General features: G+C 40.0%; 1 protein-coding gene, 1 non-coding gene and 2 pseudogenes across 2 annotated transcripts; 3 read left to right on the forward strand and 1 right to left on the reverse strand.

Moving 5' to 3' along the window:
• The first annotated feature begins 4,694 nt into the window (after positions 1-4,694).
• Positions 4,695-5,828, forward strand: LOC117085348 (annotated as a pseudogene).
• A 16,425-nt stretch (positions 5,829-22,253) lies between these two features.
• On the reverse strand, positions 22,254-34,340 carry LOC117085354 (ras suppressor protein 1-like). Its single transcript, XM_033214166.1, has 5 exons — positions 34,216-34,340; positions 24,816-24,934; positions 22,878-22,960; positions 22,496-22,610; positions 22,254-22,294 (listed from the first exon to the last, which is right to left on the reverse strand). The coding sequence occupies exons 1-5, from the start codon at positions 34,338-34,340 to the stop codon at positions 22,254-22,256; spliced, it is 483 nt and encodes a 160-aa protein (XP_033070057.1).
• A 9,307-nt stretch (positions 34,341-43,647) lies between these two features.
• Positions 43,648-73,128, forward strand: LOC117085342 (annotated as a pseudogene).
• Positions 73,129-120,500: 47,372 nt separating this feature from the next.
• LOC117085359 lies at positions 120,501-120,628 on the forward strand. The gene has a single exon (XR_004437925.1). It is a non-coding gene; the product is annotated as a small nucleolar RNA SNORA40 (small nucleolar RNA).
• Positions 120,629-134,538: the final 13,910 nt, after the last annotated feature.

Here is a 134,538-nt window from a genome sequence, read left to right on the forward strand (position 1 = left end):
CTGCTCAGTCCGCCAAGCTCTTATCTATTGACTCACAAGCGCAGCCTGGAGGAGGAGGCCGCGCCTGACACGCCGGCGGAGCCTTTGCCCGGCGCAGCCTGGAGGTGTGGTGCGGCCGCGCTGGGAGCTGTGTGTGGAGGCTGGACCTGGGCACCCGAGGTTGGGCTGAGCGCAGGAGGTGGGCTCAGGGTTCTCCAGAGCATTCCCCTGAGCTAACCCGCAGGACTGTCTGGCCAGTAGGCACGGGGCCGCGCGGTGACCTGCGGCCCCGAGGCGGGAGAAGCCACTACAAAGGCCGCGCTGGCCCCAAACAGTGGGTCCTTTAAATGTTTTAATTAAGAATAATTAACAGGGCCGGGCGTGGAGGCTTAAGCCTGAATCCCCAGCGCCTGGCGAGGCCGAGGAGGGAGTATCTCTTGAGCCAAGAGGTTCAAGACTAGCCTGGGCAACACAGTCAGACTCCATCCCTACAAAACAAACAAACGAAAATAAAACAAACAGAAAACGAAATTAGCCGGGCGTGGTGGCGTGGGCCTGTGGAGGCTGAGGCAGGAAGATGGCTTGCAACGGCACCACTGCACACCAGCCTGGGCGACAGATCAAGACCCTGTCTCGAAAAATGTCTATGTCCGGGTAAATGTATAGATTTTAAAACTATTTTGAAGGTGGCCTTTTTAATTTTAAACTGACCACTCTGGAGGAGACGCCTGACCCAGAGCGCTTTCCCTAAAGTTCGGTACCCAAAGTGCACTTTCACCTGGTTGGGGTCTCTGCCTTCTGCCAAGCCCTACCTCCTGCAGAGGTGGGCTCCATGGTGTCTGCCGTTCCGCCCCAACTAGAGAACAGTGTAAAGAATTGTCTGCTGGGCGCGGTGGCTCACGCCTGTAATCCCAGCACTTTGGGTGGCTGAGGCAGGTGGATCTGTTGAGGTCAGGAGGTCGACACCAACCTGGCCAACATGGGGAAACCCCATCTCTACTAAAACTACAAAAATTAGCTGAGCGTAGTGGTGGGCGCCTGTAATCCCAGCTACTCAGGAGGCTGAGGCAGGAGAATTGCTTGAACCCGGGAGGCGGAGGTTGTAGTGAGCCGAGATCGTGCCACCACAATCCAGCCTGGGCACCGAGAATGAGACTCCATCTAAAAAAAAAAAAAAAAAGAAGAAAGAAAAGAAAAAGAAAAAAGAATTGTCAACCAGAAGGAGCGGCAATTCAGAAGCACGCTTAAGCCAAGTCCTCAAGACTAGAAAGCATGGAGCAGGGGAGGCGTTTTGAAAGGTAAGGACAAAAGACCGTGGGCATGGATGGCTGAATCCGGGAATCAGCATCGTAATTTGTTGAGAAGGAGGCCGTGCTGTGTTGCCAGTTATTAGTGGGTTTAATTGGTTGATCCACAGCCCTACTAGTGGCCTAACCAGTAGCCCAGGGCCCGGGAGGATTTGCAGGTCGTGTCAGAATTTGATTGCAGTTCCTTCCACTTGGCATAAGGAGACACCATCAGCCTGATTGGGAGGGCCATGGTGAAATGGAGCCCGCCGAGGTGGCGGCGCTGAGCTGACCACGCCACCAACCATAGAGTGGGAGCCTTTCCTGCCCCCTTAACCGCAGCTAACATCAAAAGCACTGGTATGAGCTGTCTATCTGCACTGGAACCTGAGTTGGTCTTTGTCTGTGATTACGATTCTGCTGCGTTTATTTTGCCAGTTCATTATCCAGCCCTCTGAAATCAGGCCTCCCAAATTTAGCAGGTGCTAGGGAGGACCCAGGGAGTGGCTTGTGGGGGCTAGCTGGTGAAACTGCCCTTTCCTTTCTGTTCTGTGGGTGTGATGGTGTTTGAGAAATATGGGGCTATGGTTTAGGTGCACTTCACATGTGCAAAGATGGAGAAAGCACTCACCTACACATTTAGGCTCAGAATATTGATTGAAACATTTTGAATGATCAAAAATAAAATTTTATTTTTAAAGTTTCTCTTTGAGATTTTGCTTAAGTTTTGGTAGATATTCTTAAATTTTAGTGACCTCAGTTTGGGAATTAAGCCAAATATTGTGTCCTTATTATTAGTTATATAGAACTGTGCCTTAGACTTTGTTTGAAACTTCTGCTTCACCTTGACTAATTCATTTTCCATTTCTGGTTGTACAAAATTAACTGACACTTTAATGCTGTGGCCTTTAAATAAAGTACAGTGTGACAAAAAAATACAAATGTTTTCAGAGATAAATGCATTCTTTGACATCTGAGGTTACAGCAAATCTATTCTTCTCCTGCTTGCTTGTTCAGAGTTGTAATATTTGCTTTGGTGTAGAGCTGAAGACATAAATTGGTAACCAGTGGAATTATATAGCTTCGGACTTTATTTATTTTCACCATTTGTTTCACTCATATGCAAATTTATTCCGTAACAGGAGATGTCAATTTAATTATATTCCACAGTACACGGTGAATCATGTATATTTAATCAAGTTGTAAATACACTAGAACCAGATAAGCTCACAAAAATATATCAGCACATGATGGGTAAGTGACTTTTCCCTGAGAAAGCGTATCTGTTTAACCTGCATGATCTCACCGCTTAGTGTTTACTTCTTTAGTCTACATTTGTTTCTCAGTTTTGAGTACAATCGTGATATGAAGAGACAAGTGAAATCACCACAATTTTGTTTTCCAAAATGTGAGACTATGCAAATACTGAAATGAGATTGAATATCCAAAATATCAAACCACAATTATGGCTTTGCTTTACTTTTTGCCCATTTAAGTGACATGTGGCCCAGAATAGTTGGTAGGTATTCCTACCACAACCTTGCTTAGAATAGTGGTTGGCTAAATATAAATTTTAGAGATGAAGTTTGTTCTATACCCGGATGTCAATGTGATTACTATGTCCACTTTACTTTCTTTAAAATACATATTTTTTTTTTACTTTTCACTTTCTTTTTCTTCTTGGTTGATTTATTTTGGCTCAGGGATTTTTTTTCCTTATAATTTCAAGAAATTTTTCTCATGTAAAAAGACATAATCGTGCCAGGTGTGGTGGCTCACGCTTGTAACCCCAGCACTTTGGGATGCTGAGGCGGGTGGATCACCTGAGGTCAGCAGTTTGAGACCAGTCCGGCCAAAATGGTGAAACATCGTATCTACTAAAAATACAAAAAATAGCTGGGTGTGGTGACAGGCGCCTGTAATCCCAGCTACTCGGGAGGCTGAGGCGGGAGAATCACTTGGACCCAGGAGGCAGAGCTTACAGTGAGCTGAGATCGTGACATTGGACTCTAGCTGGGTGAGAAGAGTGAAACCGTCTCCAAAAAAAAAAAAAAAAAGTAACTTTTCCTCTCTCTCTCTCTATATATATAAAAGATCTGGAATACAGAGAGAAGCATAATGCTTTGCAGGTCATAGATGTAATCTTTCTTCTAGGAAAAATTTCTTTCAGATGTGACCAGAATTGGAAACATATTCCCTGCTGTCAGATAGCACTGGCTCAGGAGATGAATGAGGAGGAGCCTACAGGCTACCTCAAGGATAAGCAGCAGCAAAAGGCAAGCACAGGGGTGGCATGCACTCAGACTAGGGCTGCTCCTTCCTGGGCAAGTTTCAGAAACTCACTGACAGTTAGAGCTTGAAGCTTCCATAGAGCTGAATGCCCACGTTTCCCAGATGGGAGAACTGATGCTTAGAAAGGCTGATTTTGGGGCCAGACAGGGGTCTTATTTCAGTATTTCTTGCATGAAACCATTCTACTTTCCATGTTTCTAATTTATGACTTTTTAAAGGTCATTGTAAAAAGGAAATAACATAAACATCAAGTCTGGAGGCTAGTGGTGGGATTATTCACATTTATTTTTCCACTTGACTTGATATTTCAGGAAAATAGTGATGCTTAAGTAATACCAAAATTATCCTGGGAATATAAAAAATAATATATCTGTTTGCATTTTGGTGTGGGATGAGTAGAATCTTGTTTTCAAATTCCTTGTTTGAAAGGCTATTAAGAAGAATAAACTCTCACTTAACAGTTTTCTAATTCCTTGGTGGTATCCTCTGTCCTTTGGTAATGTGAAAGTAGAGCACACTTTTCTATTTTTGTTCCTGCTGCACCCCTCATAAGGTGAAGCATGCATAGAGCACTCCCAGGGTCAGCGTGAGCCCAGCACCGGCTCAGGCTGCCGATGCTCCAGAGTCGGATTCTGCCTTCCACTTAAGTGGCAGCCACAGGTAGACGTGCCCATCACAACCACCTCTGTGCGTTCATAATCTCTGTTTATTCTGCAAGTGGTTTCCACATGAAAAATGGCACAATGTTTCTCAGAATACAACTGCATAAAAATCAACATACTTCAAATTCACAGCAAATAATCAGATAATTGATGAAACTACTTACCCAAACAATAATTGTAAATTATGCCTTCTGAATATATTTGTCATAAACTTGGAGTAAGGAATCCTCACAGGCACAGAACAATTCAAAAAATGCAAAGCTGTTTGTTAAAATACTGGTGCTTTTGGGTAGAAACTCTCATCCATGTCCTGGTAAGGGTTGAAGTTGCACAGGTGTTTTCATTTGTCAAAACCCAGAAAACCATAAGCTTTAGAGTTGTGAATTATGTTGTATTACATGCAACCTTTCTTTTTAAAAATGAGCTGTAAGCGGTCTCCCAGACAGCAGCTCAGCCTCCAGGACTTTCTTCCAGCATGACCAAAGACACCTTTTCACACAAGATGGTAGCAACAAATCATAGGTGCAATCACACCAAATTCACAGAAGATCAATTGAAAATCCTCATCAATACCTTCAATCAGAAACCTTACCCAGGTTATGCTACCAAACAAAAACTTGCTTTAGAAATCAATACAGGAGTCCAGAATGCATGTTTAATGCTTCTAGGACTTTTCAGTGGGTTAGTCTAAAAGGTAAATGTCTTTAAAAATTTTTAATAAAAATTTATAATTTGTAAGTAAACCTTTCTGTTAACAGTCTTGATTAGAGGATTTTAATTATGCTCAGAGATCATACATCTGTATCTTCTTCTATTTCATTTGAAAAGTACCAGTTTTCAATGTCACACCCATAATGAGGCAGAGTCTAGCTCTGTCTCCCAGGCTGGAGTGCAGTGGCACGATCTCGGCTCACTGCAACCTCCAACTCCCAGGTTCAAGCAATTCCCTACCTCAGCCTCTGGAGTAGCTGGGATTACAGGTGCACACCACCACACCTGGTTATTTTTTGTATTTTTAGTAGAGATGGGATTTCACCATCTTGGCCAGGCTGGTCTTGAACTCCTGACCTCGTAATCCACCTGCCTCAGTCTCCCAAAGCGCTGGGATTACAGGCATGAGCCACCGCGCCCAGCCTTTTCTTTCTTTTTTTTTTTTTTTTTTGAGATGGAGTCTCGCTCTGTCGCCCAGAATTGAAGAGCTAGGCATAGATTCCAGAAAAGACCAGAACCTGACTTTAGATTCAAGCCAGAGCCATAAGCAAGATCAACCTGGTGTGGAGTTTCAATGTAGAGCAGCCAGACGGTGTCATATCATCTATAGCACCTCTCAATTACACACTCTTATCAAGGCATTTATGAAAACCCATACCCTGGGATTGATTCCAGAAAACAACTTGCTGAAGAAATTGGTGCTTCAGAGTCAAGAGTCCAAATTTGGTTCCAAAATTGAAGATCTAGATTTCATCTCCACAGAAAAAGAGAACCTGTTGTGTCCTTAGAACAAGAAGCCCAGGGGCAAGATTTCTGAGGGACTTCAAGGTACAGAAGATACACAAAATGACACCAACCTCACTAGCACTCTCATTTCTCTAGAGTCAGAGCATGGTGAACACGGTCAAGTTCAGTGTATTTGATATTATCAACTTAGGCCCCAACTCTCTCTCATAGTCTTTCTGGGAATCCATCCTGCTGAAAGTGCAAGCTAAACCTTCTGAAGATGGTAAAGAACTTGGCTGGGTGTCGTGGCTCACGCTTGTAATCTCAGCATTTTGGGAGGCTGAGGCGGGAAGATTGCTTGAGCCCAGGAGTTTGAAAACAGTCTGGGCAGCATAGTAAGACCCTGTCTCTATTATAAAAAACAAAATAAATAAAAAGGACTGTAGGAGGCCGAGACAGGTACAGGAGGCACCACACTACCCTATTGACACAGCCTGGATCCAGAGTTCAGCAGAACTTGAGACAATGAAAATAAATTTAGTAATAATCATTTTTCAATCATCGCAGTACTTATTGATTTGGACAAAAATCAGTTAATGTCAAACACTTAAAGTGATGCTGCTCTGCCTATGGAGTAGCCATTCTTTTATTCCTGTAGTTTCTTAATACATTTTCTTTCACTTAAAAAAAAAACCTTATAGTTTGATGAAGAATGACATATATACTTCATCTCAAAGAATCTTCTCACACACACTTATTCATTACAAGAGGAAAATCAGTAATTTTGCAACGGAGAAATATGGCCAACTCCACCTTAACCAAGTGGCTTAAAGTCACTGCACCAGTAATGGCACAAACCAATGTGAGATGCTTCCTGACAGGATACACTAAAAAGGGCACAGTCTCTTCTGCATGTTGCTGACAAAAAGTGGGTAAGCTGAAACTGAAACTAATAATTAGGCAATGTCAAGCAAACACAAACTCAGGTTGACAGTCTGCAAAGTAGCATCCACGTACTCTTCAGCAATGGATTGATCCTAGCTACTCAGGAATCTGAGGCGGGAGGATTGTTTGAGGCCAGGAATTCCAGATCAGCTTGGGCAACATGATGAGACCCCATCTCTACAAACACCTTTTTAAAAATGAGTCGGGCTGGGTGCGGTGGCTCACGCCTGCAATCCCAGCACTTTGGGAGGCTGAGGCGGGCGGATTACGAGGTCAGGAGGTTGAGACCATCCTGGTTAACACGTGAAACCCCGTCTCTACTAAAAATACAAGAAATTTACCGGGCATGGTGGCGGGCGCCTGTAGTCCCAGCTACTCGGGAGGCTGAGGCAGGAGAATGGCGTGAACCCGGGAGGCGGAGCTTGTAGTGAGCGGAGATCGCGCCACTGCACTCCAGCCTGGGCGACAGAGCCAGACTCCGTCTCAAAAAAAAAAAAAAAAGAGTCAGGTGTGGTAGTGTGCATCTGTAGTCTCAGTTACTCAGGAGCCTGAGGGAGGAGGATAGTGTGAAAACAGGAGATGGAGGCTGCAGTGAGCTATGATCGTGCTGTTGCACTCCAGCGTACGTGACACAGCGCTTTCCTGTTTCCAAACAACAACAACAAGAAAACAAAAAAATGGATAGAATAATGACAAAAAAAATGGAGAAAAAGTAGGCTGACTCAGGAAATGCTTAGAAAGTGTAGCCCTACCTCAAAGATATTGTGGATTTGGTTCCAGACCACCACAATAAAGTAAATATTGCTATAAAGTGAGTCACACAAATTGTTTTGTTTCTTTGTGAATATAAAGTTATATTGACTGGGTGTTATGGTTCATGCCTGTAATCCTAGTACTTTAGGAGACAGAGGCGGGAGGATCACTTGAGGCGGAGGTTGCAGTGAGCCAAGATGGGGCGACTACCCTCCAGCCTGGGTGACAGAGTGAGACTCTGTCTCAGAAAAAAAAAAAAAAAAAAGGCCCGGCGCAGTGGCTCATGCCTGTAATCCCAGCACTTTGGGAGACCAAGGCGGGTGGATCACGAGGTCAGGAGTTCAAGACCAGCCTGGCCAAGATGGTGAAACCCCATCTCTACTAAAAATACAAAAAATAGCCAGGTGTGGTAGCGTGTGCCTGTAATCCCAGCTACTCTGGAGGCTGACGTAGGGAATTGCTTGAACCTGGGAGCTGGAGGTTGCAGTGAGCCGAGATTGTGCTAGCTCTGGGAGACAGAGCTAGACTCTGCCGCATTATGGGTGTGACATTGAAAACTGGTACTTTTCAAATGAAATAGAAGGTACAGATGTATGATCTCTGAGAGTAATTAAAATCCTCTAATCAAGACTGTTAACAGAAAGGTTTACTTACAAATGATACATTTGCATTAAAAAATGCACTTATTTTTAGACTAATCTGCTGAAAAGTCCTAGAAGCATTAAACAAAACAGAAGCAGAAAGCACCTTGGTGCTATAACTTTGGATTCTCCATATCATCATTCACTACAAGGAACCAAGCTCTTGAGAAATGGCTGCTTTCTGACTGCAGGCAGGAAATGTGCAAATCAATCTAGATCGTCTTGTCATACCGGAAAGCAGGGCACTTTTTTTTTTTTTTCTTTACTATACTTTAAGTGCTAGGGTACATGTGCATAACATGCAGGTTTTTGCATATGTATACTTGTGCCATGTTGGTGTGCTGCACCCATCAACTCGTCAGCACCCATCAACTTGTCATTTACATCAGATATAACTCCCAATGCAATCCCTCCCCTCTCCGCCTCCCCGTGATAGGATCCAGTGTGTGATGTTCCCCTTCCCGAGTCCAAGTGATCTCATTGTTCAGTTCCCACCTATGAGTGAGAACATGCGGTGTTTGGTTTTCTGTTCTTGCGATAGTTTGCTGAGATTATGGTTTCCAGCTGCATCCATGTCCCTACAAAGGACACAAACTCATCCTTTTTTATGGCTGCATAGTATTCCATGGTGTATATGTGCCACTTTTCTTAATCCGGTCTGTCACAGATGGACATTTGGGTTGATTCCAAGTCTTTGCTATTGTGAATAGTGCCGCAATAAACATACGTGTGCATGTGTCTTTGTAGCAGCATGATTTATAATCCTTTGGGTATATACCCAATAATGGGATGGCTTGGTCATATGGTACTTCTAGTTCTAGGTCCTTGAGGAATCACCATACTGTTTTCCATAATGGTTGAACTAGTTTACAATTCCACCAACAGTGTAAAAGTGTTCCTATTTCTCCACATCCTCTGCAGCACCTGTTGTTTCCTGACTTTTTAATGACTGTCATTCTAACTGGTGTGAGATGGTATCTCTTTGTGGTTTTGATTTGCATTTCTCTGATGGCCAGTGATGATGAGCATTTTCTCATGTGTCTGTTGGCTGTATGAATGTCTTCTTTTGAGAAGTGTCTGTTCATATCCTTTGCCCAGTTTTTGATGGGGTTGTTTTTTTCTTGTAAATTTGTTTGAGTTCTTTGTCGGTTCTGGATATTAGCCCTTTGTCTGATGAGTAGATTGCAAAAATACTCTCCCATTCTGTAGGTTGTCTGTTCACTCTGATGGTAATTTCTTTTGCTGTGCAGAAGCTCTTTAGTTTAATTAGATCCCATTTGTCATTTTGGCTTTTGTTGCTGTTGCTTTTGGTGTTTTAGACATGAAGTCCTTGCTCAAGCCTATGTCCTGAAGGGTATTGCCTAGGTTTTCTTCTAGGGTTTTATGGTATTAGGTCTAACATTTAGTCTCTAATCCATCTTGAATTAATTTTCATATAAGGAGTAAGGAAAGGATCCAGTTTCAGCTTTCTACTTATGGCTAGCCACTTTTCCCAGCACCATTTATTAAATAGGGAATCCTTTCCCCATTTCTTGTTTTTGTCAGGTTGTCGAAGATCAGATGGCTGTAGATGTGTGGTATTATTTCTGAGGACTCTGTTCTGTTCCATTGGTCTATATCTCTGTTTTGGTACCAGTACCATGCTGTTTTGGTTACTGTAGCCTTGTAGTATAGTTTGAAGTCAGGTAGCGTGACGCCTCCAGCTTTGTTCTTTTGACGTAGGATTGTCTTGGAAATGTGGGCTCTTTTTTGGTTCCATATGAACTTTAAAGCAGTTTTTTCCAATTCTGTGAAGAAACTTATTGGTAGCTTGATGGGGATGGCATTGAATCTATAAATACCTTGGCAGTATGGCCATTTTCACGATATTGATTCTTCCTATCCATGAGCATGGTATGTTCTTCCATTTGTTTGTGTCCTCTTTTATTTCACTGACAGTGTTTTGTAGTTCTCCTTGAAGAGGTCCTTTACATCCCTTGTAAGTTGGATTCCTAGGTATTTTATTCTCTTTGAAGCAATTGTGAATGGAAGTTCATTCATGATTTGGCTCTCTGTTTGTCTGTTACTGGTGTATAGAATGCTTGTGATTTTTGCACATTAATTTTGTATCCTGAGACTTTGCTGAAGTTGCTTATCAGCTTAAGGAGATTTTGGCTGAGCCAATGAGGTTTTCTAAATATACAATCATGTCATCTGCAAACAGGGACAATTTGACTTCTTCTTTTCCTAACTGAATACCCTTGATTTCTTTCTCTTGCCTGATTGCCCTAGCCAGAACTTCCAACACTATGTTGAATAGGAGTGGTGAGAGAGGGCATCCCTGTCTTGTGCCAGTTTTCAAAGGGAATTTTTCCAGTTTTTGCCCATTCAGTATGATATTAGCTGTGGGTTTGTCATAAATAGCTCTTATTATTTTGAGATACGTTCATCAATACTGAATTTATTGAGCGTTTTTAGCATAAAGTGCTGTTGAATTTTGTCAAAAGCCTTTTCTGCATCTATTGAGATAATCATGTGGTTTTTGTCTTTGGGTCTGTTTATATGCTGGATTAAGTTTATTGATTTGTGAATGTTGAACCAGCCTTGCATCCCAGGGATGAAGCCCACTTGATCATGGTGGATAAACTTTTTGATGTACTGCTGGATCCGGTTTGCCAGTATTTTATAGAGGATTTTTGCATCGATGTTCATCAGGGATATGGTCTAAAGTCTCTCTTTTTTGTTGTGTCTCTGCCAGGCTTTGGTATCAGGATGATGTTGGCTTCATAAAAAGTTCGGGAGGATTCCCTCTTTTTCTATTGATTGGAATAGTTTCAGAAGGAATGGTACCAGCTCCTCCTTGTACCTCTGGTAGAATTCAGCTGTGAATCCATCTGATCCTGGACTTTTTTTGGTGGGTAGGCTATTAATTATTGCCTCAATTTCAGAGCCTGCTATTGGTCTATTCAGGGATTCAACTTCTTCCTGGTTTAGTCTTGGGAGAATATAAGTGTCCAGGAAATTATCCATTTCTTCTAGATTTTCTAGTTGATTTGCATAGAGGTCTTTATAGTATTCTCTGATGGTAGTTTGTATTTCTGTGGGGTCGGTGGTGATATCCCCTTTTTCATTTTTTATTGCATCTATTTGATTCTTCTCTCTTTTCTTCTTTATTAGTCTTGCTAGCGGTCTATCAATTTTGTTGATCTCTTCAAAAAACCAACTCCTGGATTCACTGATTTTTTGGAGGGTTTTTGTGTCTCTATCTCCTTCAGTTCTGCTCTGATCTTAGTTATTTCTTGCCTTCTGCTAGCTTTTGAATGTGTTTGCTCTTGCTTCTCCAGTTCTTTTAATTGTGATGTTAGAGTGTCCATTTTAGATCTTTCCAGCTTTCTCTTGTGGGCATTTAGTGCTATAAATTTCCCTCTACACTCTGCTTTAAATGTGTCCCAGAGATTCTGGTATGTTGTATCTTTGTTCTCATTGGTTTCAAAGAACATCTTTATTTCTGCCTTCATTTCGTTATGTACTCAGTAGTCATTCAGGAGCAGGTTATTCAGTTTCCATGTAGTTGAGCAGTTTTGGTTGGGTTTCTTAGTCCTGAGTTCTAGTTTGATTGCACTGTGGTCTGAGAGACAGTTCGTTATAGTTTCTGTTCTTGTACATTTGCTGAGGAGTGCTTTACTTCCAATTATGTGGTCAGTTTTGGAATAGTTGTGATGTGGTGCTGAGAAGAATGTATATTCTGTTGATTTGGGGTGGAGAGTTCTGTAGATGTCTATTAGGTCTGCTTGCTGCAGAGATGAGTTCAATTCCTGGATATCCTTGTTAGCTTTCTGTCTCATTGATCTGTCTAATGTTGACAGTGGAGTGTTGAAGTCTCCCATTATTATTGTATGGGAGTCTAAGTCTCTTTGTAAGTCTCTAAGGACTTGGTTTATGAATCTGGGTCCTCCTGTATTGGGTGCATATATATTTAGGAGAGTTAGCTCTTCCTGTTGAATTGATCCCTTTACCATTATGTAATGGCCTTCTTTGTCTCTTTTGATCTTTGACGGTTTAAAGTCTGTTTTATCAGAGACTAGGATTGCAACCCCTGCTTTTTTTTGTTCTCCACTTGCTTGGAAGATCTTCCTCCATCCCTTTATTTTGAGCCTATGTATGTCTCTGCATGTGAGATGGGTCTCCTGAATACAGCAGACTGATGGGTCTTGACTCTTGATCCAGTTTGCCAGTCTGTGTCTTTTAATTGGAGCATTTAGTCCATTTACATTTAAGGTTAATATTGTTATGTGTGAACTTGATCCTGCCATTATGATATTAACTGGTTATTTTCCTCGTTAGTTGATGCAGTTTCTTCCTAGCCTTGATGTTCTTTACATTTTGGCATGTTTTTGCAATGGCTGGTACCGGTTTTTCCTTTCCATGTTTAGTGCTTCCTTCAGGGTCTCTTGTAAGGCAGGCCTGGTGGTGACAAAATCTCTAAGCATTTGCTTCTCTGTAAAGGATTTTATTTCTCCTTCACTTATGAAACTTAGTTTGGCTGGATAGGAAACTCTGGGTTCAAAATTCTTTTCTTTAAGAATGTTGAATATTAGCCCCCCTCTCTTCTGGCTTGTAGAGTTTCTACTGAGAGATCTGCTGTTAGTCTGATATGCTTCCCTTTGTGGGTAACCCGACCTTTCTCTCTGGCTGCCCTTAAGATTTTTTCCTTCATTTCAACTTTGGTGAATCTGGCAATTATGTGTCTTGGAGTTGCTCTTCTCGAGGAGTATCTTTGTGGTGTTCTCTGTATTTCCTGAATTTGAATGTTGGCCTGCCCTACTAGGTTGGGGAAGTTCTCCTGGATGATATCCTAAAGAGTGTTTTCCAACTTGGTTCCATTTTCTCCCTCATTTTCAGGCACCCCAATCAGACGTAGATTTGGTCTTTTTACATAATCCCACACTTTTTGCAGGCTTTGTTCATTTCTTTTTCTTCTTTTTTCTTTAGACTTCTCTTCTCGCTTCATTTCATTCATTTGATCCTCAATCGCTGATACTCTTTCTTCCAGTTGATCGAGTTGGCTACTGAAGCTTGTGCATTTGTCACGTATTTCTCGTGTCATGGTTTTCATCTCTGTCAGTTCGTTTATGGCCTTCTCTGCATTAATTATTCTGGTTATCAATTCTTCCACTCTTTTTTCAAGATTTTTAGTTTCTTTGCGCTGGGTACGTAATTCCTCCTTTAGCTCTGAGAAGTTTGATGGACTGAAGCCTTCTCTCATCTCGTCAAAATCATTCTCCATCCAGCTTTGATCCGTTGCTGGCGATGGGCTGCGCTCCTTTGCAGGGGGAGATGCACTCTTTTTTTTTGAATTTCCAGCTTTTCTGCCCTGCTTTTTCCCCATCTTTGTAGTTTTATCTGCCTGTGGTCTTTGATGATGGTGACGTACTGATGGGGTTATGGTGTGGGTGTCCTTCCTGTTTGTTAGTTTTCCTTCTAACAGACAGGACCCTCAGCTGTAGGTCTGTTGGAGATTGCTTGAGGTCCACTCCAGACCCTGTTTGCCTGAATGTCAGCAGCAGAGGCTGCAGAAGACAGAAAACTGCTGAACAGCGAATGTACCTGTCTGATTCTTGCTTTGGAAGCTTCCTCTCAGGGGTGTACTCCACCGTGTGAGGTGTGGGGTATTGGTCTGCCCCTAGTGGAGGATGTCTCCCAGTTAAGCTACTCAGGGGTCAGGGAGCCACTTGAGCAGGCAGTCTGTCCGTTCGCAGATCTCACCTTCCGTGTTGGGAGATCCACTGCTCTCTTCAAAGCTGTCAGACAGAGTCGTTTGCCTCTGTAGAGGTTTCTGCTGCTTTTTTTTTGTTGTTGTTTATCTGTGCCCCGTCCCCTGAGGTGGAGTCTACAGAGACTGGCAGGCCTCCTTGAGCTGCTGTGAGCTCCACCCAGTTCGATCTTCCCAGGGCTTTGTTTCCCTACTTAAGCCTCAGCAATGGCGGGCACCCCTCCCCCAGCCTCGCTGCTGCCTTGCAGTTAGATCGCAGACTGCTGTGCTAGCGATGAGGAAGGCTCCATGGGCATGGGACCCTCTGGGCCAGGTGTGGGATATAATCTCCTGGTGTGCCCATTTGCTTAAAGCGCAGTATTGGGGTGGGAGTTACCCGATTTTCCAGGTGTTGTGTGTCTCAGTTCCCCCAGCTAGGAAAAGGGATTCCCTTCCCCCTTGCGCTTCCCAGGTGAGGCAATGCCTCGCCCTGGTTCAGCTCTCGCTGGTCGGGCTGCAACAGCTGACCAGCACCGATTGTCCGGCACTGCCTAGTGAGATAAACCCAGTACCTCAGTTGAAAATGCAGAAATCACCTGTCTTCTGTGTCACTCATGCTGGGAGCTGGAGACTGGAGCTGTTCCTATTCGGCCATCTTGCTCCACCCCAGCAAGGGCACTTTTGTACCCCCCAGGGTCATGTCCATGGGCTCCAAGAGGCAAATTGAAGGAGGTCCCACTATCCAAACATGAATGAATATAAGCATCAATAATAATGATGACCACAAGCCAGGCATGGTGGTTCACACCTGTAAGCCCAACACTTTGGGAAACTAAGGCAGATGGATTCCTATAGCCCAGGTGTTCAAGATAAGCCTGTGCAACATGGTAAAACCCTCTGTCTGCCAAAAATAGAAAACAAAAAAATTAGGCGGGCATTGTAGCATGTGCCCATAGTCCCAGCTACTTGAGAGGCTGAGGTGGTAGGGTCACCTCAGCCCAGGAGTCTGAGGCTGCAGTGAGCTGTAATTATGCCACTGCACTCCAGCCTGGGCCATAAATCAAGATTCATCTCAAAAAAACCCAAACAAACAAAAATAATGATGATCATGACGATGTTGATGATGATGATGATGATGACTGCAATGAACAGGTGCACACCTGATACGTTTAAATCGTCAGGCTTATAATTATATTAACGCATGCAGTCAATAGAATAAATACATCATCCAGATGTTCGAATTAGCATAAAAAGACTACAGTATTCCCCCTTTATCTGTGTGGTATACTTTGGAAGACCTCCAGTGGATCTCTTAAACCATGGATAATACCGAACCCTACATTAGCACTTACCACACACTGTGGCTGTAACTTTTGCAGTTTGAGGTACAAAAGCAAAACTAGCAAGAATGTATTTTTCCTTTTCCACAATTTTACAAATAAAATATTAATTCTTACCCTAGATGTTAGCAACCTCAGCATATTTTTTTCCTCATTAAGTGGAAAACTTTCTGCTTTTCAGTTACTGAAATCATTTTCAGGTTTCTCTTTTGCATATCTGAATTGCCAGCATCACTACTCTTGCATTTTGGGATGATTACTAAGTAAAATAAGGGTTACTTGAACACGGGCACTGCAATACTAAGCTAGGTCCATCTGATAACTTAGATGGCTGCAAATGTCTAATGAGCAGGAAGCTGGAAGTGTGGATCTGCCAAGCAAAGGGATATGTCACATCCTGAACCAGATACAGCAGAATGGTGGGAGGTTGCATCACATTCCTCAGAACAGCGCATGGCTTAAAACTTATAAACTGTTTACTTCTGGAGTTTTATATTTAATATTTTTGACTGTGGGTGACTGAAAGTGAGGAAAGTAAAGCCACAAATAAGGGATACTATTATATTATAAATATAAATGTGCTCAAGGACTGAAATAATAATATTGAGTAAACACATGTGAAATCTCAGCAGAGATAAAAACTTAAAAAATAAAAATTCTAGTACTTAAAAATACAATATCTTACAGAAAAATTTCATTAGACTGAGAAGAGGCAGGAGAATAATTCCCAAAATTAGTTTTTAAAAAATCCACCCATTTTTGGCCAGGCACAGTGGCTCACAGCTATAATCCCAGCACTTTGGGAGGCCAAGGCAGGCAGATCATGAGGCCAGGAGATCGAGACCATCCTGCCTAACACGATGAAACCCCATCTCTACTAAAAATACAAAAAAATTAGCCAAGCATGGTGGTGGGCCCCTGTAGTCCCAGCTACTCAGGAGGCTGAGGCAGGATAATGACGTGAACCCTGGAGGTGGAGCTTGCAGTGAGCCGAGATCACGCCACTGCACTCCAGCTTGGGCGACAGAGCGAGACTCTCTCTCAAAAACAGAAGAAAAAATCAACCCATTTTTAATTTCTTCAAGTGCTTTCTAGGATTTTAGGAAACTAGATTACTACTTAGCAAACTGGTAAATAAAAGAGTAACTGATAAATTAAGAATCCTGTATTTATTCTACCTTTTCTCTACAAGCAGTACCTCATGGTAACTAAAGAGATAATGAAGAAAAACTATCTACAAAAGTTTTGTGTTTTATATATGAAAGAATAATAATAGAATTAAAATGGCTCCATTTCTTGGCCTCTAATTTAATCAGTTTTGTAAGTTATCATCCCTGCTGCTCTTGGTTTGGTTCAGCCAGGAAAACAGCCAATTAAGTATTATAGAAATAAACAGTTTAATATAATAATTAGTGCCTACATTCTTGTGCATCTAAGTAAAAAAATATGAAAGTTTGGCAGGTTGCCCCCAGAAAGTCAGAAACATAATCACAAATGGCATCAGCTGAAAACACTGTATGGGAGGGAAAGCAGCAGCTTGTGAAAGAGTCCAGGAAACTTCTGTATTCACCAGGATTATGAAGTACACACTCATGCGAGGTCTATGATGGGGCTATATCTGGATGCTAAAATTGCTGAGAACCTTGTTAAAAGCTCTGAAAGTCTCCATGCCTGGCTGCCAAAAATTGCTGACAGTGACTTCAGCTTTACTTTTATCTTTGGAATTGTGTGTGAATTTTCTCTATTTGCAAATTTTATGAGGATTCATTTAGGAAAGAGAGTTCTAGAATATAGAGTTCTTAGTTTTAGAAAAGTGTAGTGGTTGCTGCCAAGTTGACAAAAGAATTCAAAACAGCTGCTAATATCACAAAAAGAAAGACAACTAGAAATAATGTTTGGGTAGAAAAAACATAACATTGTCTATGAAATATTCTTGAAAAAAATCTAAACAGTTCCTTAAACTTTCTTTTTTTTTTTGTAAAAACACTTAGTGATAAGTGTCATGGAAGACATCCTAAAACTCTTCTGTTGCGGGAAGTCAGGGACCCCGAATGGAGGGACTGGCTGGAGCCATGGCAGAGGAACATAAATTGTGAAGATTTCATTTTAATATGGACATTTATCAGTTCCCAAATAATACTTTTATAATTTCTTATGCCTGGCTTTACTTTAATCTCTAAATTCCATTATCTTCGCAAGCTGAGGATGTACATCACCTCAGGACCACTGTGATAATTGTGTTAACTGTAAAAATTGATTGCAAAACATGTGTGTTTGAACAATATGAAATCAGTGCACCTTGAAAAGAACAAAATAACAGTGATTTTTAGGGAACAAGGGAGGACAACCATAAGGTCTGAGTGCCTGTGGGGTCGGGCAAAAAGAGCCATATTTTTCTTCTTTCAGAGAGCCTACAAACGGCCATGCAATTAGGGAAGATATCACTATATTCTCTTCCTAGCAAGGAATATTAATATTAATACCCTGGGAAAGGAATGCATTCCTGGTGGGAGGCCTATAAATGGTTGCTCTGGGAATGTCTGTCTCATGCGGTTGAGATAAGGATTGAGCTATGCCCTGGTCTCCTGCAGTACCCTCAGGCTTACTAGGGTGGGGAAAAATTCCACCCTGGTAAATTTGAGGTCAGACTGGTTCTCTGCTCTCGAACCCTGTTTTCTGTTGTTTAGGATGTTTATCAAGACAATACATCACCACTGAACATAGACCCTTATCAGTGGTTCTGCTTTTGCATTTTGTCCTGTTCCCTCAAAAGCATGTGATCTCTGTTAGACCCTTAGTAGTAGTTCTTTTTTTTTGCCCTTTGAAGCATGTGATCTTTGTACCTACTCCCTGTTCTTGCACTCCCTCCCCTTTTGAAACCCTTAATAAAAACTTGCTGGTCTGAGACTCAGGTGGGCATCATGGTTCTACCAATATGTGATATCAGCCCTGGTGGCCCAGCTGTAAAATTCCTCTTTATACTGTCTCTCTTTATTTCTCAGCTGGCCAACACTTATGAAAATAGAAAGAACCTACGTTGAAATATGGGGGGCAGGTTCCACCAATACAGATTCTCATATTCTGGTGATTAGGATGGGAGCTCTATGGGAGCGTCCATTTCACACAGAGTAAAAGCCCGAGTTCTGACAATGTCCTACTATTTCTCATGTGAACTAGACTCCACTTCCTGTATAAGCTCATTGGTTACAACTCTCTCCCCTTCACTCACTCAGTTCCAGCTACACTGGCCTTGCTCTTCCTCAACACCAGCCCACCCAGGACGTTTGCACTTACCATTCTCTCTGTCAGCAGACCTCCCTCCTTCCTTTAAGTCTCTGCATAAAGGCCACCACCCTATGAGTGAGGGTTTCTATGATTACCCCTTCCCCAGCTGGACACTCCCTTCTATGCTCAATTTTTTCCCAGCACTCTTAATATCGTGTGTCTGTCATTCATATTCTCTCTTTCTCTCTTTCTTTCTTCTGTCCTCTCCCACTAGAACATCATCAATAATGGGTGTTCTGTCTCTTGTCATAATCCTTAGCAAATACCAGGGGCTCAACAAATTGTTGTTGAATAAGTGAATCTTACTTTACTGGAAGAGCAATTTCCTTGGACTTAAAGATCTGCCCTAAAATAGGAACTTAATAAATAATAAATGAATGAATGAATGAATAAATAAATGAATGAATGAGTACATGAGAGACTCAACTTACATCTCATTTTTGATAAGTATATAGACTAATATGAAAGCAAGTGCTTTCTACTTAGAAATCAGACATAATGGTTTAAGTAGCTTATTCAAGGACATACAATAAAGGGAAAGTAATACAATCACATATTAAAACTCCAGCCAAGTCCCTGACTTTATTTTGCTGTGTCCCTGCATGTTCTCAGCCTGACAAATCAGAACTCATCTAGATTTTCTTCCTTGGCTGAAATACCAGTACCAAAAATGTTACACGTTAATAAACTTTAGATTTATTATGAAAGTAAATTTCACAGAAATCTCAAAAGCATTTATCTTGTATATTCAGATATGTAAAAAATATACAGGGAGAGATCATCATCCATGCTTGAAAACACCCCCAGAAGCAAACCTGCAGCATAAGCTTCATGTTCATCATCAGTGCCCAACACTGCCCATCAGCCAGCCCAGAGCAGCACCCAGATGGTCATCTTAGGTGTTGGGGACACAAAGAAACAAAAGATGTTCCTGTTGGGTGTCATGTTTGTTGAGGGGAAAGAGACATGGGGACAATGCAACTGACTTGGAATGGGACAGCAATTTGTCTTCCAGAGGCCACCTCAGCTGCATTTTGCAAAGTGTTATGCTAGCCTTGCTCACACACCAGCAAAACCCATGCCAACTCACCATCCAGCAACATCTCTCTGCCTGCTGTTTCAGGAGGGTATGCTGGCGTTGTGTTTTGTTCAAACTTGAAAACTGCATTTCTAGGAATCCTTTTACCAACATATGGTTGGGAAAGAGGACCTCACCATAATCAGGAAGCTGGACCCAGAGGAGGGATTGCCAGGTTCAAATCTCACCTCTGTGACTCACTAACTGTGTCCCCAACAGACATGTCACCAACCAACCCTCTCTACACCTCAATGTCCTCACCTCTAAAAAGTCTGCTTATAATTCTTATGATAATTGTAGGTGATATTGCAGGAAAAACACTTACAGTGCCTTGCAATTCCAGGCCTTAATACATACTACCTATTATTATAATAGCTGTTAATATATTAGTATTATATATATTAATGTTGACTTTTTAAAAAAATCACCATTCAAAAATAAATAGTACATTTGTCTTCATCTTGAGTTTAGCTTGTGGCAGTGACTTCTAAAGGTTATCATTTACTTACAACTAAGTGTTTGCCGATAATCGGGAAAAACTGCTATCAGGCAAATGTTAAGATTAAGCTTTTCTACATTTGGCTGGCAAAAATCAAGTCATTTAAAGCCTTCTCCCTCAAGTCTACACCTGAATAAAAATATACCTGATTTGTTAATGGGAAGTTTAACAGAAATGTTGAACAAAGATGACCTCATATAGTATTTAAATAAGATAAGCAAAATGAGTACGATTTTAAAATATGTACATAGGCATGTGTAGGTTCAACTAGAGATTTTTGTGGCAAATTACTGTCTGATAAAATAATTGTTTAATCTAATATCCTACATTGTCTCACTGCTTAAAAAATGAAATAAGATCAAATGACATCAAAATATGCATTTATTTTTCTGTTTCTATTAGCCACGCTAACCAAGGACACATGTCAGAGGCATTAAATGAGCATTACATCAGGTTACACAAGAATTCACCTCACTCATGGAGATCCTAATTTAGTAGGCTGGGGAAGAAGCAAGTAACATCTGTGGTTATTAACCACTGTGCAAGATCTCTCTCTTTTTCTTTTCCCTTTCAACAGGGTCCTGTTCTGTCACCCAGGCACAATCACAGCTCACTGCAGCTTTGACCTCCCAGGCTTAGGTGATCCTCTCACCTCAGCCTCCTGAGTAGCTGGGACTACAGTCATGCACCACAATGCCCAGCTAATTTTTTGTACTTTTGTAGAGACAAGGTTTCACCACATTGCCCAGGCTGGTCTCAAACTCCTGGACTCAAGCGATCCACCTGCTTCGGCCTCCCAAAGCGCTGAGATTACAAGTGTGAGCCACCGCATCCAGTCCAAGATCTCTCCTTTGAAAAGAAGTTTTTTTTGCCTTGAAATTATGTGCAAAAAGCATTTCTTGATTCTGTAACCCTGCTCCCAAAACAAAACTTGACTGTTTGCAACTCAATAAAGAGAAATGTTGAGTTGCTCCTCAGCCCTTAAAAATCATGAAATAACCCTCTAGTCTTTTAACATTAACAAGAGAGTTAAGGGAAATGGGAAGGGAGGAGGCAGGACTTTCCATCTGTTCCAGGAAATCATGTGACTGCCTTCCCTTTATACTGATAAGGCTGCCAACAGAACTCTCAGTGCTGATGGGTGTGCTCTGTGTCTCAGTCTTCCTATGTGTAACCATTAGTGCCATCAGCCTGCTCATAACCTTCCTAACCTCCTGCCATCCAAGGTCCTTGCTTCTTTCATTCATTCAGTCAATGTTTGCTGAGCACATACTGCACTCCAGGGAACAAATGTGAAAATGTTCCTGCCCTCCTGGTACTTGCATTCTAATTTCTAACAAATGGCCTCTTGAAACCGCCAGACTTGTTTAAAGAACTGCTTCCTCAATGTGTTTCTTTTTTTTTGAGGCGGAGTCTCGCTCTGTCGCCCGGACTGGAGTGCAGTGGCCAGATCTCAGCTCACTGCAAGCTCCGCCTCCCGGGTTTACGCCATTCTCCTGCCTCAGCCTCCCGAGTAGCTGGGACTACAGGCGCCCGCCACCTTGCCCGGCTAGTTTTTGTATTTTTAGTAGAGGCGGGGTTTCACCATGTTAGCCAGGATGGTCTCGATCTCCTGACCTCGTGATCCGCCCGTCTCGGCCTCCCAAAGTGCTGGGATTACAGGCTTGAGCTACCGCGCCCGGCCCTTCAATGTGTTTCTTAAAAATGATGGTATTTTGGGGCAGAAAAGCAAATAATTGCAGTTTGAGAAAACAATGTGGTTCAAAGGATTAAAGAAATTAGAGACTATCGAGGGTCTGCACGAGGAAAGATAAGGGAACTCGTGAACCTTTTGCAGTGGAATGAAGCAGTAACAGAATGACTGGCTTGGAGGTTATTTCTGGCAGGGGACATAAACCCACTCTGGAAATAGGAACGACCTGGCAGAGGAATAGGATTAGGATTCAGCGGCCAGGAGTAGAACCCATTCCCAGCAAGAACATATTTAACAATTCCTACTAGAGATAGGATCAGGAGAGAGGAAAATTCACGACCCGCAGAGGTATTACATCTTCAAGTAGCTGTAACAACTACTTTAACTGTTTGGTAAAAGTTTTTCCAGGTCAATAAAAATTTAAGGGGTTAAAAAGTAAGAGTGATACTTAGATAAAGTTATTAATAACCAACCAAGACCCAGAAAGCTTACGCAGCTAGTCAATGAGGAGCCACGGATAAGGCTCCTCACCTTAGTTAGTAAGGTTAACTTACCTTAATTAGTAAGGCTTAGCTAGTAAGGCTACTAACCCCATGCTTTTTCCACTGCATCATGCAGGGAGCTGAGCAGGGTCATCCTTCATCAGCAGTTTCGAAGACACAGGACACTACTGCTGCAGAACACAGCATCGGGGAAGGTCAAACCTGTAACAGCTGAACTCTGATCAATGACAAATGGTTCTCAAATGATCAGAACTGGGTGTCTAGGTGGGGAGTAGTTGCCAAGAAGAGGAGAGAGGTTGTTAAGAATTGCTACATTAGGATAATTGTTATTCATGAAAACAAGAACTAAGTTCATTCATCAGCAACCTTACCTAGTTCTGGGGGCAGACTGGTGAGGTGGTTCCCCTGAATGTGCAGCTCTTTAAGCTGGGTAAGCTCCCTGATTTCCTTAGGCAGTGAGATCAGGTCGTTATCCGTATTGTTGAGCTACATAGAAGAAAACAAGGAGTTGTCAACACATTTTCACATTAAAAGATGCTCCACAGAAACTCTCATCCTCCTCCATGTCCTCTCTCTTACTAAAAGCTCAGTCCTTCCCATTTGTTTACAAGTGCCCGTGGATAATCAAGAAACACTACCAGGAGTAGTGGTTTATTCCTGCAAAACAAACCTTACTCCTGCTCAAATTGACTTGATTCTACCCCTACAAGGCTGCAGCAGTGAATTGATTTTCTAAGAATTTAGATAACTTACTATCTGCAACTTTGTGAGCTTCCCAATATCTGGTGGCAGGATTTCAAAATCGTTGTCACTTAGATAGAGTGCACACAGGGTGGCTGCAAATTAAACAGCAATGTATAAACATGTTGTCATGGAACCCAACCATTTGAGGTCTGATCAATACGAGGGAGTCAGCTTTGATTAATAACGCTGGCTTGGTGAAAAGCCTTTGACATACCTAGGGCTCCCAATGATAGCAAGCAGGTCAAACCAAGATTTACTGGCTTATCGTGCATCCGGTGTGTCCAGGAAAACATCTATATCCAAGAGGACTGATGCAATTAACAATGTGGGCACTAGCATTTTGGGGCACAGAGTTTTAACACATTTTGAAAACAGATTGCTATTTTTCTCATAGATTACTTTTGATTCACATTTATATCTCCATTTGCATCCAAAGTAAAACAAAGAAAACTACTGTGCCACTTTTATGGTTACCTAGGGCAAAAAGGTTCTTTCAAGTGAATACAACTATGTGAAAATAGACCTTTTCCTATGTAAATAGCACTGTGTCAAAAATTAATGAAAGGCTTTCTGGTGATGGAGGCTATAACCATAGCTCATCAGTTCCATAATCTGACTAATTATTACTGCTTGTTTCTACAGCCTTAAGGACAAAAGTAAATGAAGACAAAGGGGTTAAAATAATGGCATGAAGTTAACAGAGTAAATCCTAACTTAAGCAGAATATCACTAGTCAGAAATTTGTTCACAATTATTACACAATGATAATACGATTCCAAACTACTGAAGGCTAAAATTCTAAAGCATCTGTTTATCCTCAACCAAAAAAGCTGAGTATAATTAGGTGTATGTTTTGTTTATCAGTATTTATTTCTTAGAGATAAGAGTCTTGCTTGTCACCCAGACTGGAGTGCAGTGGGTCACTGCAGCCTCAAATTCTTGGCCTCAAGCCATCTTCCTACCTTGGCCTCCCAATTAGCTAAGATTACAGGCACGTGCTACTAATTTAATTTACATGGTTAATTTTTAAATTTTTATTTCTAGAGACAGGGTCTCTCTATGTTGCCTAGGCTGGTCTTACACTCCCAGCCTCAAGTGATCTTTGGAGCTCAGACTCCAGAACTGTACGTTAATATAACATCATAAAAACAGGTGCTCCACCACCCAAGAAAATATTTTACAGTTGGTTTCATGTGCTTGAGAAAGTCATAGAGAGATAATGTACATAAGGTAAAAAGTGAAATTTTAGAGACCAGCTCAGAAAATTCAGATTTTCTGAATGCCATATAAGTTACTAATTGAAGAAATAGAACATTCATTTAAAAGAAGCAAACCTTGTCTGAAATAGTGCATGAGTTCCCAGAAGAAATCATTTTTTTAATTTTCAAAAGCATCTTCAGCAAGAAATTTGTTGGCATATAAAAGAATAAAGTGTGGCCAGTAATTTCTTAATGCCTGTGTACTGGATAAATAGGTCAATAAGAGTACTTTTTAAAAGGCTGAAGATAAGAATCCTGGCTGGAAATTTTTAAAAATTCTGTTGGTTATTTATTAATAAATATTTTTATAAATAATTGACTGGGATATCCTGGGCAAATATCACACAAAGAATTCATACCAACATGGGAGGATACCTTTTTTTGGCATGCTATTTAAAAAGAAAGTCCAAGTCTCTTAGCTAAATGTGAGGCTTGATCTCATTTCGGTACATAATCTCTCTCAGAATGTTAATATGACATTACTAAGTCCACTTCAGCCCAATGTTGTCACATAACGATATATCAAATGCACATACTGCTGAGCTACAAAGGAATATTCAAAAGGAGTCTCTAAAGTAAAAAATATCTCTGTCCAATAATTTCTCTTGGAGTTTATTTAGGTCCTGGCAAATACATTAGAATGCAAAGTATAGTGTTCAGGAAATTTATAGAACTGAAAGTTTCTTACTCAGGTAGAAGAAGTTTCCAGGAAGACAATTTTCGTTCAAGTTGTTGTAAGTCAAGTCCAGAACCTCAAGAGCTGGCAGGGAGCTGAAGCCTCGTGGCAAAGTGTTCAGCCTGTTCATGCTGTTGCAGGGGCACAAAAATCTGTTAGGACACCAAAGACACATTTATACAGATTATCAAGGGCACCTCTGTTTCACAGGCTGAAAGTGTAAGAGAGTGCCATGATCCTAGAGTCACTTTATACTTTATTTTTATTTTTATTTTTTTTTGAGATAGGGCCTTGCTCTGTTGCCCAGGCTGGAGTGCAGTGGAACGATCTCAGCTCACTGCAGCCTTCACCTCCCCGGGCTCAAGTGATCCTTCCACTTCAACTTCCCAAGTAGCTGGGACCATAGGCACACACCATCACACCCCACTAATGTTGATATTTTTTGCAGAGATGGGTTTTTGCCAGGTTGCCCAGGCTGGTCTCAAACTCCTGAGCTCGAGCCATTCTCCCACCTCGGCCTCCCAGAATGCTGGGATTATAGGCATAAGCCACCAAGTCCATCCTATTTTTTTTTAATTAAAAAAGCACTTATTTAAAATTTACATTGACAAGTGAAGATTGTACATACCTATGGTGTACAACATGATGCTTCTGATATATGTACAATCCATTGTGGAATGGCTTAAATCACAGTATTTAATATACACATTGCCTTGTATCATATGCTTGTCATTTTTTTTGTCTTTTGTGGTGAGAATAGTTAAAATTCACTCTCTTAGCAATTTTCAAGTATACCACATATTGTTATCGACTGCAGTCACCATGACGTACAATCCATCTCTTGAATGTACTTCTCCTGTCTAACTAAAATTTCGTGTCCTTTGGTTAATATCTCTGCAATTCTTCTCTCCCTCCAGCCTCTGGTAACCATTTTATTCCCTGTTTCAATAAGGTTTACTCTTTTACATTCTACATATAAATGAGAGGATGTGGTATGTTGTCCTATTTAGACTAATAATTTTAGTCAGAGAGCTTATATATTCCTGAAACATTCGAAAATTTCTTAGTTGTCATTTTTCTCCAACCGCGAAATTTAATCACTGTTTTACAGAAAAACTCAAACCATCACAAAATATCTGTCCTTGTAAAGAAAAATTTCCTTATGAGTGTAGTGATAATATCTCAAACTATACACATTGAAGCTTTGTAGTTTTCAGACTTTTGCTTTATTTCATTTCATTTATTCCTTTTAGAAGGGAAAATCGTGTGTTTTTTTGTTTTTTGTTTTTTGTTTTTTCCTACAACTGCTAACATTCAAAGTTATCTTCAATTAGAATGGTGATGGCCAGGGGCTGGAGGGAGGGGCAATGGAGAGATGTTTTTTAATGGGTGTAGGATTCAGGTTTGCAAGATGAGAACGTTCTGGAGGTTGGCTGAACAACGATGTGAATACGCTTAACACCATTGAACTGTATACTACAAAGACAGTACTTTTTTTGTTTGTTTGCTTTTTGTTTTTTGAGATGGATTCTCACTCTATTGCCCAGGCTGGAGTGCAGTGGTGAGATCTCCACTCACTGCAACCTCCGCCTCCCCAGTTCAAGCGATTCTCCCACCTCAGCCTCCTGAGTAGCTGGGACTACAGGCGCGTGCCACCAAGCCCAGCTAATTTTTGCATTTTTAGTAGAGAAAGGTTTCACCATGTTGGCCAGGATGGCCTTGATCTCTTGACCTCGTGATCTACCTGCCTTGGCCTCCCAAAGTACTGGGATTATAGGCGTGAGCCACTGCATCCGGCCAGACAGTATATTTTGCGTGTATTTTATCATAACTTAAACATTTTTTAAATCATACAATTGACCCTTGAGCAGCATGGGTTTGAACTGCGTGGGTCCAATGACACATGGATATTTTTCTTCTGCCTGTGCTACTCCTGAGACAGCAAGATCAACCCTCCTTTTCCTTCTCAGCCCACTCAACATGAAGAATAGGATGAAGACCTTTAAGATGATCCACTTCCACTTAAAGAACAGTAAATGCACTTTGTTTTCCTTATGACTTTCCTAATAACATTTTCTTTTCTCTAGCTTACTTTATTGTAAGAATGCAGAATAGAAGCAGCCGGGCGTGGTGGCTCACACCTGTAATCCCAGCACTTTGGGAGACCAAGGTGGATGGATCCCGAGGTCAGGAAATCGAGACCATCCTGGCTAACATGTTGAAACCCCATCTTTACTAAAAATACAAAAAATTAGCTGGGTGTGGTGGCGGGTGCCTGTAGTCCCGGCTACTCGGGAGGCTGAGGCAAGAGAATGGCGTAAACCCGGGAGGTGGAGCTTGCAGTGAGCCGAGATCGCACCACTGCAGTCCAGCCTCGGCGACAGAGCGAGACTCTGCCTCAAAAAAAAAAAAAAAAAAAATGCAGAATAGAATAATAGAATACATATAACACACAAAATATGTGTTAATCGACATTTATGTTTTGGTAAGGCTTCCGGTCAACTGTAGGTTATTAGTAATTAAGTTTATTCAGGGTCAAAAGTTATGTGTGGATTTTTGACTGCATGAGGGGTCAGTGTGTTGCTTCCTCAAGCCATGTGTTGCTCAAGGGTCAATTGTGTGTGGGGGTGTGTGTAGTGTGTGTGGGTGTATGTGGTGTTGTGTGTAGTGTTGTGTGTGTGTACCAGAGTGATATGTGTGGTGTGTGGGAGGTGTGCTATGTGTGTGGTGTGTGGAGGGGATGTGGTGTGTGTGGTGTGTGTGTGGTGTGTGTGGGTGTGTGTGTGTGTGTGGTGTGTGGAGGGGATGTGGTGTGTGTGTGGTGTGTGTGGGTGGGTGTGGGGTGTGTGTGTGTGTGGTGTGTGGAGGGGATGTGGTGTGTGTGTGGTGTGTGTGGTGTGTGTGTGGTGTGGTGTGTGTGTGGAGGGTGTGCTGGTGTGTGTGGTGTGTGTGTGGTGTGTGTGTATGAGGTAAGGATGTGGTATGGTGTGGTATGTGTTTGGGGTGTGTGTAGGGGTGTAGTGGTATGTGTGTTTATGCAGTATGTGTGTGTGGTGTGTGTGAGGGTGCGTGTGTGTGTTTGAGTCTGCATGTTTCCAGTGAAGTCTAAGGAATTTTTTTTCTTTTTTTAAATCATACTTTAAGTCCTAGGGTACATGTGCACAACATGCAGGTTTGTTACATAGGTATACATGTGCCATGTTGGTTTGCTGCACCCATCAACTCATCATTTACATCAGATATTTCTCCTAATGCTATCCCTCCCCCAGCCCTCCACCCCCCGACAGGCCCCAGTGTGTGATGTTAAGGGATTTTTTTTCTACACTATCTTTTATCCTTTTCTTTAAGCCCCTTATTTTTCTCAATGCAGTCCCCTTTGAGCATACTTAAAAGCCAATTAAAAAAAATTTAATAAAAGTTGACAGATATTGAAAGGTGGAAGGGACTGTGACAATAAAAATCATTCCAGTCATCAATGCTTCTCATAACAGATCAAGCTCAATCCAGTCCTACCAAGCGGGTCTCACCAGAAACAGCAGACAGCAGAGGGGAAACCAAAATGGAAATGTGGGTTCCCCATCTCAGGCAGAAAATGTGGGTTCCCCATCCCAGACTCAACAAAACTACCTTCACGACTATCTACTGCCATGACAGCAACAATGAACATTCTCCATGAAGTCACAATTTGTAAAGCACATTATGGCAAGTACTTTGCTTGTTCACTAAAACTACCTTGTAATACAGGCAAGATGGAGCTTGTAATTAATGCCATCTTGAGATGAAAAAACAGCCTAAGAGAGAGTAAGGAGCAAAGACTTCAGAAGTGGGTGACGTGTGTCTGGAAGCACCCTGTACCTCATGGAGGCCAAAGCCACTCCAGACCCGTGGGCTCCTATGCAAGGATTCTGAGAAGAAGTGCAAGTCAGAGACAGAAAGGAAGGTAGAGAAGCCTACACTGGGTGCTTCTGTCTTTAAACACTGCTTTAAGTTATCCGTTTTTGAAAACTGCTGATTCCTTAACATTTTTCTCTGCAAATAAAAAAATACACTTTTGCAATATTAGGTACAGGAAATCCACAGTTAAACAGGCTTAGAGGGAAGAGGCATCTCACTTGAGAGAGAGCTCCCATTCAATCTCCAGCCCACAGGAAGCCTGGGGCCCCTCCACCTCTTGGTGGCCAGAATCTACTTAACTGAAGGTTCCTTTTTCCTTTGAGTGACAAAACAATACCTACAATGTGTAAGGAACACAGCAGAGTCCCATGTGCAGCTGACAGCAGTATGTAACAGTAGTAGGCACACCACCCTGGGGGGCAGAAAGGAAGCCCTTAAACAAATGCTGAAACTTCAGAAGAACTGCTAGCAACAGTCCCGGCTACAAATGGGGCAAGGAACTGCAAAGACTTCTGGCCGCCTCTCCGGAGCCCAGACCATGTGCATGGTGATCTGGTGGCATCTCTCTCTGCAGAATGAAAGATGGAACATGCTGGCTGTCCCCCCTCCCTCCAGCAGGTGCTAACATCCATCTCCATCCATCCACATTTCCACATGTAGGAATTCCAAGCTCAGGACCTGCTCTGACACTGCTAGCAATCAAGGTCTCCATGAGAAGCTACAGTGGGGGTAGGAAAAGTACGGAGCTTTAAGGCAGAAGACAACGAGGTGAGGAGTCTGGCTCCAGCACTTGCTAGCTGCATGACCTTGACAAGTTACTCAGCTTCTCTGAGACCCAATTTCCTCAACTATAAAATGAGGCTGACAACACCTTGAAGGCAGGATCACTGGGAGCATGAGAGAGAAAATATCTGAAGGACCCAACACCCGATCCATGGCTCACACGTGGCTTCTCAGGGAATGAGAGCTGTTGCTAGAATTATTTTTCAAAAAGATTTGAGAGAAAATTTTGAATCAGCCCTAAGTGAGCAAGCTCACCTCATGACAAGCCACTTCGGATGGTCCGAATATCAAGTGTGGTTTTACTATTTGTGCCACACTTGCTTAATCTCAGGTGACTTCAGGTGTTGAAACATAAAGCTTCGTAGGGCTCAGCTATGCCAATTGGTATCAATTCTTTGTTTGCATGGGAAGATTTTTCAAATGCATGTTGGAAGTGGGCAAATGTCTGCATATGATGGAGAAATTTATAAAACCAGGATGTCTAAGGCTATTCAGCATCTGTTTTCCTTTTCTTCTAAAGCCCCAGAAAGGTCTGTACAGACTCCTTTTCAGAGCAGTTTCTTCTCTGCAGGTTGTCTTGAGCACCTCCAGCTTCAATAAAACCTTCTTGGCTAAAGGCACTAATTTTTCTCAACTCCACAGTAACCTACTCACAGTTATCAAAAATAAATATTAAAAAAATCTAGGCTGAGCCCGGTGGCTCACGTCTGTAATTCCAGCACTTTGGGAGGCCAACACAGGCAGATTGCTTGAGCTCAGGAGCTCGAGACCAGCCTGGGCAACATGGCAAAACTCCGTCTCTACAAAAAAGACTACAAAAATTAGCCCGGTGTGGTGGCACCTACCTGTGGTCCCAGCTACTCAGGAGGCTGAGGTGGGAGGATCACTTGAGCCCAGGAGGCATAGGTAGCGGTGAGCGGAGATCACGCCACTGCACTCCAGCCTGGGAGACAGAGCGAGACCCTGTCTCAATAAATAAATAAATAAATAAATAAACAAATAAATAAATAAATAATCCAAATCCATAAGTACCCCACATGGTACTTAATAAAAACGTCTATGTGTTCATGAGACAAGCTCCAGCAACAAACGAGGTCAAACATTATTTCTGAATAGTTGGGCACAGTGGTCCTGCTGTGAAGTTATCCTAGAAATAATCATCAGCATGGGAACATGTGTGGTTTCACATTTTTTGGAAAATAACTCTAGGAAATAAACTGTATTTAAGGAATTAAGAACAGAAATAAACTTTCTTTTATTTATTCGGGTGGCCTAAAATTATCTCATGTCTTACAACCAACAGAATAAGCTGCAAATACTGTAAAAACTTTGAAAGCAAATTCTTATTGAGGGTGCCTTTTGGATCACGCATGCAAGTGGCTTCCCTGCTCCGTTTTGTGATCTCCTGTGTGTATGCTTTCTTTCACCCTGGCTCCTTAGAATAAGGAGTCCTCCCTATAACTTGCCTTACTGTGTGAACATAATTCTTTATGCCATTTGAGGACAGAGGCATCCTTTAGTGAAACCCATCTTAGCTCCTTTCCCTAAGAACTGGGAGGTTTTCTTCAAACTTTGACAACTCCATCTATGCAGCTACGTAATTAAATACAAAAAGCTTTACACAATCAATAAAGCAACGACAGCCAAAAGTGCAAACAACTCCAAAGAGAACAAGAAGGCAACTAAGACGCATTCATTGAAAAAGAAAAATTTAGGGCTGGGCACAGTGGCTCACGCCTATAATCCCAGCACTTTGGGAGGCCAAGGCAAGCGGATCACCTAAGATTAGGAGTTTGAGACCAGCCTGACCAACATGGTAAAATGGCATCTCTACTAAAAATACAAAAGTAGCTGGGTGTGGTGGTGCGTGCCTGTAATCCCAGTTACTCGGGAGGCTGAGGCAGGAGAATCGCTTGAACCCAGGAGGTAGAGGTTGCAGTGAGCTGAGATCGTACCATTGCACTGGAGCCTGGGCAAGAAGAGCAAAACTCTGTCCCAAAATTAAAACACACACACACACACACGTAACAAAACAAAACAAAACAAAAAAAATGGAAAAGAAAAAGCACAGTTTACATATGTCCTATGGTGCCTCAAACCAAACAGAACAAAACCTGAGCTTATTATTTTCTTCACAAACCTGTCTCCATCTGTTCTATTTTTCAGTTAACACAGAAACATAGGTATCATTCCACCCCATCAGTTACTGTCTGTCAATGTTACCACTTGTATAGTTTTCATATAAAATCCCTCCCTGCCTCCACTGTCACTGTCCTAGTTCACATGGGACATGAAGCTCATGTTCTTACTGGTCTGGTAACCTCTAGTTTCCCTCCCTCCACCCTCTTCTCCACACTGATCTTTTGTAGGAAAATCTGACCATATCTCATATCCACTACTCGGCTATGCAAATTTCTCAATGGTCAGCATGATAAAATTGGAGCTCGTTTATTTATTTATGTATTTATTTTTGAGATGTAGTATCACTCTGTCACATAAGCTGGAGTGCAGTGGTACGATCTCAGCTCACTGAAACCTCTGCCTCCTGGGTTCAAACGATCCTCCTGCCTCAACCTCCTGGATAGAATAGCTGGGATCATAGGTGCACGCCACCACACTTAGTTATTTTTGTATTTTTAGTACTGATGAGGTTTCACCATCTTGATGAGGCTGTTCTTGAATTCCTGGCCTCCACTGACCTGCCAGCCTCAGCCTCCCAAAGCGCTGGGACTACAGGCGTGAGCCACCACGCCCTGGAGGAACTTGTTTATTTAGCACAGAGGCCTTTCATTACCACTTTTGACTCCCTGTCATTATTATAAACATTTATTTGTTTATAGTTGGTTTCCTCAACTGTAATGGAAGCTCCATCAGGGCTGGATGGCCAGTAGCTAGAACCATGCCTGGTATGCGATTGGGAACTTAGTACATCCTCGTTCCCTGAAGAGCAGATATCCAGGATTCCCTGTCTAGCCTGACCTCTGACCTTACAGCCGCCTGCCTCACACATTATACTGAACAGTGCCAAAAAACCGACAATTCCTAGGCCCCAGGCAGGCAGTGCTGTGAGCGTTTAAATATGTCATTTGTGACTGGGCGTGGTAGCTCACGTCTGTAATCCCAGCACTTTGGGATGTCATGTGGGTGGATCACGAGGTCAAGAGATCCATCGAGACCATCCTGGCCAACATGATAAAACCCCGCCTACACTAAAAATACAAAAATTAGCTGGGCATGGTGGCATGCGCCTGTAGTCCCAGCTACGCGAGAGGCTGAGGCAGGACAATCGCTTGAACCTGGGAGGCAGAGGTTGCAGTGAGCCAAGATCACATTACTGCACTCCAGCCTGGCGACAAAGCAAGACTCCATCTCATAAAATACATAAATAAATTTTTAAAAAGGCAAATATCTGACCAGCATCTATTGCCACTCCACATCAATCACTAACTTAACCAGAGCATTTAGTGGCTAAAATTTAATGAATATACGACTTTGCACAGAGACTGAAGCATGAATGGGCAGTTTCATCTAACAGCTGTGCCAATGAAGATGGCATTCTGATGCCGCAGTTCCGATTTGGGTGTATGGACGTATTGGTCTGTTCTCCCATTGCTATAAAGGAATGCCTGAGGCTGGGTAACTTACAAGAAAAGAGGTTTAACTGACTCATGGTTCTACCAGCTGTATAAGAAGCATGGCAGCCGCTGCTTGTGGGGAAGCCTCAGGGAGCTTTTACTCGTGGTGGAAGGCAATGCAGGAGCCTGTGTATTACATGGCAGGAGAAGGATAGCACGAGGGGTCTTGCAATAATTCACTCACTATCATAAGGACACTACCAAGAGGGGATGGTGCTAAACTATTCATGAGAGCTCCGCCCCCATGATCTAATCACCTCCCACCAGGCCCCACCTCCAACACTGGGGATTACAATTCCACATGAGATTTGGTGGGGACACAGATCCAAACCCTGTCAATGGAGTCTGATGGAGCCTTTAGACCCATAACCTATGGGGTTCTCTTCCCAGTTTGGCCACTAACCTCAGGGGTGACCAGAACCCAGTCCCTTAGCCCCTTTGAAAAGGCTTGGCTTCCTCTGTATAAAATGAAAGCACTAAAACCTGCCCTCCCTACCTCACAAATGTTGAGAGGATCAAGTGCTGCAAAGCAATACATGAAGACAGGTTATCATTATTATTATTTACTGCTACCTGGTTCTGCAACCTCAGTTGACTCAAAACTTCACCTTTGCATAAAGAAAGACAGAGAATTGTCACCTCTCAACTACAGAGAAGAATTGCAAAAATGAATGAAGCAACATTAGGGAATATATTCTTCCCTCCGTGACATGAAGGTGCTTTGTAAACCATTCCTATTTAACACAGAGAGAAAAAAATCAACCATATTACAACTTGTCTGCCAGTTCATGCTATGCAAATAAGTCCCTTCTTGGTCAACAGAACTGAGATAAAATTTTACTGGACACAAAATACAGTAAAAATGTAACTTCCTTATTATGCCAACTATTAGCTTCTCAATTAGCTCTCAAATATTCACTAATGTAGGCCACCGAAAGGATATATTAAAACAATAAAACTTTTTTTAAAGCCCAAAACACAAAAAGAAATTAGAAATCCACTTCTGTGCAATGATATAAATGGAATTCCTCCCTTGGCCCTACCCAGCACGCCCCTTCCACTCTCTTCCTCCCCATCCTTTCCCCTCCACTGACACTCACCCAAGGTTCAGGTGTTTGAGGTTTTGAAGGCTGCTGATCTGTGTGGGCAGCTCCTTGATCTGGTTATTTAAAAAGCTGAGCACTTCCAAATTCTTCAGTTCTGCTATGTTTGGTGGTACTGCCATGGAAACATAAATGCTGAGTGTGAATCTGGGAACGGAACTCCTAGCAAGGGATGGCAGCAGCACATTTTGTTTTTCTTCAAAGCAAAGAAAGATATAACTCCAAAAGGACCATTGAATTCACCTATCAGTCTTACTTATTTTTTACGGGATTTTCATAAGCAGTCGCTCACTTCTGAGTGGCCGCTGAAATGCTTCTTCGTATGTCATTAGCTAAGTGCTTGGCATAGTTTGTTTCAGATGGACAATGAAGAGGGAAACAGACCAAAAATGCACAAAAGAGGATTTGTGTACCATAGCAGCTTATAAAATTGAATATTATGAAGCATACATACTTATAGTTGTCATATAGGATCTTTTAAGTGCAATTGTTTTTTTTCTTTTGGTTTTCTTGCATTGCCACCAGAAGAAAGACAGCAACCTCCAAATCCCTTCCTGGGTGATGTACATTGAAGCCGTTTAAATAACCCAGTATCTGAAGAGCTGTCCCCTTAACAATGCATTATATTAGCTCAATTTTAAATAATGAAATATTCGACCTCCCTAGTTTCTGATTTTGGCCTCTAGAGTAATGTATCTTGATCAACACCACACATACATATAGACACACACACATACATACACATACACACACACAAAGATTACATCAGATTAGCAACAGATCGATATACTGTTATTATATAGAAATAAAAAAGTCAACTCAGTAGCATGCTATGAATACTAGTATGCAGATCAAAGGTGAAAATCAACCACTGGGGACCTGAAAGGTTCCTCCTTCCCTAGTGTGTGTATGTATGTGTGTGTGTATGTATGTGTGTGTGTGTGTATATACACACACACACACATATATATATACACTTGAAAATGCAAATGTAAAAGCCAAAGACATCTTTATCTCAAAAGCACAAGCTATAAATTGGCAGCAGAAGGACTTTCCATAGGCTGTAATTCATCTATCTCGTTTGCTATTCAATCATTCTACAACATTTGTATGGGCGATAAGCTTGGCCATGGTTAATGTAAACTCTGATACCAAGACTATCCAGGTAACTAAAAACATGAGCAGGGGCCTGGAGCCCAGCCCGAAAAAGTGTGATATCTCATATCAGTCAGGTTTACTTCCCATCCCATCTGCTTCCTCCAGGGGTGCCCCAGGAAGCTGGAAAACCAACCTGCTTGCCTGCAGTCAGACCAAAGTGCCTGCAGGGCTCATTAACTTCTCTTTGGCTGGAAGCACCTCCACTTTGCTGGACAGGCTGGAGAAACCAGAATCCATCTGGTTTCTGGACTGACACAGCCCCTTCCAGAGCAACAGCTTTACTCCTAAAAGGACATGTATCTACGGCCATTGGTTACATCTGCAACAAGCCTGAGCCACCCGGCACTGCAGTTGATGCACATTCACAAAATCAACAATCAATCAGCTCAAGAACAGGCTTCCCTCAACTGGCCAGCAGCCTGCAAACTATCTCCCCTCCACATGAAGAATCAAAATCAACTACTTAAGTTATAACAATTGCATTTCAATTCTGTTGAATTGAGTAAGGAAGATTCTGTTCTATGATCTAAAATTAATAATTCCACAACCAACAGCTTAAGCATTTTAGGAGTTACACAATAATAATTAGCAGGGTGTATTCTGGGGCTGGGCTATCTGATGGACAGCCACTAGCTATATGCAGCTATTTGAATTTAAACCCAGATTAATCAAAATTAAATAAAATGATGAATGCTATTGTTTGGTCACAGCAGCCACATTTCAAGAGCTCAACAGCCACATGTGGTGTCTAGTGGTTCCACTACTGCATGGCAGGGATACTGACCATTTCCATCACCACAGAACGTTCTATTAGACAGCCCTGCTCTACGGCAGTGGGTCTCAAACCACAGAGACATCAGAATCACCAGAGGGCTTGCTAAAACACAGATGGAGGGATATCCTGGAGTTTCTGATTTAGTAAGTTTGGGGTAAAGCCTGAGAATCTGAATTTCCAGCAACTTCTCAGGGGGTGCTGATGTTGCTGCTTTGGGAACCATATTTTGGTTCAGAAAACTTAATTCATTGGCAGCATCAGGATTATCAATCCAACACATATGTCCCTTACCCTATGCAATAATGCGATGAGTATAATAATCAGTCTTATCCAAATGAAGACACCTATTGAGCCGGGGGATTGACAAAAATGAAACACATGATACTCTAGATAGCTAACACGTTCAATGTGGGTGCCACAAGCAAACCCTTTCTAGTCAACTTCTGCTTCCCCACATAGGATTTTATGCTAAGATCAGTATTGCTTAAGATGGACAACTCCAGATTTCATGCCTGTGCTATGGATGGAAAGCACCATGTGTTCAGAGCAGCTTCTGGCTTCCTGGCAGCCGGGGGTGTGCGTTAGCATGGTGCAGGGTCTAGTGCTGCCCTTCTGGAGCTGAAGAGAACCCGGCTGTCGCTGGTAACCATATGACTCTAAAGACCAAAGTGTGACCCGCTGACCCTCCCGTGGGCTGCACCCAAGCAGAGGTCCCATCCTTATGTTTTTGTGTCGTGCCTGCTGCTCCCAGAGTCTGTCACTCCTTACAGCTTTGTGTCTTTGCCTCAAGGGCCACAAGATGCTTTTGCTCAGAAAGCACCCCAATCAGCTGCACCCAAGCCGGTCTGTCTGTGCCATCACTACCACCCAGCATCCTGCCATTAGGGCTCAGTGTTTTGAAGCTGAGCGGTATAGCAGGTGACATCTCTTTGCATGACCACCCTTGGTCATTATGAATTTGCCACTGAGTGACTTAATTCAGTGTGCTAGGGAATTCAAGTCTTTTCTCCTCTGGAAAGCACTTTATATCCAAAAAAAAAAAAAAAAAGGTCATTTGTAGTTATAGTGATTAATTACCTTTGTTTTCTGGCCAAAACACAAGGTGGATAATGAACTTATTACATATTACCATAAGAGTTTGAAGTTCAAAAGCATACTAATGATAACTGGCTTCACAGATTTTATGGGATTTCACCCAAAGCAGCTATTAAAGGAGTGAATTACAGTAGTTCTAGGTTATTTAAACATAAAGTTTATGAAACAGTGAAATTCTCATTTAGAAGGTTCTACATGTTCCTCAAGGTAAACATAAAATATCAAAATATCTAAGCATCTACTCCAAAAAGGCCAACAAATATTAGTTTTATAAATAACACAGTTCTCCAAATATTATTAGCCTTATAAATAACAAAGGTAATGCTACTTTCAGTTAATAAACAACAAGTATTTACTGAGAACCTGTGCCCCGAAAGCACATGCTCACTCTATCCTAGTATGAGCCACCTCAGGATTCTATAGCCTAAGTCACTTTAGTAAACAAAAAAATCCCTGGCTTAACTCACTGCAACACAATGGTCCTACTCTTTCAGCAGCAATGTGAAAAATCAATTACATGAAAATTAGAGGAAAAAGTATAAGCAAGTAATAAGGTAGATTTTAGAGTATAAAGCCAAACATGCAAAAATATATGTTCCTGAGCTATAAAAGGTGTGTATGCATAACCAAACAAATCTCCTAAAAAACTGACAAGCATAGATTTCTTCTCCTCCGAGGATATAAAAATTAATTTCTGAATCTTGTGTTAACTTCCAAAGCATCTTCAGGAGGACATATGAACTCTGAATTCTTGCAGGGACACCGCTTCTAAATTGACTCCAGTTCTGATGCGCTACCCCTCCAGCAAAGTCATACATGAAAAAAGAGCTTTAACTGGGGAGCTAGGAGGGAGAAGCAGCACCGAGAGGAAAGGAAATGGCATTCAATGGCATTCAGTGGCCTGGGGAAGAAGTGACACCCAGCGAAGGGCAAGAAAAGGAAGGGTAGGAAAAATGCCCAGGAAATTCCAAAACACTGGGAAGACAGAGAAAGAGAATGTGAAAAAAAACTTCAACCCATCAATGGAGAAAAACAAGCTCAGTGTTATAAAAGGAGTGATCTAGGCTTTTTTATGTAAGTACATGTCTTTATTATGTATAATATATATGAATGTATATCTACATGTAAGCCTCGATATTAGTATTATGAGGTGGACAGTAAGCAAGTCACATTCTATCTTGCACTCTTACACACACACATAAAAAGCATGTTTTGCCATTAGTTTCTATCTTCTTTTACAATTAAGAATTAATCTAGCTGGGTGCAGTGGCTCACACTTGTAATCCCAGCACTTTGGGAAGAAGCTGAGGTGGGTGGGTTGCTTGAGCCCAGGAGTTTCAGAACAGCCTGGCAAACGGGGCAAAACCCCACCTCTACAAAAAATTAGCTTGGCATGGTGGTGTATGTCTGTAGTCCCAGCTACTCAGGAGTCTAGGGTGGAAAGATCACTTGAACCTGGAGGTTAAGGCTGCCGAGTGAGCCGAGACGGCACCACTGCACCAGCCTGGGCAACAAAGAAAGACCCTGTCTCAAAAAAAAAAAAAAAAAACGGGGAATTAATCCAGCAAGATGCCAAAACTGGACTGCTTCTCTTCCTACTGGACCTTATCTTTAGGGTCACTGCATAAGGAGGGCAGGAAGGGGAGGGAAAGGAAGAGGCCCAGGGCTAGGAAAATCCACCAAATCCACATGGGAGCTTTGATCTTTCCCTCTGAACTAACACAAATATGGCTTTTAACCTTAGGAACTGTCCCTGTTTTTCTATTGGAACGAGTAAGGATCCAGAGCCACAGGAACAGTTCGTCCATGGTGCTCCTAGATTGACCTGATGGGATATCTCAAGTGCACACACACATCACTTGCAGAGACAGCAGGGGACATGGTGGAGCAGCCACTTGGAAGCCGTGCAGAAAGCTCTGTCTTTCCCCCTTCTGGTCATTTAACCACTTTACACCTGTTTCCTCCACGTGATACAGAGTGCGGGTTCAACAAATTTGCCCTTTCCCTTTCATCTCCTGCTGAAGTTATTACATAGGTGTTGTTCTTGATGGTCCCGCAGGCTGTAGGATGCCTTGTATTCTTTCCACACAGTGCTGGTTCAGTTGGATGGAAAGGAGGGCTTCACAGAGAAAGATGAGCATTCATCTCAACTTTCTGAAGGATGAACAAAATTCAGAGAGAGGGGTAGGAACTTCAGATTTTAGAAAAAATCAGGTGACTAGAACAAAGAATATTTAGGCAGGGGAAAAAAAAGCTAAAGAAATAGCAAAAAATTAGACAAAAGAGGGTTCAGGCCGAAAACAGCAAAATGCAAGGTCAATAAGTTGGTTAACTGGTTATCAATTGTATTCAAGTGGTTTTGGCCTACGAAGCTAAAGAACAAAACAAAAAATGGAAATGGGAAAGGTATTCCCTTTAAAAAAATCTGCATGTGCCCACACCATGTTCCTTCCATTCAAGCCTGGGAGCTACAGGTTTACAAATTCTTATTTAACCAAATGTAAATTTAAGCAGATTAATAAGGAGGCACTTAGCAACATTTTAAAAGAAGCCATCAAGAATGAGTTCTGTGATGCATTAAAAATCATCTAAAGTTTCATACAAATTTCCAAGAAGCATCTCCTTTAAGAAATAGCATCACTAGACCAAGGCAGACAGATCGCTTGAGTCCAGGAGTTCAAGACCAGCCTGGCCAACATGGTGAAAGCCATCTCTACTAAAAACAAAAACTAGCTGGGCATGGTGATGCATGCCTGTAGTCCCAGCTACTAGGGAGGCTGAGGCAGAAGAATCGCTTGAACCTGGGAGATGGAGATTGCAGTGAGCCGGAATTGTGCCACTGCATTCCAACCTGGGTGACAGAGTAAGACCCTGTCTCAAAAAAAAAAAAAAAAAAAATTGCATCACTATGTCCACACTGCCTGCAAACATATTAGTGTTATCTTCACCCAACTCTGGAATTTCTAAATCTGAGCTACATGGACCTCTAAAGAATTCATGGATGAACACAATGGGATCCGTAAGCCTGCTGAAATTAGAACCATCACATGCACTTCTCTACGGATCAGGGTTGTAGTTTTCACTCTATTATTTTAATAAGTCAGTGACTTAAGAAAAGTTAAGAAGGCCAAGCACAGTGGCTCACAGTGGCCTGTAACTCCAATACTTTGGGAGGCCAAGGAATGAGGATCACTTGAGCCCAGGAGATGGAGTCCAGCCTGGGGAAATTAGCCAGGCATGGTGGTGCACATCCATCTGGGAAGCTTGCTTGAGCCCAGGAGTTTCAGGTTACAGTGGGCTAGGATCATGCCACTGTACTCCAGCCTGGGTGATAAAGACACTATCTCTAAAAAATAAAAAAACATAAAATAAGAGAAGAGATGCTCTAGAAGAATGTATGTACCTAAGTATCACACTTCTTAGTGTATCTTCTCTAACATCCTGCACACATACTCACATGTACACACATACCAAGTTATTTAGGAGAGAGTGCATCAACTGAAAATCTATGTATAATATTTTGCTATTACATCAATTCTGTTTAATAGACATTCTATCATCAATAGCAAAAGAAACCTTTTTCAGGATCAGCCGCAAACATGGGCTAATTAGGAGTTGGAAAGTGACAGACTTACATTCCCCCGTCTTATTTTCTCCACAGCCTACCACCATTCTGAAGTTCTCACGCTTGCAGTGGTTCCATTTAAAAATATACTGTGGAAGAATTAGCGTGTTAGCTAGCTTCCACTTAGCACAGAACAGGACCTCAAGAAAAAGGATTCTGGAACAGGTACATTTTGGTTGGTGGGGCTGAGAACAAAGAGAATGGGGGCAGGGGGGTGGCCACGGTCTACAAGCTGAGGATAGATAAGATGCCATCGGGCGGACACTTCTTCGACTTCACCCACTGGTCTTGGGTTGCACTGGTTCTGGGTCCCTGGGTCAACAGATCCTCCCATGGGAGGATGTCAGGAGGTCACTCACTAAAGCTCCAAAAATAGCAACATATGCCCAATTGCCAGAGATTTCTGCTCCTCTCCCTTCTGCCACCCTCCACCCTATCAAATGAAGAGAACATTCCATGCTCACAGATAGGAAAAATCAATATTGCTAAAATGGCCATACTTCTCCTCCAAATTTACAGATTAAATGCTATTCAATGCATTGAATGTTATAACCCAGATTCTAACCCTGTGCAATGTGTAAGTGGCCAGTGTGGAAGAACTCAGATGTGCTCCTTAAAAAATACTGAGGTCGAAATAATATCACACATCTACAGCCATCTGATGGTTGACAAACCTGACAAAAACAAGAAATGGGGAAAGGATTCCCTATTTAATAATGGTGCTGGGAAAATTGGCTAGCCATAAGTAGAAAGCTGAAACTGGATCCTTTCCTTACTCCTTATACGATTATTAATTCAAGATGGATTAGAGACGTAAATGTTAGACCTAAAACCATAAAAACCCTAGAAGAAAACCTAGGTAATACCATTCAAGACATAGGCATGGGCAAGGACTTCATGTCTAAAACACCAAAAGCAAAGGCACAAAAGCCAAAATTGACAAATGGGATATAATTAAACTAAAGAGCTTTTGCACAGCAAAAAAAAAACTACCATCAGAGTGAACAGGCAACCTACAGAATGGGAGAAGTTTTTTGCAATCTACTCATCTGACAAAGGGCTAATATCCAGAATCTACAAAGAACTCAAACAAATTTACCAGAAAAAAACAACCCCATCAAAAAGTGCGCAAAGGATATGAACAGACACTTCTCAAAAGAAGATTTATACAGCCAACAGACACATGAAAAAATGCTCATCACTCGTCATCAGAGAAATGCAAATCAAAACCACAATGAGATACCATCTCACACAAGTTAGAATGGCAATCATTAAAAAGTCAGGAAACAACAGGTGCTGCAGAGGATGTGGAGAAATAGGAACACTTTTACACTGTTGGTGGGACTGTAAACTAGTTCAATAATTGTGGAAAACAGTGTGGTGATTCCTCAAGGATCTAGAACTAGAAATACCATTTGACCAAGCCATCCCATTACTGGGTATATACCCAAATGATTATAAATCATGCTACTCTAAAGACACATGCACACGTATGTTTGTTGCGGCACTATTCACAATAGCAAAGACTTGGAACCAACCAAATGTCCACCAGTGACAGACTAGATTAAGAAAATGTGGCACATATACACCATGGAATACTATGCAGCCATAAAAAAGGATGAGTTTGTATCCTTTGTAGGGACATGGATGCAGCTGGAAACCATCATTCTCAGCAAACTGTCTCAAGAACAGAAAACCAAACACCACATGGTCTCACTCACAGGTGAGAACTGAACAATGAGATCACTTGGACACAGGAAGGGGAACGTCACACACTGGGGCCTATTGTGGGGAGGCAGTAGGGGAAGGGATAGCATTAGGAGATATACTTAATGTAAATGATGAGTTGATGGGTGCAGCACACCAACATGGCACATGTATACATATGTAACAAACCTGCACATTGTGCTCATGTACCCTAGAACTTAAAGTATTAAAAAGAAAAATACTGAGGTCTCAGGACAGGTAGTGGCTCATGTCTGGAATCCTAGTGTGTCCGCAGTTGGTGGGTTCTTAGTCTCGCTGACTTAAAGAATGAAGCTGAGGACCCTCGCGATGAGCGTTACAGTTCTTAAAAATAGTGTGTCCGGAGTTTGTTCTTTCAGATGTTCAGACGTGTCCAGAGTTTCTTCCTTCTGGTGGGTTCGTGGTCTTGCTGAGTTCAGGAGTGAAACCGAAGACCTTCATGGTGAGTGCTACAGTTTATAAAGGTTGTGCCTGGGGAGTTGTTTGTTCCTTCCCTCTGGAGTTGTTCTTTCCTGCTGATGGGTTCGTTGTCTTGCCGGCTTCAGGAGTGTATCTGCAGACCTTCACAGTGAGTGTTACAGTTCTCAAAGGGGGCGCAGACTCAGAGTCAGCAACAGCAAGATTTACTGTGAAGAGCAAAAGAACAAAGCCACCACTGCTTAGAAGAGGACCTCATCAGGTTGCCACAGCTGGCTCGGGTGGCCTTCTTTTAGTCCGTTATCTGGCCCCACCCACATCCTACTGATTGGTCCATTTTGCAGAGAGCTGATTGGTCCGTTTTGATAGAGTGCTGAGTGGTGTGTTTACAAACCTTTAGCTAGACATAGAGTGCTGATTGGTGCGTTTACAATCCTTTAGCTAGACACAAAAGTTCTCCAAGTCCCCACCTGTTGGAGAAGCCCAGCTGTCTTCACCTCTCACTGGCACTTGCTTGGGGACTTTGCAGTACCTAGCACCATCCGCCAGAGGGAGCTCATCCCAGACAATCAAGAGGAAAACAAGGAAAGCGCGGAAGAGACGGAGACCTGGTATGTATCGTGGCCAAGGATCCCGCGAAGAGGGAACGGCGGTCCACGCATGGGATTCAGCCTTCGATCAAGTCCAGCAGGTGCTGGCTGGCCGCACTGAGTGTGGGTCTTGCGGAGCCGGCACCCACCGGGGAGCCCGCGCTGGGCCGCGAGAGCCGCGCGCAGCCCGGGCTCCCTCCCGCGCCTCTCCCTCCACACCTCCCCGCGAGCAGAGGGAGCCGGCTCTGGTCTCGGCCAGCCCCAGAGAGGGGCCCCCACAGCGCAGCGGCGGGCTGAAGGGCTCCTAGAGCGGGGCCAGAGGGGACGCCGAGACGGAGGAGGCGCCAAGAGTGAGCCAGGGTTGCTAGCACGTTGTCACCTCTTGCTAGCGCTTTGGGAGGCCGAGGTGGGTTCTCTGGAGTTCGAGACCAGCCTGGGCAAGCTGGGCAACAGAGGGAGACTCCATCTCAAGAAAAATAAAAAGAAGAAGAAGAAGACAGGGTGTAAGAAAAGGGCAGGCAGCACCACTGCAAGCTGGAGCCAGAATGATACCACCCCTGAGAGGTCCTTCTTTTTGAAAATCCCATTGTCTCCTATGAATCCTGATGTTCTGAAAAAAATATGTGAGCTACTTTGGCTAAGTTGCAAATGATGGTAGAGTAGATTCTCAAGACTTATTTTCATGCTTTTTCCTGTCTTTCAACGTAGAAGATAATGACTTGGCCCAGTAGCTAGCAGTTCTCTGGCAGAGAAATCCCTGGGGCCATCCAGTCTACGAGAGAGTACATGTTCATCCGCTTCATCTCAGACTCCAGTGTAACTAGGGCAGGCTTCAATGAATCCTTTCACAAGAGTAATGAGTTTAAATATTTTTTTAATCCCATGTTATCCCATCTCGTCTGACTTCCTCTCTCTTTCTCTCTTCCTAATATTTTTGGGCACCAGGACGCAAGGCAAGTCAGAGGACATGGGTCTCTGCCCAGGCTCTGGATGGCTGGCTCCCCTTATGTCAATGCTGAGTCCTGAACCAAAGCACTGTAGCCAAGTCGTACAAAAGTGTCCTGCTTCTGGTCTCTGGGTGGGGCATCGTCACTCCAGAGGAGGTATGTCCATGGAATGCATGAGACAGAGCTTTAAAGCATTTTTTCAGCCTAGCTGAGGGCTGGAACTAGAGCACCGCTCATATCCATAACTCATCGAAGGAGCAAAACATCATCATTGATCCTTATAAATCACTTGGTTAAAGTCATCCATTTGAGGGTTGGCAGAAAGAGTTTGTTGCTCTTGAAATATGAACTTGATGAGTGAAAAACAGGCACCATATATGGGATGCCATCTTGCGCAGTATGATTGAGACTTTTCAAACTTGACACGTGATGTCCAGTAATAGCCTTAAATCCAAACTAAATGAAAGATAACAAAGTAGTCCATGGAGGAGTGAAAGACTCCCATGTTTTTAACTGAAAAACATAATTTTAAAGTAGATTCTCAATCTAACATTAAAAATTAATCTAATATTTCCTGCATGCTTATATATACCTTTTATAAAGTAGGGAGCAACTGACGATAAATTGTGTTCCTCATGCTCAAGAGAGGCAGGCTGCATAGTGGCGTAAGAGCATGGGCTTTGCAAGTAGACCTAAGATAAATTTTCACCTCTGCAATTTAACTAGCTCTGTGAGCTGTCTACCCTTCCTTGCTGATGAGCTTCCAGTCCCTGACGACTGGAGAATTAATCATGTATATATTAATATGTATGGCAGCTCATCATACATACATACATGTATACATATGTATGTATATAGTGAGGGTAGAACCATTGTAATTGATTTATATGTGTGCATATATATGTGTGTGTATATATATGTATATAATATACACAAATATGTATGCGTATCTATGAGTTTGTGTGTGTATATAGATATGTGTGTGTGTGTGTGTGTGTATTTGGCAGCTCCTTGTATAGAATGTATTTCAAACTAAACCTGTGATATAATGGACTTTGGAGACTCATAAGCAGAGAGGATGGGTGGGGTATGAGGGATAAAAAACTACATATTGGGTGTAATGTATACTAGTCAGGTAACAAGTGCACTAAAATCTCAGGCTTCACCAGTATGCAATTCATCCATGCAACCAAAAACCACTTGTACCCCAATTAGATAGATAGATAATTGATAACAAAAAAATTTAACCTTTGAAAACTGAACACTTTATTCCCACCCTTTTCCATGTCACCCCCGCCCCCAATTCTATACTCCTCACAATGTTAGCAAATGGAAAGTACATTTTTCTCATTATTTAAGTCAAAAATCTTGATGTTATTTTTGACTTTTCTGTTTGTCTCACACTTAACCATCAACAAATCACTCTGGCTGTACCCTCACAATGTATCTAGATTGCAACCACGCCTCTCCATTTCTGTTGCTACCAGCCTAGCCCTTGTGCCTATCATCTCTCCTTGGCCTCAGGCAGTCCCCTTTTTATTGGACACTCTGCTCCTGCCCTTCCCTGCCCTCCACTCCTTACAGTCTAAGGACTACACATAGAGTGATATTTTCAAACATAAGTGAGATCATGCCATTCTGATGCCCCAAACCCTTTTTCTTCTTCTTCTTATTCAGAATTCTAAGTCTTTTCAGTTTCCTGCATGACCTAGACATGCTACCTTTGGAATCTCTCATTCTGCCTCATCCATTCTGACTTCCATGATGTACGTCTACCACATCAAGCCTTTACACTAACTGTTTTCTGAACTGGAATGTTTTCTCCCACATAACCATCTGGCTTGATTCTTTATTTCATTAATGTCTCTGCTAAGATGTTACTCCAATGATGTGGCTTTTCTAACTTAACTCTCTCAATAAAGTACCCTTCTCCCTCCTCCCATTCATTTTTCTTTATAGAATTTATCACCATCTCACATATTATGTATTTGTTTATTGTATGTCTTCCCCATCTATAAAGAAATCTTTATGAAACAGGTAATTTGTCTTCATTACCTACCTCTATATCCCATATCTCAACACCCACCACAAACTGAGTAGCCAACAGCACGTGCTCAATACATACTTGTTATACTGATCTTTTCCTACGCTCTGGCTATATTTTCAAGCATTTTTATTGCCTACACTTTTAAAACCCCCCAAGAAAACTAAGAAAGCATTAAAATCCAGTTGCCAATCCTATTTAAGTAACCCACCTTTGTTTCTTTGTGGGAAGGCTGTGGTGGATATTTGCATGCAGACAGAGGGATCATCACGTCACCCAAGTATCCGGAGACTTATCCATCCAACCTCAACTGTTCTTGGCATGTCCTGGTCCAAAGTGGCCTGACCATTGCTGTCCATTTTGAACCGCCTTTCCAGATTCCAAATGGAGATTCTTCTTGCAACCAGGGGGATTACTTGGTGGTAGGTCTTGCTTGCTGCCCTTTCTAATTACGTTTTCCATATACTTCACTCAGAAAACAAAGTGATAATTTTTCTCTCCTGGACATAAATGGGTAAGAATTACGTACCCCTTCTTTTGCAATGTAAAGGAGTTGATGTGATTTTAATTTGTCTTTCTTGCTAAGGAATGGTCCTGATATTCTCTACTCTTTGGAGCCTGTGGAGGGATTGGTCATTTTTGTGGCAGCCATGCTTCACCGACTCTGTTCACCTCAGATAATCAAATGTTTGTTCAGTTAATTTCTGATTATAGTAATGAAGGGCAAGGATTTAAGATCAAATATGAGGCAAAGAGTTTAGGTAAATATTTTTACTGAGAATTATATCTACTTTTCCTGCAATTGCTTGGTCATCTTTGATTAAATAGATTTGAGAAAAAACATATAAAGTTTTCTTTTTTGAACTAACAGTAATAGAATTAATAAGAATGCCTACTCTTAAGTACTTATTATGTTTGATACATTCAATATCTCATTGTGACTTTTCAAGTAAAGTATCATTGTTTCCATTTTAAAGGTAAGTAAAATGAGGCTTGGACTTTTTCAAGGCCACATATCTAATTAGTGACCAAAGTGAAATTTTCCATGAGTATAAGATAAACTATTCTTCTTGATCCCTGAAATTCCTTAGACCTTTCCATTATAAGATGTATAATTGTAAGTTAAATCTAGTTATAGAAACATTATAAGAATTACATTTGCCTTATTTTGTAATAATGTGTATGTTGTTTTTAAAAGAACACATAATCTTTTGATTCTGTTATTACTGATTGAATTATATGTTATCTAAGATCTTTACTTAATTTATTGTACTTAATTACACTTGATTATAATTGCATTTAATTCTACTGTAATGATTTGACTTTGGTGACATTTACTTTTTAGTACTGTTTAATTGAAAAATAAATAAATAAATAAAATATGATAAATTTTTGCTTTTGTCCCACCAGAAGTTAGATAATACAGATTTCAAAATGATCCTATGACTTGTATCCCAGGTTCCTAAAAAAATATATATATCTCAATGAAATCATATGTTTTATTGCACATTGTATGAGATTTAAAGTCAATATCATTTCTTCATTTTGGTAAAATAAATGAGTAAGAGTGTTTACGAAATGACACACAGAAATAATAAAATAGCTGGAGTAAGGTCCAAAACACCAGGGAAGGGGCTTTGGTCACTTCCTAGTGCACAGAGCTCTGGCACAAGGAGGGAGCTTTAATGCAACTCTCTGGGCACCTGCACTATGGGTTTCTAGGCTGGGACTTTCTCATCCCTCTCTCTCTCCATGCTGAGCTCTGCAGTTGAGTCACAAATGGGAAGGTTTTCACCTGGTACCAAAGCATTTCGAGAGTAGCAGTGTCTTGAGTCTAGTGAGTAGACATCAGACCATCCTACAGAACTCTACTTTTCTATTTTTATTTATGACAGACTCAGTCTTTTTTTCTTTCTTGAGACAGGTCTTGCTCTGTCACCCAGGCTAGAGTGCAGTGGTGGGATCTCAGCTCACTGCAACCTCCGCCTCCCAGGCTCAAGTGATTGCCCTTACTCAGCCTCCCTAGAAGCTGGGATTACAGGTATGTATCATCACACCCAGCTAATTTTTGCATTTTTGGTAGAGATGGGGTTTCACCATGTTGCCCAGACTAGTCTTGAACTCCTGAGCTCAGGTGAGCCACCTGCCTCTGCCTCCCAAAGTGCTGGGATTACTGGAGTGAGCCACTGTGCCCAGCCAATAGACTCAGTCTTGATTTAAATTTTTAAAGTCAACATTTAATGGTAATTCAGATACACTGAGAGATACACTAAGGGTATATTTGACATTGCACCTCTTCTGTTTCTTTATGGACTCACTGTTCATGCAAGTATGGTTATGGCCATTGCTTTCTCCCTGTCTTTCTTGAAGGTTATTATGACTGTAGTTGACATCAGACTTAAACAAAAGTCTTTTGATTTCACAACCTATTGTTGGCAACCTGAAGCAATAGCATCACTCTTATTTCTCTCTACTTACCAACTCAACCATGTTCCATAACTATAGCCAACCTTCTACTTCCCACATCTATCTGGCTATCTTCCCACCTTATCTACTTCCATGCCACTGCCATTTCTCAGCCTTTAACCTAGGTTCTTTTGTGAACATTTTTTGACATCACATCACCTAGTTTTATACCATTTTTCTCCAGAACGCTCCTTCACTATGGTTGATTGAGATTTCTAGGACCCTGTGGTAGATGCCTTTTATTCTCACCTGATTAATAGGCCTATTGATTAATTAATCAAACATTTACAAGGTGTTTCACATCATGCAAACCACCAAGTTCTGCCAAGGAGTTCACAGTGTGGTAGAGGGGACAGACAAGCAAAGGCACAATTAGAACATGATACAGGGCTGGGCATGGTGGTTCATGCCTATAATCCCAGCACTTTGGGAAGCCAAGGCAGGAGGATCACTTAAGCTTAGGAGTTTGAGACTAACCTGTGCAGCACAGAAAGACCTCGTCTCTACCAAAAAAATTTTAAAGTAGCTGGGCATGGTGGTGCACTTCTGTGGTCCCAGCTACTCAGTAAGCTAAGTTGGGCAGGTTGGGAGGATCACTTGAGCCCAGGCAATTGAGGCGGCAGTGAGCCATGATCATACCATTGCACACCCTGGGTGACAGAGCAAGACCTTGTCTCAAAGAAAAAAAAAAAAAAAAAAACATGGTATATGGTATAATAAGTGCTAGAAAGAGGAATGCACAGAATAGAAACACCTACTTCAGCCCAGGACATCAGAGAGGACTCCAGAGGAAGTAGATGAAGAGATTTGCCAATCAGTGATAAAAAGATGTGAGTGCATAGAAAGTCTCAATGTTACAAGTCATATTCAATAATTTGAAAGAATTCACTACTGCTTTAAAATAGAGTCCAAAAGAGGTAAACATAATAGTGATGAAGCAGGCAGGAATCACTGTGCTCAGGGCCATGGATGCCACCATAAGTTAGTTACGTGTTCACCAAAAGGTAGTGGGAGGCATTGGAAGATTTTACACCAAAGCCTGAACAGTGTGATCAGATTAAAAACACTAATGTGGCTGCAACACTGAAATCACTGGAGGCGGGGAAGACTAAAGAGAGAGAGACCAGATGAAAGAGTAATTTAGGGAAAAAAAATTACACCCTGAACTAAGGCAATGGCAGTAAGAAGGTAGGAGAGAGGGCATATCAAAGATATTATAAATATGGGATTGAGTGAATTTGGAGGTCAGTTGGATGTGAGGCAGGAGGGAAGGGATGGGAGGAGCCTTAGGAGCAATTGTTAGGTTTTTGGCTGGGTGGATCCATTCATCCCGCAGACATTTATTAAGAACTTTTCATGGGACAGACATTGTATTAGGTCCTGGGGATGTGTCAGTAAACAAACAAAATCCATGTCCTCATGAGGCCTAATTCTAGTGTTAAGACACAGACAATAAATAATTAAAATATATAAGATGCCATATGGTGAAAAGTATCAAGGAGAAAAATAAGGCAGTAAGGTGGATACAGAGTGTCCATGGGAAGAGGGCCGATGTGCTCTCATCAGCAGACTCAGGTATGGAACTCTGGTTGACGAGCCAATGAGAGTGTTCACTTGAGATGTGTTCAGTTTGAAATCTCTGAATTACCTCCATTGGAGATGCCCAGTAAGTGGCCAGAATATAAGTCTGGAGGTCAGAACAGGGGTCTAGACTGAATCTGTAAATACAGGAATAATCAACAGACTGCTTATCGTTTAAGTCATGAGGATGTATGACAGCAATTGGGGAATTATTTAGAGTGAAATGAAAGGCCTACAGGAGGATTCCTGAGGGCCTTCAGCAATGTCAGGGAAGCCCTGGAGAGAGGCGCCCAAGAACCAGAGGAAGAATGATGCGAGGAGTAAAAGGAGGAGAAGAGCTTGGTGTCACAGAAGTCAAGGGACAAAGATGTAAAGAAGGACAATGTGATCATGTTAAAAGCTGTGGATATAAAATAAGAATTTAAAAAGTTATTTGGGCATATAACTGTGAGGTGACTTGGGAGAACATGAGTGCTTTCATAGAATTGAAGAAAGAAGGGTGAAAAGAGAGAGAGAGAGATGGACAGAGAGAGAGAGAGATTAAATAGGGCAAGATCCCAGAGGAGAAAATAGGATGGGAACTTGATCCAGAGATACAGGAAGATAATATACAGAGGGTAAAATAGAGTGTAAAGATGTGGATGAATTTATTAAGGATAGTAACAAATGAAGGATAACAAATGGAAGGGATTATCATGTAATTGTTTCACTTTCTTTGTAAAATGGAACCTAATGTAGTGTGCTGAGAACCAAGAGGACATGGGGAAAGTCAAGGGTTTAGGGAATAAAGTTCCAAATGGCTGTCATAGTTTATATGAAAAGAAATGGGTGAATTGCTTGGCGGTATTGAGATGGAAGAACATATATTTGCAGGGGCATCAATTTCCATGAATGAATGGCTTGAATCGAACACAACTACGGAGTTGGTATTTTGCAAGGGAAGTCTGAAGGAAAGATATGAAGCAAGGGAGTTGGAGGTCATCAAAGGGATTTGCAATTTAGAGCTTCAGAGATGGGGGAGTTAGACATATTGACAGAATTCAGGATGTGACTATAACTGGATGAGTGACAGTGGACATAATGTTGCTAGAGTTGAGCAGATCAAATATCTGTGTGGCTAAGTGATTAGACAGGTTAATTTCATTGGCATTGTAAGTACATTTACTCCTGTCTGGTTTGTTTGTTGAAAATGCCAAAGAATATTTATTGAAAATAAAAGAGTATTTTTTGATAATACTTTGTTTTTCTAGAAAAGCAATATTAAAAAGCTCCTTTATCGTCTGGCAAAACATGGCTAATAAATTGTCTCATGCCATTGATCTTGTTTCTCAAATGCATCTAAATCCTGAAGAGATGTAATGAATGAATGCCTCCAGAGTTGTGCAAAGATACATCTGCTTAGTCTTTTGAATACACCAGGATCATAGCTCTGCATCATCCTGCTGCAGTGAACACTCAGTGGGAAGCTGTAACTGCTGGCATACTTACATGCTTATTGAAGTGGTGGATATTTATTCACGCTTCTGTGATGTTCTGCCCCATGCACCATGCGCCATAATCATTTGGTTGGCTTTAAGAAAGAATGAAATTTCCAATGAGAATAGATAGATGGTCTGGCAAATTAAAAAATGTCACTCCTGGTAGCTCCCTCGATAGCAAATTGAGAATTCGTTTGCTGGAAAAGAAAATGAGGATCATAACAGATGAAAGGAAATTGAGACAAATTACAGAGAAGTTGAGTTTAAAAGATGATTTGTGTCCATTGAGTGCATCTCCTTCACCAGAGCGTAGATTGATTTAACTGTGTTTGCTGACAGCCTGTGGGGCTGTCTACATCCATGAAGCTGATTCTGCTGGGTATGTGACCTCTCCCAACCACCCTGATAATTAACTCCCGCACGCTGATTGCATTTGGATCTCAGCGACTCCACTGGAAACACGCATACGGCTGCAATTTGAAGATCAATTTGATATTGAAGTAACACCTAAGCATGTCACTTACATTTTCATTTTTCTTCCTACCCAAAGTTAGTATTTTTTAACTGTCATGTCTCAGAGCAATTCATTTCTTTCAGTAGCACATAGTGCAAGGAAATCTAGGGGAAAAGGGAAATGCTTAATAACTCAGGCCTGAAAACACAGTCTACCAGCCACTCTCCCATTAGCAGAGCGGGTTATGTACATGGATACTGTCCCTTGCTAGAAATAAGTAAGGAGTGTAAATATTTAAAACCACAGTCATCAACTTTCTCTTTTAATTTTTATTTTAAAATGTAATCTTAGTAAACTTGAATATTTTATATTATTTCTAACTTATTTGTGAAGAAATATGTGTAGTTGAATCAAACTCCTGTTTCTTCTGCGTACTATGAAATTCAGTAGTTCTCTCTTATCCATGGTTTCGTGTTCCTTGGTAAACAGAGGCCCCAAAAAATAGGTGAGTACAGTACACCAAGATATTTTGAGAGACCACATTTTCATAACTTTTCTTACAGTATACTGTTATGATTGTTCTATTTTATTATTAGCTATTGTTGTTAATCTCTTACTATGTTTAATACATAAAGTAAATTTTATCATAGGTACATATATATAGAAAAAAATTGTCTATATGTCTTTATAGGGTTTGGTACTATCCGAGGTTTTAGGCACTCACTGTGGGGACTTGGAATGTATCGGCTAAGGAAAAGGAAGAACTACAGTATGTTTATTACTTTAAGTAATAAAACTGTTTAAGAACCAGATAACTATACTTAGAACAATGTCTTTAAATTCCTCATCATATATAAAATAATTAAGCTTTTTTTTTCTCTGAGTCTCTAGTGCCAAATCAGTCACTGGATATGTCTTTTCAGGATTTTGATTTCCTTATTTAAAAATTGAGCAGTAATTTTGCTTGTTGAAGATTCACTATAGTATGGTCATGATAGCATATAACTTAGTATCTAATAGGTCTAGACACAAACCAAATAAATATTTAATATAGCAAAAGTTCGGAAAGCCTAGTTGTAACAATATTTAACTATACCATAGATCATGTTATATCCCAAGTCAAGCTGCATGTAATTCAATTAGCTATCACATCCAGCTAATGAGACATAATTGAACAGTAATTTTCAAGGCCCTGAGATATCAGTTACTGTAGTGAACAGTTTAGTTGATAGTAAAACTAGAAATTGCAGGCGTCCCCACAGTACCCCTTCCAGCTGAGCTTGGGTTCAGTCTTTAGAATCAACACAGGGTTCTAAGCAGGTCAGATGAGTCTACCAGTTTGTTCTTGAGATAAAACTTGCTTGCGACTAATAGCTCTTACACAGTGTACCAAAAGAATTAATGTGACATTACAGAATATGCCATTTAATGGTCATCTTGTTTCCCATTATTGGATTGGACTTGTGGTATCACTTCTGTTTACATCAACCCTAGAATTCAAATAATGAGGAAAGCACTAACCATTTTCAGAATTTTTAAAACTTCAATTCATAGTCACTTGGCACCTAAAAGTTTTCACATGTACTGGCGAAATGAAAAAAACAAAATTTGTAATAGAATCAATCTTTCTTGCTTGCTTATTTATTTATTTGTTTGTTTGTTTATTTTGCAGCTCAGTGTGGGGGAAGAGTAACAGGGCAAAGCGGTGTTGTTGAAAGCATTGGACATCCAACACTTCCATATAGAGACAACTTATTCTGTGAGTGGCATCTCCAGGGGCTCTCCGGACACTATCTCACCATCTCTTTTGAAGATTTTAACCTTCAGAATTCCTCTGGCTGTGAAAAAGACTTCGTGGAGATCTGGGACAATCATACCTCTGGTTAGTGAAATGTATCTGCTCTCTTTGGGGTGTTGATTTTCACATGTACTTATTCAGTCTCTGAAGTTTCTTCACTTCCAAGAAAGGCACAAGCATGTCTATACTCTGCAAAGAAGTGCAGATTAATGAGCTTTGGGCAGTACCAGCGATTCTCTCCCTCAATTCTACCATTAATAATGGATGCCCAGAGCCCAGGTGTCATATAGCCTATCCTGGAGGTCACTTGGGGAGAGCAATGGTAGTGTGAAGGCAACCTGTTGCTGCTGAGACATCCCATTGCCACATGCATTATTTGAGGGGTGTTCTATAGTTTGAGGCAGAGAGAGGGTCATGCGTGTCTTCTGGCAGTAGCATAAGGCAGATATTTGTCACTCTGTTGTCTCAGAGCACTTTTTCAACCAATTGAGCAAGCCTTCCTTATTGTCCCGAGATATCCTTCCCCTAACTGGTTGCATTTTTTTCACTTCTTCATATATTTGCATATGTTAATTTTCATTCATGTTTTCCTGTTTTCTTGACAGAGATTAACGTTTCTTCATGGGCAAGGTCTTGTTTTTTATTATTTTCTTTGTACACGCAGGACACTTCAAATAGATGTTAAAAGAAGTCAATCACCTGGAGGTATATATTTAATTATTTGCCTCTCACAGGAGACATCTTGGGCAGATGCTGTGCAAACACCATTCCTGACAGCATAGACACTTATAGCAATACTGCCGTGGTCAGGTTTGTCACAGATGACTCTCTGACTGTCTCAGGATTCAGACTGTGATTTGAATCCAGCATGGAAGGTGATTTCATTGATTCATTCAAAACAACATTGAGCACCTGCATTGAACAGACACTGCTAGGCACTGGTGTTACAACAGTTTGCAAAACAAAACAAAACAAAACATGACCCCTATCTTCTTGGACCTTAATCAAAAAGTCACAGTGATAAATGAAAAATTACAGCTGTGATCAATGCTATAAGGGAAAATAACTAGTATCATGAGAGATATAAAAAGAGGATGAGAGTTATACTGCAGTGCCTGCCTTAAGAAAGTCCTATAGTTACTCAGAATTTGCATTACTGCAAATCCAACAAACTCAGATGAAATAAAGATCTTGTTTGGAAAAACTGGATACTTACATTAACCTTCTGATTTTCCTGATTTTTTTTGTAAAGATGGGGTCTTGCCTTGGCCTCCCAAAGTGTTGGGGTTACAGGCTTGAGCCACTGCTCCTAGCTTATTTCTCTGATTCTTTTTTTTTGAGATGGAGTCTCGCTCTGTCACCCAGGCTGGAGTGCAATGGTGCGATGTTGGCTCACTGCAACCTCCTCCTCCCGGGTTCAAGCGATTCTCCTGCCTCAGCCTCCTGAGTAGCTGGGATTACAGGTGTCCACCACTACGCCAGGCTAATTTTTGTATTTTTAGTAGAGACGGGGTTTAACCATGTTGGTAAGGCTAGTCTTGAACTCCTGACCTCATGACCTGCCCACTTTGGGCTCCCAAAATGCTGGGATCACAGGCGTGAACCACTGCACCCGACCTGCTTTTCCTGATTCTTAAGTTCATTGTATTCATTGGTCTCTCATATTTCTTGGGCCGTGATGATAATTAAATTGCTGTCTGTGGACTATCATCCATGGAAGCCAGGGTTAAATATTAATAGAGATAGGAAATAAATGTATATGTTCACTAAAATCCTCACCCATATAAATACGGAGAATAATTTTGTCTAGAAGGATAATTTTTAAATACCTGAATTTTGAGAGCTTCCCTGATGGAAGGAGACACTTTGATTTGATTGGAAGTTTTCTTAGCTTTTTTCCCCCACATCAGAGTGTGGTGGGGGTCTTCAGGGCTCTGCTGGAATACCTACTTCTCCCAACTACCAGAACCCAAATCCTCATGCCTGGATCTACAAGTGGATAATCACCACCCCAGAGGGAAGGCGGATCACCCTAACATTTAACAACCTGAGACTGGCCACACACCCATCCTGCAACAATGAGCATGTGATCGTAAGTGTTCCCTGCAGCCTGAGATGTTATATTCCATCATTTAAGGAGTTTACTGACCCATAAATCATAGTCAGAAAACTAGGTCAGGAAAATTGCCGTCTATGCAACTATAACTCCGACAAATTCTAAGTATTGTTGGGAGACCAAAACATGGTAAACTATCAAAATAATTGTAAAAGTTGTTTTAAGAGGCTAACAGCTATCACTCCATGCATTGGGGTCATAGAATAAATTTTAAGAGTGAGTGATAATGACAAATGGCAAAACTGGGGAGGCTGTGGGAAGCTAAGCCTACAGCAGCACATAGGTGAATGGGACCAGAGTCACAGCACAAGCCACCACCGAAAGTTCTGAGCAGATGGGTCGTACTGCATGATGGCTGCTCTCTCTGGGGGATCAGAGGGACTCCTGGTGGGAGAGCACTGCTACCTGACCTCTATGTCGCCAACCTCCAGTGGTTTCAGATGTGCCTTCAGCACTCTCAGCTTCCTACATTGAAAGAAAGCGAATGAGATCCCTGAGTGTGAATAACAGATAGATTGTTAACTGTGAAGTGCTATACATACGTATATGTCTGTAGATAGGTAGACTGGATTAATATTAGTACATTTCTCCACCCAACTTGCCCCTTCTGCAGTATATACTATCTCAGGAAATAATTCCAAACTTCTGGTTGCTAAGGTCAAAAATCTTGATGTCTATTTTGGAATACTTCCTCTCACACCCTATATGGCATCTATAAGCAAGTCCCATTGGGTTTATCTTTAAAAATATCCACAATCAAACTACTTATTATCCCTATTACTACTACCCCCACTGTTCACTTGGATTATTTCAGCAAGTTCCACCTGGTCCCCCTGCCTCCATTCTCATCTCCCTACATTCTCAACACAGCAGCGTGTGATGGTTTTAAACCTCAATCAGATCATGTTGCTCCCTTTGAAAATCCTCTAATGGCTTCTCATCTCACTCAGAGGAAAATCCCAAATTGCACCTGTGGCCCACCTGGCTGACATTACCTGCTGCCCCTCCCTCTTCTACCTGTCTGCCTTATCTCAAACTCCCCTCTTCTCTGCTTGCTGGGGTCCAGCCACCTGGCCTCTGTTCCGTTCCTTGAATGTGCTGAGATTCTCCTGTCCAGCTGTTGCCTTCATCTGGAATGCCCCTGCTCAGATGGCGGCCTGCTCCACACCCGCACTTCGTTCAGATCTCTGCTTGAATGCCTTTTAATCCATACGGTATAAGTACCTTATATTACAGACCCCACCCTGGCCTGACCCTTCTTTGCCATGTTGTTTTACAGCACTTCACACCTGCTGCCATACATCATTTTGATTTTTTCATCAGTTTATTGTTTGCTTCCCCCACTAGGATGTAAGCTCCTTGAGGTCAAGCTATAGTTTCATTCACTGCTGGGGATTCACTGAATATCCAGTGCCTGTACATAATAGAGATAAATACTTGTTGAATGAATGGATAGTAGAGGTACTATCATTATCCCTTTAATAAGAAGCCACTTTTGCTTTCAGTTTAATTGTCTCCTGTTGGGTAGTGAATTTCAAAAATATGAAATATATTTGTATCTTATGACCACTTTGTATTGCCCTAAAATGATCTCATTCAACCTTCAGATTTTATTTCCAAGTTCTAATGTCTGAAGGACTGAACTGTTGTCTTTCAGATCTTGAAAATAAGAAACCAAGAATGTTTTCTTTTGTTTGAGAGCCAGGAAATTTTGGACTAAGGTTGTTTATTATAAAGAAACGTTGTTTCCTATTATTGATTGAATATATATAAACAAAGATGAAGTAGAAAAAATACTAACCACTCCCACTATACCATGTTTTGATGCATTTTCTCATCTCTTCTTGGCAAAGCATATTTTATATACTTGTAATCATGTGATATAAATCCACTTGAATTCTAATTTTAGTCTGTTTTTCTGGTTATAAATATAATGGATGCTTATTGAGTAATATTTGGAAAGTTCAAAAATAAATAACAGTTGTTTTCTACCTTTGAAATTATTTTCATAGTTTAAATCACACTGAATATAATGGTTATTAGGAATTTTACAGGCAGAGTATTCACATGTCCTTTAGGAAAGAGAATATGAACAGTCATAGTTTTAGAACTCAAATAAAGATAACAGTTGTAGCCACAACCACAAATTCCAAAGTGGATCTTACTTGTCATCTCCCTATCCCTTAATTATCAACTTATAACTCTTGCAGCTACTGCTGGTGGATTTTATTTCATTACTTCTAAATAATATTCCTATTCTACTACTCTTTGCTTTTTTTGGACATTATCTATCCACATCCTACTCTGGAAGATGAGCATTAGCCCTCTGCCACCACAAATGCACATGAGGTATGTACAGTTTATATACTCTCCCAAGTGTCTCCCAAAATACATATGTCACAGCTTTTGCTTAAATTGTCATTCAGTTGACATTACCATAATCATGTAAATACCATTCATGACTGAGCCAAGTAGTGTACTATGGCAACAGTTGCTTTTGTTTTCCCAAGGAATAATAATAATTGCGTCCTCTTTACATTTTCTTGGGTTTTACACATTGATCACTAATTCTTCCACACCCTTTCCACCCTGGGTGTGCATCTTCACCTTCTGTAGTAAAACATATCAGTCCCATTTCTTTTCCTCAGTAATATCCTTCCTTCAGCCTTTGTCCATCAGCTGCAAACCTGATGCTAGCTGTCATTTCAGAATTTCCCTTTGTCTTCAGATTTGCAAGTTCCTTCATTCTGCTCCTGGGCTAGAAAGCTGGCTTTGTGATGCTATGCAAGTCCCTTTCTTGGTTAATTTCCTCTTTTGGTGAGGCATACCCTCTTGTAGCTCCCCAAGGAAATGGGCAAGGGCAATATATTTTTTGAGAAATGGTATACCTGAAATTATCTTTATTTTACCATCAATCTTTGAAAAATATATATTTAAATATTTTATATGTTTGATATATTTATATATATATGAATATATTAATAATAATTTTGAAGTTTTGTGTTGCTTATTTGGGATCAGTTTTCTTCATGTTCCTATGTCCTGTTTACTAATATTGGTCTCTGCCTTTTGCATTAGTCACTTCCCTAAATGTCTGCTGATCCTTGGCTATTCATTCATATTTAAGAATGAATTACCAAAAGGATGACTGGCATCTCTGTATGCATGAGGGTGCCCTGACTCTTTAAGCAGGGAAACCTACAAATGTCATATCCACAGGTCTTTTCTCTTGGGGAGGTTAAAACTCCAGCAAGGAATCACTTTCAGAATTAATTTTTTTCTGAATCTTTAGTATAATGTCCACATTCCTTTTTCTATAATATATTTTATCTGTTCAATGTTTATTTTGGTTCCTCTTTACTCTGCTCCAAACAAGGGCATGTGGGTTGGCCTTTGCCCCCACTCTATTTGATTGAGAACTTGCCCAAAAGAGGAAGAAGAAAGATGAAAGAGGAAGAAGAAGAAGGAGAGGGAGGAGGAGAAGGAGGAGAAGAGGGAGAAGAAGAAGAGGGAGAAGGAGAGAGAGAAGGAGAAGAGGGAGAAGGGGAAGGAGAAAAAAGAACCAGAAGAAGGAGAAGGAGAAAAGAAGGAGAAGGAGGAGGAGAATGAGAAGGAGAGGGAGAAAGAGAAAAGAAGGAGAAGAAGAAAGAAAAAAAAGAAAAGAGTGAAGAAGAAAGAAGATCTGCTGGTGCAGAGGAGGCAGCTTTAACTTTCATTTGTTTACTTCCTGGCTAATACCATATCCAGCTGAACTGAGCCTAAAATTTCTCTAAACCCACCTGCCTATCTGACTCTCTGTACAGATAGAGAAAACGAAAAGCTATGCCACCTGTGTCTGATTTTGTCCCTGCTCATAGCAAATCCTAAATCTCACGTGCCTGCTTCCTATCCATTTGTACTCTGAGAGTTGTAGTTTCTGAGTACAAAAGGGATTAGAGGACAATGATGGGAATTGCATTCTGGTTGCTTCTAACAGCAGAAGTCCATGTGATAAATGGATGACTGTAACATGTTCAATCATTGTGATTCTATGCCAAAGGCAGACTCAGAGGCAGGATAAGAGCCATTGATCACAGTTTCCAACATGTCCCATTAACCTTATAGTTGGTTCTAATCCCTTTTGATTCCAGCAATGTGGTGTCCATTCCTGTTTTCAGCATTATAGAAATATTAGTCCTCATCTGTTTCTTTATGCATTACTTCATCGTTTGGAGTCAGAGGGATGGTTTGAATCCCACTTCTATTATTGCTAGTTATTTGAACTTCAGCAAATTACATCATCTTTCTGAATTCTGGTATCTTAATCTGGAAAACAGGGATACTATTATCTGCCCGGGAGGGTGTTGTGCTGATTGGATAAGACAGGCTGAGTAGATGATGAGCAAAGACTGGCATTTTTGTCTGCTCAGTAAATGATAGCAAACTCTTCTTCTGGTCCAGTGAGCCGGAAGACACTTTAGACCAGAAGCCCCAGAGAGCTAAATTTAATTAATTATAGTAAATTTAAAGAGATCTTTTGTTGTGGAGTGCATTCTCCTTCTGCATAACTGTTAGTGCCATAGTCTGAGTCATTATTTCTAATCTTGAGTCATTCAAATCCTTTTAAAAATGGGAATATCAATCACTCAATCAATGAATTATTTTTCAGTTATTTCATCTGAATTTTTTTTATTTTGTACAGCATTGGAAGAATAGTTTGCCAGTTATTGTGACTATGCGAATGACTACAGTTATTATTTACTATTTTAGAGTCAATAATAATACATTCTTAGAAATTCAAATAAGTAAGGAAATTGAAGCTTTGAATCCACAACTAACGAGGAAAGAACTATGTTTAATTGCATATGGAGATTGATTTTTCAAATTACTTTTCAAGGTATTTAAAAATATCTGCTTGCTGGGTGCTGTGGCTCACACCTGTAATCCTAGCACTTTGGGAGGCCAAGGCAGGTGGATCACCTGAGGTCAGGAGTTCGAGACCAGCCTGACCAACATGGTGAAACCCCGTCTCTACTAAAAATACAAAATTAGCTGGGTACAGTGGTGCATGCCTGTAATCCCAGCTACTTGGGAGGGTGAGGCAGGAGAATTGCTTGAACCTGGGAGGCAGAGGTTGCAGTGAGCTGAGCCTAGATCATGCCATTGCACTCCAGCGTGGGCAACAAGAGCAAAACTGCATCTCAAAAAATAAACAAATAAAAATTAAAATATATAAAAATATCTGCTTCATTATATACATCAAATCATCAGAAACTAGCATTTAAGCTTCCTTTCCAAATAACAAAAGTTCTGATGCATTGTTAAGAAAAACTGCCCATCAGTGAGCTCTGCACACCACATTGTAAGCATGATGGCTTATCTCCTTTACATTGGGAGCTCGGCTTCTAGTTCCAAAGTGTGTAGCAGCTTTTAATCTATCACCCCATGGCAGGAAGGCATTACTGCAATACTTTCACTCTAGTGAAATGATCCTGAGGTCACAAAATGTGTTCAGGGTAACATAGTGGCTTGTGGCACTGGGATAGAAACCTGCATTGTTAGATCATTCATTTTAGGGCAGGGTTCCCATAGAAGGAAGTGGGTCTGGGCTGGGAATATCACCTCCTAGGAAATATGCAGTAAGATGGATTGTATGTCTAAAGGTTAAACTCTTTCCAAAAGGTATTCAATGGCATTAGAAGTAACTCACCCCAGCTAGAGAAACTGTGTAGTAGTGTGAATGTAAGCAGTGAGATTAAATCTTCAGGAAACACAATGAAAGTCATTTTTTTCACATGGATGGATCCAGGCCATATGGAGGCTTCACTGCTTCTTATACCTCCAGTGAAGATGCAGATAATGTGGGATGTTGTAAATGTACCTCATTTTCATCAGGTGCATTGCAGATGCCCCCCAGCTACTTCCAATGGCAGCAGAGCCATCCATTTTCCCTTTAGTGATCAAAGTTCACTTGAAATATTTGACATAAGACAAACACATATAAGCAGATCAGAAACACTGCAGACAGAAAAAAGCTTTCTGATTCCAGGAAGAAACTGCTGTGTTGAATTTAAAACTTTTAATGCCATTAGATGAACTTCTAGCACAGTTTCAGTCTTGTTACCATGAGGATTGGTGACCTGTCCCGTAGTCCTTGGTCAATTATTTGGTGCGGAAAGGGAGCCTCTACCTCCTAGAAGGTAGCTTAGTCTCGGAGAGTAATTAATTTTGCTGGGGACAGAACAGGCTTTATTGTTTCTGGTCATCTATTCACACACGTATTTCCAGTGAAAATAAATGGGAGGTTTGATTTGATATAGAATATTTCAAAATTAAGCAAGATATGGTCTCTGATTATAAATATCCTCCTATTTCCTGGATTGGTGCTATTACCTAAGGGTTTTAAAAATTAGAAGTGGAAGTGAATATTAAAAAAAAACCACTAAGTTATTTCATTGGTACAAGAAACATCTGTTCCTTTATTAAAAGGGGGCAAATTCATTGGTAGGTCAATGTCCTGTTATCTGTTTGATTTAAATTAAATTATTAGATCAAGTGGAGAATTGCTAATCAAGCCATTAGGACCTGCCACCATTATATTTGGGTATTCCTCTAAATTAAATATTAATGAATAGTAGGCCTCAATATTTTAACATATTGATACAGAGCCAAACCCCAGCCACCTAATCTACACCCACAGGAAGATAGAGAACTGATTTTTGCACCTTTTTCCTTTATAAACTTGCAGAAACTTCCATAATTTGCATGCCTTTTACCCATAATCCTGACTGCATCTAGAAAAACAAATCAGAGCAGTAATGTTGATGTTTTAGTTACTATTCTTGTATTGTTTATCTCTTCTGTTGTGCCCTGAATCTTACTACTACTTTCTCTGTTGCCTTCTGTTTTCTTAGTGTGTGGTGGGTCTCTTCCAAACACTCTTGAAGGAAACTTTATTTCTCCTGGCTATGATGGAGTCAGGAATTACTTGACAAACCTGAACTGCGAATGGACTCTCAGCAATCCAAATTAGGAAAATTCATCTATTTATAATCATTTTGAAGATTTTTACCAAGAAAGTCACCAAGACTGTCAATTTGATGTCCTCGAGTTTCGAGTGGGTGAGTTCTAAGAACACATTCTCCCATTTATCTACAATATTCTTTTTACGTTTTTGTTGTTGTGGCTGTTGTTGTTGTTGTTTTGAGATAGGAGCTCACTGTCTTGCCCAGACTGGAGTGCAGTGGTGTGATCATAGCTCACCGCAGCCTCAACCTCCCAGGCTCAGGTGATCCTCCTGCCCCGGTCTCCCAAGTAGCTTGGACTACATGCATGAACCACCATGTACAACTAATTTTTAAAAATTTTTGTAGAGATGAGGTCTCCCTATGTTGTCCAGGCTGGTCTCGAACTCATGGCCTCAAGTGATCCTTCCTTCTTGGCCTCCCAAAGAGCTGGGGTTGCAGGCATGAGCCACCATGCCTGACCTACAATATTCTTCTTATGCTTGGAGACCACCAACAATGAAGGGAGTCAAATGGCTCTAACGTAGGTACATACGATACAAAAGAACTCTGTTCAAAGAAAGCCATAATTCTGTGTGTGCCCAGCTGAGGAAAATGAACCCCAGGGACAGTGAGCGAGGCAGATCACCGTACAACTAGACCCTGTATTACAGTCGCTTGGTTTCCTGCCATGTGAGACTTCCTTAAGGGAGAGTCCACTACTATCAAGACTCCTTTCCAAGGAGACTGGGACTTAGCATGGTCAGCATGTGTTGGCAGTTTCCTGAACTTCCAGGATTTACAAAGGGGCTGTGAAATTCTCCTGAGGGCTTAGGAGTTAAAAGAAGTTTTGCAATGTACCAGATGGAGAAACACATGGAAGCTATTTGGGGAAATAACCCCAAAGCAGTCATTTGTCTTTGTTTTTGTAATAGAAAAGTATTGTGATGTACTCAATAAGCCATAGTTTTCTTAAGAATTTTTAAAACTCTGTATTCAAGAAGGATGAATCAATTTTCATTCTTTCTTATAATCAAGGTATAGTTTATTCATTAGGTTGCTTCTGTGATTATGCTGACATTTTTTTCTCAGTAAATAAACAAGTAGATAGAGAAGACAATAAGTTTTGCTGAGTTCTGTGTTATCCCAAAATTTAAAGAAAAGGAGGCTGGGCTTGGCGTGGTGGCTCATGCCTGTAATCCCAGCACTTTGGGAGGCCGAGGCGGGTGGATCACGAGGTCAGGAGATTGAGACCTTCCTGGCTAACACAGTGAAACCTGTCTCTACTAAAAATACAAAAAATTAGCCGAGCAAGGTGGTGGGCCCCTGTAGTCCCAGCTACTCAGGAGGCTGAGGCAGGAGAATGGCATGAACCCGGGAGGTGGAGCTTGCAGTGAGCCTAGATCACGCCACTGAACTCCAGTCTGGGTGACAGAACAAGACTCTGTCTCAAAAAAAAAAAAAAGAAAGTGTACTCTTAAGATAGATAACTTGATTTTCTCTAACCTCTGTAGTCTGGAATATTGTCTCTTTGGCCTTTCTGTAAATGCTATATAGACCAATAATATTCTTAACTTTAATTTTGAATTTCTTCACTCATGAGTTCTAATTCCATATACCCAACCTAGCTAGTCCTCTCGCCTGATAACCCAGATGATAAATTTAATTAATTAATTAATTAATTAATGAGATGGGAGTCTCCCTCTGTCTCCCAGGCTGGAGTGCAGTGGCTCATTCTCTGCTTACTGCAACCTCCACCTACCAGGTTCAAGTGATTTTCCTGCCTCAGGCTCCTGAGTAGCTGGGAACACAGGCACGTGCCACCACTCCCGGCTAATTTTTTTGTGTGTTTTTAGTAGAGATGGGGTTTCAGCATGTTGGTAAGGCTGGTCTCGAACTCCTGACCTCATGATCTGCCTGCCTTGGCTTCCCAAAGTGCTGGGATTACAGGCGTGAGCCACTGCACCTGGCTTCCCAGATGATAAATCTTGTTTCTTGGTGTATAAAGAAAATGTGGCACATATACACCATGGACTACTATGCAGCCATAAAAAAGAATGAGTTCATGTCCTTTGCAGGGACATGGATGAAGCTGGAAATCATCCAGATCCTGCTGCTCCTGCCATGCTGCATCACTGCCACTCACTGCTACAGCCTCCAGCATGCAGCAGGTGGCTCTTTCTTTCCCCCTTCCTTTTTTTTTTTCTTCTCCAAGATGGATTCTTGCTCTGTTACCAGGGCTAGAGTGCAGTGGCGCGATCTTGGCTCACTGCAACCTCCGCCTCCTGGGTTTAAGTGATTCTCCTGCTTCAGCCTCCCAAGTAGCTGGGACTACAGGAGCACCACTCCCGGCTAATTTTTGTATGTTTAGCAGAGACGGGGGTTTCACCATCTTGGCCAGGCTGGTCTCAAACTTGACCTCGTGATCCACCGACCTCGGCCTCCCAAAGTGCTGGGATTACAGGCATGAGTCACCATGCCCAGCCCCTTCCCCACTTCTAAGAGGGGCACACACCTGCAGAACAGACAGAAACAAAAGAGCCTGGAACTGCCCGACTCCCCCTTAGCATGCTTTATATACCAAGGTTCCTGGACTACATGTTCTGACTGGATGAGAGCAAGCCCTAGGCTAACCAATCAGAACATGATAGTAAAGTCCAATCAGAATAAGCCTAGAGGTTTTCTTTCATCCAATCAGAACATTGGCGGCGACAACAGAGACTTAAGTGCAGCAGGAGCGGTAAGATGGCGGACTAGCAGCTGGCTCCGTGCTGTGCTACAGCCAGAGGAGAAGGTGGTTTCCGCTGACACAAGCTGGAGGCCGGAGCCTGTGGCACAGCGGCTTGCCTCGCTGTGGCTGGTGGCTGCAACAGAGACGGCACAGCTGCCGGAGTGGTAGAAAGGCGACCACGGTAGGTGAGTATCCTCAACTGCACTGCCCACGGCGTGGGGGCGCTATTCTGGGCCTCACTGCCTGCAGCTGGGAGCGAGTTGGGGTGCTATCCAGGGCTGCGGTGCCCGGGGACGGAGGCGGGTTGGGGCACTGTTCCAGGCGTCATTTCTTCCGGTGGGGGGCGGGTTGGGGTCGCTATTGGGTGCTCGAGGTGAGGACGGGTTGGGGGCGTTATCGGTGGTTACACTTCCTGGGAGTGTGGGGGTGTTTGGGACACTATTAAGGGCTACACTGCCAGCGGCGAGTTAGGGGCATGATCAGGGGCTGCACTGCTGGTGGTGGCAAAGGTGGCCGCCACAGCTGTGGCCTCCAAGGAAGGAGCCAGGCTCCAGAATCTAGAGGGAGACCTCCTACTGCTTGTGATTTAGCGGGGTGGGGGCACAGCGTTTCCATGGGAATCATGAGCATGGCAGGGCCTCGACACCCGTCATGGTTCCCGGGTCTGCGTCCTCCTGCTCTGTGTTGAGACAACCTGGGATCCCTGGGCACGGAGTAGCAGGCGTCATGGGGGGACAGGGTCCTCTGGGTGGAGGCGTTAGGAACGGAAACTGGCACTCGGATTGGGCGGGGGGCGCGGGGAGGGGGGGACAGGGCAGGCGGGTTGGTGGTGGCTAGGTCTGAGTTCTGCTATTCTTGCTCGCCCAGGAGCCGCAGCCCCGGTGGGCCCAATGGCTCCTGTGGATGGGGAGCAGGCCACTGTGGAGTCTCCAGTTAACTGAAACTTGTAACTGCCACCCAGTGGCCACTATGACGAGGTTAGGCTCTAACATTACCACTCCCTGCATCATGTTCTAGGCTTTTCTGACTTTGTTGGCTCAGCTGCTCCGTGCCAGAAGGAGGAACAACTTGCCACACGCTGGAAAGTGGAGGCTGGAGCCTGGAGCCTGGGACGTGGTGGCTGGCTTCGCTGCGGTGGGTGGTGCTTTGGAGCAGTAGGTAGGAGGGCCGCCGTCTGTGGCCAGGTTGGGGGGCAGGGCTGTGGCTGTGGCTGTGGCCAGGTGGTAGGAGCCTTGTAGGCAGCGCCGGTGCGTCGAGGGTGACAGCAGCGGTGGTTGTTTTGGCATTGGCCCTAGTGGTGGCAGCAGCCGCAAGTCTGGGAGTAGGAGCGCTGCGGGGCCACCTGGCCTGGCATGGGTAGGAAGCTGTGGATGTTGTGCCGTGGGCCTCGGTGGCAGCAGTGGAGGTGCCGTCAGGGCAAGGAGGAGTCCTCCCCCTTCTTCTGTAGAATCTGGAGGGTCCCTTCCTTCTGCTGGCACCTGAGCCAGGCATGAATGGAGCATTATCTCAGTCTTAACAAAATTTAGGGAGTGATTGTGTATCTTTTTGCTTGATTTTTTTTGTTGTTGTAAAAAAGTCTTGAACTTTTTCAGTTTTCATGAATCAAGGAGGGGAAAAAAGGTATCATAATAGGCCTTCCGGTTCCCTCACCTGTTCTTTTTCCTTTCTTCCAGTCTGTTTTATTCTCATCATCATCATCATCTCGTTCCTCTTTACTTGCTTATGCTGCTGCTTCTATTTCTTGTTTCTATTCTTGTTTCTCCTTCACCTGCTCCTGCTTTTTTTTTGCTTTTTCCCAAGCAATGGCATTAACAACAAACCAAAACTGAGTTAAAAACAAACTACTTGTCAGTGAGTTGTACTTTAAAAATAATTGGTCCATTACTATGTCTTAGAGATTTGCATAATTATTTAGTTACTTGAATAGCTATGCTTTCCTGTTCCTGTTAACGCATTGTAGGTATTCAAGGAACAAAAAAAAAATGAAGCATCAAATAAAATACTGGTAGCAAACAGCCATTTCATATCTCTTATATATTAGTCTGGAGATATGCAAGAGGCATGGGGTAGTAAGTTCCAATTTAGGAGGTCATTGAGTAAACTGTATTCCCTTCATGTTATTTCTCTGCCACTATTTTCAAGATTATTATCTGCATGAGCAAACCTGGTTTGTCACCACATCTTTACAATAGGAAAAGGAAGGGGAGATCATGTGAATAATGTTTTAAGGCCAGGATTCACAACCAAAAGCAAGGCTTTATTAACTTTTGCCTTTAAGAACCTGCGGTATTGAGCCCTCTTTCCTAGTATTACAACCTTTAGTATGAACTCTTTTTTCAGTGATTGCTCTAGAAGTTTATGCATTTTATTGAATACTTTAAAGAAACAAATATATATTGTATCATTTTTCAAGCCCACAGAAATGGATTAAGGCTTATAATTTTGACACTTTTAAAATTATTTTTAAGGTTTTGGCATGTAAAATACTGTTGATATATGTAAGAATATGCATAAGTACCACCAGATAGCTTATTTTGAAGAGACAGTGTCTAAATTTTTGTCCAGAGTAGATTGGTTGCAGTTTCTTAGGTGTGTTTCTCAGTACATTGCCTCAGTGTTTTAAAGCATGTAGAAATTTAGGTTGTTTACTCTCATATGGTCATTTGTTTATAGGTTGTTTAATATTTCTAGGGACTAAAGACATCACAGCCTCCTTTAAGATTCAGTACTATTAATAAGATTTGCTATATATAGGGTTAGAATCCAACAAACTCAAGAGGAAAATTGTTAAATTATATAGCTGTAGAGCAGGACATGAAACCTAGGTTCTAAGCTCTAAGGGAGCTACCAAACAAGTGCATCAGTGACAGGGCATAGCATAGAGTGGGCAGAATTACAGGATGGTTAAGAAAGTGAGCTGTGCAGCTTAACTCTATGTGAACATGACTTTTTTTTTTTTTTTTTTTTAAACAGATTCTCACTCTGTCGCCCAAGCTGGAGTGCAGTGTTGCAATCTGGGCTTACTGCAACTTCCGCCTTTCAGGTTGAAGGGATTCTTTTGCCTCAGCCTCCCAAGTAGCTGAGACTACATAAGTGCATGCCACTACACCTAGCTAGTTTTTGTATTTTTTGGTAGAGATGGGGTATCACTCTGTTGGCCAGGTCTGTCTCGAACTCCAGACCTCAAGTGATCTGCCTGTCTTGGCCTCCCAAAGTGCTGGAATTGCAGGCATAAGTCACTGCCTGTGTTTTAGTATTTATAACTATAGTATTATGTATTACTTTTCTACATTGAAAAGGAAAAATTGTATTGACCTTTTCTTAACATATAAATGAACTTGACAAGCAAAAATTTTTCGAATCAGTTTTCCCTTTCGCGAATCTTGAAGTGGGTACATGACACGCTTTCCCATTTAAGATAAAGGTACACATTTATACCTTATCTCGGAATAGTCAGAAGTCAGGTTCTTATTGTGTGGTTGGTAATGCAAATATTAGTAAGTTTATGTACTTAGTATTTAGAAGAATTCTGAAATAGCACTTGTTAATCTGTAACTTTTATGCATTTATTACTTTTTTGTAATTTTTTATAGTGTTCCCAAACTTGACACTCATAGGCTATTAGTAGTAGGTTTTATTTCTATCTCTTATGGCCTCGAATACATAAGATGTATTTTCCTTATGTTTAGCATATAATATAAATTTAATTGTTCAGATTTTAAACAAAAAGGACCTATAGAATTATTGCTCACATTGACACCCACCCAGTTGTCCCATGGATAGGGTTTTGTTTGGATCAACATAAGAGTTGACCCTGCTGTTAAACCTTGAAACTTGTATCTGTTTTATTTGAGTTCTCTCCTCAAAAAAAGACCTTCAGTAAGTATCAAATAACTGAAAAATACCAGATCTCAGCACCAGATGCCTCCTGCCCCTCTCTAATTTCTGTTCTCTTACACATTATTACATTTCTTTCCTGACCCTAGTTTTAGTCAGTCAGGGAGATAAATTTGAGACTGAGCCCCCATCTCCCGGGCTGCCGCACCAGGTTAAAGCTTTCTTGCTAGGTAATACTTGTCACCTCAATGACTAGTTACTGTCTGGTGAGCAGCAGGACCTGGACCACACCCTTGGTGTTCAGGTAGTAACATGAACAACGATCTTAACTGTCATTCTTTACTGAAATTTTACTTTTTGATTACTGGCCTCTTCTTTATTATCTATCATTCCTTTGACCTCACATCTTTTTTTTTGTTTTGTGCTGACTTCACAGTACCAGCAGCAATTGAAGGACCAGCAGAAGGTTAAAAGAAAAAGAGATTTTATGTGTTACTGTATTTGTTGTATTTTTATTTTTTATTTTTTTCCTTGAAATGGAGTCTTGCTCTGTCACCAGGCTGGAGTGCAGTGGCATGATCTCAGCTCACTGCAACCTCCGACTCCCTGGTTCAAGGGATTCTTCTGCCTAAGCCTCCTGAGTAGCTGGGATTACAGGCACGCACCACCACACCCAGCTAATTTTTGTGTTTTTAGTAGAGACAGGGTTTCACCATGTTGGCCAGGATGGTCTCGATCTCCTGACCTTGTGATTTCACCTGCATTGGCCTCACGAAGTGCTGGGATTACAGGCGTGAGCCACCATGCCTGGCCTGTTGTATGTCTATTCTGTTTTATAGGTTATGTTATTCTTAAAACACCTGTCTTGGAAATAAAAGATGATTCTTTTTGGTATGCTTTCCTAGGCAACAAGTTGTTTTAAGTTTTAAGAGTTAATATACCTCTTTACCATATTGATCAATAAAGCCCATGAGGATGAAAACTAAGTGGTAACTGAAGGTCTTCATGATGCAAAATACTATTTTTCTGATCATGGTTTTTATTATAAATTGTAAGTACCTAAGTATGTATGCTTTATTACTTGTTGATGTCTAAATCTGGCCTAGTAGTCAGTGCACATAGTAACAGATGGTAATGCTAGGTGACAACCTTTAATAATAGAAAAATAGAATGTTCTCTTTAATGAAGATTTATTGACTTTTTAGGTATAACAATTTCCTGCTGACAGCTTTTCGAGTGCTTTTCCATCTTTTCTGTAATACTGGGTCTTTAGTTAAGAGATACTCGAGTGTTGTCAGTAAATTAGTTTATGTACATAGATGTATTTTTACAGTTCCTCTTCCTGCATTCAGTGTTCACTTTTTTCAGTTATGCTTCCAATTAAGTTTATTTAATTATTTAATCTCTGAAAGTAGAATTAATTCAACTAAATTAAAGGGACAAATTTTTAATAAGCATTTAATTCATATGCTGTTTACAGAAAAACTATCTGGGTTTTAAAAAGTTGCTTTAGATTTTGCCATCTTAGTACGTCCTTATGTGGTGTACTGTTTTGGTGTTTTATTTTTATTTTTTGGTAAAATATACATAATACAGAATAACACTTTTAACCATTTTTAAGGGCACACAGGTCCCTGGTGTTTTAAGCACATCCGCATTGTTAGCCATCACCACTCTCCATCTCCAGAGCTTTGTCATCATTCTAAACTGCAGCTCTGTACCCCATAAGCAATAGCTCCCCATTGAACCCTCCTCCTGGCCCCTGGCAATTACTATTCTATTTTCTGTTTATGAATTTGTTTATTCTAGGTACCTTATATAAGTGGACTTGTACAATATTTATCCTTTTGTGTCTGGCTTATTTCACTTAGCATAATGCTGTCAAGGCTCATAACACTATCAGAATTTCCTTTTTTTAAAAACAAATTTTACTTGTAGAAGTGAGGTCTTGCCGTGTTGCCCAGGCTGGTCTCAAAATCCTGTGCTTAAGCGACCAGCCCGCCTTGACCTCCCAAAGTGCTGGGATTACAGGTGTAAGCTGTTGAACCTGGCGAGTTTTTTTTTTTTTTAATGCTTGAATAATATTCTGTGTATGTGTATATTACATTTTCTTTATCTATTCACCTACTGATGGGCATAGGGCTGGTTCTACCTTTTGGTCACTGTGAATAATGCTGCTATTAAACGGGTGTACAAATACCTGTTTGAGTCCCTGCTCTTAGTTCTTTTGGGGGTAGAGCTTAAAGGGTGTTGTTGGCTCATATAATTCTATGCTTAATATGTTGAAGAACTACCAAACTATTTTCCACAGTGGGCTGTAACAGTTTACATTCCAAAGAGCAATCCATAAAGGTTCCAATTTATCTATATTATTGTTGACAGTTAATATTTTCTGTTTATGTATTGTATTTTTATAGTGTTTGAAATTCATCTGAGGGTTTTCCTGATACCAAAATATTAGAAAACTTTTTTTAAAAAATGCCTTGTTATAAAGACTTTTACATGTTACTTGATGCCCTGTGATCTGTTTTCTCAGTAAGAGGAACTTCTCTTCACTCAGCCTCATTCCACTGCACCCACTCTTTTCTGTGTTGGGTTATGCCGGGGAGAAAGGGAGCTTTGTACCACTGTCCCGTGTTGTTGTGGTAGCCCATCACTGAGCTGTAAAGCGCCTTGCCTCCTCTTTTACTTGGGAGAAATGTGTCGATGCTAGGTGCCATATGCATTTATTTTTGGAGTGATATTTTTCTAACTTTATGGAATTAATACTAGATAGAAAGTTAGCAGATGGATTCTGTATCTGATGAGAGTTTTGGGTAAATTGAATATCTAGTTTCTGAGCCTTATTTTTCCTCTGATGCAAGACAACTGTAAATTAGCCAGCTGGTGAAAAACTCTCACCGCTCTGGAGATGGGTTTAGGGCCCTGGATTTCTACTACTCACTTTTTTACTACTTTTCTTGTGCAGGGATCATGGCCCAAGTTGCAGTGTCCCCCGTGCCTGTTGAAGATGAGTTCTCAGAGAGCAGGATGGTTGTGACATTGCTGATGTCAGCTCTCGAGTCCATGGTGAGACCTTTTGTTCTAACATTCCATATTTGAGTAGGACTGGGCTGTAGATAAGGTTGATTTGTTTTTTTAGAACATACAATTTTATGTTTTTTTTTTTTTTTTTTTTTTAATAGTGAGTAGTTCTTTCTCTTGAATAGTAGCTGTAGTCAAACACTTCCAACCAAATGTGCATGTGGAGATTCTACACCAGTTTTCGGACAATCTGGATACCAACTGGGTATCCCCCAGTTGCATTCTGACGCTACCTGGAGTTAGTGCCGACCCTTCAGGATAGAGGCTCGGTCCCACAAGACTACCTTCACTTCACGTGCCAATTGCAAGTCCTAGGTTGTTAGATGTACTTTTGACCAATCAGTTAGAAACCAGGGTCTCATGACCCCCTTCTTCGGTTGAATCATTTGCTATAACAGCTTGCAGAACTCAGAAAAACAGGTTATTTTCTTTTTTTTCTGAGATACAGAGTCTCACTCTGTTGCCAGGCTGCAATTTAGCCATGTGATCAAAGCTCACTGTAGCATTGAACTCCTGGACTCGTGATCCTCCTGCCCCAGCCTCCCAATGAGAGTACAGGCCTGCAACACCGTATCTGGCTATGTTCTTTTATGTTTTGTAGAGATGGCATCTTGTTATGTTGCCCAGGCTGGTCCCAAATTTCTGGGCTCACATGATCCTCCCATCTCAACCTCCCAAAGTGCTGGGATTATGGGTGTGAGCCACTGGATCTCACTAATTTACTTTCTATTACTGGTTCATTGTAAAGGATGTATTTCAGAAACAGCCAATGAAAGAGATGTACACATGCGGGGCACAGTGGCTCATGCATATAATGTCAGCACTTTTGGGAGACTGAAGTGGGAGCATTGCTTCCGCTCAAGAGTTTAAGACCAGGCTGGGCAACATGGTGAAACCTCATCTCTACAAAAAATTTTCTAAAAATTAGCCTTGTGCAGTGACATGTGCCTACACTTCTAGTTACTCGGGAGGTTGAGGTGAAAGGATGGTTTGAACTAGGGAGGCATACTGGTTGCAGTGATCCACGATTGTGCCACTCTAACCTGGGAGACAGAGCCAGACCCTGTCTCAAAAAAAAAAAAAAAAAAAAAAGGAAATAAAAGAGATGCACAGGGGCAGGGTATGTGGGAAAGGGCACAGAGCTTCCATGCCTTCTCTTGGGCATGTTACCCTCCCAGTGTCCCCCTTGTGTTCAGCAACCCAGACACACTCCAAATCCTGTTGTTTAGGGTGTTTATGAAGGCCTCATTATGCAGGCATGATTGATGAAATCAATTGACCATTGGTGATTAAGTCAATCTTCAGCACTTCCTGGTGCTCAGTGGGTGAGGCTGACAGCTCCAAGCCTCTATTCACATGGTTTGTTCTGGCAACCAGCCCTCCTCCTGAAGCTGTCTAGGAGCTTTCAGTCACCCAGTCATCTCAGTAGCATTATTAATTGTATTATTACTATGGTGGAGATCCCAAAGGTCTTGTGTTAGAAACCTGGGACTAAGACCAAATATCGAAACAAATGATGCTCCTATAACTTTTATCACCGACAACTTTATTAGAACTTTAGAAGCTCTGTGCCAGGACCAGGGGCAGAAACTAAATGTGTATTTCTTTTTTTTTTTTTTTTCTTTTGGACACTCTCTCTCTTTCTTCTAAACTGAAGTGCAATGACGCAGTCATGGCTAACTGCAGCCTCAATCACCTGGGCTCAAGCAATTCTCCCACCTCAGCCTTCGAAGTATCTGGGACTACAGGTGCACACCATCCATTTAATCATTTAATTTTTGTATTTTTTAGCCCAGCTAATTTTTGTACTTTTTTATAGAGATGGGATCTTGTTATGTTGCCGAGGCTGGTCTCGAACTCCTGGGCTAATGCGATTGTTTCACCTCAGTCTCTCAAGCAGCCTAAACTACAGATGCATACCACCATACCCAGCTATTTTTTTCTTTTCTTATTTCTTTTTGTTTTTGTTGTTTCGTTGAGGATCTAACTATGTTTCCCAGGCTGTCTCAAACTCCTGGCCTCAAGCGTTTCCTCACTTTGACCTCCTAAACGGTTGGGAATATGGGTGTAAGCCATGGCCACTGTATCCAGCAGTCACAAGTGATTTTATAAGAGAAAGAGGGAGGTAAGAGAGTCAGAATTGGAAGAGATCTGATGATGGAAGCAGAGGTCAGAGAGGGAGATTTGAATATGCTTCGTTTCTGGCTTTGAAGATGCAGTTAGGGGCCAGAGCCAAGGAATGGCAGTGGCTTTTAGAAACTGGGAAAGGCAAGGGAACACATCCTCTCTGGAGCCTCCAGAAGGAATGCAGTCCTGCTGACACCTTGACTTCAACCTTAATTGACCTATTTTGGACTTCTGGCTCCCAGAACTGTTAGGTGGTAGATTTGTGGTGTATTAAGGCACTCAATGTAGGGCAGTTTGTAACAGCTGCAAGAAGAAATGAACATGAACCCAGGGGTGGTGGCCCACACCTATAATTCCAGGTATTTAGGAGGCTGAGGCAGGAGGATTGCTTTGGCCCAGGAGTTCAAGACAAGCCTGGGTAGCATAGTGATGCCCTAAGAAAAAAAAATAGCAGCTGTGGTGGCATGCACCTGTAGTCTTAGCTACTAGAAAGGCTGAGGCAGGACGATTGCTTGACCTATGAGTTTGAGGTCTCAGTGCCTTGTGATTGTGCCATGGCACCCTAGCCTGAGTGACACAGCAAGATTTTGTAAAAGAAAAAAAAAGAAATGAGTGAGCATGGCATGAATGAGGACAGATGGCAGTATTAAATAAGTGTTCAGGGTTGGCCTAAGTGAAAATTGAGGAAAGACTTGAAGGAGGGAAAGTAGCTGGCCAAGGTGCTGAGGTGAGAGCATTGTAGGCAGAAACAACAGAATAAAGATGCCAGTAGGGAACTCCATGGTGTGTCTGAAACTCAGGAAAGAGGCTCGTGGGGTGGAGTGAGGGAGAGAAGTAGGGGAGGAGGCCAGGGACTTGTTGGTCTGAGATCAGTACAGATAGTGTAAGCCCTGGGAGGCTATTGCTAGGGATTTGGCTTTTACTCTGACTGAACCGTGGGAGGATTTTGAGCAGAGAGGCAACATGAACTGTTTCCTGATATAAAAACATCCCTTAGCTGCTGAGTTGAGAAAGATTGTGGGAAGATTTGGGTAGAAGCAGGGAGACCAACTCGTGGCAACATCCAGGTGGGAGATAAGTGTTTCTGACCAGGGTCATGGCAATGGTGAGAGATGGTTGATTCTTATTGAAATACTAAGTAATTAAAAAAAAAAGTACGGCCTTTCCCAATTATATGAAGTATGGGATGCTAGATTAAAGAAACCTCAAGTCAGGCCGGTGCAGTGGCTTATGCCTATAGTGCCAGCACTTTGGGAGGCAGAGGTGGGAATACTGTTTAAGTCCAGGAGTTTGAGACCACCCTTGGCAACATAGTAAGATCTCCTTTCTACCCAAATAAAAAATAATATAATTATCCAGGCATGGTGGTATGTGTCTGTAGAACCAGTTACGCCAGTTGTTGAGGTGGGCAGATCTCTTGAAGGTGGGAGTTTGAGGCCAGTTTGGGCAACATAACAAGGCTTCTTTCTCCACACAGAAAAATAGCTGGGAGTTGTGGTGCTCACTTACAGTCCTAGCTATGGTGAGGCTGAGGCAGGAGGATCCCCTGAGACTAGGAGGTCAAGGCTGCAGTTAGCTATGAGTGCACCACTGCATTCCACCCAGAGTGACAAAGTAAAACCCTGTCTCAAAATACAAATACAACTAAAAAATCTCAAGTCAGACCAGTCCCTTTTTACTGTGCAGACTTTTCAACCCCATAGCTGCGTGACTGGGTTTGTGTTGCTGGAGGTGAGGAGACCTGTGCCCAGTTGTTGCTGCCTAATCAGTTTATTTTTAAATATATTAAAGAAATTTATTTCATCATACTTTACATCCTCATATTGTGTCGTTTTTTTGAATTCTCCTTTAAATAGCTTATAACTATTTAAACATCTTATTGGTTCCATAATTAATTAATTCTTTTTCTAATTAACTTTTTAAAAATCAGAATTGATATTAGACTACCTACTCAGTTTCTGTTAATGAGGGGTGAAGTGGAGTTGTTTGCACAGTGTACCTAAGATTAGTATCATATTGGTTAAATCAAATCAATACTTCAGCAAATGCAAAATTAGAGCTTCTTCAGCATGGAACACTCTCATGGTTCTTGAAGATGCCATTTCCTATTTTGGTCTTTAGTAAAGAGCTGCTGTCATTTCAACCCCCTTGTTATTTAGGCACTTAGGAATTTTTCATTGGAATTAATGTAAAGAAAGACCATGGGCATTTGTAATGAATTTAGCATTCATCATTCGACTGCATGACTGATTCCTAGAGCTGTAATTTTACTAATGAATTTTTCAGATACTACTCAGCTAGCAACTGAGCCTAATCAGCAACCCACCCTCAACCATTCGGTGGTCTTTTGTTCTTCTCTATTCCTCCTGAAAGTCGATTACTCTCAGAAGGTGATGAAAACTTGCATTTCTTTTGTTTTTCTTCCTAGAGACAAGCTCTTGCTCTGTCACCCAGGTTGCAGTGCAGTGGCTTGATCATGCCTCACTGCAGCCTGAAATCCCTAGGCTCAAACAGTCCTCCCATATCAGCCTCCCAAGTAGCTGGGACTACAGATGTTTGCCATTATGCCCAGCTAACTTCTTTATTTTTTATTATTGAGATGGAATCTTGCTATGTTGCCCAGGATGGTGTCAAATTCCTGGCCTGAAGTGATCTTTCTGCCTCAGCTTCCCAAAGTGCTGGAATTATACGCAGGCCTTTGCCACCTGTGTTCAACCCCCATTTTCTTTCCTTTTGTTTTCTCTTTTCTTTTCCTTCTTTCTTTTTTTTTGATGGATTCTCACTCTGTTGCCCAGACTGGAGTGCAGTGGTGCCATCTTGGCTCACTACAACCTCCACCTCCCTGGTTCAAGCAGTTCCCCTGCCTCAGCCTCCCAAGTAGCTGAGATTACAGGTGCACATCACCATGCCTGGCTAAGTTTTTTGTATTTTTATTAGAGATGGGGCTTCACCATATTGGCCAGACTGGTCTCCAACTCCTGACCTCATGCAGTCTACACACCTCAGCCTCCCAAAGTGCTGGGATTATAGGTGTGAACCACCACGCATGGCCCTTTTTTAAATAATAATTTTATTGAAATATGATTAACATAATATATTTCATTTATCAAAGTATGCAATTCAGGCACAGTGCAGTGGCTAATTCCTATAATGCTAAGACTTCGGGAGGCTGAGGTAGGTGGATTGCTTGAGTTCAGGAGTTTAAGACTAGCCTGTGCAACATGGCAAAACAGCATCTCTAAAAAAATACAAAAGTTAGCTGGGTGTGTTGGCTCATACCTGTGGTCCCAGCTACTTGGGGACATGAGGCTGGAAGATCACTTAAGCCTAGAAGGCATAGGTTGCAGTGAGACCACATGGTGCCACCGCACTAGTGTGGGTGACAGAAAGAGACCGTGTCTCTAAATAAAAAAAGAAAGAAAGTGTGTGATTCAGTAGTTTTTAGAATATTCACAGAACTGTGCATCTGTCACCACAGTCACTTTTAAAAGTGATTATCCACTTATGAGTTACCCACTTATGAGTCAGAAACCCTCACCTCTTAGTAGCTACCTCCTACTTCCCCAACAATCCTGTGTCTTCATAGGCATCACCGGTTTATTTTCTGTCACTAGTATTTTGCCTAATCTGGACCTTTTACAGAAATAGAATTGTACAATATATGATCTTTTATAGTTTGCTTTTTTTCCTCTTAGCAAATGTTTTCAAATTTCTTTCGTGTTGTAGTGTGTATCAGTATTTCTTACCTTTTTTAGCTGAATAATAGTTTATGTTTAGCCATTCATTAGCTGATGGACATTTGTGTTGTTCTGCATATCGGCCATCATGAGTAATGCTGCTATGAACACTCATATGCAAGTTTTTGTGTGAACATATATTTTTATTTCTCTTGGATTTATACCCAGGAGTGAAATTGTTGCATTATGTGATAACTATACACTTAGCCTTTGAGAAACTGCCATGTTGTTTTTCAAAGTGGTTACACCAGTCAGGCTTGGTGGCTCACACCTTTAATCTCAGTTATTTGGGAGGCTGACTTTGGAGGATTCCTTTAGTCCAGGACTTCAGGACCAGCCTAGGCAACATAGGTAGACAATATCTTGGTTTTTTAAAAAATCAAATGACAAGAAAAGAAACACCCAAGTTGATGACACCATTTTATGTTCCCACCAGTAATGTATGTGGGTTCCAATTCTTCCTCATTGTCACCAACTTTTTAAAAATTTATTTTTATTTTTATTTTTATTATACTTACTAAGTTCTAGGGTACATGTGCATAACGTGCAGGTTTGTTACATAAAGACACATGCACACGTATGTTTATTGCTGCACTATTCACAATAGCAAAGACTTGGAATGAACCCAAATGTCCATCAGTGACAGACTGGATTAAGAAAATGTGGCACATATACACCATGGAATACTATGCAGCAACTTTTTTTTTTTTTGAGACAAAATCTTTCTTTGTCACCCAGGCTGGAGTGCAGTGGCATGAACATGGCCAGTGCAGCTGTGACCTCCCTGGCACAATGATCCTCTCACCTCAGCCTCCCAAGTAGCTGGAACTTACAGGTGTATGCCATTATATGTGGCCGATTTTTACATTTTTTGGTAGAGATAGGGTTTTGCCATGTAACCCAGGTCAAACTTCTGAGCTAAAGTGGTCTGCCTGCTTTGGCCTCTGGAAGTGCTGGGATTATAGCTGTGTGCCACCACACCCAACTGATGTAACCACTTTGGAAAACAGCCATGAGTCCAGCCTTTGCCAATATACCAGTATTTGTTAAAATCTATTTTTTTTTACTTACTGTTCTTCATTTTTAAAAATTATTTTGTATCTGTCTTATTAATTAAAATAAACAGCAAATAATTTTGTAGTAGAGTTGACAGCCTCCAAAAAGTATTTGTTGTTTAACTGAAATACAGTTTTTTAAAACCTGGATATATATTTTTTTCATTTTTACTTTATTTTTAGTTATTTTTAAAAATTATTGATTTTTTAATTTTAATACATGTTTGGGAAACAGGTGGTGTTTGGTTCTATGAATAAGTTATTTAGTGTTGTTTTCTGAAATTTTATAGCATCCCTTATTACTCATTAAATTATATATTAACTCATGAAATCATTAATAAACCAAGGACTTTAGTAAAATGGAAATTTTATTTTAACTTGTAACCTGAGAAATAACTATAAAAAAATCAGAGAAATTACCACATTAAAGTTTTAAAATCTTGAGCCTAAAAGTGAAAACTCTGGTGCTCCTAAGAACCACAGGCCCACTGGTCAAGGTGAACAAAACTAAATTTAAAACAAAATAAAACCAAGAAAACCAAACTCAAAATTATTCAGTGTTCTGTAATGCTATTTTATTTGGGACTCACAGAAAATAGTTACTATTATTATTATTTTGACATGGATTCTCACTCTCACCCAGGGTGGGGTGCAGTGGTGTGATCCTGGCTCAATGCAACCTCTCCCTCTGGGGTTCAATGATTCTCCTGCCTCAGCCTCCAGAGTAGTTGGGATTACAGGCATGCTCCCCCAAGCCTGGCTAACTTTTGTATTTTTAGTAGAGACGGAGTTTTGGCCAGGCTGGTCTCAAACTCCTGACCTCAAGCAATTGGTCAGCCTCCCAAAGTGCTGAAATTACAGGCATGAGTCACTGCGCTCAGCTGAAAATAGTTAATTTTACATATATTCTAAGTCAGAATATATTTTGTTTTTAAATATTTGATGACTTTAGGATACTGTATTAACTCTTAAATGAATTAATACAAGTTTAGATATAAAGATTATGTTGACTAAAAGTTACTAATTTTTTACATATATGAAAGTAATAATACCATATCATAGCTTTTATACTTGTATAATATTTTGACATACATATTAGCTAATATTTTATATTCATTTTGGATTTTCACATTATTTGTTAGATCCACAGAAAACTAATATTTTGTGAATACACAAATTATAAGCATTTTGCTGGATGCATTCATAAATAGCATTTTATTTAAAAAGAACACTAATTGAAATTCCACACCATTTTATGATTCATCAAACACGGTAGTTGAATGCTGGCATATAGCAACATTACACAGGTTAGTCTTAGATAGAAATCATAGCATATTTTAAAATGGTAAGAGGAAGGAAAGGAAAAAGGATGCAAGGCTGTATAAAGATTTTAAAAACAAACTTTATATGTCTGGACCACAACTATTCATGCCATTGACTTTGGAGATTCATATTTTGTGAAAAGCATTTTGTAAGGAGAGGACTCATAAGTGTTGTAAGGCACCTAGTACACTACAATGGCACAGACATGATGGATATTCAACAAAATGATTTTAACTTTTACTGATACATGTTAACTTTGTTGTTGTTCATTTATTAACCTAATGACAATCAGCCAATAGATGGAGTGGCATTGACCTGTAAAACTCCTACAATTCCATCCAAGCTTAGTGTCCTCTGAAGTACTCCATAATTTATTGTCTGTTCCAATCAACATTTACCATAAGCTACAAGCTTACACTGTTAATCGTCCTTCTATGTTTATGTGCTGACTTGAAATGGGCCTATGTGTCCTTTATCTTCACAACCCTAATAATATCTACACAATTTAATAACTTTTAATAAATTTGCAGGATACAACTATATCAATGTACAAAAAATCAATTGCATTTTTATACCTTGACAACAAATATCTGGGAAAAATCAAGAAGACAGTTACATTTACCATAACATCAAAAAGAGTAAAGTATTAGGTTGGTAATGGCAAAAACCACAATTACACTTGCACCAACCTAATACTTAGGAATATATATAATAAAGAAGGTAAAAGATTTGTACAACAAAACTGTAAAATATTAATGGAGGCAATTAAGAAAAGACAAATACTTAGTGTTCATAGATTAGAAGAATTAATATTTAAACATACTACTCAAATTGGTGTATTATTTAAAGCAATCGCTATCAAATTCCAATAGCATTTTCAACAAAAATTTTAAAAACCTACAGTTTGTATGGAAATATAAAAGACCTCAAATAACCAAAGCAATTTTGAGCAAGAGGGACAAAGCTAGAAGCATTACACTGCCTAATTTCAAGTTATATAGCAAAGCTGTAGTCATCAAAACTGCAAAATAGTGGCGTAAACACATAGACCACTGGAACAGAATAGAGTGCTCAGATTATATATCACGTGTATCTATCTGTATACGGTCAATGAATTTTCAACAAAGGCATACAGATACAAAATGGAGAAAGAATAAACTCTTCAATAAATGGTGATGGGAAAATGTGATATCCACATTGGAAAACAAATTGCACCCAACCTTTACAGCATAGTAAAATTAATTTAGAATATATTAAAGATGTAGACATTGGACTTGAAACCAAAAATCTTCTAGAAGACAACACTCAGGAAAATTCTTTGGCATTGGTCCTAGCAGTAATTTTTTTCATATTTGGCACCAAAAGCACAGGAAAAAAAGTGGGACTACATCAAACTAAAAAGTTTCTACTGCATAGCAGAAGACAGTCAGTGACATTAAAAGGCTATGTACAGAATTGGAGAAAAATACTGTACACCAAATATCAGATAAAGTACTAGTATTCAAAATCTGCAAGAAACTCATAAAACTTAACCCCCCCAAAAGAAAAGTGACAATAAAAAGTGACACAGTTTTTAAAAAGTACCCAAAAACTAAATAGGTTGTTTTTAAAAGAAACCATTAGTAATTATGGGAAAAATGCAAATCAAAACCACATTGAGATCGCATTCAAGCACATATTAAGTTGACATTTATGAAAAATTCTAAAGAAAGCAAATGTTGTCAAGAATGTAGAGAAAAGGGACCTTTGTACACTATCACTGGGGATGCAAATGGTAAAGCCATTATGGAAAACAGCATGGAGGTTCATCAAATAATAAAAAAGAAAACTATCTCATGATTCATCAATCTCCCATCTAAGTAAATATCCAAAGAACATAAAATCACTGTCTTGAAGATACATTTTCACTCCTATGTTTATTGAAGCATTATTAACAATAGATATTAACATTATTAACAACCTAAATATCCATTAACACAAAAGTTAATAAAATATTATATAGCTAAGCCTGGTGGCTCAAGCCTGTAATCTCAGTGCTTTGTACTGCCTCAGCAGTACGATTACTTGAGGCCAGGAGTTCAAGATCAGCCTGGGTAACATAGTAAGACCATGTTCCTACAAATTAGCCGGGCATAGTGGTGTATCCCTGCTGCCTTTGTTTGTTTGGAGGCTGATGTGGAAGAATAATTTGAACCCAGGATTCAGAGGTTACAGTGAGTTATAATCATGCCACTGCACTTCAGCCTGTTGTATCTAACAGCAACAACAAAGAGGAAATTTTACACATACATCTATATATGTATGTGCGAGTGTGTGTGTCTGTGCGTGTGCATGTGTGTGTGTCACACAGTTCAGGCCTTGAAAAAAGCCTTGCCATTTGCAACTACATGGATCGTCTTGAGGTCATTAGGCTAAGTGAAATAAGCCAGATACAGAGAGACGAACACTGCATTATCTCAATTATATGTGGAGTCTAAAAAAGGGTTTGGATTATAGTTACAAACAGTAGAATGGTAGTGACCAAGGGTTGTGTCTTGGGAGAATCAGATATTGTTCAAATGGTACAAACCTGTTTTATAAGATGAGTAAGTACTGGAGACCTAATGTACAGCATGGAGGCTATAGTTAATGTATTGTATAAGTAAATTTTATTAATAAAGAAGATCTCAAATATTCTCACCACACCAACAGTGTTTAACTATGGGAAGTGATGAATATGTTATTTAGCTTAATTGTGGTAATAATTTTACTATATTTACATATTTATAAACATCACATTGTATAACTTAAATATATATAGTTTTTATTTGTCAATTATAACCCAGTAAATGTGGGAAAATATTGTGTAACCATGTATTATCTAATTACATTTAAATTTCATTTTAAACCCTTTAAAATAAATTATAGATTAAATGTAAAATCCAAATGGATATATTGTTTCCAGTCAGGGAAGTTCATTATTTCCAGTCAGGGAAGTTCTAATGAACAAGCTTAGTATAAAAGCTAAAATTGGATATTTCGCTAAAGTACCTTTTATAAATAAGAGTAAAATAAATTTTTTCAGAAGTAAAAACTTTTGAGAGATTTGATCACCAATAGAAGATTGTTAAGAGTATACTTCGAGAGAAACATTTTCTTCTACCAAGATAAAGTGAAAATAAAAATATAAGAGACTTGATACAGAAATGTCAACCCATGGTGGACATTGAACTAAAAAAATTACATGGTCCTTGGATGCATCAGTTTTGAAAGCATATAAATATTAATTTAAGTGTGATTCCATGCGTTTTATTAAATAAGATAAAAAGAACTCCAGGGCTGCTTGAACAATTTATAGGAGAAGACTATTTTTTAGAAATGTTTTCCATTGCTAACTTGTTGAAACTTAATAGCTCTTTGCATATTTTGGATAATGTCAACCCTCCTTTTATCAGCTGATTTGTATCAGTGGAACAGCAGTGGCACAGACATTGCCCACAAGGTTCTGCACACTCAGGATGATTGGGTTATATGTCCAGAGCAGGGTTGAAGAGCATGGTATGATGAGGTCCACCCAGCACACAAAGTAGCTCACTAACAGCAGGATGGTCTGAATGGCCCTTTTCTCTGGGAAGACTCTTGGAGAAATGCTGGTGCTGGAATTGCCTCTGATGCCTGGACAAAAGGATCACCGTGTGTGCGATTGAATGCAGTGTAATTCCTATAATGAAGATATCCCCAGATAATGTCAGAGTGAGAAAAGGACTTCATTGGAGAAAGTGAACAGTATTTGCTGATCTTAAGTAGACTGGTCTGGGTCACATTAGAAGAAGCCACAATGAAGAATATTGCATTACTACTGAAAGACAGATTGACCAAAAAAAAAAAAAATGACAGTGATAATGTTATTTGTGAATTTCTTCACAAGTAACATTTGTTTAAGCCTTGCCAACCAGCAGTTGCGGGGGCTGATGATTCTGGCTTGGTGTACACTCGGGAAACAGGTGTTACAGATACATAGCCCATCCTCACTCTGCTAATGTAGAACAAGGACTTAGGTTTGAACTCATACCCTAAGTGCAGTGATTCAAGCATATCTGGAGACCAAGCATCCACCACAGTGAGGTACATTAATGAAGACCAAGTTGAAGGCTGATCAGGTCATGGTTCTTAGATTTGTGATCCTGAAGGAATGTGAAGATGTTGAAGAAAAGAAGGTGTTGGGTGAAAGTTCAATGGAAGCTTGGGGGAAAAACAAGGCATTTTTAAGCATAACAGAAGCAGAAAGTGTGTTAGTCTTAATAGCAAAGAAAACGTATTTCGTATATCTAGGAAAAACAGTAGATCTCACATTATCAATGTTTGTTCTTTAGTGTTCCAAATGATCACCATCCTCATTTTAATTTTACCTACTTCATGGTTAACTCTGATTATCTCATATACATTCTGGATAATGCAGCCTCCTCACTCATTTCCACATCAAATAATATACATATAAAACATCAACACATCCACAGTCATGCTGCATAGAGTATACAATTCTGAAACTTTTGTTATACCATCTGGGTTTCAAACATTTTAATGTCAAAGCTCATTTTTCTGTGTAGCTTCTGCCTAGTGGATTGTATATTCTCAGAACTTGTCAATGAAATATAACTCCCAATAATCCAGCCTTCAAAATTAGTACAACACAATGTCACATTTCCTAATGTGTCCCTGTGGGCTCCGTATGGGTGATTTGTGGTGGTCTTTGTATGTGTTCCTTAGTGGATTTTAGTTTTCAGAACTAAACTAGATCAAAATTACTTTGGGAGTCAGAAAAATCTTACTTCTTTTAGAGAAACATAGGAGAACTGCTCTGTCCTCCAGAGGATACATCTGTGACACAGAACATGAGATACAGGGAGGAAAACGTAGGTTGCTTATTACCTCTGCTCCCATCAATTTGTCCAGGTGCATTTATTGAGAACAGAAGGATATGTTCATTCCAACCACTGTGAGTGTTGTTGTGTCTTTTAGTGAGTCTGTGCCTCTGTGTTCTTATCTTAGAAAATGCCTCACATTTCCCACCCTCTTAGGTTTGACAGGAAGGCTAAGAGAGAATGGGAGTTGCCTATGTCCCTTCGCTCACGTGAAGGGCTCATGTGGTCTGAAATTGAATATTTCTCTTCTTCCCAACTGAATACTACAGCAGTTTGGTGATGGGTATTTCCCTTACCTCAGGTCATATAAACTCTGACAAAACCCCAGTAGGTTAGGCTTTGCTGATAGTTTAATGATGGCAGAGCTTGGTAAGAACAGAATGCTGTGAGTGGCTTTTAGTAGGGTACATTTCCCTTCCCTATGCCAGAAAGATAAGATTTTTCTATTTCTCCTGTGAGAATCTTCTGAAAATAAAACTCTCAAAAGTGAGGAGGAACTAAGACTGGTCTCCATGGAGATTTTCACTCTCAAACTTGTCCACTCTCAGGCTTCAGCAATTCCTCAATTACAGCGTAGGTTTTCTACCATAGTACTAGTTGCTACTGAAGTTTTTTCTTATGGGTTTCTCTTCTGGTGAGTTGTCATTATCTTTATTTGTATGTCTTTCCATACAATTTGGGGGCAGATGGTTAGTTTATGACCTCATTTTTCCTCTTAATTTTTTTTGGGACAGAGTTTCACTCTATCACCCAGGCTGGCTGCAGTGGCATGATTATGGCTCACTGCAACCTCCGCCTCCCAGGTTTAAGCAGTTCTCATGCCTCAGTCTCCCAAGTAGCTGGAATTACAAGCGCCTGCCACCATGCCTGGCTAATTTTTGAATTTTTAGTAGAGACGGGGTTTCACGATGTTGGCCAGGCTGGTCTCAAACACCAGGCCTCAGGTGATCTGCCTGCCTCAGCCTCCCAAATTGCTGGGATTACAGGTGGGAGCCATTGTGCCTGCCCTTTAATTTTGTTTGTCATTGACACAATAATTTTACATATAGATGGAGTACAGTGTTGGCTTTAGATACATGTTTATACGGGTAATAAATTATGGGATTTATAATGTCTCACAGCTCATTAATTTATTTTTTTTGTGGTGAGAACATTCAAAATTTTCTTTGCTAGCCATTTGAAATATTTAATACAAAATTGTTCACCATAGTCACCCTACTTTGCACTTGAATATATTCCTCCTAGTTATCTGTAACTTATTGTCCACTGACCATTTTCTCCTAATTTTGCACTCTCTTACACACTGTAATTTCTAGTAACTACCATTCTACTCTCTACTTCAATGATACCAACTTTGTTAGATTCTATATATTAGTGAGAATGTGCAGTATTTATTTCTTTATGGCTGACATTTTTCACTTAATGTCCTCCAGGTTTGCTGCAAAGGACAGTTTTATCTTTTTTGTGACTGAATACTATTTCATTATACATATTTATGTGTACATCATCGTGTGTGTGTGTGTATATATACATATATATGAATATATATATGTATGAACATAAGTATGCATGTGTCTTTACAGTTGAATAATTTCTCTTTTGGGGGTGTATACCACATAATGGGATTGCTGGGTCAAATGAAAGTTTGATTTTAAATTCTTTGAAAAATCTTCAGGTTGCTTTCCACAGTGGCTGGAAAAATTCACATTCCCACTGGCAGTGTATAAGCTTTTTCTGTTCACTACCCACCAGCATCTATTATTCTTTGCCTTTTTAATATGGCTATTATGACTGATGGGAGATGGTATCTCATGGTTTCAATTTGCATTTTTTAATAGTTACTGATACTGCACATGTTTATATGCTTGTTGGATGCATGTGTGTCTTCTTTTGGGAAGTGTATGTTAATGTTCTTTTTTCATTTTTAAATAAGGTTGTTTGTTTTTTACTTGTTGAATTACTTCTTTTATAGATTGTAGATATTAAACCTTTGCTGGATACATAGTTTGCAAGTTTTTTCTCTCATTCTGTAGGTTGTGTATTGACTGTAGTTTCTCTTGTGGTGCAGAAGCTCTTTAGCTTAATTAGGTCTCACTTGTCAATTTTGTGGTGGTGGTATTTCAATTGCTTTTAGATTCTTTGTCATGAATTCTTTGCCAGGGCCAGTGTACAGCATGGTATTTCCTAGGTTTTCTTCTAGGGTTTTTACACTTTTAGATACTACATTTAAGTCTTTAATCCATCTTTTTTTTTTTATACTTTAAGTTCTAGGGTACATGTGCATAACGTGCAGGTTTGTTACATATGTACACTTGTGCCATGTTGGTGTGCTGCACCCATCAACTCGTCAGCACCCATCAACTTGTCATTTACATCAGGTATAACTCTCAATGCAATCCCTCCCTTCTCCCCCTCCCTGTGATAGGCCCTGGTGTGTGATGTTCCCCTTCCCAAGTCCAAGTGATCTCATTGTTCAGTTCCCACCTATGAGTGAGAACATGCAGTGTTTGGTTTTCTGTTCTTGCGATAGTTTGCTGAGAATTATGGTTTCCAGCCTTATCCATGTCCCTACAAAGGACACAAACTCATCCTTTTTTATGGCTGCATAGTATTCCATGGGTATATGTGCCACATTTTCTTAATTCTGTCACTGATGGACATTTGGTTGATTCCAAGTCTTGCTACTGTGAATAGTGCCGCATAAACATACTGTGCATGTGTCTTTATAGCAGCATGATTTACAATCCTTTGGGTATATACCCAGTAATGGGATGGCTGGGTCAAATGATATTTTACTTCAAGATCCTTGAGGAATCGCCACACTGTTTTCCACAATAGTTGAACTAGTTTACAGTCCCACCAACGGTGTAAAGTGTTCCTATTTCTCCACATCCTCTCCAGCACCTGCTGTTTCCTGACTTTTTAATGATTGCCATTCTAACTGGTGTGAGATGGTATCTCATTGTAGTTTTGTTTTGCATTTCTCTGATGGCGAGTGATGATGCATTTTTTTTCATGTGTCTGTTGGCTGTATGAATGTCTTCTTTTGAGAAGTGTCTGTTCATATCCTTTGCCCACTTTTTGATGGCGTTGTTTGTTTTTTTTCTTGTAAACTGATTGAGTTCTTTGTAGGTTCTGGATATTAGCCCTTGTCAGATGAGTAGATTGCAAAAATTTTCTCCCATTCTGTAGGTTGCCTGTTCACTCTGATGGTAGTTTCTTTTGCTGTGCAGAAACTCTTTAGTTTAATTAGATCTCATTTGTCAATTTTGGCTTTTGTTGCCATTGCTTTTGGTGTTTTAGACATGAAGTCCTTGCTCATGCCTATGTCCTGAATGGTATTACCTAGGTTTTCTTCTCGGGTTTTTCATGGTTTTAGGTCTGACATTTAAGTGTCTATGTTCTTGAATTATTTTCGTATAAGGAATAAGGAAAGGATCCAGTTTCAGTTTCTACTTTCTACTTATGGCTAGCCACTTTCTCCAGCACCATTTATTAAATAGGGAATCCTTTCCCCATTTGTTGTTTTTGTCAGGTTTATCAAAGATCAGATGGCTGTAGATGTGTGGTATTATTTTTGAGGACTCTGTTCTGTTCCATTGATCTATATCTCTGTTTTGGTACCATGCTGTTTTGGTTACTGTAGCCTTGTAGTATAGTTTGAAGTCAGGTAGTGTGATGCCTCCAACTTTGTTCTTTTGACTTAGGATTGTCTTGGCAATGCGGGGTCTTTATTGGTTCCATATGAACTTTAAAGCAGTTTTTTCCAATTCTGTGAAGAAACTTATTGGTAGCTTGATGGGGATGGCATTGAATCTATAAATTACCTTGGGCTGTATGGCCATTTTCACGATATTGATTCTTCCTATCCATGAGCATGGTATGTTCTTCCATTTGTTTGTGTCCTCCTTTATTTCAGTGAGCAGTGGTTTGTAGTTCTCCTTGAAGAGGTCCTTTACATCCCTTGTAAGTTGGATTCCTAGGTATTTGATTCTCTTTGAAGCAATTGTGAATGGAAGTTCATTCCTGATTTGGCTCTCTGTTTGTCTGTTACTGGTGTATAAGAATGCTTGTGATTTTTGCATGTTCATTTTGTATCCTGAGACTTTGCTGAAGTTCCTTATCAGCTTAAGGAGATTTTGGGCTGAGCCAATGAGGTTTTCTAAATATACAATCATGTCATCTGCAAACAGGGACAATTTGACTTCTTCTTTTCCTAACTGAATACCCTTGGTTTCTTTCTCTTGCCTGATTGCCCTAGCCAGAACTTCCAACACTATATTGAATAGGAGTGGTGAGAGAGGGCATCCCTGTCTTGTGCCAGTTTTCAAAGGGAATTTTTCTAGTTTTTGCCCATTCAGTATGATATTGGCTGTGGGTTTGTCATAAATAGCTCTTATAATTTGAGATACATTCCATCAATACTGAATTTATTGAGCGTTTTTAGCATGAAGGGCTGTAATTTTTCAAAGGCCTTTTCTGCATCTGTTGAGATAATCATGTGGTTTTTGTCTTTGTTTCTGTTTATGCTGGATTAGTTTATTGATTTGCTATGTTGAACCAGCCTTGCCCCAGGGATGAAGACCACTTGATCATGGTGGATAAACTTTTTGATGTGCTGCTGGATTCGGTTTGCCAGTATTTTATTGAGGATTTTTGCATCGATGTTCATCAGGGATATTGTCTAAAGTTCTCTTTTTTGTTGTGTCTCTGCCAGGCTTTGGTATCAGGATGATGTTGGCCTCATAAAATGAGTTAGGGAGGATTCCCTCTTTTTCTATTGATTGGAATAGTTTCAGAAGGAATGGTACCAGCTCCTCCTTGTACCTCTGGTAGAATTCAGCTGTGAATCCATCTGGTCCTGGACTTTTTTTGGTGGGTAGGCTATTATTATTGCCTCAATTTCAGAGCCTGCTATTGGTCTATTCAGGATTCAGCTTCTTCCTGGTTTAGTTTTGGGAGAGTGTAAGTGTCCAGGAAATTATCCATTTCTTCTAGATTTTCTAGTTGATTTGCGTAGAGGTCTTTATAGTATTCTCTGATGGTAGTTTGTATTTCTGTGGGGTCGGTGATGATATCCCCTTTATCATTTTTTTATTGCATCTATTTGATTCTTCTCTCTTTTCTTCTTTATTAGTCTTGGTGGCAGTCTATCAATTTTGTTGATCTTTTCAAAAAACCAACTCCTGGATTCATTGATTTTTTGGAGGGTTTTTTTGTGTCTTTATCTCCTTCAGTTCTGCTCTGATCTTAGTTATTTCTTGCCTTCTGCTAGCTTTTTAATGTGTTTGCTCTTGCTCTCTAGTTCTTTTATTGTGATGTTAGGGTATCATTTTTAGATCTTTCCAGCTTTCTCTTGTGGGCATTTAGTGCTATAAATTTCCCTCTACACCCTGCTTTAAATGTGTCCTAGAGATTCTGGTATGTTGTATCTTTGTTCTCATTGATTTCAAAGAACATCTTTATTTCTGCCTTCATTTCATTATGTACCCAGTAGTCATTCAGGAGCAGGTTATTCAGTTTCCATGTAGTTGAGCAGTTTTGATTGAGTTCTTGGTCCTGAGTTCTAGTTTGATTGCACTGTGGTCTGAGAGACAGTTTGTTATAATTTCTGTTCTTGTACATTTGCTGAGAGTGCTTTACTTCCAATTATGTGGTCAATTTTGGAATAAGTGCGATGTGGTGCTGAGAAGAATGTATATTCTGTTGATTTGGGGTGGAGAGTTCTGTAGATGTCTATGAGGTCTGCTTGGTGCAGAGATGAGTTCAATTCCTGGATATCCTTGCTAACTTTCTGTCTCGTTGATCTGTCCAATGTTGACAGTGCGGTGTTGAAGTCTCCCATTATTATTGTATGGGAGTCTAAGTCTCTTTGTAAGTCTCTAAGGACTTGGTTTATGAATCTGGGTGCTCCTGTATTGGGTGCATATATATTTAGGAGAGTTAGCTCTTCCTGTTGAATTGATCCCTTTACCATTATGTAATGGCCTTCTGTGTCTCTTTTGATCTTTGATGGCTTAAAGTCTGTTTTATCAGAGACTAGGATTGCAACCCCTGCTTTTTTTTGTTCTCCATTTGCTTGGTAGATCTTCCTCCATCCCTTTATTTTGAGCCTATGTATGTCTCTGCATGTGAGATGGTCTCCTGAATACAGCAGACTGATGGGTCTTGACTCTTGATCCAGTTTGCCAGTCTGTGTCTTTTAATTGGAGCATTTAGTCCATTTACATTTAAGGTTAATATTGTTATGTGTGAACTTGATCCTGTCATTATGATATTAACTGGTTAGTTTGCTCATTAGTTGATGCAGTTTCTTCCTAGCCTCGATGGTCTTTACATTTTGGCATGTTTTTGCGATGGCTGGTATTGGTTGTTCCTTTCCATGTTTAGTGCTTCCTTCAGGGTATCTTGTAATGCAGGCCTGGTGGTGACAAAATCTCTAAGCATTTGCTTATCTCTAAAGGATTTTATTTCTCCTTCACTTATGAAACTTAGTTTGGCCGGATATGAAATCCTGGGTTTAAAATTCTTTTCTTTTTTTTTTTTTTTTGAGACGGAGTCTCGCTCTGTCACCCAGGCTGGAGTGCAGTGGCCAGATCTCAGCTCACTGTAAGCTCCGCCTCCCGGGTTTACGCCATTCTCCTGCCTCAGCCTCCCGAGTAGCTGGGATTACAGGCGCCGCCACCTCGCCCGCTAGTTTTTTGTATTTTTAGTAGAGACGGGTTTCACAGTGTTAGCCAGGATGGTCTCGATCTCCTGACCTCGTGATCCGCCCGTCTCGGCCTCCCAAAGTGCTGGGATTACAGGCTTGAGCCACCGTGCCTGGCCTAAAATTCTTTTCTTTAAGAATATTGAGTATTGGCTCCCACTCTCTTCTGGCTTGTAGAGTTTCTACCGAGAGATCTGCTGTTAGTCTGATGGGCTTCCCTTTGTGGGTAACCCGACCTTTCTCTCTGGCTGCCCTTAAGATTTTTTCCTTCATTTGAACTTTGGTGAATCTGGCAATTATGTGTCTTGGAGTTGCTCTTCTCGAGGAGTATCTTTGTGGTGTTCTCTGTATTTTCTGAATTTGAATGTTGGCCTGCCCTACTAGGTCGGGGAAGTTCTCCTGGATGATATCCTGAAGAGTGTTTTCCAACTTGGTTCCATTTTCTCCCTCACTTTCAGGCACCCCAATCAGACGCAGATTTGGTCTTTTTACATAATCCCATACTTTTTGCAGGCTTTGTTCATTTCTTTTTCTTCTTTTTTCTTTAGACTTCTCTTCTCGCTTCATTTCATTCATTTGATCCTCAATCGCTGATACTCTTTCTTCCAGTTGATCGAGTTGGTTACTGAAGCTTGTGCATTTGTCACGTATTTCTCGTGTCATGGTTTTCATCTCTGTCAGTTCGTTTATGGCCTTCTCTGCATTAATTATTCTGGTTATCAATTCTTCCACTCTTTTCTCAAGATTTTTAGTTTCTTTGCGCTGGGTACGTAATTCCTCCTTTAACTCTGAGAAGTTTGATGGACTGAAGCCTTCTTCTCTCATCTCGTCAGTCATTCTCCATCCAGCTTTGATCTGTTGCTGGCGATGAGCTGCGTTCCTTTGGAGGGGGAGATGCGCTCTTATTTTTTGAATTTCCAGCTTTTCTGCCCTGCTTTTTCCCCGTCTTTGTGGTTTTATCTGCCTCTGGTCGTTGATGATGGTGATGTACTGATGGGGTTTTGGTGTGAGTGTCCTTCCTGTTTGTTAGTTTTCCTTCTAACAGTCAGGACCCTCAGCTGTAGCTCTGTTGGAGATTGCTTGAGGTCCACTTCAGACCCTGTTTGCCTGGGTGTCAGCAGCAGAGGCTGCAGAAGATAGAATACTGCTGAACAGCAAGTGTACCTGTCTGATTCTTGCTTTGGAAGCTTCCTCTCAGGGGTGTACTCCACCGTGTGAGGTGTGGGGTGTCAGTCTGCCCCTAGTGGAGGATGTCTCCCAGTTAGGCTACTCAGGGGTCAGGGACCCACTTGAGCAGGCAGTCTGTCCGTTCTCAGATCTCAACCTCCGTGTTGGGAGATCCACTGCTCTCTTCAAAGCTGTCAGACAGAGTCATTTGCATCAGCAGTGGTTTCTGCTGCTTTTTTGTTGTTGTTGTTGTTTTTGTTTAGCTGTGCCCTTTCCCCAGAGGTGGAGTCTACAGAGACTGGCAGGCCTTTTTGAGCTGCTGTGAGCTCCACCCAGTTCGATCTTCCCAGGGCTTTGTTAACCTACTTGAGCCTCAGCAATGGCGGGCGCCCCTCCCCCAGCCTCACTGCTGCCTTGCAGTTAGATCACAGACTGCTGTGCTAGCAATGAGGAAGGCTCCGTGGGCGTGGGACCCTCCTGGCCAGGTGTGGGATATAATCTCTTGGTGTGCTCGTTTGCTTAAAGCACAGTATTGGGGTGGGAGTTACCTGATTTTCCAGATGTTGTGTGTCTCAGTTCCCCCAGCTAGGAAAAGGCATTGCCTTCCCCCTTGCGCTTCTCAGGTGAGGTGATGCCTCGCCATGCTTCAGCTCTGCCTAGTCAGGCTGCAACAGCTGACCAGCAGCGTTTGTCCGGCACTCCCTAGTGAGATAAACCCAGTACCTCAGTTGAAAATGCAGAAATCACCTTTCTTCTTTGTCGCTCACACTGGGAGCTGGAGACTGAAGCTGTTCCTATTTGGCCATCTTGCTCCGCCCCCCCAATCCATCTTGAGTTAATTTTTGTATGTGATATAACGAAGTGGTCCAACTTCAATCTTCTGCATATGACTAACCAGTTATCCCAGCACTATTGAATGGGGAGTCCTTTCCTTATTGTTGACTTTGTGAAAGATCAGATGGTTTTAGTTGTGTGGCTTTATTTCTGGGTTCTCTAACCTGTTCCACTGGTCTATATGTCTATTTTTGTACCAGTACCCATGCTCTTTTAGGTATTGTAGCCTTGTAGTATAGTTTGAAATTGGGTAGTATGATGACTCCAGCTTTCTTCCTTTGCATAGAATAGCTTTGAATATTCATGTTCTTTTTGTTTGTTGGTTTCAAATAAGTTTTTTCATTTAAAAAAAATCTGTTAAAAATGTTGTTGGTAGTTTGATAGGAATAACATTGAATTCAAAAGTAAGTTTCTTTTGGTAGTATGGCTAGCAGTATTGATTCTTTGATCCATGAGCATGGAATGTTTTTCTGTTTTTGTCATCTCTAATTTTTTAAACTGGTTTGTAATTCTCAATGTAGAGATCTTTCACCTCCTTGGTTAGCTGTGTTTCCAGGTATTTTATTCTTTGTGTGGCTATTGCAAATATAATTGTATTTTTGATTGGATGTTATTGGTGTATAGAAATGTTACTGATTTTCATATGTTTATTTTGTACGCTGAAACTTTGCTAAAGTTCTTTTTCAGATCTAGAAGCCTTTGGGCAGAGACTGTGGGCTTTTCTAAGTGTAGAATGATATCATTTGTGAAGTGAAATTGTTTGACTTCGTGTCTTCGTGTTTGGATGCCTTTTATTTCTTTCCCCTGCCTGATTGCTCTGGCTAGGACTTTCATTATTATATTTAATAGAAGTCGTGAGAGTAGGTATTCTTGTTTTGTTCTGGTTCTCAAAAGGAATGTTTCAAGTTTTTGCCCTTTCATTATGATGTTGACTGTAGATTTGTTATAGATGGCTGTTATTGTCTTGAGGCATGTATTTTGATACCTAGTTTTTGAGGGTGTTTAACGTAAAGGGATGTTAAATTTTATTGAAAGCCTTTACTGCATTAATCTTAATAAATCTCCTGAGAGATCATGTGGTTATTTGTATCTTAGCTCTGTTCATGTGATGAATAACATTTAATTTTATATGTTGAAATAACCATGCATCCCAGGAATAAAGCCTACCTGGATCATGATGAATTAACTTTTCTGATGGACAGCTGGATTCAGTTTGCTAATTTTTTTGAGGATTTTTGCATCTGTGTTCATCAGGGATATTGGCCTGATATTTTCTTTTTTGTTCTATCTCTGGTAGATTTTGGTGTCAGGATAATGCTGACCTCATAGAATGAGTTAGGATGAAGTCTCTCCTCCTCATTTTTTTGTAATAGTTTCAGTACAGCTGGTACCAACTCTTTTTTATATGTCTGGTAGAATTTAGTTGTAAATCCATCTGGTTGAGAGTTTTTACTGGGAAGCTTTTTTAAAATTATTGATTCAATTTCAGAACTCAGTGTTGGTCTGTTCAGGGTTTTAATTTCTTCCTAATTTAATTCTGGGAGGTTGTATGTTTCCAGGAATTTATCCATTTCTTCTATGTTTTCTAGTTTGTGTGCATGGAGGTGTTCATAATAGTCTGTAATGGTTTCATGTATTTCTGTGGCATCAGTGATAATATTTCCTTAGTCATTTTTATTGTGTTTAGGAAGATCTTTTTTTTCTTTAATTAGCAGTCTCTCAATCTTATTTGTTCTGTCAAAAATCAGTTTAATTGGAATTTTGTATAGTTTTTTAAAATCTCCATTTCGTTGATTTCAGCTTTGATATTTCTTGTCTTCTATCTTTGGAGTTGATTTGCGGTTACATGTCTGATTCCTCTATATATTGCCAGGTGCAATGGCTCATGCCCGTAATCCCAGCACTTTGGGAGGCCAAGGCAGGTGGATCACCTGAGGTCAGGAGTTCAAGACCAGCCTGACCAATATGGTGAAACCTCATCTCACCTAAAAATACAAAAATTATGTGGACATGGTGGCACACACTTGTAGTCCCAGCTACTCAGGCGGCTGAGACAGGAGAATTGCTTGAACTTGGGAGACAGAGGTTACAGTGAGCTGAGATTGCATCATTGCACTCCAGCCTGGGCAACAGAGTGATACTCTGCCACAAAAATAAATAAATAAATAAATAAATTAATTAATTAAAAAAAGATACAATATCAGGTTGTTAATTTGATATCTTTCTAACTTTTTTAATGTGGGTGTTTAGCGCTGTCAACATTCCCTTTAACACTTGTTTTTAGCAGTTTCCCAGTGATTTAGGTATGTTGTATATTTGTCTCTATTAGTTTCACTTAATTTGTTGATTTTATCCTTAATTTTATTCTTTACCCAAAAGCCATCCAGGAGCAGCTTATTTAGTTTTTATTAAATTGTATGTTTTTGAGAGATCTTCTTGGTATTGATTTCTATTTTTATTGCACTGTGTTCTGATAGTATGGTTGGTATGGTTTTGATTCTTTAGAATATGCTGAGAATTGCCTTATGGCCAAGCATGTGGTGGTCAGTTGTAGAGTATGTGTGATGTGCAGATAGTGTATTCTGTTTTTACTGGCTGGAGTGTTCTGTAGATGACTGTTAGGTCCATTTGGTTAAGTGTCAAGTTTAAGTGCTAAATACCTTTGTGAGTATTCTGCCTTGGTAAATTGTCCAGTACTTTCAGTGGGGTTTTAAAGTCTCACAGTATTATTGTGTGGTTATCTAAGTCTCTTCATAAGTCTCTAGGAACTTGTGTTATGAATCTGGGTGCTCCAGTTTTGGGTATACATATATTTAGGGTAGTTAAGTCTTCTCAATGAATCGAACCTCTTATTATTATGAAATGCCCTTCTTTATCTTTTTGATCATTGTTAAAGTGTCTTTTGTCTCAAATAAGAATAGTAACTTCTGCTCTTTTTTGTTTTCTATTTGCTTGATAAATCTTTATTTTTCATTATACTTTCAAGTTCTAGGGTACATGTGCACAATGTGCAGGTTTTCTACGTATGTATACATGTGCCATGTTGGTGTGCTGCACCCATTAAATCATCATTTACATTAGGTATATCTCCTAATGCTAACCCTCCCCCTTGACCCTCCCCACAATAGGCCCCAGTGTGTGATGTTCCCCTTCCTGTGTCCAAGTGATCTCATTGTTCAATTCCCACCTATGAGTGAGAACATGCAGTGTTTGGTTTTCTGTTCTTGCGATAGTTTGCTGAGAATTATGGTTTCCGGCTGTATCCATGTCCCTACAAAGGACACGAACTCATCCTTTTTTATGGCTGCATAGTATTCCATGGTGTATATGTGCCACATTTTCTTAATCCAGTCTGTCACTGATGGACATTAGGGTTGATTCCAAGTCTTTGCTATTGTGAATAGCATACGTGTGCATGTGTCCTTATAGCAGCATGATTGATAATCCTTTGGATATATCCCTAGTAATGGGATGGCTGGGTTAAATGGTATTTCTAGTTCTAGATCCTTGAGGAATTGTCACACTGTCTTCTACAATGATTGAACTAGTTTACAGTCCCACCAACAGTGTAAAAGTGTTCCTATTTCTCCACATCCTCTCCAGCACCTGCTGTTTCCTGACTTTTTAATGATTGCCATTCTAACTGGTGTGAGATGGTATCTCATTGTAGTTTTGTTTTGCATTTCTCTGATGGCGAGTGATGATGAGCATTTTTTCATGTGTCTGTTGGCTGTATGAATGTCTTCTTTTGAGAAGTGTCTGTTCATATCCTTTGCCCACTTTTTGATGGCGTTGTTTGTTTTTTTTCTTGTAAACTTGATTGAGTTCTTTGTAGGTTCTGGATATTAGCCCTTTGTCAGATGAGTAGATTGCAAAAATTTTCTCCCATTCTGTAGGTTGCCTGTTCACTCTGATGGTAGTTTCTTTTGCTGTGCAGAAACTCTTTAGTTTAATTAGATCTCATTTGTCAATTTTGGCTTTTGTTGCCATTGCTTTTGGTGTTTTAGACATGAAGTCCTTGCTCATGCCTATGTCCTGAATGGTATTACCTAGGTTTTCTTCTCGGGTTTTCATGGTTTTAGGTCTGACATTTAAGTGTCTAATGTGTCTTGAATTAATTTTCGTATAAGGAATAAGGAAAGGATCCAGTTTCAGCTTTCTACTTATGGCTAGCCGATTTTCCCGGCACCATTTATTAAATAGGGAATCCTTTCCCCATTTGTTGTTTTTGTCAGGTTTATCAAAGATCAGATGGCTGTAGATGTGTGGTATTATTTCTGAGGACTCTGTTCTGTTCCATTGGTCTATATCTCTGTTTTGGTACCAGTGCCATGCTGTTTTGGTTACTGTAGCCTTGTAGTATAGTTTGAAGTCAGGTAGTGTGATGCCTCCAGCTTTGTTCTTTTGGCTTAGGATTGACTTGGCAATGCAGGGTCTTTTTTGGTTCCATATGAACTTTAAATCAGTTTCTTCCAATTCTGTGAAGAAAGTCATTGGTAGCTTAATGGGGATGGCATTGAATCTATAAATTACCTTGGGCATTATGGCCTTTCTCACGATATTGATTCTTCCTATCCATGAGCATGGTATGTTCTTCCATTTGTTTGTGTCCTCTTTTATTTCACTGAGCAGTGGTTTGTAGTTCTCCTTGAAGAAGTCCTTCATTGCGTCTATTTGATTCTTCTCTCTTTTCTTCTTTATTAGTCTTGCTAGCCGTCTATCCATTTTGTTGATCTTTTCAAAAAACCAGCTCCTGGATTCATTGATTTTTTGGAGGATTTTTTGTGGCCCTATCTCCTTCAGTTCTGCTCTGATCTTAATCATTTCTTGCCTTCTACTGGCTTTTGAATGTGTTTGCTCTTGCTTCTCTGGTTCTTTTAATTGTGATGTTAGGGTGTCATTTTTAGATCTTTCCAGCTTTCTCTTGTGGACATTTAGTGCTATAAATTTCCCTCTACACTCTGCTTTAAATGTGTCCCAGAGATTCTGGTGCATTGTATCCTTGTTCTCATTGATTTCAAAGAACATCTTTATTTCTGCCTTCATTTCTTTATGCACCCAGTAGTCATTCAGGAGCAAGTTGTTCAATTTCTCTGTAGTTGTGCAGTTTTGATTGAGTTTCTTAGTCCTGAGTTCTAGTTTGATTGCGCTGTGGTCTGAGAGACAGATTGTTATAATTTCTGTTTTTTTACATTTGCTGAGGAGTGCTTCACTTCCAACTATGTGGCCAATTTTGGAATAAGTGCATTGTGGTGCTGAGAAGAATGTGTATTCTGTTCCTTTGGGATGGAGAGTTCTGTAGATGCCTCTTAGGTCCTCTTGGTGTAGAGTTGAGTTAAATTCCTGGATATCCTTGTTAACTTTCTATCTCATTGATCTGTCTAATGTTGGCAGTGGGGTGTTAAAGTCTCTCATTATTATTGTATGGGAGTGTAAGTCTCTTTGTAGTCTCTAAGGACTTGCTTTATGAATCTGGGTGCTCCTGTATTGGTTGCATACATATTTAGGATAGTTAGCTCTTCCTGATGAATTGATCCCTTTACCATTATGTAATGGCCTTCTTTGTCTCTTTTGATCTTTGATGGTTTAAAGTCTGTTTTGTCAGAGACTAGGATTGCAACCCCTGCTCTTTTTTGTTTTTCATTTGCTTGGTAGATCTTCCTCCATCCCTTTATTTTGAGCCTATGTGTGTCTCTTCATGTGAGATGGGTCTCCCGAATACAGCAAACTGATGGGTCTTGACTCTTTATCCAATTTTCCAGCCTGTGTCTTTTTATTGGACCATTTAGTCCTTTTACATTTAAGGTTAATATTGTTGTGTGAACTTGATCCTGCCATTATGATATTAACTGGTTAGTTTGCTCATTAATTGATGTAGTTTCTTCCTCGTATCGATGGTCTTTACAGTTTGGCATGTTTTTGCAATGGCTGGTACTGGTTGTTCCTTTCCATGTTTAGGGCTTCCTTCAGGGTCTCTTGTAAGGCAGGCCTGGTGGTGACAAAATCTCTAAGCATTTGCTTATCTGTAAAGGATTTTATTTCTCCTTCACTTATGAAACTTAGTTTGGCTGGATATGAAATTCTGGGCTTAAAATTCTTTTCTTTAAGAATGTTGAATATTGGCCCCCACTCCCTTCTGGCTTGTAGAGATTCTGCCGAGAGATCTGCTGTTAGTCTGATGGGCTTCCCTTTGTGGGCAACCCGACCTTTCTCTCTGGCTGCCCTTAAGATTTTTTCCTTCATTTCAACTTTGGTGAAACTGACAATTATGTGTCTTGGAGTTGCTCTTCTTGAGGAGTATCTTTGTGGCATTCTCTGTATCTCCTGAATTTGAATGTTGGCCTGCCATGCTAGGTTGGGGAAGTTCTCCTGAATGATATCCTGCAGAGTGTTTTCCAGCTTGGTTCCATTTTCCCCGTCACTTTCAGGGACCCCAATCAGACGTAGATTTGGTCTTTTCATATAATCCCATATTTCTTGGAAACTTTGTTCATTTCTTTTTACTCTTTTTTCTCTAAACTTCTCACTTCATTTCATTCATTTGATCTTCAATCACTGATACTCTTTCTTCCAGTTCATCAAGTTGGTTACTGAAGCTTGTGCATTTTTCACATAGTTCTTGTATCATGGTTTTCATCTCTGTCAGTTCTTTTAAGGTCTTCTCTGCATTGATTATTCTAGTTATCCATTCATCCATTCTTTTTTTCTATGTTTTTAGTTTCTTTGCACTGTTTACATAGTTTCTTCTTTAGCTCTGAGAAGTTTGATCGAGTGAAGCCTTCTTCTCTCAACTCGTCAAAGTCATTCTCTGTCCAGCTTTTTTCCATTGCTGGTGATGAGCTGCATTCCTTTGGAGGGGGAGATGCACTCTGATTTTTTGAATTTCCAGCTTTTCTGCACTGCTTTTTCCCCATCTTTGTGGTTTTATCTGCCTTTGGTCTTTGATGATGGTGATGTACTGATGGGGTTTTGGTGTGGGTGTCCTTTCTGTTTGTTAGTTTTCTTCTAACAGTCAGGACCCTCAGCTGCAGGTCTGTTGGAGTTTTCTTGAGGTCCACTCCAGACCCTGTTTTCCTGGGTATCAGCAGTGGACGCTGCAGAAGATAGAATATTGCTGAGCAGTGAGTGTTGCTGTCTGATTCTGGCTCTGGAAGCTTCGTCTCAAGGGTGTACCCCGCCATGTGAGGTGTGAGGTGTCAGTCTGCAACAAGTGGGGGATGTCTCCCAGTTAGGCTACTCAGGGGTCAGGGACCCGCTTGAGCAGGCAGTCTGTCCATTTTCAGATCTCAACCTCCGTGCTGGGAGAACCACTGTCATCTTCAAAGCTGTCAGACAGGGACTTTTACATCTGCAGAGGTTTCTGCTGCTTTTTGTTTAGCTATGCCCTGTCCCCAGAGGTGGAGTCTACAGAGGCAGGCAGGCCTCCTTGAGCTGTGGTGGGCTCCACCCAATTTGAGCTTCCTGGTTGCTTTGTTTATCTACTTAAGCTTCAGCAATGGTGGGCACCCCTCTCCCAGCCTCGCTGCCACCTTGCAGTTAGATCTCAGACTGCTGTGCTAGCAATGAGGGAGGCTCCATGGGCATGGGACCCTCTCGGCCAGGTGTGAGATATAATCTCCTGGTGTGCGTTTGCTAAGACCCTTGGTAAAGCACAGTATCAGGGTGGGAGTTACCCAATTTTCCAGGTGTTGTGTGTCTCAATTTCTCTTGGCTAGGAAAAGGAATTCCCTTCCCCCTTGCTCTTCCCAGGTGAGGTGAGGCTTGCCCTGCTTCAGCTCTCGCTGGTCGGGCTGCACCTGTGGACCAGCATTGACTGTCTGACACACCCCAGTGAGATGAACCTGGTACCTCACTTGAAAATGCAGAAATCACCCGTCTTCTGTGTTGCTCACGTTGGGAGCTGGAGGCTGGAGCTCTTCCTATTCCTGCTTGATCAATCTTTCTCCATTTCTTTTCTCTGAGCCTGTGCATTTCCTTGCATATGAGATGGGTCTCTTGAAGACAGCATACAGTTGGGTCTTTGTTCTTCATTTAAGTTGTAAGTCTGTGCCTTTTCAGTGGGGGATTTAGTCCATTCTTTTTCAAGGTTAATATTGATATGTGCAGATTTGATCTTGACATTGTGTTGTTACCTGTTTGTAAAGTAAACTTGAGTGTATATTTACATTATATTATGTATATCACAAATATATATTTATTTGTTCTCTTTTACAAGTTGGTATTTCTCTGCAAAAATAACTTAGTTTATGCATATTTGCAGAATTTTGCGAATAGTGCACTACAAATGACATTTGATATTTAGTCAGAGATGGACTGCATGCACTGTGGTGGTCTATAGGATTATAATGGAGTTTTTCTTCTTTTTTTGAGACAGAAACTCATTCTGTCACCCAAGGAGTAGCTGGGATTATAGGCATGTGCCACCACGTGCACCTAATTTTTGTATTTTTAGTAGTGATAGGATTTCACCATGTTTGCCAGGCTGGTCTCGGATTCCTCACCTCAAGTGATCCATCTGCTTCAGCCTCCCAAAGGGCTGGGATTATAGGCATGAGTCACCATGCCCAACCAGAGCTTTTATAATGTACTTTTACTGTACCTTTCCTACATTTAGATACAGAAACACCATTGAACTCCAATTGCCTACAGTATTCAGTATGGTAACATGCTGCACAGATGTGTACCCTAAGGAGCTATAAGCTATACCATATAGCCTAGATGTGTAGAAGGCTATACCATCTAGGTTTGTGTAAGTGCATTCTAGGATATTTGCACAAGAACAAGAGCTCCTAACAACACATTTCTGAGAAGGTATCTGTTGTTAAGTGATACATGGACACTAGTGAGATTAAACTGACTAGTATTAAACATGCAGTGCTGTGCTCATAAACTGAGATAATGGCATGGCTGGATGTCTGCGCATTTGCCGCATTCGCAGCAGTCATATTTGCTGGCAGGATTAGAGAATGGCAAATATGTTAACAAACTCAGTGGAGTCATTAACTTGGGAATAGTTGCAAAAGGCAGCAAGATCAGAGAAATAGTATAAATTACCTTTTAAAATTTAGCATTCTGAAAAACAGGCAGTTTTGAAAACCATAAATAACATATTTAGAATTGGGAAGAAATCCTTGGTTAGTATCCTTAACAAAATAAATAAAGGAAAATAAGCTGAAAAGTAGGAAAAACACACTCTGTAATCAGTAATACAGGAGAATCAGTAATACAAGAGAATTTCTAGGTGTTACAGAATATGCTAAAACTGTGAACATGGAGATCCAAGGAATGTAATTAATGGCAAAGTGATTCTTTTAGCTAGTTGGCATTATTGACCCATTAATGGTGGGAAATCAAATTTTTTGTGCTTTTCAGTGTTTGTTATGGAATTATTTTGAGCTGTAAATATTATTTCTCCAGTTCCTATGCCATAAAACACACATATATCTTAATTAAATCACTTGGGGCAAGTGCATTTCTTATGGAAACATATTCTATGTTATATCAAATTTTCTATGAGAGAAAAAAGTTTATAAACTAGTTTATGAACATTAAGGTCGATAAAGTGTACTACACTTAGTGTTGTGTTGACAGAAATCTAATAGTTCATTACTTCAGTACTAACTTCTGCTTTTACCAATGAAGAATCTATCATCAACTTTTACCTTCCTTAGTATCATATCCAAATTAGCTGAGATAAATGGATAGAAGTGCATAATTAGTACCTTTATTGTGTGTGTGTGTGTTAGGTTGAATTTCTTGGAAACACAATACCTAGATTACAAACCTGAACATGTACCTCTGAAACTAAATTCAAAAACAAAAATGCATAAGCATTAGCAAGTATCCATTGTAATACTTTAGAAAAATCTAACAATTTATTGTGGAAACAGGGTATCTTCTCTTAACTATAACTCTGATCTGATTTATGAGCAATTGCACCATATCATATATATCACATATATCGTATGTGACAGTTAATTTTATGTGTCAACTTGGCTAGATTATAGTACCAATATATTTGGCCAAACACCACCAGCCTAGATATTGCTGTGAAGATATTTTTTAGATACAGTAAACAGTTAAATCAGTAGACTTGGAGTAAAGCAGATTACTTTCCATAATGTGGTAGGCATTATCCAATTGGCTGAAGGCTGTAGGTCCCCAGAGGAAGAGGAAATTCTGCCTCCAGACTCAAACTGCAACATCAGCTCTTTTCTACGTCTTTAGCCTGCTGGCTTGCCCTGAAAATCTCAGACTTAGACTTGCTAACCTTTTTCACTAACAACACATGAGCCAATTCATTAAAGTAAATATTAATGTAAATCTCGATAGATAGATAGGTGTGTGTGTTAGGTATGCATGTGTACACACACACACATACATACGTGTATGTGTGTGTATATATATAAGCTTTTTTTTGGTGTTTATGCTGCTCAAGGATCTTTATGCTTCTTAAATCTGTGACTTAATGTGTTTTACCAGTTTCAAAAAATTATCTCTTCACATATTTCTTTTAGACATAAAACATCTGTTAAAGGGCTAAAAGAAATCAAATTTTAAACACATTTGCATCCCAAACGCACACAGAAATGCTAGTAACAAGCTATAGAAATGATCCCTGAAAGTATAATCTTGAAATACTAAGAGTTCTTCAGAGATATATGTCTAGGTGGAGGGAAGGGAAGGAAAAATCAGAAGTACTAAATCTAAAAGAAGGTCGTGAAAGAGAGCAAAAGGAACACAGAAAAGGTAGTCAATAGAAAACGATAATAAAGAGTTCATTTAAATCCATTGTGGAAAACAAAATGATGGAAAAAGATGTATCAGGCAAAAGCTAACTTAAAAGAAATCTGGTGTGGCTATACTAATATGCTATGAAGTATACCAGAAATAATAAACTAGTATTGACAAGAAGAACTTTAATGAGGCTAAAATAATCAACTGATAGAAGATGTATAATTCTACATTTGCATGCTCCTAATAGTATAGTCACAAAATATGTAAACTCAGAACTTTCAGAAATAAAAAGAGAGGCACATCTGCAGTCATAGTTGGAGATTTTCACACACTTCACTGAGTAATTGATAAAATGTTTTGGTGTGGATAGAACTTGCATAAGCTGTTGGCTAGAGAGCAAAACTGGAACACTCACTTATAAGACTCTGACATTTTTCATTGAAGTCGAATATACACATAGCCTATGGCCAGAGATTTTACTCCAGAGTATAGCCAATAGAATATCAACAGATATGTACAAATGTTTACAGAAGCTATAGTTGTAAAAGACAGACTGCAAATAACTGAAATGATCATCTATACTAGAACCAGGAAATTGATTTGGATTTCATAATGATGATAATGGATTATCATCAGCAGGAAGAATGAATGAACTAATATGTGTAATAATCTAAATGAATCTTACAAACATAATGATAGGTGAAATAAGTCAATTACAAATAACTCAAACCATATCATTCTATGAATAGAAAATTTTTTAAAAAAACAACATAGTCTTATAAGTCAAAGTGTTGGCTATATTTGGAACAAGGCAATAGTCACTGGAAGAGAACACAGCAAAGTTCTTGAGATTTAAATAAAGTTCTGTTTTCCTGAGACATGGATAATGGCTTAATGGGTAATTTATCTTTGTGATAATTTATTAAGCTGGACACTTAAGAGTTGCACCCTTTATTTTATCCAAAATCTATTTTCAAGTTAAAGCATGTAATAGAATTGTGCAAAAACTGATTTTCCTGATGAATTTAATCCTGTTCCATTAAATCATTACTTTCAAGTTCTATTCCTGAAGACAGATTTGGTGTACCCTTTCAGGGCTTTCAGCAATATTCTCTAGTAAAGTCAAACTGAAGACACACTAGCAAAGCATCTTAGAAATTGCATGGATTCCTTCCTGAACTGCCATAACATCAGTTTTGCTTACTCTGTGTTTTATACAGCATGTGTTAGGACTTATGGTGTTGTCTGAGTATGTATTTGGGTGACCAAAAAGGATTATCTGGTACCTATGCAGGATTTCAGCCTTTTGTCTACATGTCATGACCTAAAGTCAACAGTGAGGAAATATTTCTTTCCTGCATTGATAAATAAAATCTTATTTTAAATCCACTAAAAACATGTGAGCATTATTTGGTTTCCCCTGCCACTCACTCCCAATAGCTAAGAAATCTGTTTTTCTTCCCTTCTGGATGTTTTTCTCTCATTAGCTTTTTCCTGCAGTTCCGTCTTATTAGATGCCTAGATATGCATACGTCTTTTCCTCTCCTGCATTCAGTATGCAGGATATGCACGTGCATGGAGAGGCACAGGAGCTTGTGCTGTGGGGAGGGCAGAATCTTTCCTGGAGTGGAGATTCAAGCATCCAGAGTGTCTTTTTGGCTTTTGCCTATTTTCTAACTGTAATAGAAATCACCAGTTTCTGCTTTTACGGAAGGAACCACTCTTGTTTAAAACTACAATTTTTGTGTTTGTGTCAAGTTTTTGTCTGGTGTGTGTTGGACAAAGAGATTGTCCTATGTGTGTTTTATAGTTTCACAGACTTTATTCATCCTAGTGGACAAAGGCAGGTAGAACACATGTTTTTTATTTTATTTTTTTCTCTGCAAAACTGTACTTTCAATAAATGACTGATTCTTAAATAGAGGGTGATAATTTTTCTAGTGCAGAAATAAAGTCCATGCAATTTTTATAAAACTTGGATCATACCTTTCAAAGTTCTCCTCGAGTTACGCATAGAAATGAGTACATGATCCAGAATTAGTTGCTTTCTAGAGCAAAGTGAAGGGAAGAGGGAAAGAACAAGAGAGTGAGTCCTGGGAATAACCATGTTTTCAGTCTCTTCCCAGGGAGGTAAATATATTTAAGACATATATTTTAAGAAATTGCTTATATAACCTGTTCTTATAATTTGGTGTATTCCTTTGAATTAATATTTTCATTTAAGAAATGCAGTGCATCCACACTTTAGGTAAGTGAAGAAAAGGCTTTCAATGAGGTCACACAGATTGTGATGTCCCTACTTAGACATGCAAATCAACATAAGGAGATTCACTGAACAGGCACAAGTTTCCCAGCAGGGGAGCCAAGAGTATTTCGGAAACAATGCGTGACACGGATGAAGACGAGCCAAAGCTGTCTTATTCATAGGGAGTAGCCCTTTTGTTTTGGACTCCATTTCTGCTAGTCCTTAAAATCCCTCCCTGGTTAAAGATGGCTTTTCCAAGTGTCTCAACATAGACTTAGGATATTGAAGTCCCACTTATAAACAGCAAACTCTTCAACATAGAAAGAAAACAAAAGGAGATAACAACAGACTACCATCCTCAGTGAATTCCTGGGTATTTTTACCCAAAGCAATCAAATCTGCATTTATATTTAGAGAGCTCATGAGAGTGCCCCATCTTGAATACTTAAATCAAGCTCCAGACCCTGTTCCCAGGACTTGATCTATGAGATGTGCATCTTTATAACATGTATCAGGTACACTCTTGGTGTAATAAAATGTGAGTCTGGGTCATTTTTCTGACCTTTCTCCCTTTTTTCCTTCTCACTTTTACTTTCTGTTCAGTGCCTTAGTGAGGGCTATACAAAATTGATAGTGTGTGCTTGGCTTGCTGGAGTATTTATAGACAAAGGTGAACTCTGGAAAAAGCTTCAGAATCTGAACTTAGAATTAAATAAGAAAACAATATCCTTATTCTCTCACTCCTATTCCTTGCTGAAAACAAAAGGCCAAGCCTACAAGAAAACGTCACTGCAATTCAAAAGCAGGTATATTTCCACATGCAGAGCAGCTTGTGGGCTAGAAGCAGATGCCAGTGGTTATATAGTAGCAAGTGTTTTGGACTAAACCCTCAGGGAAATATTCCAACCCATCCAAGGTCACCTCTTGTGTGCACGCACGTGTGCACACACACACACGCATATGTGTGTGTGCACACACATATATATATATGTATATACACACACACGGTAGAAGCTAACATTTGGCACTCTATATTTTTCTTTGTTTATTTACAGCCTAACATACTCCAAGGTTTTCCAGATACTCATGCTGCTACTACCAGGTCACCAGGCCACCCCACTGCCATCTCTCTTTTAGCTCCACCCTAACTTAACAGTGCTTTTATGTTCCAGGATTTCCCCTACCTCCTTCCATTCCTTCACCTTCAAATTCATTTCTTCATGTTCCTTCGCTTTATGATAAAACTTATAGGACTGAGGTTATGTTAATACAGTTTACATAGCTGGAAAACAGAGAATGTGAGATTAAAATTCAGACCTTTTTTCTCTTAACCCATCAGGCTTCTTTTTGATCATTTCAATATGATGCTTCACTACAGCCCAATTTTTTGTCACATTCTCTGCTTGAATATAGAAAGGCACTCATTCACATATTTGATGTGTACACTGTATCAGACCATAATTTACTTAGGCAGTAAGAAAAGTAGGATTTCACTCTATAAATGTTCTACTTCATCATTTATGGGGTCAACCATTTTCTATTTTAGTTGGAGAAAAGTTGTCAAAATTTATCTACATCTCATATAACATGGTCTAGACAATTGTTAGCTTTACCAAAAACATCAACAACAGGAGCAGAGGACTTGGATTTGAAAAACTGACATAGGTGTTCAGAAAAGCTTAGAAGAGGAAAATATAATTGAGAACAAAAACTTGTCTTGAACTCAACTCTAGAATTTGTTCACCATTTTTCTTACAGTGTCTCGGGTACACCAGGTTATCATGGCAAGATCAGCAGGAGAGTTTGTTGAATGACCTCATGTATAAATAACAGTTCTGTAAGGCTGTGAACATTTATGAGGTTCATTATGTTTCAGTTCTTGTTTAATGGCAAGTCCCTGCCTACTTGGGCAATGGAATCCTGCTGATTTAATACTCATCATGAATAAATTGCAGTTTTAGAACTTGGATTTTTTTCATGTTTTTCTTTGTGTCCACATAAATAAACTTAGCTAATAGGGCTATTTCCCATTGCCCATTAAACGGGCTGTGAGTAATAGACTTCCTGGCTTGTGAAAGAAGGAAAATGAGAGGACTGAGTCATTTTACCTGAAAGTGTTTACAATGTTAGGGGCTTTGGAAAATAGATATCAAATACTGTAAGTTATCAGCATTTCCTAACACTTATTTGAGTTTGTACCTTTTGTTTTCCATCAGCTACATAATGTTATTATTGTAGAAGCCATTAGCACTGGGGACTGAGAAGTCGTTCTTCGTGAATTCTGTAGGCAGAGATGACTACATCCCAACACACTGCCAGGGTCATCATCTTCATATCTGTGTACCCTTCTCTTAATGAAATCTAGTGTGATGGCTTCACTCGCTTTGATGAAAAGTTGGCAATTCTGTAATTACTGAAAGAGAAAGTGGAATGTCATTTCTAGGTCTTCATCCAGAGTAATTTCTTGGTTCCAATGCCCCTACTTCATTTAGAGAATCAACTTTTTAGCATTAGTTAACAATCAAGGAATAGTTTCAAGTTTTAAAACTGCAAAAGGGTCATTATTTTTATCAGTGCGCTGGAAGTTATTTTTAGTCTTAATACGGAAGGCCCAATTCAATAAAATCTCAGCCTGACTTTCCCTGCAGGATACTCAAACCATGGAAATTCAACAGGGGAGCACTCATGGGCTTCTACCATACTGAACCAGGCTGAATTTCCATAATCATTCTTGAGAAATCAAAAGACACTTTGGCATTAAATGACAAACCTTTTAAATAGAAATTTCTTAGCCAAAATGGCCAATTAGCATTTAAACTGCAGAACTGCATTATGGAAGAGAAAATGAGCAACTAAAAAAATTAATTATCTTCCTTATTAGTTAAAAAGGTAAACGAGAAATTTGGAGTTATCACAAAATAAGCATTCTCTTCTAGAACAGGAGAGGTACACAGGACTTTTGTTCTAAAAGGAATTAAAAGGACCCATGTTATTGACCTATTCTCATGCTTTTAGCTTTAATTGGCAAAATTAGCTCGAGTGAATAATATTGGAAGCCATTCTCTAATTATATGTTTTGTTACATCACACAAGTGACTCAAAAGCTCCATGTTTATGACTTTAAATTGATTTTAAAAATAAATTATTTTATGTATTGGAAAGTAAAAAATTATACTTAGAAATAGCCTAGATTCAATTTTTTATATTCATAAAATCTTGGTTTATTTAAAGTTCCTTCCCCATCTTCAAGTGTGCACCTCAGGGACTTGGAGGACCAAACAGATAAGAGTTGGCTCAGGAAAAAAAACACATTTCTGGTATGACTGCTCATAAAAGGAAAACTTAAAACCTTCCAGAAATGTAGTTGAAAATGGCTCTTAAGCAATTGTTTATTATCTTTCTTCATATGTCATCAGTTTTTAGACTCAGCTTTCACCAAGCTCAAGAATTATGTAAATTCCAAATGTTGGTTCTCACCAATATTTAGTAATGTTATTGTTGTGCATGTTTGTACACATACTAAAAAAATGAAAAGGCAAGCAGATTCAATGGTTATTATTGCTGCCATTGCACTTTGCAATGTTTTTCTTCTTTGTCAATTCCTCATTATGGTAGCCCAGAGGGTTTCATGACATGGACTTTTATAATATGTCACATGTGGTGAAGACCAGTAGTTGAACACCAGAAGGAATCTGACCAGTGCTCACTGCAGCAGAAGGGCTAGAGATTTGCTTAGGGAATAAAGAACATGCACTGTATTCTCCACAGGACATGGGTTTTTTGCATCAATAGTCTGGATGATTACCTAAAAGCATGACAGTAAACAACCGATGGTTTTTCTCACCCACCTCACTCATTGCCAAACCGGCCAAGATCTTTCATCTGTTGAGTGACTAGAAATGTTGCTGTAAGAGTAATCATTTTTGTTTACCAGGATGGTAATACTGAAACTGACCCAATTGCCCCATAGAATGTTCTTTTTGATAAACATAGAAATTGACCCTTCTGATCTTAAAAAGCTTGAAAATGGTATTTGTTTTATCTGAGTCCTGCCTCAGGAAACCACCTTCAGGTCTCTCCCAAAAAGTATTAAAGAACTGAGACTAGATCATCACACCGGATGCTCGACCCTTCATTCACCATGATGGCTTCCTTGCCCCTCTCAAGTTCCTGTTTTCTTACACATTGTTACATTTCTTGCCTGCAATATAAACCTCTGATTCTAGTCAGTCAGGGAGATGGATGTGGGACTGAGCTTCCATCTCCTTGGCTATGGCACCCGATTAAAGCCTTCTTCCTTGGCAACACTTGGTGTCTCAGTCATTGGCTTTCTGTGCAGTGAGTGGCAGGGCCTAGACCAAACCCCTGGTGTTTTGGTAACAATGCTACTAAAACAGACAAGATTGTTTTCTGTTTGCTTTCTGTAAAAAACAACAAAAGCAGAGATATATAGATGTATGCCCATACAAACATCATTTCCTGTTGAAAATTTAATTCACACTTCTCACAGACCAATTAAATGATGACAATCATTTAAAATACGACCTCTCATATAATCATTCATGGAAAAACATTATTAACAGGTTGGCCTATCTTTTTCAAGACCTTTATGAATACTTGTGTATGCATATACTATATATATATTTAATAAATCTTGAATTCTGCATATGCCATTTTGTAATTTGTCCTTATCTATGTCCTTATCTTTAACATTTTTTCCCAGATTATTCTTACGGGTTTTAGTGTTCAGTCGTCTTATATTTTCATCATATATTTGAACAATTTCTATTGTTGAACATTTTGAAGTATTCTACATTTTCTCTTGTTTTAAATAATGCTGTGGTAATTACATCTGTGTAAAAATCTTTGTACATGATTTGATTATTTCCTTACCAGAAGAACAATTATATGCCATAGAATAAGTCCATTTTAAAGTTCAATTATTATCATTTTTAATACAGCAGTAATGTAGAGACTTTCTAAAATAACAATTATTAAGATTACACACAACTATTACACTCCTCACTGTATTTCTAGGCACTGTGCTATTATTTCAGACTTAATCTTCAATAAAATACTGCTGAATAGTTCTTTATATTATCTCAATTTTATTGATGAGGACATTTGGGACTTAGTTTGAATAGCTTGCCCAAAGCCAAACAATTTTTCAAAGGCAGAGCTGCCGTACTCTAGAATTGTGTTTCAAAAGAAGTGATGCAGTTAGAAAATTATAGGACAGTTTTGATTTTCACAGAGTGGGAGAGGATGCATTTTGAGAATAGAGGCCAAGGATGTTAAATCTTCAATGAATGACATAGCCCTACACAACTTTACAGTCTTTCTGGATATTCATGTAAGCAATTACCTAATTTTCTAAGCCTAAAACCTAAATCTGTTTTATATATAAATACAAATAACATTTGCAGGGTTTTAATATGTAATAAATTACTAATGATGCAAAGCTTACCTAAGTGAAGATAGACTTGAATACAGATTTGTTTTGATCAGAACTTTACTGAGAGTTGTTCAACATTTTGGGAAATCAGGTCACTGTTGACATCACAGCTGCAATATGTGAGCCTCCAACACAACACCCCTACTACAGTCATCTAAATTTGGAGTGGTCAATTTCATGGTGACTGTATGCATAGGTGTGAATGGGATCACTTTATAACATCTTCTGGTGTGGGTGGGTGCAGTAGCTCACACCTGTAATCCCAGCACTAGGGATGCAGAGGTGGGAGGATTACTTGATCCCAGGAGTTCCAGATCTGCCTGGGCAACATAGCAAGACCCTGTTCTCCATAAAACGGAAAAAAAAAAACAGAAAAAAATTGGAACATCTCTTCATGTAGTTGTGCCTGGGCATGAAATAATATTTTTATCACAAATTATTTATCTTTATTCATCTTTGATTTTATATTAGTATCATAATTGCTTAAAACTGTGTGAGTACTGTGTGTTATATTAGCAATTGACTTTTTCCAGGAGAGTAAAGGAGTGATTCAACCTATTAGTTATAAAAAAGGTATTATATATGATAGGACTGAGGATAGCAAAATGTATATATCTGGGGTACACAGTATGGGGTACTTTTTACATGTTAACTATCGACACGCATAGAAGCACTCACAACCTGCACACACAGCCTGAACTAGGACACAACATGTCTGTGCTTTTCAAGTTGTCATTCTCAATCTTTCAGTGAGCCATGATATTAATGCATAGGTTGAGACCAGAAGTTTTTAATGAAATAAAGTAGAATAAATTAGAATGAAATGAAATGGAGTGGAGTGGAGTAGAGTACAGTGGAATTGATGGAATAAGAGGAGATGAAATGAAATAGAATAGAATCGAGTAGAATTCAGTATCAGTTTTGTTTCTGTTTTACATACCTGTGCTTATAAGGACATACTATAAAATGCATCTTTTACTTTGGGCCAAAAAGGTGAAAGCCATTGAGCTACACTACTGTACTTTATACAGAAAGCAAGTAACATTTTCAGGGGTTAATCATTTTTCTGTACCTTAGTGTCAAATTTGGTTTTGATAGTGATTGATGGGAGAGGAAGAAACCTGAAGATATCAGTGATTACTACACATCTTGAGTCCCCTCTTTCACAGCTTGCCTGAATGGAAGTGATGGTGCTGGCACAAAGCCAATTCCTTGTCTGAATCTTTGTGTTCCCCCAAAATTGTATGTTAAAACCTAATCACTAAGGTGATGATATTAGAAGGTGGGGCCTTTGGGGGTTGATTAGGTCATGAGGACGGCATCCTTGTGAATGGGATTAATGCCCTTGTGAAGGAGGCCCCAGAGAGCTGCCTTGCCTCTTCTACCATGTGAGGACACTTGGAAGGCACCATCTATGAAGGAAGGGTCCTCATCAGACACGAAATCTGCTGGTGTCTTGATCTTGGACTTCCCAGCCTCCAGAACCATTCTAATGTTTAGAAGTTACCCAGTCTAAGGTATTTTGTTACTGCAGCCTGAGCAAAGACAATTCCTCATCCTCTTTCATCATGACTGACACTGAATGTGCTTGCCTATGCTACAGCTACTGGAGATTTTACTGTTTGCTTTGTGACACTATTAGGTCTTACAGTTATGAAATGGGTAGAAATTATTCTCCCACATCCTTGCATCCCTCTGCTTTTTTCCTTTCCCTTCCGTTTGTTGCATTTGGTTCAGAGAACCTGTGTCCTCATGACACCACATCATCCTGGCTTCCCAGACTCCTCATTTCAGGGGTCTATAAGGCAATTCTTTATTTTTCCTGTTTCTTTGAAACTTATCTGATCTCCATCTCATGACTCTGTGGCCTTACAGATGACCACCAAGCTATTTTTCAAGACAGTGATTCAGAATAAAATAGTAATGGATGTGTATGCAACACTTTCTAGGAGATATTTTTATTTCTAATGGAAGCAGAGTATTAATGAAAAGGAATGAAAGTAACATAGGAGGCATATTTGACTGGGGTGGAAGTGGACTGTGGATATTTAGAAAGTTTCTTTCTTATAAGGAAACCAGGAGAACCTCCGCCTAAATATACAAGTGGTCTTCATTAAAGCTTCAGTCACTCTTTTAGTCTGTTTCAAGCATTACAAAAATTAAACCATTACTGTATTTAAAAATATTATTTAAAGAATTTGTTACTGAAGGCAAATTCAGAAATAGACCCAAGAAATTTTATTTATGTTGTCAACACTCTACTGAGCAATTATAACTTGAAAACGTACATTATTATTTAGCCCTACTCTTTCTTTGCTATTTTGGTCCAACATGTGCTGAGTTTTTCGGATTAACACCCAGAATGTTTTGTTTCTTGCTTTGGTCCCTCCTTTCTTTTCCTGTGGCAACTGTATTCATTTTATCTAGGTGGAATATTTCAAGAGCCTCACAATTTCTTCTCTTCCTCTTATTCATTCATGTTTTCATTTGTATTATACCTTCAAAACCATAACTCTGATCATGTCACTCACCTGTGCAAAATCATTTGTGTGCCTCAATTGCCTATACAATAAAATCCAATATTCTTCCCTTTGCTTCAAATTCCTTAACGATCTGGCTTCATCATTCCTTTTATTCATTAGCTAAAAGAAATTAACTGCTACTCATGGAATATCTCACATACTTCTTTAATTATCCTTTGCTTACATCTTGTTAGAATTTCCTTCCTACAATATCTGTGGTCCAGATCCCTTATGATTTTCAAGGACCAGAAGAAATATCACCTTCTCTAAGACATCCACAATACCTGCTTCACAAAATGAACATATTTTTTCCCCCTCATAACTATCCTAACACTTTATGTGTTAAATTCTTGACCACTTTTTTTTCTTTTTAATGTTTTTACTTGAGAGAAGCTTTATATATAGTAAAATGAACAGTTCTCAATAATGTAGTTTAATGTGTGCTGAGAAATGGTTACACTTGAAATAGAGATACAGAGTATGTGCATTATCTCAGAAAGTTCCCTACGGTCATGGATAGTCAGTCCCCACTAACCACTCCTTGCCAAATGCAACAACTGTTCTGATGTCTTTTACTGCAGATTATTTTTGCTATTTCTACAACTTCATATAAAAGGAATCATTCAGTATTATAGTGTCTTCTTCAGTATTGTAGTTTCTTTCACTTAAACTGTATTTGAGAACCAATAATATTTCATCAGTAATCATTTATTTATTTATTTAATCTATTTATTTATTTTTTTGAGATGGAGTCTCTCTCTGTCCCCCAGGCTAGAGTGCAGTGGCACGATCTTGGCTCACTGCAATCTCCCCTGGATTCACACCATTCTCCTGTCTCAGCCTCCCAAGTAGCTGGTGCTACAGGTGCCAGCCACCACACCTGGCTAATCATTTATTATTTTTAATGCTTAGTTGTATTCCATTGGATGAGTACAACCCAGTTTGTTTATTCATGGATGAAAATTTATTATTGTCAGTTTTTTGGCTATTATAAGAAAGCTCCTATGAACAATCTTTTTATGAACGTACATTTTCATTTCTCATGGATAAATAATGCCAACAGTATTCTCATGGATGAACCTGCCAGATTACTTGTCAAAGTTGTTAAAACCTTTTATACTCCAATGAGTATTGTATGAGAGTTCCAGTTGTCTACCTCTTCAGTAGTTGATGTCAGTCTTTTTAACTTCAGCCGTCTGATGGGAAGGTAAGTTAGCACAGTTATAATTTTCATTTCCCTGGTGACAAAAGCTGTTGAGCTTCATGCACAAATTGATGATTAATATTCTTTAGTAAAGTGTCTGTTAAAACTTTCATCTAATTTTTAAATTTTGTTGTTTACCCTTGTATTATTGAATTGTGGGAATTCTTTATATATTCCAGGTACAAATTGTTTGTCATATGTATTTATTATAAATGCTCTCTTCCCATTTGAAGGCTGGCTATACCTGTTTTAAGTAGTGATCTTGATTATGACCGATTTATCAAGCCCACATTTGGGAATCTCATTATCTAAAATAATGTCCAGGTGCAGGTAAGGCCTTGAAGGTGAGTTTCCACAAATACAGTTTCTCCAATTGGAAGATGTATGAGCTAAAGATATCACCTGCTTCCCAGGCACCCAATGTGCAAGGGTAAGATCAGCAGAGCATAACCACTGTAGATGTCCTATTTGAAGAGGAGGGAAACAAGAGACACTTCAAACTCATTGGACCATAGCAATTCTGAAATGCATGCAGGCACATGCTGCCAGTTCCTTGGCTGAAGCTTAGTTAGAAAAAGTCACTATTGCTCTTAGATCCACCCTCTGGATTCTTGCTTCCTCCCTGTGTGCCATCCAGCTGGTGTTTATAGCTAAGTTGTTTCCTTAGGATCCCATACACATATTATTATTATTATTATTATTATTTTTGACAGAGTCTCCCTCTGTCACCCAGGCTGGAGTGCAGTGGTGTGATCTCAGCTCACTGCAACCTCCACCTCCCAGGTTCAAGCAATTCTCCTGCCTCAGCCTCCCAAGTAGCTGGGACTTGATTACTGTCTCATTAACAATACACTTTTAGTTTTAGAGGTGGGTCTATGGTTTGCAGAATGCAAATGGAGACCATATCACAGTCTCTGTCAAAAGAGCAATATTACGTACCATTTCACATATTAGGTGAGAGATCTGTAACAACATACTTTCACTGCTCCCTCATCCTTTATTGTGCTGTTGTTGTATATATTTTTTCATTTTGTGTATACCTTACAATACATTGCCATTATTTTGTTTTAGGTTCAACTTTTTAAAAAAGTTTTTAAAAAAGAAAATATCTTTATTTTTACCAGTGTATTTCCTACTTCCATGGCTTTCATTTCGAAGTGTAATCCAAATTTCCATCTGACATTTTTCTCCTTTAGTCTGAAGAATCTTATGTGACATTTTTTTCAGTGCAAGTTTGTGGTACTGAATTCTTCTAACTTTTGTTCATTTTTAAATGTCTTTATTTCAACATCATTTAAAAAAATGTTCACTGGTTATAGAATTCTAGATTGACATGTTATCTTTTCTTTCAGTATTTTAAAAATAGAATTTCCGTGTCTCCTGACTTGCATTGTCTTTTTTGTAAAAGTACAATGATGGGAAAGAAATATAATACTTTTTATTTATGTTTTCCTTCTATTTGTGGTGTATTATACTTAGTGTTTTGTTGCTTTTTAAAGTTTTCTCAGATCGGGAGCAGTGGTTCATGTCCGTAATCCCAGCACTTTGGGAGGCCGAGGTGGACAGATCACTTGAGGCCAGGAGTCAGCCTGGGTGGCAGAGTGAGGCTCTGTCTCAAAAAAAAAAAAAGATTTGCTTTTTATCATTGTTTTTTTCAGAGACATATCTATGATAGTTCTACAATTTTTTTTACTGTTGTGTATATGTTCAATCTGCTTGTAATTTATTGAATGCTTAGGATCTAAGAGTTGATATTTTCAGCAAACTTGGAAAATTTGGGCCTATTTCTTCAAATTGTTTTCTAGCCCAATTTCTTTGTCCTTTCTTCCTAGGAGTCCAGTTGCATGTATGTGAGAACACTGGATATTGCCCCACTGTCTTTAAGACTGTTATTATTTAATATGTCAGCATTTTTATTCTATGTGCTTCATTTTTGTTATTTCTTCCTGTGATTTCCTCAGATTTTCTGATATTATTTCCTCAATATCCAATTTACTAATTATGCTCATTATTTCCTTCATATTTGTCTACTAATTCCAACACCTTTGTCATCTCTAGGTCTATAATTAATGACTTTAAAAAAATTCATTAGTTATTAGTCACTTTTTTATATCTAGTAATAAAAATGAATATTATGGTGGCTATTGTGAAATATCACTTTATCAAAGGCCAAGATTTCTTTTACAAGTGATGGTTTGGTTTTGGTAGACAGTTTACTAACAGTTTTGCTTCATTTTCCAATGGTCTGTAAAAGCTTTGTAAAGGTAGATATAAAGTCAGTCTTACAGATATAGAGTAGATGCACTTCTACTGCATTCTGATGTCTCAGATAAATGCCTAATTTTTCAGTGAGGTCTCTGTGTGCTGCTTAGTATTCCTCCATGAACATAAAGCTATGTACATTTCCCTGGCCGCTTCTCAGCACCACTTCTTCCCATACCGTTCCCTTTCCTATACTTGTAGTCTAACTGGCAGCCTTGAACTCTGATTTCTGACGACCCATATCAGTGACATCGCTCTTCTCTGCTTGCACAGCCCATCTCCGCATCATTTCTAGAAAGTGCCTCCAGGCAAAAGGCTGGAACCATCAGGAAGCTCACTTTCTGTCTTTTCATTCTTTCAAGTATCACACCCCTATAGTGCCTGTGTTTCATTTTTACAGTTGTTTATGATGGAAAGGTCATACTGATGACACCAGTTACTCTATAAGAGAAATGAAAGTTGATCTTGACAATATTTTACTTAGCATTGTAGTTATTCTTGTTTATGCCTTATATTTCTTGTGAGACCAGAAGCACCCTGAGGGCAGAGTCCATGCATTCTTTATCTTTGTTTTTTTTCTCCAGACTATTCTACACAGCCTAAATGCTATTTATTATATTAGTTATTTAATTTGATTAAATATTTAATGAGTAAATCTTTAGAATAAATAAATGAAATGAATGAAACAAAAACACTTTATGAGTTTTTGAAATAATTTCAAAGGCCACAAAATCTGTTACACAGACTAGTTTTCTTCAACTCGTTAGTTCCTTTATTTTCTGCAACAATCATGGAAATAACTAAGTTCTTCATACTACATTCTTCCCCTGCTGCACATAAATTTATTATAATCAGAAAGCATGTGAAAAACTGAGAAACAGGAGAAAACAATCACTGAACACCATTTGGTAATAGGAGTAATTATTAGGAGTCAATTCAAACATTCCTTTTTATCTTTTGAGTAGCTTTGCTGGTTGTCATTCTCTATAGCTACTAAAAAGTCCAGCTAGAATTTGTTTTCTTGGTCACACAGGCAAAGATGATGTTTGAAGTTTAGTGGTCAAGAAAACCCCGGTGACTGCACTTATGTTTGTTTTTGTTTAACTTGTGGACAAAGACTGACAGATGGATGTGAAAAATAAATCCTCTTTTGCGAACTGGAAGTCATTGTTAAGTATGAGTTTTGATACATGTAAGAAGGGATATTATGATACCTGAGACAGTTAACTGATGAGAGTATTGATAACCATAGAGGTTGGTTCCAGGTCAAGCTCAGTGGCTCATGCTGGCAATCCCCATACCTTAGGAGACTGAGATGGAATAATTGCTTGAAGTAAAGAGTTCAAGATCAGCTTGGGCAAGAAAGTAACATCTTATCTCCACAAAAATTTAAAAGTTAGCTGGGTATAGGGACATGTGCCTGTAGTCACAGCTACTCAGGAAGGGGAGGCTGAGGCAGGAGGATTGAGTCCGGGAGTTGGAGGCTGCACTGAGCTTTGATGGCACCACTGTACTCCAGCCTGGGCAGCAAAGACAGAACCTGATTCTTAATTTAAAAAGGTTGATTCTAAGACTGTAGAATAGATAGTTAAAAAGTATGGGATATGAGGGAATCATCAGCTGTATTGATTTTGTATTCCAAAATTAATGTTGACTTGATAGATAACATGGCATTTTGTTTAAAAAGCTTTCATCTTGGGAACATGATGTCTGTAGTTAAAGGCATATTCCACACGTCTGTACTATTCTTGAGTGTGATTGCTTAGGGTTTCAAATTGAGAATCAGGCAGGTCAACCTGTACTATAAATGACCCTAAAGTACATTGGTTGAAGAAATTAGACCCCAAAGATTCTTGATTTTTCCATAGGTGAGTTGTGAAGTCTTCATCAGTATATCCATGTGAAAAGGAGATGACAGAAACCAAAATAAAATAATTATGGGGTGACAGGACAACTGGATTAAAATAAGCATCAGTTTCATTAAAAAGGGCCAATATGAAGATAAATATTTTGAAGATAAATTTTGACACCAGTTCTTTAGGGGATCTAAAGTGACCTTGATGGGCAGTGAAAGAAATCATAATATGGAATTCCTCGAATAAAAGTTTATTGACTTTAAATAATTTTGCCTAATGTTACATATATACAATGTACAAAAAAGCACCTCTTTACACTGTTAAAGAAAAGAAAGAAAGAGAACCCTGATGAAGCCACACCTGTTTATGGCACGTGTGTTTAGAACACACGTGTTCCATGTACTAAGGGTCAAAGCAAGAGTCTGCCTCACATGAACACAGATATTTTCCTTTAAGCTAGAAGATAAACTTTATTTTCACTTTTTAAGATTCTCAAGGTTATTTATAGATGAGAAGCTAGAAGTAAAGGTTGTTGCATCATATGACATCATTTCTAGAAAATGAGCTTGTCAGCAAGGAATTACCCTAGTCATTTTTAAATGGTTCCAGTTAATAGAGTTCTTCAGACATTTCTTCTCTGTGATTTTCTCTCTCATCTACTTGAGCATTTTGCTATTTCTCATACTTGAATAATTCCTCATGTCTCTCATCTCTTCTCCTGTTCCTAGAAATGTCATGTAAACTTGGAGATCACGCTAACTCCACATGTTCCCCAGCTTACCCGATCCTCCATTCTGCTTCTTAGTCAAGCCTTGTCGACTTCCCTGTAAATCTCACACAGAAATTGTCCTTTATACCTGATGACCTCCTGAATACAAAAGCTACATTTTCCACTGCTTGCCAAAATCTTTCACTGGATATCTGGAGAACATTTTCCTTTATGTGTCCATTGTGAACCAAATGAGAACAAACACTATATTGTCTTCTCTTTTGCCCTTTTTACCCATTCTGCAAACTACCCTATGTGACAACTTTGTAGAATTGAAACTCAAAAATTGTTCTGACCCTTTTTCTTCCTTTATGCCCTCACAAACTAGTCACTTTTCTAAAGATTCTCTGCTACATGTCCTGAATATCCATCCTGGACATCTGATGGACCCTGGTGTCTCCTCCTGTCATTAATCTTGCATGTGACTTCCATTTCATAGGATTGATATTTTTTAATTTAGGTAACAATGATGTCATTTTCTGTTTTTAAAATTCCAATAAAATCTTCAGTGTATTTCTGTCATTAAATACATGCATCTTAGTCCAACATTTAATTGTTTTCAGTGTTCTCCCTTAAAACAGGGCTATTCATTTTTCCTTTATCTCCACTGTTTCTCCTATGTGATTCTTGTGCTGTAATTGAAGTGAATTATAAGCAGGTTCCTAAATATTTGTTCAACTTTCCCAACACTTTGCCATGGTTAATGCTGCTCTGTGTACCAGATGTGCTCTCCATTTCTTCCTTCCTTTTATATCAACCTGCTAACATCTTTACCCAGCCTTTATTTTATCTTTTTATTTTTTATTTTTATTACACTTTAAGTTCTAGGGTACATGTGCATAACGTGCAGGTTTGTTACATATGTATACATGTGCCATGTTGGTGTGCTACACCCATTAACTCATCATTTACATTAGGTATATCTCCTAATCCTATCCCATCCCCCTCCCCCTATCCCATAACAGGCCTCAGTGTGTGATGTTCCCCTTCCTGTGTCCAAGCGTTCTCATTGTTCACTTCCCACCTATGAGCAAGAACATGCAGTGTTTGGTTTTTTGTCCTTGCAATCGTTTGCTGAGAATGATGGTTTCCAGCTTCATCCATGTCCCTACAAAGGACATGAACTCATCCTTTTTTATGGCTGCATAGTATTCTGTGGTGTATATGTGCTACATTTTCTTAATCCATTCTATCATTGATGGACATTTGGATTGGTTCCAAGTCTTTGCTATTGTGAATAGTGCCGCAGTAAACATATGTGTGCACATGTCTTTATAGCAGCATGATTGATAATCCTTTGGGTATATACCCAGTAATGGGATGGCTGGGTCAAATGGTATTTCTAGTTCTAGATCCTTGAGGAATTGCCACACTGTATTCCACAATGGTTGAACTAGTTTACAGTCCCACCAACAGTGTAAAAGTGTTCCTATTTCTCCACATCCTTCCAGTACCTGTTGTTTCCTGACTTTTTAATGATCGCCATTCTAACTGGTGTGAGATGGTATCTCATTGTGGTTTTGATTTGCATTTCTCTGATGGCCTGTGATGATGAGCATTTTTTCATGTGTCTGTTAGCTGCATAAATGTCTTCTTTTGAGAAGTGTCTGTTCATATCCTTTCCCCACTTTTTGATGGGGTGGTTTTATTTTTCTTGTAAATTTGTTTGAGTTCTTTGTAGATTCTGGATATTAACCCTTTGTCAGATAAGTAGATTGTAAAATTTTCTCCCATTCTGTAGGTTGCCTGTTCACTCTGATGGCAGTTTTTTTTTGCTGTGCAGAAACTCTTTAGTTTAATTAGATCCCATTTACCAATTTTGGCTTTTGTTGCCATTGCTTTTGGTGTTTTAGACATGAAGTCCTTGCCCATGCCTATGTCCTGAATGGTATTGCCTAGGTTTTCTTCTAGGATTTTTATGGTTTTAGGTCTAACATTTAAATCTTTATTCCATATTGAATTAATATTTGTATAAGGTGTAAGGAAGGGATCAAATTTCAGCTCTCCACATATGGCTAGCCAGTTTTCCCAGCACCATTTATTAAATAGGGAATCCTTTCCCCATTTCTTGTTTTCATCAGGTTTGTCAAAGATCAGATGGTTATAGATGTGTAGTATTATTTCTGAGGGCTCTGTTCTGTTCCATTGGTCTATATCTCTGTTTTGGTACCAGTACCATGCTGTTTTGGTTACTGTAGCCTTGTAGTATAGTTTGAAGTCGTGATGCCTCCAGCTTTGTTCTTTTGGCTTAGGATTGTCTTGGCAATGCGGGCTTTTTTTTGTTCCATATGAACTTTAAAGTAGTTTTTTCCAATACTGTGAAGAAGGTCATCGGTAGTTTGATGGGGATGGCATTGAATCTATAAATTACCTTGGGCTGTATGGCCATTTTCACGATATTGATTCTTCCTATCCATGAGCATGTAATGTTCTTCCATTTGTTTGTGTCCTCTTTTATTTCATTGAGCAGTGGTTTGTAGTTATCCTTGAAGAGGTCCTTCACATCCCTTGTAAGTTGGATTCCTAGGTATTTTATTCTCTTTGTGAATGGGAGTTCACTCATTATTTGGCTCTCTGTTTGTCTGCGATTGGTGTATAAGAATGCTTGTGATTTTTGCACATTGATTTTGTATGCTGAGACTTTGCTGAAGTTGCTTATCAGCTTAAGGAGATTTTGTTACCCAACCTTTAAAATTGCCTAATTTTGGCTGGGTGCAGTGGCTCACGCCTGTAATCCCAACACTTTGGGAGGCCGAGGTGGGCAGATCCCCATGTCAGGAGAGTGAGACCATTGTGGCTAATATGGTGAAACCCCATCTCTACTAAAAGTACAAAAAATTAGCTGGACGTAGTGGCAGGCGCCTGTAGTCACAGCTACTCGGGAGGCTGAGGCAGGAGAATGGCATGAACCCAGGAGGCAGAGCTTGCAGTAAGCCAAGATTGCGCCACTGCACTCCAGCCTGGGTGACAAAGCGAGACTCCATCTCAAAAAAAAAAAAAAATGCCTAATTTTTCTAAAGTCTTTAGTGACAAGTCCAGCTAGGTACACATTTTCACCTGTCTTTGAAATTCTGTGTTCCATTACTAGTACTTCTACAGGGATGCTTGTTCATTTAGACAAATATTTACTGACACTTTATATCGATTGCTGTGCTTTTATTATTTGTGTACTTCTATTGTGATTTTTCTGAGCTTAGTTGATGATACCTTTATGAAGAAATACATTAGGTTTTACTCATGTTTTAATGTCTGACTTATAGCTCTTATCATAGTAGATGTGGCACCGTAGTTATTGCAAGTCTTGCCTCTCAAGGGTAAATCCTTATCTTGGAATCCTTCAAAATGGCAAGATGTTCATTCACATTCAATTGCATTGTCCACTGTGCCCTGCCATCATTTTCACATTTCACTCAATACCCATGGTCTGCATCAATCTGGAATCATGCATTCTGCCATCTGTCCCTTTCCTTGAAAGTCCTGATGGCTGCAAAACAGCTAAGATTTACTAATGGGTTAATATGTTACTTCTACCCTAATTAAAACTATTGGTATTTAACAGGAACGTGGCCTAGATAAGGGGTGACTCAACTCTAGAGAATTTCTGACTGGCTGGTGGGTTGATAGGGGTGGTATTTTTGGGCTGGAACAGTTTTCAATGCCTGGTAGGTGGCTTACAAGTTTATCTGTGTCTGAGAGATAATGTGGGAGATTTCTGTAAACATGCGCCCATGTACTCACTTACAAATACACCAGGATCCTGCAGTCCTATGAATGCCATGTTCCTAAGGACAGTAGTAAGGAGGAGCTACAGGCTCACCTACCTTTGTTCCTCAGGGGGCCAATGTGGGCCCAACCATTGTGCGAGTCTGGATTCATACAAGATCACTTTTTATTCCAAATCACATCCTCATTTTTGTCTTGGTGTGAATGGAAACATTAAGAGAAATATAGAGGAAAATCAGAAAGGAATCTCCAGCAACTAGTGGGAATATTAGTATTTTAAGATTCCATCTCTACCTTTAATGGGAACTTTACCTGTTTTTAGATTTTATGCCCACTTCCCCTTGACCCATAACAATGGAATATTTTTATATTAATAGAATATTTATCCATGAGTTGGTGGAGTAATTGGACCCTCAATATTGTGCTATGAAAGACTGAATATATTCCTGCTCTGAAACCTGATGAAATCTACTCTTCCAAGAAAAACCAAAGCATGTTTTAATAAAATATCTTTTGATTAGTGCTTCTCTTTTTATAGATGTGGAGTGGTACTGATGGTGGTGGTGTCTCGTCCATTCTTTCAGACACGTATTTCACATAAATGCACTAAATAATGCAGTTTTCTCTCTCTCTCTCTCTCTCCACATACAAATACACATGTATACACTCATAGTTTTGACAATTAAAAATACATTATTTTAGATAATTTGGTGACAGAGGCCAGCAAGTTAACTCAGAAAATATAGAAGACTTCTCTGTTAGACCTGTTAAATAGCATTTTCTATGAAAATAACATTGCAGTAAATTGATATGCTAGGCAGGAAATTGATTTGCTTTAATGCGACCCCCAGAGCAAATGCCAGAGAAAAGGCAAGTAGGCAAGGCAAAAAAAAACTTTATTTACAAGCCAATGTGAAGGAGGGAGCGAGGTTCACCAATCTCCTGCGGTGGAGGCCGAGGAAGTCGCTCCAGCGTTCTGGGGCGAGGTTCCTAGGTCCACACAGGAGCAGGGGCCAAGGAAGTTCGCACCGGCGTTCTTGGAGGAGGTTCCTGGGTCCCGCGTAGGAGGAGGGGCCAAGGAAGTTCCCACCGGCGTTCTCGGACGAGGTTCGTGGGTCCCGCATACGAGGAGGGGTCAAGGAAGTTCGCACGGCGTTCTGGGGCGAGGTTCCTGGGTCCCACGCAGGAGGAGGGGCGGAGGAAGTTCGCACCGCGCCCCGCCGGGGGCGGCTTTTGTCCTGGGCCTGGGAGTGGGCGGGCAGTGGGCGGGACATAGGCGGGTTGGGGGCGGGGCGGTAGGCGTGGCTAGGTGGGTTCCGGTTTTTCTCCGTTGGAGGTCGGGTTGCACCTGCGCAGTCTACCCCTGTCTTTCTCGGGCACGGGAAAGTTGATGGTGAAGAACCCGGAACTGCGCTATCTTGCCTCCGTTTGTCCAAACAGAAATGACAAGCATTCCTTATGTCTGATAGATATATCTGATGGGCTCACCTGGTTTTACCATAGTCCTCAATCTTGGGCCAGTTTTTGAGAAGCTAAAAATTGTAAGGCTGTTGAGTGATAGATAAAAAATTATATGTCAATAATCACTTGAATGAATGATTTTTTTAAAATCTTTTTTTAAATAAATATTTCACAAAGTTACTATGGAGTCTGCAATTATAACTAAATGTCTTACTGAGAACCAAGCACACAAAAACACACCCCATGAAAAGGAATTAAGCTAACATTTTAACTGAAAAATATAAATAAATACCAAGACTTATAAAGAATAAAAGCATGCACACACATGTATAGTTTTCATGTTAGTATGGCTTTAAAAATATTATAAAAAGGTCCAGCAAAGTTACCAGTCTTATCAATATAAAGACAGCTTGGATTTTTATTAAAAACAAAATCAAATAAACCAACTTAAATTATAAAAGAATGCAAACACACACGTGCATGAGTGAAAGGATTTCATTAGATACTTATAATTCCATGAGTATTTAGATTTCAATAGTTTTGTACATCTTGTAAACACAGGTTCTTCATTTCCTCTCTTTCCACAAAAGATAACTTATAAACTAAAATGGGGGTAAAGTATGAAAAATAAAAAGGACATAGACTGGGCGAGGTCGTTCATGCCTGTAATCCCAGCATTTTGGGAGGTCAAGGCAGGCGGATCATAAGGTTAAGAGATTGAGACTATCTTGGTTAACACAGTGAAACCCCATCTCTACTAAAAATACAAAAAATTAGCCGGACATGGTGGCAGGCGCCTGTAATCCTAGCTACTCGGGAGGCTGAGGCAGGAGAATGAAGTGAACCCGGGAGATGGAGCTGGCAGTGAGCTGAGACCGTGCCACTGCACTCCAGCCTGGGTGACAGAGCGAGACTCTGAAAAAAAAAAAAAGAAGGAGATAAAGTAGAATCAAACAGATTTTTTTTTTTCATTCATTCATTCAACAGCTGTTTACTAAGTATCCACTATTTACTTGGAATTTCATGTTATTTTTATATTACCTATCCATACATTCCAATAATAAAGGCTTCTCAATTATTATTTCTTTTTTATTGAAGAAATGGTGATATTTTAGATAATTTGGTGACAGAGGCCAGCAAGTTAACTCAGAAAATATAGAAGTCCAGGCTGAGGAGGTCTCAGATCAAAATGAGGAACTGGGAACTAGGGGAAAGGTCACATATTATGTCTTAGCAAAGAGCTTAGCTGCATTGTGTTCGTTCCCTAAGGACCTATGGAAGTTTGAACTCAAGAGTGATTATTTAGAGTATCTGCTGGAAGAAATTTCTAAGCATCAAAGTGTTCAAAATGTGGCATGGCTACTTCTAACAACCTATGCTCTGATATAAGAGCAAAGAAATAAGTTAGAACTTATATTTAAAAGGGAATTAGAGTGTAAAGGTTTAAAAACTTTACAGCCTAGCCATGTGGCAGAGAATTAGATCTGTGTTCCCACCATATTAAATCGTAATCCTCAGTGTTGGAGGTGGGGCCTGGTGGGAAGTGACTGGATCATAAGGGTGAATTTCTCACAAACAGTTTTTGCAATGGTGAGTGCTGTCCTTGCAATAGTGCTGTCTTTGGTGCTGTCTTTGCAATAGTGAGTGCTCGAGAGATCTGGCATCGAAAATGTATGGCACCTCCCCTCTCACTCTTACTCCTGCTCTCACCGTGTAAGATGACTGCTCCTCCTTTGCCTTCTGCCATGATTGGAACCTTCCTGCAGGTTCCCCACAAGCAGATTCTGTCATGCTTCCTGTACAGCCTGCAAAATTGTATGCCAAGGAAACCTCTTTTCTTTTAAATTGCCCAGTCTCAGGTATTTCTTTATAGCAGTGCAAGAATGGCCTAACACAGAAAATTGGTACTGAGAATTGGGGCCTTTCTATAAAGATACCTGAAAATATGGAAGCAGTTTTGGAACTGGATAACAGGAAGAGATTGGAAGAGTTTCGAGGGCTCAGAAGAAGACAAGAAGATGAGGGAAAGTTCAGAACTTCTTAGAGACTTTAAATATTGATTAAATGGTTGTGACCAAAATGCTGATAATGATATGGACAGTGAAGTCCAGGCTGAGGAGGTCTCAGATCAAAATGAGGAACTGGGAACTAGGGGAAAGGTCACATATTATGTCTTAGCAAAGAGCTTAGCTGCATTGTGTTTGTTCCCTAAGGACCTATGGAAGTTTGAACTCAAGAGTGATTATTTAGAGTATCTGCTGGAAGAAATTTCTAAGCATCAAAGTGTTCAAAATGTGGCATGGCTACTTCTAACAACCTATGCTCGGATATAAGAGCAAAGAAATAAGTTAGAACTTATATTTAAAAGGGAATTAGAGTGTAAAGGTTTAAAAACTTTACAGCCTAGCCATGTGGCAGAGAAATAAAAAGCCTTTTTGGGAGAGGAATTCAAACAGGCTCTTCATAGAGCAATTACTTGTTAGAGATATTTGCATTACTAAGAGGAGTCCAAGTGCTAATAACAAAGACAATGGAAAAAAGGCCATAAAGGCAGTTTGGATTATCTTCATGGCAGCCCCTCCTGTCACAGCCCTGGAGATCTAGGAGGGAAGAATGATTGTGGGAGCCAGGCCCAGGGCCTGGCTGCCCCACACAGCCTCAGGATACTGCTTTCTACATCCTGGCCACTGCAGCTCCAGATGTGGCTCAAAGAGGCCCAGGTGTATCTTGTGCCACTGCTTCAGATGGTGCAAATTATAAGCCATGGTGCTTTCCATGTGATGCTAAGCCCGTGAGCGCACAGAATGCAAAAGTTTACTCATGGGAGTCTCTGTCTAGATTTCAGAGGATATATGGAAAAGCCTGGGTGTTCAGGGAGAATCCTGCTGCAGGGACAAAGCCCTTACAGAGAACCTCTACTAAGGGAGTGTGGAGGGGAAATGTAGGATTGAAGCCTCCACACAGAGTCCCCACTGGAGCATGGCTTAGTGGAGCTGTAAGAAGAGGACCACCAACCTCCAGAACTCAGATGGGTAGGTCCACCAACAGCTTGTACCATGCACCTGGAAAAGCCTCAGGCACTCAACATCGGCCCACGAGAGCAGCTGTTGTGACTGAAACCTGCAAAGCCACAAGGGCAGAGCTGTCCAAGGCCTAGGGAGCCCACTCCTCATACCAGTGTGCCCTGGATGTGGGACATGGAGTCAAAAGAAATTATTTTGGAGATTTAAGATTTAATAGCTGCCCTGATGGATTTTGGACGTGTGTGGGGCCTGTAGTCCTTTCTTTTGACTGATTTCTCCCTTTTGGAATGGGAATGATTTACCTAATGCCTTTAACCCCATTGTATCTTGTAAGTAACTTGTTTTTTATTTTACAGGTTCATAGGTAAAAGGGACTTGATTTGTCTCAGATGAGACTTTTTGGACTTTTGAGTTCATGCAGGAAAGAGTTAAGATTTTGAGGGATTATTGGGAAGGCATGATTATATTTTGCAGTTTAAGAAGGAAATGAGATTTGAGAGGAGCCAGGGCAGAATAATATGGTTTGGATCAGTGTTCCCACCAAATCTCATGTTGAATGGTAATCCTCAGTATTGCAGGTGGGGCCTGGTGGAAGGTAATTAGATCATGGAGGCAGATTTCTCATGAACAGTTTAGCACCATCCCCTTGGTGATGTCCTCACAATAGTGAGTTCTTGCAAAATCTGGTTAAGGGTGTGGTACTTCCCCCACTTACTCTTGCTCCTGCTCTTGCCATGTGAGATGCCTGCACCCTCTTCATTTTCTGCCATAATTTGAAGCTTCCTTAGGCCTCCCTAGAAGCAGATGCCACCATGCTTCCTGTACAGCTTGCGGAATCATAAGGCAATTAAACCTCTGTTTTTTAAAATTGCCCAGCTCAGGCATTTTTTATAGCAATGCAAGAGCAGCCTCATACAAATGACATTTTTGTGCAATTCATATACTTACATGATTGTAAATTCCATGAAGAAAGAAAATATATTTTATATAATTCAAAATGTTGCTACTCTAGATAATATACATACATAAGGCAATGAAAATCTAGAAAATGTTTTTTTTAATCTAACTTGCATGTTTTTATGACACTGATCTTTCTTAAATAAGGAATATGATTTTTTTTTTTCAAGAAGGATAAAATCAAATTGGACAGGTAGGATAAACACAAATTCATAAAAAGAGGAAGGAAAGAAAGGAAAGGAGAGATAAGAAAGGAAGGAAAGGAGGGAGGAGGGGAAGGAAAGACGACGTCCTAAGAAAACAAATTTAAGTATTAAGATTTGTAGTATGGATTCTACACTGTGCACCCTGAAGTTACTAGAGTGGTGGAAGGCAGCTTTAAAAAATAAGTTGTGATGAGAGTTGAGGCTTGACAATGTACTGCTGAGTGAATGCCATTCAGAAGTGGGAAAAAAAGCATAAGTAATAATATGGAGAGCAAAACAGCATTATGCATTTGGAATACACTGAAAAGCGGTCTTTCTAGGAAATAGAGGGATACGTTTAGAAAGAAAATGATGTGTTGGCCTTGGACAGCAGTCTAAAGAATTTTGGTTTGTTCAACAGCAGTAACAAATTAAATCTATTTTTAAAAGATCAGTGTTACAAAAACATGCAAGTTAGGTTTAAGAAGGAGCATGTTCTAGTTTTACATTGCCTTACAGATTATTTCAGAACATATGTCCTCAATGGCATGATAATAACCTGTTTGGTAAGAAGTAAAAAGTTGGAAAATACTGGGTTAGACAAAGTTGGACAGTTTTTTTTTTAACTGCAGAACATTCTAGAATCTTAAGTTTTCAAATACACATTTTCACTTCTCCAATAAGGGTAAGTGTATGCACTGTTTTTATACTTGTTTGATCATAGGACACAGGAACACAGTTTGTGAAATGCTATTCTAGGTTTTCTTTCTTTTTAATTTTTTTTAATTTTCTCACTTCTTTATTTTTTTTATTTTTATTTTTTATTATACCTTAAGTTCTAGGGTACATGTGCACAACGTGCAGGTTTGTTACACATGTATACATGTGCCATGTTGGTGTGCTGCACCCATTAACTCGTCATTTACATTAGATATATCTCCTAATGCTAACCCTCTGCCCTACCCCCTCCCCACAATAGGCCACAGTGTGTGATATTCCCCTTCCTGTGTCCAAGTGATCTCATTGTTCAGTTCCCACCTATGAGTGAGAACATGCAGTGTTTGGTTTTCTGTTCTTGTGATAATTTGCTGAGAATGATGGTTTCCAGCTACATCCATGTCCCTACAAAGGACACAAACTCATCCTTTTTTATGGCTGCATAGTATTCCATGGTGTATATGTGCCACATTTTCTTAATCCAGTCTGTCACTGATGGACATTAGGGTTGATTCCAAGTCTTTGCTATTGTGAATAGCATACGTGTGCATGTGTCTTTATAGCAGCATGATTGATAATCCTTTGGATATATCCCTAGTAATGGGATGGCTGGGTTAAATGGTATTTCTAGTTCTAGATCCTTGAGGAATTGTCACACTGTCTTCTACAATGATTGAACTAGTTTACAGTCCCACCAACAGTGTAAAAGTGTTCCTATTTCTCCACATCCTCTCCAGCACCTGTTGTTTCCTGACTTTTTAATGATTGCCATTCTAACGGGTGTGAGATGGTATCTCATTGTGGTTTTGATTTGCATTTCTCTGATGGTTAGTGATGATGAGCATTTCTTCATGTGTCTGTTGGCTGTATGAATGTCTTCTTTTGAGTAGTGTCTGTTCATATCCTTCGCCCACTTTTTGATGAGGTGGTTTTATTTTTCTTGTAAATTTGTTTGAGTTCTTTGTAGATTCTGGATATTAGCCTTTTGTGAGATGAGTAGATTGCAAAGATTTCCTCCCATTCTGTAGGTTGCCTGTTCACTCTGATGGTAGTCTCTTTTGCTGTGCAGAAACTCTTCAGTTTAATTAGATCCCATTTGTCAATTTTGGCTTTTGCTGCCATTGCTTTTGGTGTTTTAGACATGAAGTCCTTGCCCATGCCTATGTCCTGAATGGTATTACCTAGGTTTTCTTCTAGGGTTTTTATGGTTTTAGGCCTAACATTTAAGTCGCTAATCCATCTTGAATTAATTTTTGTATAAGGGGTAAGGAAAAGATCCAGTTTCAGCTTTCTACTTATGGCTAGCCAATTTTCCCAACACCATTTATTAAATAGGGAATCCTTTCCCCATTTCTTGCTTTTGTCAGGTTTGTCAAAGATCAGATGGCTGTAGATGTGTGGTATTATTTCTGAGGACTCTGTTCTGTTCCATTGATCTATATCTCTGTTTTGGTACTTGTACCATGCTGTTTTGCTTACTGTAGCCTTGTAGTATAGTTTGAAGTCAGGTAGCGTGATTTCTCCAGCTTTGTACTTTTGGCTTAGGATTGTCTTGGCAATGCGGGGTCTTTTTTGGTTCCATATGAACTTTAAAGCAGTTTTTTCCAATTCTGTGAAGAAAGTCATTGGTAGCTTAATGGGGATGGCATTGAATCTATGAATTACCTTGGGCAGTATGGCCATTTTCACGATATTGATTCTTCCTATCCATGAGCATGGTATGTTCTTCCATTTGTTTGTGTCCTCTTTGATTTCACTGAGCAGTGGTTTGTAGTTCTCCTTGAAGAGGTCCTTTACATCCCTTGTAAGTTGGATTCCTAGGTATTTTATTCTCTTTGAAGCAATTGTGAATGGGAGTTCAGTCATGATTTGGCTCTCTGTCTGTTTTTGGTGTATAACAATGCTTGTGATTTTTGCACATTGATTTTGTATCCTGAGACTTTGCTGAAGTTGCTTATCAGCTTAAGGAGATTTTGGGCTGAGACGATGGGGTTTTCTAAATATACAATCATGTCATCTGCAAACAGGGACAATTTGACTTGTTTCCTAATTGAATACCTTTTATTTCTTTCTCTTGCCTGATTACCCTAGCCAGAACTCCCACCACTATGTTGAATAGGAGTGGTGAGAGAGGTCATCCCTGTCTTGTACCAGTTTTCAAAGGGAATGCTTCCAGTTTTTGCCCATTCAGTATGATATTGGCTGTGGGTTTGTCATAAATAGCTCTTATTATTTTGAGATACGTTCCATCACTACCGAATTTATTGAGAGTTTTTAGCATGAAGGGCTGTTGAATTTTGTCAAAGGCCTTTTCTCCATCTGTTGAGATAATCATGTGGTTTTTGTCTTTGGTTCTGCTTATATGCTGGATTACGTTTATTGATTTGCAAATGTTGAACCAGCCTTGCATCCCAGGGATGAAGCCC

This window comes from Trachypithecus francoisi, unplaced genomic scaffold (genome assembly GCF_009764315.1).
Source record: "Trachypithecus francoisi isolate TF-2019V2 unplaced genomic scaffold, Tfra_2.0 Contig00543, whole genome shotgun sequence".
Taxonomy (NCBI): Eukaryota; Metazoa; Chordata; class Mammalia; order Primates; family Cercopithecidae; genus Trachypithecus; species Trachypithecus francoisi.

Bases quoted from the DNA above. Each gene is read 5' to 3' on its own strand.
- LOC117085354 (XM_033214166.1), bottom strand. From the start codon at position 34,340: ATGGCAGTACCACCAAACATAGCAGAACTGAAGAATTTGGAAGTGCTC. The intron at 22,961-24,815 runs GTAAGAAACTTT...TTTAATTTGCAG, and splicing joins TGGAAACTTCTTCTACCTGA to CCACCCTGTGTGCACTCTAT. The intron at 22,295-22,495 runs GTAAGGTTGCTG...TGTGTTCTGCAG, and splicing joins CAGTCTGCCCCCAGAACTAG to CAGTAGTGTCCTGTGTCTTC.